We start from the raw sequence: 144179 nt of genomic DNA on the forward strand, positions 1-144179 counted from the left end.
ACAGCGAAGAGAAAGCCTGTTTCAAAGCTGACATTTTTCCTCCTTCATTCTCCCACTTTTTCCTTCATCTCCTGTTAACAAATAACTTATTCTTAGCTGTTTACTGATGAATGGGCACCTGGTATCTGTGGATCTGCATCAGAACTGACTCCAGGAAGACTTACATGTGAATTCTGATAAGACACCAACCAGCATGACCCGGAAGCACTAACTCTTAAAAGGGACTTGACTCATTTGTTCCGGGAGAATTGGGGGCTTGTAGCTGAATGTTTAAGTTCACTGGTTTCTCTAATTTGCTTGCAAATCAATCCATTTATTTTTTCTTCTTCCCAAAGGCTTGTCCCAATTATTTCATTCAGCAAATTGGAGCAAGTACTAGAATCTATCTATCTAATCTACTTACCTATCCATCCCCAGAGTAACAGAGACCAAGTCCTCCAATCTCATCCTCCCAAGTACTGGGGTTATAATAAGTATGCACCACTATGCCCAGTTTAGGTTTTGTGGAACACTTTCACAAAAGTTCTTTCATGATACATTAACATTCTTGTTAATATATATCAAACTATGTGATAGTCAAAATCCCAGGGATGCCTTCTTACTGAAGTACAATGTATTAGTGTTAAAATTTCTCTCCAGGTTCATTTAGAAATGCAGGTGTTTGTTTGTTTGTTGTTTTGTTGGTTGGTTGCTGGTACTGGGGATTGAACCCAGGGGCATTTTACCTCTGAGATATATTCTCAGTCCTTTTTTTTTTTTTTGGTGGTACTGGGTTTCCTGGAAACCCTTCTACTTCCGGGCTACACTCCCAGACCTATTTTTTATACTTTTTTTTTTTTTAAGGTTCTAGCTGGGCGTGGTGGCGCATGCTTGTAATCCCAGCTCTTGGGAGGCTGAGACAGGAGGACCACACAGGTTCGAAGCCAGCCTCAGCTACTTAGGCTCTTAGCAACTTAGTGAGACCCTGTTTCCAAATGAAGTTTAAAAAAAAAAAATAGGTCTGGGAGCTGGGCGTGGTGGCACACACTTGTAATCCCTGTACTTGGGAGGCAGAGACAGGAGAATCATGCAGGTTCAAAGCCAGCCTCGCTGGCTTAAGAGACCCTGTTTCCAAATAAAATATAAAAAATAGATCTGAGAGTGTAGCCCGGAGGTAGAAGTGTTCCATCCCCAGTACCACCAAAAAATAAATTTTAAAAATAGGTATGGGAGTATAGCCCGGAGATAGAAAAATCCCCGAGTTCCACCCTGGGAGTACCACACGCACAAAATGAGTAAATACATTAATTAATTAATTAATTAATTAAAATTAACAATATTTTTTTAAAAAAAAACAGATTCTTTCTAAGACAGACATGATGGTGTACACTTGTAATCCCAGCATTTGAGAGGCTGAGACAAGAGGATCATAGTTCACGGACAGCCTCAGCTACTTAGTGAGGCCCTCTGCACCTCAGTGAGACCCTGTTTCAAAATAAAAAATAAAAAACAGCGCCGAAGTGTAGTTCAGAGGTAGAATCCCCTGGGTTCCATCCCCAGTACTGCAAAAAACAAAACAGGTTATTTCTAAGTCAACCACTCTGGCCTCAATCCTGAGATCCTGTCAGCTTCCCAAATAGTGGGAATACAGGTGTGGTCACTGTGAGCAGCTTTAAAAAAGCCTTTTTTTAAAAAAAATTACAATTTCTGAAGCTATGACCACATGATGTCAATATATTAGTTTATTGTGTAGTTATAGACAACCAGTTTTGAACCCAGTAGTATTCTACCTCCAAGCTACATTCCCAGCCCTATTTTATTTTGAAACAAGGTCTCACTAGGTTGATAAGAGTTTCACTACTTGCTGAGGCTGTCCTTGAACCTGCAATACTCCTATCTCAGCCTCCCGAGTACTGGGATTACAGGCATGTGCCACCAAGCCTGGCTTGATGCTTTTTTTTTTTTTTTTTTTTTTTGGTGGTACTGGGGGTGGAACCCAGGGCCTTTTCTACCTCTGGGATATACTCCCAGACCTATTTTATACTTTATTTGGAAACAGGGTCTTACCAAGTTGCTGAGAGCCTCACTAAGTAGCTGAGGTTGGCTTTTTGAACCTATGTGATCCTCCTGTCTCAGCCTCCCAAGCGCTGGGATTATAAGTGTCCACCACCATGCCCAACTCTGGCTTGATGTATTTTAAAAATTATTTTCATTGGCTGAACATGGTGGCACACACCTGTAATCCCAGTACCTAGGAGGCTGAGCCAGGAACATCACAGTTTCAAGGCCAGCCTCAGTAACTTGGCGAAATAAAAAAATAAAATCGGGCCGAGAGGTTCAATCCCCAGTACCACATACCAAAAACTTATTTCTATCAGTTTATATCCTAAATCTGAAAAGATAAGTAGGAGATATGGCATCAATACCTTGTTCATACTATGCTGACTTAAGTTATTGGTCATGAAGTACTTTAGGAATTTAAAAATCTGACAATTCAGAATGTGGTTAGGCAAATCTGTATTAGAAATCCAGTCTATGCTCAGCGAAATTTTTGAATGCTTTTTTAATCTAGGGACCTCTTTTGTGGGTGAAGGGTGCTAAGATGGGGACACCTTAGTGAGTATTTTTGTAAGAGACTTGCTCCTCTGTTACTAGGCCATTTTATTAGTTGTCTCTTAAGCTGTCTTTCTGATCTAACTGAGTACCTCAGGCATGCTTTGGGAAAAGGAAAAAGGCAGTTAATCTTTTACAGAGTATAAGAAGGATCTACCCTTCTGACTTTGATTTTCAGGTAGTAAAAATTAACTGAGCCAATGAATGACTTCCAGGGTAGAACCCACCTCCAGGAGAGCCCTGAAAGAGGACAGCCATTTGGCCATCTGATAACCACAGTGCATGAGGAACAGGAGCCTATGAGAAATTATAAAGGCCTTTACTCCTGTACACTCCAAGGATGCAGGCTCCATCCATCCATCTACTGTTGGCATTTTTGTTATTTCCTCCCAAGGGATGCTTGCCTTTCTCGGTAGGCTACATGGGAAGTTGGAGAAGCTGGAAAAGCAATTTTCTCTTCCTCTCCTTCTTAGCCATTTCCCCTAATCCTGAGACACAAGGTTTCGGCTTTGTCTTTGGCAGGAGGTGGGGCTGGGGGAGGGCTGTCATCCCTAAGGCAGACCTCCCCACCTCCACTAAACTAAGGGAAAGGTCATCTGAAGAAGGAGCTAATTAAAGACTGAGTGATTTAAAAATGAACTATATTTTCCTTGATAAAAAAAATTCAGATTTGAGTTTATGAACTGTATCAGATATGTTCACCTTCATGTCAAGTTAGATGTTCTCTAAAAGAGTGAGTTTATCTATTGAAAATGATAACACAGAAAGTGAGATGATATTTCAGTTTAATTAGTCAGCTCAGCTATTGTCTTCTATTCTTGGGGCAGACTTGGTAATAGTGCTGTTTTCACTGCCTGTCAAATGTAATCCTAATTACTAAGTCTGTCTTTCCCCCGGTATTATCATGTTATTATCATGGTAAGAAAACTGTTTTACAGAGAGATATTGAATGAAACATGAGTTAATTTTGAGAACTACAAGTTTTTTTTTAAATTTCTCTTATGAAAGGCTCATGTAGTTGTCGGAATTCTTTTAGGTAACAGACGACTCGACTTCTGACTCATGCTTCCTCCAAATCCCCATGCATCCTGGACTCTCCAATGGGTGTTATCTTCCCTCCTATGACACAGATTCTCCTTTATTGTAACCACTCAACTTGTAGGAAGGTAGAGAAAATGACCAAGCAAAAATGGTTACCAAGTAGGTTATTCCCACACATCTTATTCCCATTCCCTTTAAAGTTAGAAACTCAGATTTTCAGAGCAGTAATTCATTACATTATGAGAGAAGACACGGAAGTAGCGAAGCATACAAGATCCTCTAAAACTTTTGTTATCTATAACAAAGTTATTAATAAGTAATTATATTCATTTTTCGTGGTGCTAGAGATTGAACCAAGGGGCATTCTACCACCAAGTTATATCCTCAGCCCTAGTTTTATTCTTTATTTTGAAACAAGATCTCACTAAGTAGCTGAACCTGCAACCCTCCTGTCTCAGCCTCCCAAGTACTGGAATTACAAGCATGAGCCACCATGCCTGGCTGAAATAATTTAAAAAGTACTGTTTTCTAATTTCTTTCTTTTTTTTTTTTTCTTTTTGAAACAGGGTCTCACTGAGTTGCAAAGAGCCTCACTTACGTAGCTGAGGCTGTTCTCGAACTGTAATCTTCCGGTGTCAGACTCCTGAATGCTGAGATTTCAAGCCTGCACCACCTCACCCGGTGTGTAATTTCTTGAGTGTAAAAACACATCCTGCACATTCTTAATTAAAACACAGTAAGATCCATAGCTTCAGTAATTAAATCAGTTTAGTTTATTTTTAAAAAGTAAAACCAGTGAGGTAGTGTTTTGTCAACCTAAAGAATACCAGCGTTGGTGGGAGTGCAGGACAACGATCATTTGCACACAATGCTAATGATGTCAACTATCAGGGCAATTTGTGCCAGAGCCGTGGATTCCGCACTACCCTTTGACTCAACCATATGAACTAAGTGTTATTATTCCATTTTACAGATAAAGACATGGAATGCAGGGAAACCAAGTAACTTTCCAAGGTCATACAACAAACTAATAGTGGGATTCAAAGTCACAGCAATCAGGCCAGACGTGGTGTGCACGCTTGTAATCCTAGCACTGGAGAGGCAGAAACCAGAGGATAGAGACTGGATAGCCTCAGCTACTTAGTGAGGCCCTTTGCAACTCAGTGAGACCTTGTGTCAAAAAAAAATAAAAGACTAAAAAAAAAATAAAATAAAGCTGGGAATGTAGCGCGGAGGTAGAATGCCCCTGGGTTCTATCTTCAGTACTTAAAAAAAAAAAAAAAAAGTCAAGCTAGGCGTGGTGGCGCACGCTTGTAATCCCAGCATTTGGGAGGCTGAGACCTGAGAATCGCGGTTCGTGGACAGCTTCAGCAACTTAGCGAGGGCCTCTGCAACTCAGTGAGACCTGGTTTCAAAATAAAGAAAAATAGGGCAGGGGGTGTAGCTCGGAGGTCAAATGCCCCTGGGTTCCATCCCCAGACCTGCAAAAAAAAAAAAAAAAAAAAGTCACAGCTAGCTAATGTAAAATTTATACTAACCTCCACACTATACACTTAATCTAATAATCTGAGATTTGTTTCTTCAAAAGTATTACTTTAATAACATGCAGCACCTTAACATATTAGGCAAGTATATATAATGACGTGGAAAAAACCTGCCCATGCTACACTCCCAGCCCTATTTTTTAGTCTTTTTAGTTTTTGAAACAGCTTCTCACTGAATTGCAAAGGGCCTCGCTAAGTAGCTAAGGGTGTCTGTGAACCGCGATCCTCCTATCTCAGCCTCCTAAATGCTGGGATTATAAGCGTGTGCTACTATGCCCGGCCCAGCTCAAAAGTTATTTTTAAAACAATATAATAATTTTGTAAAAAATGTAATAAAACTGGTATATGTGACATATAGATGCACATCTAAAGATACTGAGATCATATGTATTCATTTTGTTTATCTGTCTTTCCTAAAATTTCTACTTTTTTTTTTTTTCAGTTCTAGGGATGGAACCCAGGGGCATTTGACCTTTGAGTTACAACCCCTGCCTACTTTTTTATTCTTTATTTTGAAACAGGGTCTCACTGAGTTGCAAAGGGCTTCACTAAGTAGCTGAGGCTGTCAGTGAACCACGATCCTCCAAATCCAAATGCTGGGATTACAAGCGTGCGCCATCATGCCCGGCTTGCTTTTTTATAAATTGTCTTTTTAAAGATGTTCAATTTTAGTTCTCAAATTAAACTTCAAATTTGAGATATAACCTTTTATTTAAAAAGATACATAAACTGAACAGGGCATAATGGTGTATGCTTGTAATCCTAGTACTTAAAAGGCTGAGAAAGGAGGATAGTGGTTCAAGACCAACCTCAGCAACTTAGTGAGACTCACAGCAACCTAGCAAGACTTTGTTTCAGAACAAAACATATAAAGGGGCTGGAGGTGTAGCCTGGAGTAGAATGCCCTTGATTTTAATTATCAGTGCTATAAAAATTTTTAAAAATACAAAGGCATATAAACTGGACCAGAGTGGCACACATCTGTAATCCCAGTACATGGCAGGTTGAGACAGCATCAGCATCAGCAATTCAGCAAGACCATTTCAAATAAAAATTTAAAATGGGCTGGGGGTATAGCATATGGGTTCAACTCCCAATACTAAAATATAAATGAAAAGATACAAAATGCAGTATTAATTTTAAAGTATTGTTATAATTCTCCAGTAGTCTATTTTAATTTCTAGTCTCTATACTAATTTATTAAGATTGTTTATGCTAGAATTGTATAGGAGAGAGAGAGAGAAAGATGGAGCGCAGAAACACTAGGCAGGGGCACAGAAGACCCTTGTAAGTACTACTAATTGACCTTTTCTCTCTAGAGTGAATAGTTACTCCACACTTTCGTTCTCTAATCCTGGACTGAATTTTGTACCCTAACAGACTATGGTCCAAATGGACTCCATGGTTAGTTAAAGGGATTGTCAAGAACTTATGTTTATTTATTGATAAAGGATAAGGATAGGAAAAAGAGGCTTGCTAGTTTTCCTATGTTAATCTTCATTAGTAAAACTACTGGGCATGTTTGTTCAGTCTATAGCCCCTTCCCACATGACTTTCAAGGTGTTATTTTAACAGGAATGAAATTCACTGAGTGATGTGGCTGAATGAGGAAGAGCTGGTTTGTGCAGATATTAACCTCCAGTTCTATCCTGGCAAAAGGAATGTTCTTGTTGGATTTGTTAAAAGCCTCTGAGAGAAAGGAAGAGACATTAGTGAATTTCCTTTAATAAAACATATTTTATTTTATTTTGGTGGTACTGGGGTTCCTGGAAACCCTTCTACCTCTGGGCTACACTCCCAGACGTATTTTTATACTTTTTTATTTGGAAACAGGGTCTCTTAAGCCAGGGAGGCTGGCTTCGAACCTGTGTGATCCTTCTGTCTCAGCCTCCCAATTGCAGGGATTACAAGCGTGCGCCACCACGCTCAGCCTAATAAAACATTTTAAAAACCTGCTCAAATTATGTTCCTCAAGTATCATATGAATACTTTGAGAAGAAAGTCAGAAGAAACCTTCCTTCAATTAAAAATTCTGCAAAACTTCCAATTGTTAAAATGAAAATATATATATATATTTTAATATATATTAAATATTTATATATATAAATATATATATTTTATATATATATATATATTTATATAATTTCATTTTAACAACTGGCCAATCTTCCTTCTACTTTCTTTCTGGGTAAAAACTGATTCAGTTCTAGTGAGAGCCAATGCCTAAAGAGTCATTTTACTATCTCTATTAGTCAGCTGTGTATTACTATAATGGAATATGTGAGGTAGATTGCTTTATAATGAAAAAAGTTTTGAGCTGGGTGTGGTGTCACATGCTTGTAATTCCAGTACTTGGGAGGCTGAGACAGAAGAACTGCAGGTTCTCAGCCAGTCTGTTACTTAGTGAGGCCCTCTGCAACTTAGTGGGACCCCTGTTTCAATATAGAGAATAAAAAATAGAACTGGGGGTATAGCTCAGAGGTAGAATGCCCCTGGGTTCAATCCCCAGTACCAAAATTAATTAATTAAAATAAAAAATCAATTAAAAGTTTTGGTGCCAGGCACAGTGGTGCATGTTTATATTACCAGTACTTGGGAAGCTGAGACAGGAGGATCACAGGTTTGAAAACAGTTTCAACAGTGTAGCAAGACTATCAGTAACCTAGTGAGAAGACCATTTTAAAACAGAAAATAAAAAGGGTGGGGGGTGTAGCTTGGAAGTAGAATGCCTCTGAGTTCAATCCCCAGTACCACATATACAGAGAGGAGAGAGAGAGAGAGAGAGAGAGAGAGAGAGAGAGAGAGAGAGAGAGAGAGAGAGAGAGATATTTGGGTTTATGGTTCTAGAAGTACAGTAGGTTTAGGGGCCTCCTTTGGTGACTGTCTTCTTCTTGCTGGTAGAGCCCGAGGATGTAGAGCATCACATGAAGTGTGTATGTTTATCTGGTTTCTCTCTTCTTATAAATCTATCAGAATTCAATCCCAGGAGTTCCACCCTAATGAGCCTATCTAATCCTAGTCATTTCCTAAGAGCCTCACCTCTAAATTTAGTTGTATTAAGTTTCTACCCTCATGCCACACAATGGAGGTTAAATTCCAACACATGAAACCTGGGGGATATTCAAACCATATTCAAACCTGCCACTACCACATATCTTTTTTGTTGTTGTTGTTGTTTTGAGGGACTGGGGATGGAACACAGGGGCATTCTACCTCCTAGCTACAACCCCAGCCCTGTTTTTAACTCTATTTTGAAACAGGGTCTCACTGAGTTGCAAAGGGCCTCACTAAGTAGCTGAGATTGTCCGTGAACCACGATCCTCTGATTCCAGCCTCCTGAATGCTGGGATTACAAGGGTTCACCAGTATACCCGGTTTCTTTTAATCAATTTAAAGTAGTAAGTATATAAAACTCGAATTTTCATTGCATTTCTAAGTGTTACACGTGTACCTCACAAACAGTTCTGAAAATATCAAAAAGCCCAAGATTAAAAATCACACACACACACACACACACACACACACACACACACACCACTCAGGGGGAAAGCCTCATTATTAATAATATAGATTAACTTGGTAATTAGCTTGAAACAGTATAATGAAAGGTAAAAAGCAAAAAATAGAAATAGGAGAAACTGAGGAAAAAGTAAAAACTTTTAAAGTTGCTCTAAAATAGGCCAAAAATAAACATGTCCTTATCCATAAAGAGGTTTTTCCGATTCCCCTCATCCTTGGAAATAAAAACAAACTAGAATCAGTGGTTACGAGACTGTAGGAGTCAGTGCTCTTGCCTAAGCTGTATCTTCACTCATACCTGTGGGTGTTACCAAAGAGAAGATTGTTTCTCAGCTGTCAGGCATCTAATAACCAAATCACACCAACACTTCATAAATGAGCAAAGGACCTGGCAAACTGTCATCAAAACCCATTATCTGCTACTTGTATCGCATTTTAGATTCTATTTCTTTAACTCCTAAAAAGGTATTGTCTATGGAATTTAATATTTTTATTGGTACGTTGCAATCATGCATCATGAAGTTCAGAGGGAGACATACACGCACACAGCACTTGGCGAGTCTCCCTCCTGTTCCCACCCCTCCCTCACCTTCCCCGTGCACAATACTGAGACTGGAATTGATCGTTTAGCGTCTTTATATCATCTCCATTGAAGTGCTCCCTTCACTGAATCTCTCACCCCACCAACCTCCCTCCCTTAGCCCCACTCCATCACTCCACTGGGGTTTCTCTTCCATCTAGAGTCCCTTTTGTAGCCCAATTTCTCCCTAGCTTTCACATATGAGGGGAAAAAATCTGACCCTTCATTTTTCTAGCTTTTCTTTCCAAATGTTTTAGATAATGCTTATAAATTGATCTACTTAAGTCCTCCTAATAGTACAAGAGAGTGAATGCAAACTGCAGGATGGAAACGCACAGCAGGAACCATAATCAAAAAGAGCCTACTGTAAGTACAGCATCTCTTTAAAGTTTCACATTTTTCTTAGCATATATATATAAGAAATACTTAAAGAATATAAAGATACAATGTACTTAAACATATCAAAGTCAACCACTAAGCCCAGCATGGGAAGGAGGGCTGGGAACTGGGTAGGGGCTAAATGGGCGATGTGTACTTGTTTGTCCACACAAGTTTTTTACCCCATTATAATGTATGAATATAATGCACCAATAAAAAATTTAAAAATATATAAAAATCAAATTTCTTAATATTAGGGTTTTAGATATCTGCTATATAAAGAATGTGTTATAAATTGGGTGTGGTGGTATACACTTGTGATCCTAGTACCTGGAAGGCTGAGATAGAAGGATTGTAGGTTTATGGCCAGCCTTAGCTACTTAGTGAGAGCCTGTTTCAAAATAAAGGATAAAAAAAATAGGGCTGGGGGTATAGCTCAGAGGTAGAATGCTCCTGGGTTCAACTCCCGGTACTGGGGAAAAAAAGTATATGTGTTATATATTTACCTATGACTTCAGATGCTAGAATACACATCAAATATACCCTATTTGGGAAGGCACAAAGCTAAAAATTTCCCTTCTACTTTACTGTAATTTTCTAGAAGCAAAAATTGACAAGCTTGAAATAAGTGTTAAATCAGAATCATATTCCATGTTTCACTTTTTGAGTTGATACATGAAAAAACAAAAGATCTCATTTGCTGCCATGGATAGATTATCCCAACTAAAATCCCAGTGGTCATTTCTCTTTATCTCTTGGTTCTTTCCATTTGTGTGTGTGTGTGTGTGTGTGTGTGTGTGTGTGTGTGTGTGGTACTGGGAGTGGAACCCAGGGACTTTCTATTCCCGGGCTGCACTCCCAGACCTATTTTATATTTTATTTGGACACAGGGTTTCACTAAGTTGCTGAGAGCTTCACTAAGTAGCTGAAGCTGGCTTTGAACCTGTGCATCCTCCCGTCTCAGCCTCCCAAATACTGGGATTACGAGCGTGCACCACCACGCCCGGCAGTTCTTTCAATTTTTACCCCCACAAAACTAATTTAAAAATTACAAAGGCCGAGGTGTTGGTGCATGCTTGTAATCCCAGTACTTAGGAGACTGAGACAGGAGGATCGCAGGTTCGTGGTCAACCTCAGCTGCTTAGTGAGGCCCTCCACAACTTAGCAAAAACTTGTTTCAAAATAAAAATAAAGCCAAGGGTGTAGTTTGAAATGCCCTGAGATCAATCCCCAGTAGCACAATAAATAAATAAGTAAATAAATAACAAAAGGACACTTTTTATATGCATTCTTTAATGAACTATTTTACTATTTAAACATCACATAGAAACTACAAAAAAATTACAGCATTTCAAAATCTCAGGTATAACTCTTAAAGATGAAGTGATTTTATTTTTAGTCAGTTGTACAGTTTAGCAACAAGAAGATGCGTCTATAAAGATTCATCAGTTGATTCAGACTCAGGTTCTGCTAGTGTTGTGTAAAGCATCCATGATGGTTTTATTGTACTCTGCAATCTGCTTGGTCACATTTTTAATAATTGGCTGGTAATCACTCTCTTGACTCTTGGTTGCTATGACTAATTACGTGAGTTAAGGGGAAACATTCTTAAAAATATTAATTCAACGTGGCTCAGAAAGTAACTTAATCATACTGGTATTTTTAAATTGTTTTATATTTTTACTGGTGCAAAGTAATTACGTAGCACAGTGAGATTCAAAATGATACAAACATTGCCGGGTGTGGTGGCGCATGCTTGTAATCCCAGCATTCGGGAGGCTGAGACCGGAGGATTGTGGTTTGTGGGCAGCCTCAGCTACTTAGTGAGGCCCTCTGCAACTCAGTGAGACCCAGTTTCAAAATAAAGAATACAAAATAGGGCAGGAGGTGTAGCTCGGAGGTTGAATGCCCCTGGGTTCCACCCCAGACCCACAGAAAAGAAAAAAATGACACAAACATACATGCACACATCACTTTATTTCCTTCTGTACCCCATACCACTCCTCATATGTGTTAGTGAAATTGTTACCTTCATGTATGGACATAGTGTTACCTTCATGTATGGACAGTATTATTTGAATTTTTTCCTTCTTCAATCCTCTGTGGCATTTTTTATTGATTTTAAAAGAGATCAAGCTGGGTGTGATGGAGCACACTTGTAATCCCAGCATTCTGGGGACTGAGACGGGAGGATCATGGTTCGCGGACAGCCTCAGCTATTTAGTGAGGCCCTCTGCAACTCAGTGAGACCCTGTTTCAACATAAAGAATAAAAAATAGGGCAGAGGGTATATCTTGGAGGTAGAATGTCCCTGGGTTCCATCCCTAGACCCGCAAAATAAATAAATAAATAATAAAAAATAGATCAGAAAAGGCATAATTAAAATACTTTAAAATACACTATGCTATTTTAATAGATTAAGCATAAATTGAAACCCTAGAAGCCAAGCAAACTTATTTCAAAAAAGTTCACCTGTAAACTTTTAATACTTAATATTGTATGTATGTACACACACACACATATATATTTCAGTCTAATTTCTGGACTTAGAATAATCTATTGTTCAGAAGAACCATGACCATGTTTTCTGGAATACCAAAGAATTTTGGAAAGTTTCTAGCTTTTGCCCTATTTCTTTTTTCTTTTTTACTTTAAAAAATTTTTTTTCAGTACTGGGGATAGAACCCAGGGGGCATTCTACCTCCAAGCTATACCCCTAGTCCTATTTTTATCCTTTTTTGTTTGTTTGTTTGTTTGCTTTTTTTTTTTTTTTGCAGTACTGAGGATGGAACCCAGGGAATTCTACCTCCAAGCTACAACCCAGCCCTATTTTTTATTCTTTATTTTGAAACAGGATCTCTCACTGAGTTGCAAAGGGCCTCACTAAGTAGTAGCTGAGGCTGGCCTCGAACCATGATCCTCCTGTCTCAGCCGGCCAAATGCTGGATTACAAGTGTGCATCACCATGCTCGGCTTTGCCCTATTTAAAAATTACCTACTTTATGTTATATGAAAAAAACAGAGCGCCAGGCATGGTGGGGCACGCTTGTAATCCCCGCGCTTGGGAGGCAGAGACAGGAGGATCCCGCAGGTTCAAAGCCAGCCGCGCTAGCTTAAGAGACCGTTTCCAAAAATAAAATAGGTCTGGGAGTGTAGCCCGGAGGTAGAAGGGCTTCTAGGAACCCCAGTACCACCAAAAAGAAAGAGAGAAAGAGAGAAAGAGAGAAAGAAAGAGAAAACAGCATTGGACTTAAAACACATTGTATATGTGAGTCTTCTACTTTTAAACTAAGTTACACTGCTTTTGGACACCCTTTTATGACTTTGTATTCCTTTTTTCACAATTCTCAAAGTCTGCTTTCTGTTAAGTAGGTTACTCTGGCCTGTACACAAATACACACACCACCCATCTGCATGTGTACACACATACACACTAATTATTACAGAGTGAAAACGGAATGTTATTCATTTAAACCCCACATCGCTAGTTTAGGGTTTTGCATATATTAGGTATTTAGAAAGTGTGTATTGAACTGAATTTCACAAAAACAACTCAGTCAGCTTCCTTTGCAGCATTTTAAAGGATACATTCTTTCATCACAAAATTATTTTGCTCATGGTGTTGCCACTTTCGCTCCAAGTTTGTAAGCTAAAAAACACAAAAGAAAAGTGTTAACTGGTGCTCTTATGCCCTTTTATGAGGATAAGAAAATAGAAATACTCAATTTTAAACTTTACCAAATTCTTGTAGCTTATTGAGATAAAACCATGGTAGAAGAAAAAGAAATTTAGGATGATTTTCTTTTTCCTAAAAGAACTTATAAAAGAAAAAGGGGGCATGGTGGGAATCTCTCCTTGAAATCTGGAAGTCCAATGCCACAAGAGTAATATATATTCAAACACTGTCAAAGGTTCAGCTATATAGGAAAAACTTCCTTATTTCCAGGGCTAAATTTCCTGTCTAATTCCACAAGCTGAGATAAGAGCAGAGCTGCAGTGTGAAGATTATAAGAGGGTTTGTAAAACACTGGCACTGGTACAATAATTTCTGCATCAACAGGAAACTAATGTGGATATTATATTGATGGTTGCTTCCTCAGAAGACAATTTTACTGTTATAGAATTAAATTGTTTTTCTGATTTAATTAACCTTGTAACTCTGGGTTATGGTCTTTCTTTTTTAAGATGCACAAAGTTTTTCCTTAGCAAAGTATTGTCTGAAAAATGAAACACTAAAATAATGTTCTGTCTGGATATTCCAAAGATGTCGTTAATATTTGAAAACATATGCTAATTGAAGCAGCTTTAAAAATGTTTCTTCCTACTGCCATGTTAAAATTATTCTCAGAGCATAAGTTCAGTCTCGATGTGGCATCCATCTCATTGTTCCCTCCAAAGAAATAAATCTGGGTATTAGGATGAATTATAACTAATTATGTAAACTCTAAGTACCATAGGCTAATACCTTTAAACCAGATCTCTCTCTCCTGAATAGAACCCTGAAGTTAAGACTGTCTTAAGGAAACAGTCAGCACTTTCTGGCAGCAAATCTCTAATAACCTTTTCCAAAGTCAAGTGCCAGACCTTTTTCTCTTTGTTTCATAGAAAGAGAAAAGTGGCCTTCTAATCCAACAGACCTCCTAAGTGCTACACAAATAGTGATATAAAAGTAACACTGTGTCAAAGGGTCAAATTCCTGTCACACTGTATACATCTATAGTATTGACTAGTCTTTAAACCCCCAAGGACATCATAAGTATAAGCTCAATTTTACATCTGTTTTTCTCTATTATTTATTTAAATAAACTGGTACATAAAATTACTTATAGAACTCAAAATACATATAAGAAAATGGTTATGAAAGAGTAGTAGAGCAAATTTTGATTGGATCAGCTGAGATTCACAAAAGACAACACAGAGAAGGATTTAAAAATGTAGCTTCTGGTATGATTTCTGAATAATATGATTAACACTTAATATGAAAAAAGCCATTGGTTGATTCTAAAAAATTACATTTGTCAAGTTTTTCCCACCTTAAATTTTCCATTTAGTGGAAAAGAAAACCCAGTATCAGTATTTGTTTTCTAAGAACCTTTTAAGACAATGACTTCACAAACTTTTAATTTTTCTTCTCCACACTCATCCCCACTCGAAACAAACCATAAATTTGAATTATGCAAATGACTGATTCCTAATAGCTGTGGCAAACTTTTATAAGGCTACATTTCTTTCACAAAGAAGATAAGACATGTCTTTTTTTAACATGGCACATCCATACAATTAAATTGTTACTGTCTTAGATGAAAACATTTAAATAAAAAATGTTTAAACACTTTCTGAATACAATCACTTTAGTTTTGGTAAACAATAAAATAATTAATATGAAAGGAAAAAGAAAAGCCTGCAAAGATTACACACCAAAATGTTAATAATCGTTGTCTCCGGATAGCGAGAAGTCAAGTGACATTTTTTTCTACCATGATCATATTACTGTATAAAGAAAAAGAGGATGGCAGATGTGGTGCCACAAGTACTTGGAAGGCTGAGACAGGAGAACTGTAGGTTTTAGGTCTGTCTAAACAACTTAGTGAAACCCTATTTCAAAATATAAAACTAAGAATAGGGCTGGGAGTCGAGCTCAGAGGTAAGGAAAGAAACAAACAATGAATGAAGAAAGGAAGGAAGGATTTTTTTTTAATGTATTTAGTATTTTAGTATTTTAAGTTATTTATTTGTTTGTTTGTTTGTTTATTTATTTATTTATTTATTTATTTTTGCCAGTCTGGGGATGAAACCCAGGGGCATTCAACCTTCGAGCTACACCCCCTGCCCTATTTCTTTATTCTTTATTTTGAAACAGGGTCTCACTAAGTTGCAGAGGGCCTCACTAAGTAGCTGAAGCTGTCTGCGAACCTCAATCCTCAGGTCCCAGCCTCCCGAATGCTGGGATTACAAACGTGCGCCACCATGCCCAGCTTATTTTAAGTAACTTAAATGTAGCACTTATAATAAAGTGCTATTATAGACTTGATATGACAATGGCCAATCTTTCTGACTATAATTACTGATTTTGATTATGACAAAATACTTTAGTCATTCAAAAACTAATTATTAAACATCTACTAAGTACAAATAAGTCATACAGTGCTGGAGAGAGAATGAATAAGACAGATATTGCCTCTGCCTTCTTGAAGCTCACAATCTAAAACACAAAATCTTAAACACCTTTAAATTACCTTTGAAGCAATTATCAAAAGGATGAGTGAAGCCGGGCATGGTGCCACACGCTTATAATCCCAGCATTGGGGAGATGAGACCAGAGGATTGCAGTCCGCAACCATCCTCAGCTACTTACCCAGGCCCTTCGCAACTCAGTGAGAGCATTTCAAAACATAAAGAGACTAAAAAAAAAAATAGGGCTTGGAGGCACAATGTCCCTGAGTTTCATCTCCAGTACCGCAAATAAATAAATAAAAAATAGAGTGAAATGACATTGTCTTTGCATCCTCTAAAAATAATTGGAGATGTGAACCAAGAAGTTCAAGGATAGGACTGCTCTACACGGCACTATTAGAACAGTTTTAAAACTAAAAATTACCTAAATGTCCAACAGCAGGAATTGGTTCCATAAATTGTGTTATAATCCATTTAGCAGAAATATTATACATGTAAATTAAGAATTATAATTTTAAAAAATATATACTGACAAGGGAAAAGTACTTATGATGTACAGTTATAAACACAAAATAAGTTCCCAAATATGTACAATGTACCATTTATGTAAACATATAGAAATAAATGTGTATTTAGTGTATGTATAAATATATGTGTACATATAACATATATGATGCATATACTGTGTACACATAAGATATATATGATACATATACTATAAGGAGCCATTCTAAAATGAGAATAAAATACACTTTTCTGGCTGGTGGTATATTAATCATCAGGGTTTATCTGTAGTTTTTAAAGATTTCCAGAGTTCCTGAATCAGAAGTTAGAAGTTTCTGTTTTACTTCTGAAAATTTTATTATTTATTTATTTTTGGTGGTACTGGGGTTCCTGGAAACCCTTCTGCCTCCAGGCCATACTACCAGACCTATTTTTATATTTTTTATTTGGAAACAGGGTATCTTAAGCCAGAGAGGCTGGCTTCAAACCTGTGCTATCCTCCTGTCTCCGCCTCCCAAGCGCAGGGATTACAAGCGTGCGCCACCATGCCCAGCTTACTTCTGAAAAATTTAAAAGCTATTACCCAGCATATCATGATAGCTGTACCAGGACAACACTTGATATAGTCTCAGGCCTCAATACAGGCTCACCAAAGACAACAAAGCAGGAGTTAATAATTCTGAAGGGATATAGGACAAGATTTGGGTGTTTTCAAAACCAGAAAATCTGGACGGTATATAAAACAAATTGTAAAAAAAAGTTTGTTAGGAGGTAAAAATAGACATTAAGAAAACAGGACAAGGCCAGGAGTGGTGGTGTGTGCTTGTAATCCCAGCACTTGGGAGGCTGAGACAGGAGGATCATAGGTTCGAGGCCAGCTTCAGCTACTTAGTAAAGCCCTCTGTAACTTAGTGAGAAAATAAAAAATCGGGCTGAGGGTGTAGCTCAGAGGTAGAATGCCCCTGGGTTCCATCCTCAGTACCACACACACACACACAAAAAGAGAGAACAGTACAGATAGCATAAAAAGATAAATGAATTTGAAAGTTATTTTTTAAACTTTACCTGAGAATGTGTCTCATTTTCTTGCAGTTGTGTTTTTAGTGTTTCATAGTCTGTGTTTAGCTTCTGCATTACTTTCTTAAAGGCATTTCTGCGGGTTGATAATACTGTTCTCTCCTGATGTAATTTCTAGATAGATACAAATAGAGGTAAATAACAGGTTATAGCAAATGCCTAGTAAGCCAAAATGAGTCATATTTGTTTAGATAATTTCAATGCTTCTATTATGATAAAATTCTAGCAAGGCCATAATTACTCTAAAGCCTGTCTGCAAAAATATCCTTTGAACTGTACTAAGCTATACTAATATTAACTATACTTAAATAACTCATTGCCTCCAGATTTGTACTTATCCCACAAAATTTAACACAAATAACAATGCCAAGACACTGACAAGTTTTAAGTAGAGAAGCATCCCATAAAACCTAAACTTAATGAAGATCACATCTGTTGCTCTATTATAAGTTGTAGCTTATAGTGTGTATGTGTGTGTGTATGTGTGTGTGTGTGTGTGTGTGTGTGTGTGTGTGTGTGTGATTGAGGAATAAACCCATGGGGCACATTTCCTCTGAGCTACACCCTCAGTCCTATTTATTTATTTATTTATTTATTTATTTATTTTTGCACTATTCGGGGTGGAACCCAGGGGCTTTCTACCTCCAAGCAATAGTCCAGCCCTATTTTTTTATTCTTTATTTTGAAATAGGGTCACATTGACTTGCAAAGGACTTAAGTAGTTGAGGCTGTCTGCGAACCTCAATCCTCCTTTCTTAATTACCCAAATGTTAGGATTACAAGCGTGCACTACCACGCCAAGCTTATTTTATTTTGAAACAGGGTCTCACTAAACTGCTGAAGCTGGCCTTGAACCTTTGATCCTCCTGTCTCAGAATCCCAAGTACTGGGATTTACAGGCATGCACCACCATGACTGGCTATTAAGTCATTCTAAATTCCTAATACATATTTTAAAAAAAGTTTTTTCTTAGCTTATAAAATTAAAATCAATCAAGCCGGTGTGGTGGCGCATGCTTGTAATCCCAGCATTCGAGAGGCGGAGACTGGAGGATTGCAGGTTCTTGGACAGCCTCAACTACTTAGCGAAGCCATTTGAAACTCAGTGAGAACGTTTCAAAAAATATAAAGACAGGCCTAGTGTGGTGGCTCACGCTTGTAATCCCAGCATTTGCGTGGCTGAGACCAGAGGATCTCGGTTCACGACCAGTCTCAGGTACCACTTAGTGAGGCCCCTTTGCAACTCAGTGAGACCCAGTTTCAAAATAAGGAATAAAAAAAAAGTATATCTAAAACTATCTCTCTATATAGATAGCTATTGATAGATAACTATCTATAGATATAGATAGATAGATAGACAGACAGACAGACAGACAGACAGACAGACTAAAATATAGGACTGGGATTGTAGCTCAGAGGTAGAATGCCCCTGGGTTCCATCCCTGGACCAGAAAAAAAAAAAAAATTAAAATCAATCAAGAAAATTGATTTAAAAGATAATTTTATGACTAGTGGCATTTACCTTTTTCTTTTCTTCCCCTGATGATTTCAAAGCTGGCAAATCATTATATATCTCTAGATCAGCAGTCATTTGTTTAATTTTGTTTTTCAGAGAATGTTGTTCCTCAGTCATCTTACTTTCCAGAAGCTCCATTTTCTGAAGGTCCAACTGTAGACGTTGACTGTCTGAAACATGAGAATTTAAGACCATAATTTAACAAAATTCTATTCCTTTCACATTGGAATTACATCAGGAGAGACAGTATTATCAACCCACAGAAATGCCTTTAAGAAAGTAATGCAGAAGCTAAACACAGGCTATGAGATAATAAAAACACAACTGCAATAAAATGTGATACATTCTTAGGAAATATAACACAACAATTAGAAATGGTGTTTTAGTGGAGCCAGGGGAAGTAGTCTAGGGGAAGGGAAGGGAGAAAAGTAAGATACAGTGAAGGAATCACTTCCATCGACATTTCGTACATGTGTGAGAATACCAAGACCAATCTCAGTACCCTGTACGGAGAAAGGGATGGAGAGGCAGCTGGGAAAAAGCTCACCAAGTGTGGTGTGCAAATATGTCACCATCACTATGAACTGCATTATGATTGGAGACCATAATGCACCAATAAAAGTATATATATTTAAAAAATAAAAATCCTGTTTTATAAGAGTATATGCAAAAGGAATATATGTTCACTGTGACCAATGAGACAATATAATATAAGGGAAAAAAGAGTAGCTTATCCTCTTTGGCAATCAATTGAACCCGACATATACGTTAACCATACCTGTTTCCATTTTCATATAAACATAAAAATATACAGGTATGTGTGTGTGTGCATGTGTGTGTGTGTGCGTGCGTGCATGTGTGTGTGTGGTATTGAGGATTGAACCAAGGGACATTTTTACTTTCAAGTTACATCCCAGTCCTATTTAATTTTATTTGAAACAGGGTCTCACTAGGTTGGTGAGAGTCTCACTGTCCTTGAACCTGCAGTCCCTGTCTCAGCTTCCCAAGTACTGAGAGTATGGGGATGACCACCAAGCCTGGCTTACATGGATTTTTTTGTACTTAATAAAATAGCTGGGCTCTGTGGCCTATGCCTGCAATCCCAGTAGGTGGGAGGCTGAGACAGGTGGACAGCAGGTTTGAGGGCAGTCACAGCAATTTAGAGAGACCTTCAGCAACCTAGTGAGACCCTATTGAAAACAAAATATAAAAAGTGGCTGATATATTTTGGAGGTGGAATGCCCCTGGACCAAAAGTAGAAATAATACATATTCTGAAACGAAGACCCATTATTTTTATTCCATAAATAACGTACTTTAATATATATTTACACAGCACTTCCATTGTGTTAGCTTAAGTCATCAAGAAATGATTTTAAGAATATGGCAAGCCTCAATTCTAGATGAGAATGGACACTGATGATAAGTGTCTAAAATTGGCTCATGTGGCTAAATTGAGACACAGGTTTTGCTTCCATCATGGTAAGTGTACTGCAGTGGTAAGACAACGGTAGTATTTTGCTTAAGCTCTTGAGTAAAAAAATATGTAATGAGAAATACTGACTTCTTAATATAACTTATCAATAATTTTAAAACATTCCCCCCAAAAAGGTAAATATGAAGATGTATGCAGGTTATATACAAATAATATGCCATTTTATATAATCTGCAGATTTTGGTATTCAAGGAGAGTACTAGAATCTCCAATCTCTACACAGATACCAAGAACAACTGTGTTACAGTTATTACAAATACCTTGAAATACCGAGGAGGTTCATCATTGCTTTAAAGTTACAGTTAGCCGGGCGTGGTGGCACACGCTTGCAATTCCCGAGCTTGGGAGGCTGAGACAGGAGGATCACATAGGTTCGAAACCAGCCTCAGCTACTTAGTGAGGCTCTCAGCAACCTTGTGAGACCCTGTTTCCAAATAAAGTATAAAATAGGTCTGGGAGTGTAGCCTGGAGGTAGAAAAGCCCTGGGTTCCACCCCCCAGTACCACAAAAAATTTTTTTTAAATTAAAAAAGTTATCATATATATATATATATGTTTTGAAATACCTTTTAATATATCTATTCTGTTTGTTTTCATGCAGAGGATTCAATTCAAGGGCATTCTACCTCCAAGCTACAGCCCCAGCCCTTTCTATTTTTTACTTTTAAACAGGCTCTTGTTAAGTTGTTGAGGATCTCATTAAGTTGCTGGGGCTGTCTTCAAACCTGCAATCACCCATGTCAGCCTCCCAAGTACTGGGATTACAGGCATATACCACTATGCCCAGCTTTTAATATACATTAATTGGTGTATTGTAATTGTGTATCATAATGAGGTTCAGAGTGATAGAAACATATATGCATACAGCAGAGATTTGATGAAGGAAACAGTTCAAATAATGCTATGTACATATACAAAATTATCAACACTAGTCTCATTATCATGTATGGAGAAAGAATGGGGCAGGATCTGGAAGACCCATTATTTTTAACAGGGTCATAAGAAATACACAGTTACACCAATAACAGCAAGTTATAAAACATTTCATATATGTTTGCATATTTGAAAATAATTTTATAATTGCACATACATTCAATTCTCACTGTTTGTACTTATTATGTTCTATAAAGTCACCATGAACACTGAGTTACCAAACACATCGCTCCTCAGAGAAATACAGAATTAGGTTCCTGCAAGTTCTGGTCATAGCATTTTTGTCAGCTGACCAATATACAATTTTGTTTTATGTGTGTGTATTTAAAGACATTTTATTCACTATATATTGTTGTTGATTTGTTAACAACAAACTCATGGAGTTTTGTGTGAGTAAAGCTTAACCAATGCACATTTTCTCCATAGAGCACCTAACAGCTTTCTTGCTCTTAGCAACACTAGAGCAACATCAGCACTTTGCTTGGGTGCGAATTTATTTATTTATTTATTTATTTATTTATTTATTTATTTATTTATTTATTTAATTTTGCAGGTCTGGGGATGGAACCCAGGGGCATCTACCTCCAAGCTACACCCCAGCCCCATTTTTTATTCTTTATTTTGAAACCAGGTCTCACTAAGTAGCAGAGGGCCTCACTAAGTAGCTGAGACTGTCCTGCAACCCTCCAGTCTCAACCTCCCAAATGCTGAGATTACAAGTGTGCGCCACCACACCCAGCTACGGTGCTATTTTAGATAGCTTACCACACACACACACACACACACACACACACACACACACACACACACACAGAAAGAATAAAAATGTGAAAAGCATAGCACTAAATACCTGACAAAAAGGAAACTTATTTACAGTACAAGAACTGAAATAAAGCAGACTGCAGCCTTTGCAATTTCTGTTAGGAATGTGTACATCAAGCTGTTCAAATTCTTCACCCTGCTGTGCATTTCCATGAATGACTTAAAACGCTGCATGCATTGATTTGAAGGTTGCATGTTAATTGTAGTGAGCAAGAAAGTTCACAAATATGGAATCAATGAACGATGAGTCTTAACCACACAGGTACACAAATATTTCATTCACTTAAAGTACTGAGCACCTACTATGTGCCAAATGCTGAGAATAGGATAGAGATGAACACAGACACTGTTTTCACTTAAGGAACTGTATTTTCTGGAGGTAGAACCAGTCAGTTAAATTAGCATCTACAATAATCTGAATGTGGAAGGTTTCAGGAGAGCTCTCTGGACAGGCCTTTTAACTGAAGCCTTAAGGACTGTAATCAACTCAACAAAAGGAGAAGGTAAAAGTGTTCTAGAGAAAACAATCAATGTATGTGAAATACAGCAGTAAGAAAACATGGTTCCCCTAGACAAATAACAGACATTCAATATATTAAATATGAGATAGCATCTAATATTCACTTTACATGAATAAGAATAGTAAAAAAAAAATGCATCTAAAATCACTGACGTAAGCTGGAGATGGTGGCATATGCCTGTAATCCCAGTACTTGAGAGGCTGAGACAGAAAGATTAAAAATTACAGGCCAGCTTTGGCAATTTAGCAAGATACTATCTCAAAATAAAAAGTAAAAAGGACTAGGAGTACAGCTTAATAGTAGTGTTCCCCTGGGTTCAATCCTCAGTATTGTGCATGCAAAACACACACACACACACACACACACACACACACACACACACACACACACACAGTCGCTGATTCTAAAAATGTTTATTATAAATCAAAATCTAGCCAGGCATGGTGGTGTATGCCTGTAATCCCAGTACTTGGGAGGCTGAGTCAGAATGATCGTAGGTTTGCAGCCAGCCTCAGCTACTTAGTGAGGCCCTCTGCCATGTAGTGAGACCCTGTTTCAAAATAAAGGAAAAAAATAGGGCTGGGGATGTAGCTCAGAGGTAGGATGCCCCTTGGTTTCATCCTCAGTACTGCAGAAATGACAAAAAAGATAAATCCAAATCTTTTAAAGTTGGCATAATTAAAACACTATTCCTTGAAGGTTTCCTTTATTTTGTTGAGTTTTAAAACTCACCATATTAACATAGATTGTTAAAAATATATATGTAAACATATATATGTATATATACACATAAGTATAATAAATATAAAAGGAAAAATACTGAAAATGTTTTGGAGTCATATCTCTACTAGGGTTGGAAATAAATATAATGAAAATCAAAATGCTGAATATATCACTAATTTTTTTTTTTTTTTTTTTTTGCAGTACTGGGGATTGAACCCAGGGACATTCTACCTCTGAGCTATACTCTCAACCCTATTTTTTGTTATTTATTTTGAAACATATCTTACTAAGTTGTAGAGAGCTTAAGTAGCTGAGGCTGGCCATGAACCTGGGAAACTGAGACAGGAGTCTCAGCCTACCAAGTACTGGGATTACAAGCGTACACCACCATGCCTGGCTCAAACATATTGTTTTAACTCATTTTATTATAGCATCCCAGATGTGGAACACATATTAAAACTTACAGTAGATAATATTTAACATGATTATATAATAAAAGTGATATTAGTATACAAACTCTTCATTATAATTTTTAGACTATTTTAATGTGCTTGTGTCAATTTTGTTAAAATATTAACAGAACTGAAAACTTGGAACTTAAATGGGTTAATTCTCTAAGTAGAGAATGTACTTAGCGCCGGGCGTGGTGGCACACTTTGTAATCCCCGCGCTTGGGAGGCAGACAGGAGGATCGCGCAGGTTCGAAGCCAGCTGCGCACGCTGGCTTAGGAGACCCTTTTCCAAATTAAAAAAAAAATGTAAAAATAGGTCTGGGAGTGTAGCCTGGAGGTAGAAGGGCTTCCAGGAACCCCAGTACCAGCAAAAAAAAAAAAAGAAAAAAAGAAAAAAAAATGTACCTAGCTGGTATTTTGACTGAAGTAAGCAGTTTTATAAATCTAACTGCAAATTTAATTTGAATATGTAATAGGGAAATAAATAGAACTATACAACTGATTTTTTTCTAGAGAAAAGGAGAAAATGGTTGGTTGGTAGAGGGTAAAGTTTATCTTCCTTTAACAACAGGTCCCCATGAAAAGCTAAAAGCTTCTCTAAGGGAAGAGACAGGAAGAGGATGCAGTCTAGTTCCTTCTGATATGCTATGAAGTTGCAAAGTTTACCAAGCAGTGTGTACATAGGAGCAAAATCTCAGAAGAAGCCACTTTGACCTGGGGAAATGTTTCTGAAATATTCTGCCCTCAGCAAATTTGTTTACTCCCTGGAGTTTCCCTTCCAAATATATAAATAAAAACTACTGCTGACAGGTTCCTTGCCTCTTTACCCATGAAGTACCCCAGTGTTTCTCAACTTTTTTTGCTCATCACAAACACCCTAAAGTCTTTTTGTAGGCTTAAGAAAACAATGATTGGCTCACTCTCTTAAATTTTTTATTTTGAATGTATCATGTTTATGTACAGTGAAGCTTTAGAAGATTGAGATAACTAAGAATTTTTCACACATCCTCTAGAAACAATTTACATATGTTATCCTAAAAATCTAAACTTAAGAAACTTTAATCTTGCCAAATGTCGTGGCAAATGCCTGTAATCCCTGTATGTGGGAGGCTGAGACACGAGGATTGCAAATGGAAGGCCAGTCTCAGCAATGAAGTGAGACTTTCAGCAACCTCACGAGACCCTGTTTCAAAATAAAAACTACAAAAAGGGCTACAGGTGTAACTTGGAGGTAGAATGCTCCTGGGTTTAATCCCTAGTACTACAACACACACACACACACACACACACACACACACACACACACACGCACACACACATGCACGCACACACTCAGGCAAACCAAGAGTAGATATAAACAAAGGTTAGGCTGTTCTTTATTTCCTTAGCATATAATACAGATAAATAAAATTATGGCAAACAATCTAGGCACAAAATACACTTAAATGTATAGAATAAAAACAACTGTCCACTTATGTCATCATTCTTAATACAATGGTATACTAGTAGTATTCAGTATGTATTTATAGGTCCATAATCCCATTTCTAAAACTCTGGAGCAATTATGTATTGGAATACAGAATTCTTAGCCGGGTGTGGTGGTGTACATTTGTAATCCTACTACTTGGGAGGCAGAGTCAGGAATATCACAGGTTCTCGGCCAGCTTCAGTAAATTAATGAGGCCCTTTGCAACTTAGTGAGACCCTGTTTCAAAATAAAAGAATTAAATAGGGTTGGGGGTGTAGCTTGCAGGTAGAATGTTCCTAGGTTCCACTTCCAGTAGCGCGCGCACACACACACACACACACACACACACTTCTTTGGAATTTAGAAAAGTAATGTAATGCATGTACTAATTATTATATAACTCCCACAACAGAGTCTAAGGCAGCACTCTATCACCAAGTACATGAATATTTCTAAAACAAAAGTATAAATAAACCAGGCATGGTAGTGCACCTCTAATCCCAATATTTGGGAGGTTAAAATAGGAGAATTGCAGATTTGAGGACAGCCTCAGCAAGTTAGCAAGACCCTGTTTCAAAATAAAAAATAAAAAGGGCAGAGGGTACAGCTCGGAGGTAAAATGCCCCTAGTACAAAAAAAAAAAAAAAAAAAAAAAGTACTACTAATAAGTTGGTAAGAAAAATCACACAAATTCTGAGATTTCAAGTGATCAGGGTAATAGGCAAATTATGATTTTTTTTTTTTTTTTTGGTGGTACTGGGGATTGAACCCAGGACTTCATGCAATGATAGGCAAGAACTCTACGACTGAGCTACACCACTCCTCTGGTAATCACAAATTATATCCTTTTCAATGAGGCTTTCAAAAACAAGTGAAAGAGGAAAACACTGATATATCCTTAAAGTTCCCATTGGTTACACAAAGAAAAGAAAAAAATGAAGAGAAAAAGGAAAGAATGAAAAGAAAATAGAGAGAAGAGGATGTGAATGTCCAGGCCATTCTCTCACCTGAAGTCAAATTCCTAGCTGTACTCTGTGATTTCTGCATCTCACTGGATTTAAAATTAAGGTCATCTTGCATCATCTTTAGCTCTTGATTGGTGATAGAGGATATCTGTTTCATACGATTTATATTCTGTATTTGTGGAGATAAAAAACATTCCACAGATTTAATGCTCCAATAAAACTATTAGAAAACACTATCAAAATACAAGATGCTTTGATTAGGCATTACTTTTTAAAGTACATCATGCAATTTTTGTATTATACTGAAAACAGTGAGATTCAAAGTCTGGTTTTCTTTAAATAAATAGATAATAGGTTCAGATATTTTTTACTTGCTTTATTTTACTATAAATAAATTCAACTACTCTATGTTAGAAACTGTTTATAGTCTTAAAACACTAAAAGTATTTTCCTGCCATCCATAGTAAATGCTTGGTAAAAAATTTTTGATAATTCAAGATAATTAGGTACATTTAGAAGAAAAAACTATAAAACAAATTACAGCACAAAAATGTATCAACACTTTCCAATATAACGTCTAGGTTTTGAAATTCCCATGCTCTCCTACCAGTTCAGATAAATTAACATTAAAATAAAATCTTAATAGTTACTTTAATAAGTGCCTCTCTGCTGAATACTGATATTATACCTATGCCATCCTTTTCCCCACTGCCCTAACTAGAAAAGATTTCGGCAGAGAGCTCAAAATTAATAGCATAAAGAAATAAAATGTCAAGGCAGGGAACTTAAAGGAAGTACTGAGTAGACATAATAACGAGCTTCCATTTTTTGAGCTGGATTTGGAAAGTTCTTCACAGTAACAATAATGAGGACACCAACACAGGCCCAGGCGCTTACCCGACTGCAATGCTCCAGAAGTGCAACAATGCTGGCTTCTATCTGTGCCTTCCTTTCCAGTTCCTGATTCTTGGTTTCCTCAAAAGTCTCTATAAAAGCTGCCAGTTGAAAAACATGATAAGAGAGGCGACTGCTGATATAGTTAACACTGCAGGCGCTCTGATTTTTAGGTCTTTCGAATACATTTTAGAAATTCAAAGCAAATACTCATTTTTAACTACCATCGTTTAACTTTTTTTGTTGACCTAAGGGTAATTACTCAATAAGAATGTTTTTATACATTTATGTACTTTCAACCTTTTAAAGGGTGTTATGACCTCTGAGTAAACCAGAAGGTTAGAAGCTCAAAAGAAACAGTGATAAAATAGAGATCAGAAAAAATCTGGTTTCCTTGATTCATACTTATAATTATTAACTCCTATAACTGGCCACTAGCTTTATTTCTGAAATTAATATTACTAAATACATGATTTATTTGAAAATGTGTACTTTGCTTATGCTAGATTAATCTCAAAGTAAATTCAGTCATTCATTCAGGTCATAATGCTCAGAATACCATCCTTTTATTTGTCTAATGTGAAGCTAGTACACAAATTTTCCCTTATTTACAGGCTTCGAGTATTTCTATAAAATTTCAAAAAAATTGTAGTTAAAAATTTCATTGTTGGTATGTGGTAAACATCAATATAGCTTACTTTTTACTTGTAATTTTAATATATTTTAATTGAAAGTCCTTGAGAAAATATTTTTATTGAATATGGTGATAAGGGACCATAATAAATATTTAAATATTTAAGTATTTTTAATGTCCTGCTTCAACATCTAATATAGGTCATAGCTATAAATATTCTATCTCTATTATCCATTAGCCACATAGTAAGTGGTCACTGAGATTTTCACATATACAAAGGAATAAATGAACATTATCTTTCAGAGGTTATTTCGTTAAGAAAACAAACTATGATAAATACTTGGAAAGATATCTAGGAGAAATGACTTGCAAGCTTAAGATTCTGTAACACAGAAATGCTTTTAATTTATTCTGTAAACATTTATTAAATGAACACTAAGGGAGACCTAAGCTCCAGATGCCATACTAGGTAATATAGTGATTTCTAACATGCAGAGCTGTGATGTCTCATTTTTTATTTTATATCTACTCTTTTAACAAAAGCACTTTAAAAACAGAAGATAATAAATTAATTTTGAAATAATTTTTGGTACTTGCTGAAACTGTAAAAACAATCTTGGGATACTGTGAAATTAAGAGTTGACAATTACTATTTTATAGCATGCCTCTGAGAAGGCCGTAACTGACATCAGACCTATAATATTTCAGGTACTATCAAAATTGATAACTGAAAAAAAACCAGTAATAGCTGATACATTCCAATTTTTAAAAATAGACAGGTGTAAAACCTAAGTTTATGTTTATTTATAAAGTGAAATTTAGTGTGTGTGTGTGTGTGTGTGTGTGTGTGTGTGTGTGTGTGTGTGTTACTGAGGAATGAACCAAGGGACACTCTACCAGTGAGCCACACTCCTAGCCCTTTTTATTTTTTTTATTTTGAAACAGAATCTTAGTTACCACACTGGCTTCAAATGTGTGATCCTAACATCTTCTGTCTTAGCCTCCCAAATACTGAGATTACAGATGCATATCACTATGCGTAGAGAAATTAAGGTTTAAAAAAAAACGTGAATAAAAACTCTAACAGAATGCCAGTAAGATTAAAATTGGTGACAGAATCAAGTAACAAGGGCCAAGATGAGGACTTAATAATGAAGTAGGCCACGCATGGTGGTCCACACTTATAATCCCAGAAAGATTGCAGAGACCTTGTTTCAAAAAAGAAAATAAAGCCAGGTGTTGGTGGCGCACCCTTGTAATCCCAGCATTCGGGAGGCTGAGACCGGAGGATCGCGGTTCACTGACAGCTTCAGTATTTAGACCCTGTTTGAAAATAATAAAAAAATAGGGCTGGAGGTGTAGCTCAGAGGTCGAACACCCCTGGGTTCCATCCCCAGACCTGCAAAAAAAAAAAAAAAAAAAAAAAAAGAAAAAGGGCTGGAAGTATAGCTCAAGTGTAGAATATCCATGGGTTTAAGCTCAGTATCCACCCCCATAGAGAATAAAAAAACTAAGTAAGTAATGAGGCATATGAAAAGCTATTAAAAACATGAAATATATTAGAGGCAAACAAAATGAAGCATATAAAAAAACACTGAACATTCGATCCTCAGCAACTTAACGAGACCCTGTTTCAAGGACAAAAAATAAAAAAGGGCTGAGGATATAGCTTGAAGGTACAGTGCCTCTGAGATCAACCCTCAGTTACTTATACACAAACACACACACGTGGTCTCTAGGCTCCTTATAGCAGACTCTATATGTAAGTACTAATTTCAGAAGCTAACTCCAATATATAAACATTCATTTACATACACATATATACCTTTTTAGAATTCTGGATCCTAATTTATGCTAGAAATTCCATTATTCTTCAAGAGAAAATACTTTGAATGCAGATAGTTTTTCATTTATTAGCCATTATATCTCTCCCAAATGAGATCTGACTCAGTATAAATGAATAGCAATCTGAGAATGTTTTCAGTTCTATGATTTTTACTTACTGTCCATATTTTCCTCTCTCTTTTTTAGCTCCTTGTATTTCTGATTCATTTCACCTATAAGAAATAAAAAATATAACATGAATTTTTAAATTCCAGTTATAATATTCTTTGTGTGTGTGTGTGTGTGTGTGTGTGTGTGTGTGTGTGTGGTACTGGGGTTCCTGGAAGCCTTTCTACCTCCAGGCTACACTCCCAGACCTTTTTTTTTATATTTTTGAAACAGGGTCTCTTACGCCAGCGCGGCTGGCTTCGAACCTGCGTGATCCTCCTGTCTCCGCCTCCCAAGCGCGGGGATTACAAGCGTGCGCCACCACACCGGGCTAAATTCCAGTTATAATATTCTAATTAAAAATATTTTTAGGTTTTCTATAGGTCATCAACCATTGAATATCTAATAATATTCATTTAAGTTAAATTGTTTACATTATTTTTATTTTTTGTGGTACTGGTGAATGAATCTAGGGTTTTACCCCTGAACTCCAACCCCAGTCCTATTTTATCTTTGAAACAGGACCTCCATAGGTTGAGAACAGTCTCACAACTTGCTAAGGCTATTCTCAAACTTGTAATTCTCCTATCTCAGCCTCCTAAGTACAGCAATTACAGGTGTGTGCCACCATACTCACCTTACAGAGTCTTTTTAAAGTAGTGATATTTGTGCCTTGACTATCTGAAAAACAATCTGCTAGCTGGGCGTGGTGACACATGTTTATAATCCAAGCATTTGGGAGGCTGAGACCCTGTTTCAAAATAAAGAGCAAAAAACAGTGCTGGGGGGTGTAACTGGAAAGTACAGTGCCCCTGGGTTCCATCCCCAGTACTGAAAAGAAGAAATGAAAAAAAAAAAAAAGAGAAAAGAAACAGAAAAAGAATCTCCTGACTGGAAATAACTGCAGGTGTTCTATTTCAAACTTGGGGCTAATCATCCTGCACATGAACACTACTGCTCATGACAGGAAATGTAAGTTCCCAGTAAAGTCCATTCCATGTTTGAATAGATCACAACAACCAAATTAGTAGGGTTCCTTCCCTCATAGAGCTAAAAATCTAGAATTTAACAAATAATTAAAGTTAAAATGTGCTTAGGGCCATCATATGAAAAACAAAGGAAGCTTCAGGAACACAAAGCAAGGACAATTAATCTAGTTGGGAACTAGGAAAATTTTGTTATGGGAGTAGTACTTAGACTACATTATAAAGAATGAAGGCGCTTGGAGTGGTGGCGCACGCTTGTAATTCCAGTACTTGGGAGGCTGAGACAGGAGGATTGCAGGATCACAGACAGCCTCCGCGACTTGTGAGGCCCTCCACAACTTAGAGAGACCCTGTTTAAAAAAATGAAGAAAAAAATCGGGCTGGGGGTGGAGCTCAGGGATAGAATGCCCCTGGGTTCAATTCCCAGTAACACACACACACACACACACACACACACACACACACACACACACACACAGTATGAACAGGCATGATCTGGTCAAAATACAGAAAAAGCAAATGTCAAAGAATACCAGTACAAGACTTGCAAGTGAGGACGAGTGAGGTAGCTGAAGGACCTGAGAGCAGGACAGCCAAGGAACAGAATGTAAAGTGGAAACTTGGCAGACATGGGGCAGATTATAAAGTGTCTTACGCCGGGCGTGGTGGCGCACGCTTGTAATCCCCGCGCTTGGGAGGCGGAGGATCGCGCAGGTTCGAAGCCAGCCGCACTGGCTTAGGAGACCCTGTTTCCAAATAAAAAAGTATAAAATAGGTCTGGGAGTGCAGCCCGGAGGTAGAAGGGCTTCCAGGAACCCCAGTACCACCAAAATAAATAAATAAATAAATAAATAAATAAATAAATAAATAAATAATAAAGTGTCTTATGAAACCCATATAACAGAATTTGGCTTTCTATTAAGGACAACTACTGAAGAACTTGACGCAGGAGAATAAAATGATCAATTTGTATTTTAAGAAATACTTAGGTCTGGAGAATAAAAGGAAGGGTTGTAAGCAATAAGACCAGTTTAAAAGCTGTCACAGTAATCTTGGAGAAAGATGAAAGTTGCCTGGAATAGGATGTTTCTAATTAGGATGAAAGGTGGTGGATTTTTACTTGAAACATATAAGATCAGAGTGAATGGATTGTGGTGAGGGTTAAAGGATGATTCAAGTATAGTATCCAGGTTTCTGGCCTAGGCAACTAAGAGGACATTGGTAACAGCTGGAAAGGAGAGCAGGTTGAAGAAGTTACGAAAAGCAGTTTTGGACAAGTGTAACTTAAAGAACAAGAAAGACATGTCTAAAGGTTAAAAAAAAAAAAAAAAAAGAGGCCCAGAAGATAAATGAAATCTAACACTTCAGCCTTACAAAGGGACCGTAGGTAGTGTCATGATGATTTTATGCTAATAGGATTTCCCAGTACCATTGAGGTTTAGGGGCACAGGGCTGTTTTCCTGGATAGAGAGCTGCTACAGCCCTGTGTGTCCAGACCCCAGGTAAGGCTCTGGATACACTAATAACTGAACTGCTACTTATCTGAACTATTACTCAGCTCAAATGATCAATGGTGGTCTTAGAGCATAATAATGCATCATTATTAGCTGTGAGGGAGAAGTGAGAGGTTGTTATTAACAACAAACTATATGTCTGTTTAAAAATAATATATAAGCCGGGCGTGGTGGCGCATGCTTGTAATCCCCAAGCTTGGGAGGCTGAGACAAGAGGATCGCACGGGTTCGAATCCAGCCTCAGCTACTCAGTGAGGCTCTCAGCAACTTAGTGAGACCCTGTTTCCAAATAAAATATAAAAAAGGTCTGGGAGGATATCCCGGAGGTAGAAAGCCTCTGGGTTCCACCCCTAGTACCACAAAAAAAAAATAAATAAATAAATAAAAAAACAAAAATAATATATATGTATATATATGTACACACACACACACACACACACACACACACACATAAAATTACAGAACCCGGTGTGGTGGTATTCATCAGTAATCCCAGTCCTTATGAGGCTGAGATAGAAGGATGGCAGATTTGAGGCTAGCATCAATTTAGTGAGAACTCATTTCAAAATAGCTCAGAGGTAGGAATGCTCCTCAGTTCAATTATTAATACATATATATAATACATGTATATGTATATATCCATATATACATATATGTATATGCATACAAACATATATATATACATAGCCCTCTTAGGATTAAAATCAGTCCCATAAAAATTGTCTCCAATCATTTCCTTACTACTATGTTTTTTGAGTAGGAAACAAAGAGAAAAAGAGAGAGAAATTGTAGCACACATGATCTGGGGCACTCTGATTGGAGCATGGTGTGCTAAATGTAAATATCATACAATATGTATAAAGTAGCAAAAACGCTAGTCACCTCTAACCCACCAAGGTCTAGGTTACTAAGAAAGTCATAGTTTCTTGTTTCTGGCTGTCTGAGCTCTACCTCTGAGAGACTGGCCAGGCATAGGGATTAGAAGCAAGGCCTGGATTCTAGGATTTGTAAGAATTTAACTACTACCTTATCTTTCTTCTTCTGCATGTAAGAGAATTCTTTACACATTCCACTTTGGGTTTCTCATTAGCTTTTGGCTTTCAAGACACTGAAATGGGGCTTTCCCTCCTATTCCAATAAAATTGTTCTTAATAAAAGTCTATGACTCCTTAATTATCAAATCCAAAGGGCAGTCTCCAGTTCTTATCCTACTCGATAGGATATGCCACTATTAATATGGTTTTTTTTTTCAATTTTCTTTACCCCCTCTTATGTTTTATTTCTGTTTTTTATGGGTGAGGGCAATTCTCTAGCTTTTCTTTCTCTCAGGTCATTCATTCTTTGTCTTCATGGATTTTTCTTCCTTCTTTATTTAAATTTGAAATTACCTCCGTGTGTGTGTGTGTGTGTGTGTGTGTGTGTGTGTGTGTGTACATGTATATAACACTTTGAATTTCACTATGATTTATAATAATACACCAACACAATTATGACATTTTTCACAAAATAAATCAATTCTAAGTTCTCCTCTCAACTGACCTCTAATGCATGGCAATCTCACTCATTCCTGTGGTTTGAGGATTCTCAAATCTGACCTTTTCCCTGACTTTCAAGTTACTCTGGATGTCCTTTATCCATAATTAACCTCTTCAGTACTCCCCCTCAAAGCCTGCAGCCTTTTTAGTTCCCTATTACATTTCAATGTCCTCACCATCTACTCATCATCCAAGTCAAAAATTTAGACTTCTCCCTTTGTTCCCCTCAAGTCCACCCTCGTAGGTGCATATCGGGTCTGTGTCTTCAGCTGCACAGATGGCCAGTGGATTAGATGGGGCAGAAATCCCACATATCTCAGCAGATTCCCAAGCTTCAAAAAAACTCCCTCAGTATTACTGTTAAGAAGAAGAGTGGCCAGAGCATTAATGAATTGCTCTATTTTGGGATTTCCCAGCCAAGTATTAAATATCTTCACTGTCAATAAAAGGCTATGTACAGACCTAGGTGCAGTGGCGCATACTTGTAATCTCACTCCTTGGAGGCTGAGACAGGAGGATTGTAGATTCAAGGACAACCTCAGTAAATAGTACGACTTTCATCAACCTAGTGAGACCCTGTTTCAAAATAAAATAAAATAAAATAAAATAAAATAAAATAGGGCTGGGGATGTAGCTCAGAGGTAGAATGTCTCTGGGTTCAATCCTGAGTGTCACCAAATACATAGCTAAATAAATCAATAAATGGCTATGTAGAGATTGGGCAGACTTAAAATAGGGTATAACCTAGGTGTTGTTACCAAGTCTGTCCTTAGATTCAATGTTATAGGAAAGTACAAGATCACAGATAGAGGGAGGTAAATCAGAGTATCAAGTGGAAGTATCTGATGTAGCGGGATCAACAATGAGGAGATCAAAGTAAAGGGAAAGGGACACAATAAAAAAATGGGGGTAATTTTGGAGATATTTAATTCTGAGCACCTGGTGTGATTGCAGTTCAACAAACATTTACTGATTCCATATAATTTACTGATCATCTATTATGTACCAATTGCTGTTATAGGTGCTATGGATAAAATAATGAACAAGACAATTCCTACCCTATCCTCAAAAACTTGCAATCTAATCTATTAGATTTATAAAACCAAAGAGACACAATGAAACATAAGTGCTGTGAAAAAGATCTGGAGGTGTTTACACAGGAAGTACCATATCAGCAAGGAGCTTTTATCAGGCAAGATGGGAATTACAGAAACAATAAATTTTTCTCCAAAACATTTATACTCTTAAGGGCTCTGGGTGTAGTTCAGTGATTGAGTGCTTGCCCAGCATGCACAAGGCCCTGGGTTCAAATGCCAGCACCAAAAAAAAAAAAAAATCAATAACTCACACTCTAATAAGACAAGTACACAAAAATATGTACTTACAAATTCAGGCCATTCCTTTCAGTCTGGAAAGAAGAAACGGCATGGACTATTATAAAAGATATGGGTTACTGCAGAAAGAACATACTGCTTTTTGATACCTTCTGCTGGAGTCAGCCACTGGAGTAAGAAAGATCTCCTCATTTCACACTATCAAGGGATTGAGCACTGCCATAACCACCTCTGTCCTCACTGTGAAAAAGTTTAGCTGACACTTTGAATTTTCTTGCATCAAATGATGTTCTCTTGTCTCAGGGTTTATACCTTACAGTTATCTTGGCTTTTATAATATTCGGACCAGGTATGATGGCACAACACACCTGTAATACCAGGCTAGGACAGAAGAATTGTAGCTTCAAGGCGAGCCCCAGCAACTTGACTTTTATATTCTGAGTAGTTCTGATCCTAGAGGTCTGATTACTATTTCCCAGAGTAGATGGCTACCCCAAACTTCTCAACAATACACAAAAGGAAATATATTAGCAATTCCTCTGGCTCACCTCCAACTCTACAAGACTATTGGATTTTGGAGTTCAAAGAGCAACCGAAAACAGAATCAGGGAGGTGGGGCAAGAAATAGCCTCACAGAACTGTTGCCCCTGCAGATCAATTCATTCCCAGCACCTCAAGCAGGCTAGTCTCCAAATACTGTCCAGTATACTTTATGTGGTATGGTTTCATCCTCTATTACCATCCTTATCATTCTACTCTGAATGAGTTACAGTTTTTCACCCTTTTTAAAGTTTTATATCAAAATAATTCCTGTAAGATTACCACTTCCCATGTTCAACCACTTTTTGTTAACATAACCTAAGATTTCAGCTGTTTTCAGGGCTTTATCACATGAATTCACCCTGAACTATTATCTAGATCCCTCTAACGTTTTCATAGGTTATGGTAAGCCAGAATACTTTCTACTCCCTGACTTCAACTTCAATTTTAATGAGAAGATCCTATTAAAAGTTTGAGATCCATCTTTTTTAGAGTTAGTCTATCCCTCCCACATTTTCACACAGCATAATAACAGTAAGCAATAAACTAGCATTTTCAAATATTTTTAAGTTGTTATGTTAAAGTACTCACATTTGGCTTTAGACATCATCCCCCTTACCACACATTTTCTGCAAAATATTTTAAACTTTGGCAGAAGATTCATTATAGTTATGGAGACAAGGTCAGATAATTCTATTTTAAATGCATAAAGTACTTTTAAAAATATGATAAGAATTTACTAAATATGTAACAGTTTAATAACTGCTAAAAAGCCTCATCATCTCTAATGAAAACAATTAACTGTAAGAGTTTGTTTCAACAGAGTAATGTCAATAATATCAGATGGTATAAATGCTAGTCCTTGGCATGTACTAAACACAATGTAAGGTCCTCAGTTATTTTCTAAAGCAGTGGTTATCAAACTTTCGTATAAATCAGAATCACCAAGAGGGATCACTGAAACACAAATTACTGAGCCCTATTCTTCCAAGTTTCAAATTTAGTAGGTCTGGGGTAGGGCGCCAGAGTTTGCACTTCTAAAAAGTCTCAGATGATGGTGATGATCTTGGTCAGAGGTAATAGCACCCTCTAGTGAAAAAAACAAAGTGTAGATTAACCTCCTTCTACAATGAACAATAGTGTTTTATTCTTTTTTATATGATGTAAACTGAGAATCCATACATTAGCAATGGATAGATTCTATTTGTAAATTTTGATAACCAAAACACAAAAAGCCTTGAAACTGAATAAACTATTTTGTATATACTAGAGAAGACACTGATAGAAAAATATTTTCTAAAATGCTTGGGACTTTATCCAGAAAAATTACTCAACTCTCAGTTTATAAATTAATAGCATTAATAATAATATCCAATAGCTAATATTTGAGAACTTTTGAAATTGAGCACTGAGACATACAAATACATACAAGCACATTCATCAAATCCTTTTAATAACCCTACAAGTTAGGTACCGTGATTATTTCCCTTTGAAAAGAAAAGAAAACTAAGACAAAATAAGGTTAAATAGCATGTCCAATATCAGATAGTAACAGTAGTACATCTTAAATTAGAATCAAGGTATTCTGGTTGCAGAACATGTGCTTTTAAAGAAAACTATTCTGCCTTAAAATTTTTTATTTTACCTGACATAACCATCAAATAAAAGTCTCTAACCTAGGCCTTGAAACTCTGAATATGAAAAAGTATACACAAACAAAAGAAAAGTATTATATTTTATATTTTTACTATTCTTGAAAGATTTTATATACATTTATATACACCTATATATTATGGAGTAAATTATGATGAAATTTTTTAGAATTCAGAACAGTAATACAATGTTTCAGTTGCATTTACTATTATATATGCTTATTATATTGTAGTAGTAGCATAAATATGCAATGTGTAGTAGTTATATAAACATATAAAATATAAAGTATGTCTGTGACATACTAATACTCACAAGAGTCTTAAAATATAATCAGTATTTGGGGAAAGAATGGACTCCACAAAATTAAGGAAATAATGTTTAGTGAGTTATTATGCCCAAATATCCCTCCTGGGAACAATGTGGCGATACTTTGTTAATTGCATATGTCAATCCTAATCTGTGTATACGGATATTTAGAAAGCTAGCCCCACCTTGTGGTTATTGTAATACTACACATTCAGGCCTTTGGGAAGTCAAACTGTAGAGATAGATGGGTATATTACCTTGAGTGATGAAAGTTAATACATTTATATAGTTATAATAATGAAGAAACACTTTGACATACTGCTTTTGGTTGTATAAAATAGTTTAACTTTTTCAGACAAGAAATTTGCAAAGCCAATCAAAATTACAAATATTATTCTATGAAAAATTTCACTTGGCCGGGCGTGGTGGCGCACGCTTGTAATCCCCGAGCTTGGGAGGTGGAGATAGGAGGACTGTGCAGGTTCAAAGCCAGCCATGCTGGCTTAAGAGACACAGTTTCCAAATTTAAAAAAAAGTATAAAAAATAGGTCTGGGAGTATAGCCCAGAAGTAGAAGGGGTTTCCAGGAACCCCAGTAACACCAAAAAAATTCACTTGTAAAAATATATTCAATAGAAATAACATTTAACCAGGCATGGTGGAGCATGCTTGTAATCCCAGCATTTGGGAGGCTGAGACAGGAGGATCGCAGTTTGCAGACAGCTTCAGCTACTCAGTGAGGTCCTCTGCAATGTGGTGAGACCCTGTTTCAAAATAAAGAATAAGCCGGGCGTGGTGGTGCACGCTTGTAATCCCCACGCTTGGGAGGCGGAGATAGGAGGATTGCACAGGTTCGAAGCCAGCCTTGCTGGCTTAAGAGACTCTGTTTCCAAATTTAAAATATATATAACATATATTTATATATATAACATATTTTATATATAATAGGTCTGGGAGTGTAGCCCAGAAGTAGAAGGGTTTCCAGGAACCCCAGTACCACCACCAAAAATATAAAATAAAATAAAAGCAAGCAAGCAAGCCGGGCATGGTGGCACAGGCTTGTAATCCCAGCATTTGGCAGGCTGAGACAGGAGGATCACAGTTCACAGACAGTCTCAGCTACTATTTAGTGAGGCCATTTGCAATCCAGTGAGACTGTTTCAAAATAACTAATAAAAAATAGGGCTGGGGTGTAGCTTGGAGGTAGAATGTCCCTGGATTCCATTCCCAGTACTGAAAAGAAAAAAGGAAGGAAGGAAGAAGGAAGGAAGAAAGGAAGGAAATAAATAAATACAAGTTCATGGTGGTGCATGCTTGTAATCCCAGTAGTTGGGAGGCTGAAACAGAAGGATTTCATTTTGAAAAAGGGTCTTGCTAGGTTGATAAGAATCTCGCTACTTACTGAGGCTGTCCTCGAACCTCCAATCCTCCTGTCTCAGCCTCCCAAGTACTAGGATAAGTGTGTGCCACCATGCCCAGCAGTCTTGTTCTTGATAATCAGAAATTAGCCACAGCCTAAACGTCAATGTAGATATAGCAAATACTATATTAGCCACAATCATAATGGCAGCTAATGGTTGTCAGTGCTTAATACATATTCAGCACCATTCTCAAGTCTGAATTCAAAGCACTGATATTGACCACTATATATTACTTCTAAAAGTAAGTATACAGCACTACCATGAAATTAAGCACCACCACACCCTAGCCTCTGTGCTTACTATAAGGAAGTTTCTTGGTGCTTTTAATTCTCTGGCATTAAGTGACACTGTCTTATCTCAGGGTTTATAGGCTAGCATTATTCTGACTTTTATCTTAGGGCCAGGCATGTTGACGCATGAGACAAGAAGACTACAGATTCATGGCCAGACTCAGTAACTTACTGAGGCCCTCTGCAACTTAGTGAGATCCTGTTTTAAAAGAAAAAAAAAAAAATATGTCCTGGGGCTCAGCCTGCCTCTTAGAGGTTCTACCAACTCAATACCACCATATAAAGAGACCAAACTTTTAGCATAGGACCTTTGAACCCTTGAGGAAATACTCAGGTCATCTCCAAACTTAGCTACCAATGGGCGAGTGTCCTGATACAGGACAGGTACAAAAGAAAAAGCAAATTTCCCTACATGGGCATTTGTAGGGTTGGTAAATACAGGCTGAGGACTGAATCTATGAATACTCACACTGCCATAAAATATATTAATATGTCCTCTAGATAATGCATATACCTTATAATCTAAATGCAAAAAGCAGAATAAAAGAACAGGAAAATGAATTTAAAAACCTGGGGAGTTCTGTTTTAGAGATGTAATTTAAAGGCACATTCTTATAAAGTTATTGGAAAAGTAATCCTGAGTCATCATGTAGCTTTGAAAAATGCATGTGTGTGTCGCTCATATTTGGAAGACGATAAGCCTGCTGAAGGCAGATGTGATAGCAGCCTGAAACACCCCAACTGAAAGCAGCATTATAGGAAATGTCCTGTGAATATGGTCCCTGGGTAGATGGCACAAAAGGGCACCATCCTTGGAAGACAGCATTGGAGTTCTTACAGGACCAGGATAGTTCCTGTGGGACTGTTTTGTTATAAGGAACTTTGGCTTCACCTGAATCTCTCTGGCTTCCTGTCCTATCTGCTATGTTTCAACATAACCAGAAGGCTCTCACCAGAGGCTGAACAGATGGGAGCACCCAATCTTGGACTTTCAGCTTTTAAAGCTGTGTGCTAAGAAAGTCTCTTTTCTCCATAAAGCATTTAGCTTCCATTATTTTGTTATAGCAACACAAAATAAACTAATGCACCAAGCTGGGCATGGTGGTGCCCGCTCATAATCCCAGCATTCAGGAGGCTGAGACCAGAGGATCACAGTTCGCGGACAGCCGCAGGTACTTAGTGAGGCCCTCTGCAACTTAGTGAGACCCTGTTTCAAAATAAAGAATAAAAAATAGGGTAGGGCGTGTAGCTCTGAGGTCAAATGCCCCCAGGTTCAATACCCAGACCCCCACACACGAAAAAAACTAATACACCAAGAAATGTCCACGTTTATAGAGACTATACCAAACTCTCGAGCTCATAAGTGAATGTTTGGGGTATGAAAAATGGGAGTAGAAAATTCTCTCTCTAAACCAACTTCCTCAATTGTTATGGGAGCAAGAGAGGAAAGGAGCCACTCTCCACGTCAAAGAAACTAGTGAGAATTAGTGCTCTGGTGGTTGGCATCTCACAGAGATGCTGCGGAAAAGGTTATGAGCAGTGTTGTGTGTCCTTTAACAGCCATGGTTTCCCATAGGCTCCAAGGTGAATCTGGGGCAGAGACTCTGTCAAATCAATTGCCATTTATTGTGAAAGACATGTGACTATGAGCAGCCCCCATGTACTGCAGATAAATTTCCCCTCGTCCTAAGAGGTGTCTCCCTCCTAGGAGGGGAGAAGATGAAGGACCTTCAATTAATGAGCTTAAGATTTGTGGAAATGGACTTCAGATCAAAATGTAGAACAAAAACCAAAGTAAGATACAGACTGAAAGAAAAGTGTCTGAATTGGAGAGCTGAAAAGTCTCAAAATCTCAAAAATGACCAAGTTATATTTTCTGCCCAAAGTTAAATCAGACACTGAGGACAAAATATCATGTTTATTTATAGAGATAAAGAAAGCAATATTCCCATAAAAAAGGATAAAATAAAGTAGGACTAGGGGTGTATCTCAGTGGTAGAATACCCCTGGGATCTATCCTCAGTACCCCCTCCACAGAAGTATACGTCCTCATATAGAAGAATGTACATTACACGCAGTTAAATAAAAAGATTCAAGATCAAAAGAACTAAACAATATTACTACATTTTTTAAAATATATATTTACAAATGTGTAGAAAAAGTACAAAAGGTTAAACATCAAACTACACATAATGATTGCCTCTGAATAGCTGAAAGAGTGAGAGGAGTAGAGATGACTTTTTAATATTAAATACATATTAAATACATATTAAATACATAATATTAAATACATATCAAAAAATAAAAAACTAATTGATCTGAGTATAGTAACTTTAAGTTAAGGAAATTTTTAATTATTTTATTTTTTTGAGATGGGGGTCTCACTACATTGTCTAGGCTGAGTTCCAAACTCCTGGACTCAGATGATCTTCCCGCAACAGCCTCCCACATGGCAGAGGCTCCACATGCTCACTTACCACATCACCTAGCTTGGAAGTTTTTTAAAAGCTAGAAGAGGTGACTGAGGCTAACTGTACAGTTAATGAAAACACTTGAGAATGGACATTTGAGACAGAGCACATACACATATGCACATTTATTAAAAGCCAGTAAAATGAAGTATATCCACGGTGATTAAACTCTTAAAATTTCTTGGTAATTAAGTTTTAATTAATCTTAAAATTTCTTGGTAATTAAGTTTTAAGCATAATTAAAGTTTATTAATTAGGCAATTACAGTTTATACTTGGCAATTTCTTGGTAAAGATGACAGGTTAAATATGTATATCTAATACTGATCCCTCAAAGTCCCATTAAAACTATAGTAAGCAGAATTTTAAAGTATAAATTTTTTAAAAGTATAAATTATAAGTATAAATTACAAGCAATTTGATAGGATAGATAAATATCTGCTAAGTGATGTTATTTAATTAATTTTGAAATGTAATTATTCAATGTAACTTTTAGAAAGTTATACATTTAAAAACCTTTCAAAATGTATAAGTATATTACAAGGAAAACTGTTGAGAGTATGGAGTCACCATTAATACACAGCAGTGAACATAACTATACTTAACCCATCTAAGATCTAAGATCTAAGAATGCCTTTGAATTTAGAATTAATTGTATAAACTTTTTAAACTTTTTTTTTTACCTGAAAAGTTAGTCAGGTGTGGTGGTGCACACTTGTAATCCCAGCATTTGGGAGGCTGAGATAGGAGGATCCAGGTTCTTGGACAGCTTCAACTACTTAGTGGGGCCCTTTGCAACTCAGTGAGACCCTGTCTCAAAATAAAGAATAAAAAATAGGGCTGGGGGTGTAGCTCAGAGGTAGAATATCCCTGGGTTCTATCCTCAGTACTGCAAAAAATAAATAAAAAATAAAACTGAAAAGTTGGGGACAATTCCCCCCCAAAATTAAACATAAATAAACATCATTTATAACTTACATTTTTTTTTTTTTTTGGTGGTGGTACTGGTGTTCCTGGAAGCCCTTCTACCTCTGGGCTACACTCCCAGACCAATTTTATATTTTTTTATTTGGAAACAGAGTCTCTTAAGCCAGCAAGGCTGGCTCTGAACCAGCGCGATCCTCCTGTCTCCGCCTCCCAAGCACAGGGATTACAAGCGTGTGCCACCACGCCCGGCTTACATTCTATTTTAACCAGAAGCCAGACAAGGCAAAAAACAGCTTAACTGGATTATACATAGGTGCCATTAATGAAGACACCAAGTGGCATTTGAAAAATAGATACTATATGCTAAAGAGAGAATAAAGCTAGGAGACAGAGCTAAGTATGGATTAGAAAGACAAAATAACTTGACTACCATCCATATCTAAGGAATGAATTACCCACAATCTTCAATCAAGAGACAGCAGAGAATGCAAATGTAGATAAGCATTTACCATTTTTTTGGAAAACATAAATTCAAGGTAGGAATCCTTTGAAAAGTAATAAAACTATTGTAGTCAAGCTCTCTTTGGCTGAGGGTATACCTACACCATCCTAAACTGAGAGGCCCAAACTAGTGATTAGCACTTAATTTTCACCTTTAGTTCACTGTATAACTCTTTCTCTTCTAAAATACAGATTCTTTAGTTTATTTCTCAAACATTTACTTAGTGTTTACTTGCCCAGGCATACTGTTGATGAAAGAGACTACGAAAGTCCATGAAGACTTATTGTCTAAGAACAAAGACAAAAATGAGTAAGATAATTATAATATGATGTGGTCAACGCAATGATGTTTCCAAACAACATGCTGTGATAGCAAGAAGAGTTCCTCAGCCCAGAAACAAGTCAGAGAAGGAAGTTAGGGTTATGCTGGATGTCTTAAGAGATGAGAATTTATTCAAGTGAAAAACAGAAAAAGTACATTCAAGACAAAACAAATAGTAGAAGCAAAGGGTTACAGCATGAAACCGTTCGCAGGTAAAGGAGTGAGGTCTGGGGCACCACGTGTAGGTTGTCACGATTAGAGTAGAAGCATAGAGATGATGAGTGGGGGAAGAGAAGGCTCATGACATAAAAGGCCAGATTATCACAAGACTAGTATGATATATAAAAATTCTTGCACTTTATCTTCTGTGCTATGGTAAATCACTGTTAAACAGAAGAATGACAAGAGAATCACATTTAACATAAATCACTCTGGCAATATTATGATGGAAGAATCAAAGAGGGGGCAAAACTGGAGGTAGGGTGACCAGTTAGGAGGCTACTACAATAGTTCAGGCAGGAAATAATGAGATCCTGAACTAACAAGTAACCTTCTAACAAGTAACCTTCTAACAAACCCCCCTGTGCTATTAAGTCAATAATCTAAGATAATCACAGTATAGCAGAACAAACAATGAACGCAATGATACATACAGGTGCACACACATACATGCACATATACATTAATACATCACATAGGTTTATACTTCTGTATAATTGCTTTTTGTTAACATCAATATTATAAATTATAAGTTGGATTATGAATTATATGTTGTCTTTTTCTACATTAATGAAAGAAAAGAACAAAAGTTAGAAAACAAAAAGAAATATGGAAGCTAAAATCCAAAGCATTCTGCATTCTATATATCCAGAACTAGCAATTAATAGTTACCCCAAAAATGCATTATTTTAGTGGAAAGAAAGTAGTAAGAACCTCAACAATTTACTAAGACCTTGTTTAAAAAAATAAAAAATAAGGCAGGTGTGGTAATGCATGCCTGTAATGCCAGTACTTAGGAGGTTTCGAGGAGGATCACAAGTTCAAGGTCAGTCTCAGGAGTTTAGCAAGACCCTGTTTCCAAATTTAAAAAATAAAATAAAACCAGTAATGGGGTTATAGCTTCGAGGTAGAATGCCCCTAGGTTCAATTCCCAGAACCACAAAAAATAATTGATTAAAAATATAAAAGGCCAGGTGTGGTTGCACACGCTTGTAATCCCTGCGCTTGGGAGGCGGAGACAGGAGGATCGCACAGGTTCAAAGCCAGCCTCACTGGTTTAAGAGACCCTGTTTCCAAATTTAAAAAATATATTAAAAATAGGTCTGGGAGTGTAGCTCGGAGGTAGAAGGATTTCCAGGTACCCCAGTACCACCAAAACAAACAAACAAACAAACAATAATAAATAAATAAATAAATAAATAAATAAATAAAGGGCTGGGGATGTAGCTTACAGGTAGAATCGATATCTAGTACCAAGATAATAATAACAATAATAACAACAACACCTTAAGAATTTATTGTGACCTCATCTTGCCACATATGCCATTTAATATTATAAACCCTTAGTGATATCAACAGTATAATTATATTCATTTTGCAGATAAGAAAACTAAAGCTTGGGCAAGTTTCCTTACCTATAAATTAGGATGCAACACATCTACCTTTAGATACCTTATATAAAGCCATTATAATAGTTATATCTAAATTAAGCTTCTCTAAGAACATTTATATTTCACAAACACAACACTACAACACTTCATAAAAGCTTGGGCTTGTGTAATGAAACTAACACTTTGGAGTCAAAGAGATCATTTTTGGTTTTTTAGTTTTTGCTTTTTTTGTGGTACTGGGGATTGAACCCAGGGGCATTCTACCTCCAAGTCCTATTTTTTATTATTTATTTTGAAACAGCATCTCACTATTGCAGAGGGTCTCACTAAATAGCTAAGGCTAGCTGTGAACCCGAAATCCTCTTGTCTCAGCCTCCCAAGTACTGGGATTACAAGTGTACACCACCATGCCTGGCTGAGACCTTAATTTAAATCTAGACTTTTTTTTTTTGCAGGTCTGAGGATGGAACCCAGGGGCATTCGACCCCCAAGCTACACTCCCTCCCCTATTTTTTTAATCTTTATTTTGAAACAGGGTCTCACTAAGTTGTGGAGGGCCTCCCTAAGGAGCCGAGGCTGTCCATGAACTGCGATCCTCTGGCCTCAGCCTCCTGAATGCTGGGATTACACGCGTGCGCCACCATGCCCGGCTTCAATCTAGACTCTTAGAGGAATTTGAATAAGTTGCATAACTTCTTTCAGCTTCAATGTGTAGTATATGACTTAACCAAGGGTGCAAAAGGTCTTCAAAGATTGCAAAGTAGGTAAGGAATCAATCAATAAGAGATAATATTATTCAGACATCAAGAAAAATACAAAAATATTGTAATGCTACCTTGAAAATTAAAGTAAATTAAGAACAGACTATTCTTCCCTGCTATGAATGTTTCCTTAGCCAGAACAGATATATAAGCACTGATTATATCATGAAATTGCCTCATGGTATAAACATAACCTTTCTCCTCTAATTTATAAGAACATAGAATCAATTTGTGATAGTCTGAGAAAGTCAACTGGTTTGAAGGACACCAGAATGCCCAACTTCCTCCCCCATCCACACATAACACATTCCTAAGTTTGCACCACAGAATTCCCACTTGTTCAGACCCCAAGCTCCCTCAGGCGTTCTGGTTCCTGCGACAGTTCTTCAAATGCCACCACCGGCCGGGCGTGGTGGCGCACGCTTGCAATCCCAGTGCCTGGGAGGCGGAGACAGGAGGATCGCGCTGGTTTGAAGCCAGCCTCACTGGCTTAAGAGACCCTGCTTCAAAATAAAAAAGTTAAAAAAATAGGTGGTCTGGGAGTGTATCCCATGGGAGTATATCCTGGAGGTAGAAGGGCTTCCAGGAACCCCAGTACCACCAAAAAAAAAAAAAAAAAAAAAAAAAAAACCACCATAAATCCCACCACTGGAGAAAGTTGGGGCAAAAATAGGATCATCAATACTTACCACCTAGCTGGAGAATTACTCCATGCTTGCTACCCAGCTGCGGAATTAATTTTGGATTATTTGTGATAGCTGTGACTTGATTCTCACCTCCTCAAACTCTACCAATTAATGTTAGTTAATAGTTGATGACAAAAAAAATGAGCCGGGCATGGAGGTGTACACCTATAATCCCAGTACTTAGGAGGCTGAGACAGGAGGATTTTAGGTTTGAGGACAGTTTCTGCAATTTAGCAAGGCTGTCAGCAACTTAGGAAAACCCTGTTTCCACACAAAAAATAAAATAGGGCTGGGAGTGTAGCTCAGAGATAGAACGCCCTTGGATTCAATCCTCAACACTACAAAAAAAATAAGTTTTGACAATTCATAAACATTACCTATAGAAAACCTTATTGCTACCTCAAAGACAGAGGTATTAAATGGTATGTCTCAAGTGCCATGAATAATATCTGGCATATTTTAAGTGTTCAATAAATATTTGCTGAATTTAAAAAATAATGGTTGACCAATACTGATGAAGTATAACTTAGGAATCTATAACCATTTTACTTCATTAAAAAAAAACTACTTCTACTTTTCAAAATTAAATAAATTCTTACCATTATGCAATTATTAAGTTACTTCAAATTTTTAATCAATTGAAATAATTACTTTAATATATTACTTTATCATATAATTCAGTAAAGCTAAGAATACGATAAAAGACTAAATAATAAATCCCAGGTAGTTAAATAGTCACTAAGATTCTAATTAATATTGCATCAAGACTGCTATTTATCTATTAACCTACTTTATAGGAACATAGAAATATACCATAACTATTACCTTGGTGTTCCTCTAAATCCATGTCAAGTTGTCTAATTTCTTCAACAAACTGATTTGTTTTTTCTTTTATATCTGTTAACCTGTTCAAAATATTATTTAATGAGTTTATGAATTTAAGACTTGGAACAAAAACACTTAATGATGATGTTGGATGTCATTTCTAGGTTGCATAAATAATATCTAGAACCAATATGCCCTACTCTGAGGACAAAATTGCAGGTATATAGAGGAGAATCTTTTCTATACCTCTTTTCACAATTTCTACTTGGAGCACAAGTATATTCTAAGAATATCAGGGTGCCCGAGTGTAAAAGCAGACTTTTCCAAACTTTAAAGCTTGACTTGCATACAAAGAAAATGGGAAATCTTCACATAAACCTACAAAAAGAAATTTATATATACCTACAAAAACTAAATGATATTGGCACCTAGAAAAGAGAAATCTACCATTAGTATATTATTACAGATTAAAATTTTAACAAAAGGTGGTTATACTTACTCTAAAGCTACAATAATCAAGACAGTATGCTACTAGATTAGAAGAGACCTCAGTGACTAGAATTGTGAATCCAGAGGTAATACCACTTATTGTATGGTCAATTGTTTTTGAGCAGGGGTGCCAAGACCAATAAAGTAGAGAGAGAATAGTACTGTTAACAAATAGTGCTTGGATAACTGAATATGCATGAACAAAAGAATAAAACTCGACTCCTACCTCTCATCAGCCTCAGCAATATAGCTTCCAGGTATAAATGTACTTACTGTCTCTCCATGCTGGCTATTTCCTGATTATCTTCTTTAACCTATAAAATCATAAAAAGAAAATGGTATTTAAAGAATAACTCATTAAAGCCAGGCCTGGTGGCGCTTGCCTGTAATCCCCACGCTTGGGAGGCTGAGACAGGAGGATTGCGCAGGTTCGAAGCCAGTCTCAGCTGGTTTAAGAGACCCTGTTTCCAAATAAAAAATATAAAATAGGTCTGGGAGTGTAGCCCAGAGGTAGAAGGCCCCTGGCTTCCCTCCCCAGTACCACCACCAAAAAAAGAAAAAGAATAACTCAAACCTGTGATCCTCCTATCTCAGCCCTCCAAGTACTGGGATTATAGGCATGTGTCCGGTGTTTCTCAGAGGAATACCTGTCCTATTTGGCCACTGCCAGCTATTGTTGCTGCAGCCGCCATCTTCCTGGAAATCCACCTGGCTTTTAGTTTTATTTCAAAACAGATCTTACTAAGTTGCTGAGGTGGGCCTCAAATCTACAATTCTCTTGTCTTAGGCTCTCAAGTACTGGGATTACAGGTGTGTGCCACCACACCCAGCTAGTATGTTTGCTTTTCTTACCTGCTTAAGTAATCTCTCTCTCTCTTCCATTGGAGATCCCACACTTTTGTCTTCTGCAATCATTTGATCTCGATGAGACTCCAATTCATAAAGTTTTTCATGCAGCAATACGGCTTCCTGTTTTACTTGCGAGTGTGCTATTTCCTGAGGAAACCAACAAAAGGGAAAAACTTGATTAAGGTCTTTGTGGATTTAGAGAAGGTCCGTAAGCCCTGATCTGATGGGTGTCCTTACATGACGAGAGGAGACGACAGGGACACAGAGTGAGAGTGCCCCATAAGGGAGGCAGAGCCTGAAGCTAAGCAGCCTCAAGGGAAGGAATGCAAGTGCCCCACGGCTGCCACCAGGAGCTAGGATGAATTCTACCTAGTCTCAGAGGGAGCGCATTTCTGATGTCACCTTGATCTCAGATTTCTAGCTTTCCACAACCATGAGAAAAAAATTTTTTTGTTGTTGCTTTAAGCCACCATTTAGTGGGACATTGTTATAGCAGCACTAAAAAACTAATATGTGCAAGAAGAATAGTTACTGTGTATTCATCACTATTTTACTCTTCACAAAAGGAAATCAGCTGTTGTGTACTCACCACTATTTTACTGTTCACAAAGAGAATATCATTTTTATTAGACACAAAAAAGAGCTAGGAATGATGCTAGTGATGATTAAATTGATATCTGAACTTGTTTATTGAGCATTTGTTCTGTGCCAGGCCCTGTGCCCCAAGTTCTTTATACACTTTCTCTAATACTTGAGCATCACTCTGCAAGACAGAGAATGACTATCATTTCCATTTTACAGACAAGTAAACCGGAGATAAGAGGTCTAGTTTTCCAAGTTAACAGAGATTTAAGAGTTAATAATAAGCTGGGTGTGGCGGTGCATGCTTGTAATCCTAGTACTTATAAGGCTAAGATAGAAGAATTGAAGATTCATAGCCAAACTCAGTTACTTAGTGAGGCCCTCACAACTTATGAGACCCTGTGTCAAAATAAAGGAAAAAAAATAGGGCTCTAGCTCAGAGGTAGAATGCCCCTGCATTCAATCCCCCACACCAAAACAACAAAAAAATAACAAATTAAGTAAATATGTACGTACTTGTATGAATTCCATTAATAATCGGCTGAATTATCTTACATAGCTAAGTTATATATGCAACCGTATTTGGCTTTATACTTACAGTTTCCAGGCTCTCTTTTTTTATGTTCAGTGAATCCAGTTGTTGCTGAAGTGTGTCTAATTCCTAATAAAGGGGGGGGGGATACAAATTACAGTAAGAATAATTGTTTTTCAATATTGCAAATATGGATGTGAAGAAGTAAGTTTTGTAAAGATCTTTAGTCAGTATCTTACATACTAGCTGGGTGTGGTGGCACACATCTGTAATCCCAGGATGTGGAGGTTGAGACAGGAGGATTGCAGGTATCTACCTGAGTTATACATCAAGCCCTTTTAAAGTTTGTTTATTTATTTATTTATTTATTTATTTATTTATTTATTTATTTATTGGTACTGGGGATGGAAACCAGGGGCATTCTACCTCCAAGCTACACCACCAGGCCTGTTTTTTATTCTTTATTTTTAATACAGGGTCTCATTGATTTGCAAAAGGGCCTAAGTAGCTGAGGCAGTCTGAGAACCTCAATCCTCCTGTCTCAGTCCAAATGCTGGGATTACAAGCTTGCGCCACCACACCTGACTTATTTTTTTGAGTTTTTAAAACAGGGTCTTGTTAGGTTACTGAGCATTTCATTATGCTACTGAGACTGTCCTTGAACCTGAGATCTCAGTCTCCCAACCTGGGATTATAGGCTTGTGCCACCACACCTAAGTTATACTTTTGAGCACTTTCATATCTTTTGCTTAATTTCTTTCAGGATCAAGACCTATACACATACATCCATGTAAACATGGTTCACCCCTAGGGTAAGATCCTTAGGTTACTCATTCATAACCCCTGTTTAAAGTGAAATATACTTGGTCTTGCCAAAGTATTTGGTAAGTATTTTGTCATTTCTATAATTTTTTTTGTCAATAGTTCTTTATATCTTATAAATCTTATCTAAAATAAAAGTTATACTAAAATGCCAGTGAAGGAATGTCTGAGAAACTAAAACTATATTCATTACTGGCACTAAGTCTTTGCTGACCCTTTAGTCAAGGGCCATATGATTATGATAGGGTACCATCACAAATGAACCCAGGGGAGGTTATCAATAACTCCTCAGATGGCCCCTAAGTTGCTTACTTAACTAACATGATTGGGAGCAATAACCATTTAAATTAAGAAACTAATAGGCAAAAGTTTAGCTGCTTATAAGGCAAAGAAAAAGGACATAAAATTAATATCCATATGGCTCTGGTCCATGAGGCTTTTTACTGTTTCATTGAAGCCTATAAAAATGCATATATTTGCTGGGCATGGTGGCCCACGTTTGTAATCTTAATACTTGAGAAGCTGAGACAGGAGGATCGCAGGTTTGTGGCCAGTTTCAGCTACTTAAGGAGGCCCTCTGAAAATTAGTGAGACCCTGTTTCAAAACAAAGAATAAAAATAGGGTCAGGGGTATAGCTCAAAGATAGAATGCCTCTGTGTTCAATCCCCAGTTAAAAAAAAAAAAGCACTTATTTTCACACATCATTACAATATGCAAAAATTAAGAATGTACAGATCTGAACAAATAATAATTCCATAAAGGCAAGTTTACTATGTAGCATAAGAAAATGAAGTTTTCTAGATAAATACTTTCAAAATTTAAATTCCCATTGGAATTTAAATTAGCTGAGGTTATAAAAATGGATTCTCTGATCAGGTCTTGACAAGCTCTCAGTGGATGCGAATGCTGCTGATTTTCAGACCCCACTTTTACTATTGAAACCGCTACATGCGTAGCATAGTAGTAATTAATATTACCTGCAACAATTTCTCATTTGTAGTTTTCATCTCTATGTACTTGACCTGTTTTTCAGGAGACATATTTTTAATAATGCCATCAGCTGCTTGTTTTTCCTGTTCAACTTCTTCTTCTGTACTTCTGATTTGTTTTTCTTTCCTGAAAGCAAAAGCATACAATATTCCTGTTATTATATTTTTAAAAAGTAATTCTAGTCAGATACTTATTTATTTATTTATTTAGTGGTACTAGGGATTGAACCCAGGAGTGTTCTACTTGTGAGCTATACTCTGGCCCTTTATTATTTAGTGTGTGGTGTGTGTGTGTGTGTGTGTGTGAATGGAACCCAGGGGCATTCCGAGCTATACCCCCAGCCCTATTTTTTATTCTTTTTATTTATGTATTTTTTTCATTTGTGGGTCTGGGGATTGAACCCAGGGTCATTCAACCTCAGAGCTATACCCCCTGCCCTATTTTTTATTCTTTATTTTGAAACAGGGTCTCACTAAGTTGCAGAGGGCCTCACTATGTAGCTGAGGCTGGCTGCAAACTGCAATCCTCTGGTCTCAGCCTTCCGAATCCTGGGATAACAAACGTGCACCACCACGCCCGGCTTTATTTAATTTTTATTTTGAAAAAGGATCTAATTTTCTGAGGCTGTACTCAAACCTGTGATACTTCTGCCTCAGCCTCCCAAGAACTGAGATTACAAGCATGCACTACCATGCCTGGCTCAGGTTTTAATTTAATGGGGTACTTAAAGATATTCAACTATAGTGTGTGACTAAAAAGTCCTTATATTTGTACCAGGAAAAAACCTTTCTAAGCTATATGAAGTTTAGTTCCATCAGCACAGACTTATTTTAAACTTCTCTTCTCCACCCCTGAATCCTGTTTCTTTATTTTCCATTTTACTTTACTAAAATAAAGACTAGGATAGAAAATACTTCAGGAAGCATTTTACTGTTTCTTATCACATCCTCAAGTTAAAGTGTTAGAATAGTGGTTTTCAAACATTCTTTAGCCACAGAACTCTCTGATCAAATGGAAGCCTGTGCAAAAATTTGGCATGTAAATCTCTGACTGAACCAGCAAGAAGAGAGAAGTATAACTTGATATTGTATAAAGAAACCATAGCTTTAACTTGATAATATTCTTGGCTCAGGTGTATGCCTGTGGCTACAGCTCTTTGGAAGTGAGGCAGAAGGAATGCTTAAGCCCAGGAGCTTCAGGCCAGCCTGCACAACATAAAAAACTCCCATCTTTTAAACACCAAAACCAGTAACAGAGAAAAAAGGGGCTGAGGGTATAGCTGTATAAGAGAGAGCTTGGCTAGAATGTGGAAGGCCCTGGACTTATCCCAAGCACCACAATAAGCAAGCAAACAAACAACAAACAGTATGCTTTGCTTAAATTCCCTTTTCTCTCTGCTTTTAATTAGAATGGGTATCTGACAAATTAATGCTCTATTTTAACACTGTAAACCCAATACACTAAGCCTATAAAATAACATACTAAGTGTGGTGGCACATGCCGGTAATCCCAGAGCTTGGGAGGCTGAGACAGGAGGATAACAGGAGGTAAAATGCCCCTGGGTTCAATGCTCAGTACAAAAAAGAAGAAGAAAGAGGAAGAGGAGGAGGAGAAGGAGGAGGAGGAGGAGGAGAAGGAGGAGAAGGAGGAGAAGGAGAAACAAAACAATAATGATACACTAATCTCTCAAAGAAACATTACTATAAAAGTAAAGCTAATTATAAATAATAACCATGTTTATCATGTAATCACAAGATATACCAGTGATGTGTCCATTATTTTTATGCCAAGTTGATTATTAAGAGAATAAAGAAATTTTCTAAAAGAAAAAAGATGCAACTTATGCAAATATTTCAAGATATATAACATAAATTGTCAGTCCCAAGATCATAAATTTGATTGGACTTCAAAATTTGATTAATCTACTACTATTTACTGTCATTCATTCATAGATAATCAGCTCTTTTTTTTTTTTTTTGGTGATACTGGGGGTGGAAACCAGGGGCTTTCTACCTCTGGGCTATACTCCCAGACCTATTTTATATTTCATTTGGAAACAGGGTCTCACTAAGTTGCTGAGAGCGTCACTTAAGTAGCTGAGGCTGGCTTCGAACCTGTGCAATCCTCCTGTCTCAGCCTCCCAAGCGCGGGGATTACAAGCGTGCGTTACCACGCCCGCCCGGCTGTCACAGAACTTTTAGGTACAAAATATCATCTATTTCAATCCCTTTGTATTTTATTAAAGTTAATAAAGCCAATAAGTCAATATTTTGGAATATTGGATAAATTAATAAAGCCAATAAGTCAATATTTTGGAACTCATTCCATATTTCACATTTATTCACTACCAACAAGTGTTCCTGGTATGTCTTCCTACTATGTCTACTGTGGTTAAGTGGGAACTAATGTTGTACAGTACTCCATTTTACAGAAGGGAGAGTACAGCACAAGGGAAGTAACAGACTTTCTGAAGGCCATAAAAGGGTCAACTGTCAATTCTTTTGATACTTTGAGCACACTGTTCCTGAACTTGGCAGTAAAAAAACCAGTGAAGGTGTCATAAAAATGAATAAACAACAAAGTTGAAAGGCAGTGGGATAGAAAATTTGATAGTACCTTCAATTTGAATGTTTCTAAATACAAAATAACTTTAGGATTTACACAAACTGCTTTGGAAACAATTATGCATTCAAACAATTGGGTGCTAGAGATCAAAATTATGCGTCTTCAATATAATATGCTTTAAATCATAAAGGAAAATTGTCGATTTTTACTAAATTTCTGAAGAGGAATTAAGCAGCACAAAGGTTAATAAGCAACTGCCTCATTTGTTACACTGAGAAAGTCAAAGATGACTTTAGGAAATTATTCTTCTAGTCAATATTTTGCTAAGGAAGTTCAGCTTACTTTTAATTACTTGTTCACTGGGTACAAAGGTTAAAACAAAGTGAAATGCAATCATAAGACACTATTTTTTCTAGTGGTGTAGAAGAAACAGAATAAATTTCTTTCAGCTGTCAGTTTCAAAGACAAAGAAAAAAGTAAAGGTAAGACCTTAGATATTTATGTTTGGTTGTTGTTGATGAATTTGATAAAATATCTCAAATTTATTCCATCTGTACAATAATCTTTACCTTTATGCATTGAAATATCAAAAATATGATTATATTTTCACATGGTCTACCTCAAAAATATAAACCAGGGACATGGCCAAAGAGTCTTTCCCAAATAAAGTTATATTGCAATACAAATTAATTGTTTTTCTTTGAAGAACAAAAGTTTTTATCTCACCAATCAATTTTATAAGATCTTTTTATTTTGAAATATGTTAGTAACAGAGTATTTTGAAGTTATTTTAACCTAAAAACAAATTTTGCAAGATGAAAAAGAACACCAGCTAGAAACTGTTGAAGCTAGACAGTAACCATTATCATTAACTTAGGTTCTTTTCCATCAAGTTTTTGATTATGAAGTTTTTAAATTTGAAAAATAAACAAGAACAAAAATCTTTATAAAATGGCTATGCCATCAATCACTAATATCTTACTCCAAGTGCAATGAATTTAGCACATATATTTAAAACATGTAATGACAACTACATATGGATTTTATTTAACAAAACCAAAACAAATGGGGCATTTTTATTTCACTGCATATGGTAATCATATAAGGTAAACAACCTAAAATTCCTAAACTTGTACTTGAAACCTCATTAAGAATATGGCATTTTTCAATATCTATAATTTCCTTTTCTGTAAAGCTTTTTCATATTTTTATTAGTTTGTAGGCTATGTAAGCAGTTCTTAATCTTATAACAAAAACTCCATTTGTTCTCTATTTTTTATTAGTTCCTAAGTAACTACTAACAAAATGAAAATATTTCAAAATAAATTTCAAATTGAGAAAAAAAATCTCAAAAGGGGAAAAAAAGACAAAATGATTGTTTCTTTTTAAATCAGCTTTTTGAAAGGGCAAATTGACTCATAGACAATTTCTCCATAGTCTACTGACTTGCTGCTCTGCCAATATGATTTAAGGCAACTAATAATACCAGCAAGGGCTTTTGCTAGCAGCATCCATGCCCTTTCTCAATCTTTTCCCTGTCAAAAAACACACAAATGTGGGAGAAAAGTAAAGTGTGGTGTGGCTCACATGGTGCCACTTCACAGCTTTAGACCTAATAATGCTTTACATTTGTTGAATGCTTTCTTATATAGAACCCTGAGCTTAGCATTTGCTACTTTGTAGCAAAAGGAAAAAAGTTCTAAGGCATAATTTTCTTTCTTTTAGCACACTAGAGTAAATAATTATTATAGATGATGAAGATAATACATGTAATAAATGTAACATCATCCTCTGTCTCCATTTTCACATAAGCTCACAGGCCTATTCTTGCCTGTGATATTATATGTAAATATTAGTTCAGTGTGCTAATCTATCCTGATCAATTTCCTCATTGCCTTTGTTGATCTGTTTAGCCTTATTCCTCTACTTTTTAACTTTCCCCAGTAAAATATACTTTGTTAGAAAAAGCTATTCTGCCTCCCGGACTTTATGCAACTTGCATGTCTATCATGGTGGAATTCTTTTTAGAGCCAGAAACGAGTTCAAGCTGTCACTTATCCAGATCTTCTTACTCAGCTGCTTCTGTTCCACATCAACTCTTACTTAAATCCAGTTACTTTTCTTTGTAGCCTATATGCTTCCTTTAACAATTTCTAGCCTATATGTATCTGAAAAATAGCACTGTCCCCTTACTTACCTCTCCTCACTCACATCTCCATTTCATCAGAGAAATCAGTAAGAAATTTACCACACCACTTCAAAATACTGAAAATATGCCATTGGAGACGCTGTACAACTACTTCTAGAGATCGGGTAAACTAATTTATTTCTTTCTCTCTTTCTTTCTTTCTTTCTTTCTTTCTTTCTTTCTTTCTTTCCTTCTTTCTTTCTTTCTTTCCTTTCTTTCTTTTTGTCAATGCTTAGGCATTCCCAGTTTATGAGCAATGGTCTGGATAAGTGACAGCTTAAACTCGTTTCTGCTTCTAAAAAGAATCCCACCATGATCTACATCCAAGTTGTATTAAATCCAGGAGGCAGAATAGATTTTTCTAACAAATTTTATTTTAATAGGGAAAGTTAAAAAGTAGAGGAATAAGGCTAAATAGATCAACAAATTAAAGGCAATGAGAAAATTGATCAGAATAGACTAGCACACTGAAATAATAATGAATTCCTGCCGCTGCTAAGACAACACACGTTAGTAATAAAGAGGATCCCCTCATTCTGATTAATTGTTCCACTTCCAGCTCTGATTCAATACTTTCCTTGAAAAATCCTATGTAACTGTAACAAATGCTGGAAGAGAGCTCAAAAGACTAAATTTTAGAAAACATGACAAGATATATTCATATTCTTTCAAAACAGGTAATTAGTTTACAGAAGGGTTTCCAGTGCTGACAGAGGTAGCAAGAGAATGAGAAACATTAAGGTCATAAACAATTAAATAGAATTAAACAATTAAATTAAACAATTAAACAATTAAACAATTAAACAATTAAATAGAATTAACAATTAAATAGAATGTATTAACAGGAGCATTCTCCAATAAATGGCAATTTCTACTAAAAACAGCACACTGAATGTACCCATTAACTTTGATGCCTGCTCAAAACCCAACTAAAATAAAAATTAAAGGCCAGGTATGGTGGCAAACGCATATAATCCCAGTACTTGAGAGGCTGAGACAAGAGGATTGTAGGTTCACGTTCAGTCTTAGCTACTTAGTGAGGCCCTCTACAACTTAGTGAGACCCTGTTTCAAAATAAAAAATTAAAAATAGGGCTGAGGGTGTAGCTCTAAATTAGAAAGCATCTGGGTTCGATCAATCCCCAGTTCTGCAAAATAAATAAATAAAAATTGAAAAAAATAAAGGTAAAAATGGGCATAAACTCAAAGAGAATGAAAGGGGGAACAACAACAAAAAATTAGAAACCAGAAGGTAACTGTTGAATAGAAATTGACTGGGAGAGAAAAATTTTTCCAACTCAGCAATGGAAAATACTGAAAGGCCATTGGATGTAGTCTACAGGAAGTCTAAATAGTCCAGAAACCTGGTATTCTGGAAGTTGAAGAGGAGCTAAGTCCAACTTCTTGTCTCTGCCCAATCAGATAATGTTCCTTCCCTGTGTGAAAAAAAGATGAAAGGACTTGTTCCTACTCTGGAAGGAAAATAAAGGGAATCCGGGCAGCAGGCACAAGTGAATGCAGGGGGACTGTTAAGATTAAGTTAAAGTTCACACATTACATATTGATAGAAACTCCCCCTATTCACCACTCAGTTTTTAGGATTCTGTTCCTAAGGCCTTATTATTTAGCAGTCACAGAGAGTCGTTTTGTAGAATCCAACTACTAGCTCAAGAAGAAAGATCTATTTTGAGTTAATATTTGTATATGGGATTAGGTAAGGGTCCAATTTTATTCTTTTCCATGTAATTATTATTTTTTAACAATATTTAGTTAAAAGATTAATATTTCCACCACCAAATGTTCGTGGAAACCTTGTCAAAAATAACTTGACAATATAGGGAAGAATTTAGCTCTAGGCTTTTATTTAACTCCAATGGTTTATATATCTGCCTTTAGAATAGTACTACACTGTTTCAATTATTGTAGCTTTATATGGTTTGAAATCAGAAAATATATATCTTCTAGCTTTGTTCTTTTTCAAGATCGTTTTGGGTATCTAGACTCCATATTCCATATTAGGATAGATTTTTTCTGAAAAATAAATATATAAATATATGATAGTTTCACCTAAAAAATAGAAAAAAAATTCTCTGGTAAGAAAGAAAGCAAAAAGAAATATTGAAATGTTATCTTTAAGTCATCAAAAGCTTGGTATCAGACAAATGAAACTGTTATGTGAGATTATCATTTTTAATTTTAGATAAATTGCCATAATACTAGATGTCAACCACTAAGCCAAGCATGGGAGGGAGGGATAGGGAGAGAATGGGGTGGGGATTGGGTGGAGGCTGACTGGGAAAAGTGTGCATGTATGTCTACAAAAGTATGTATCCTACTATGATGTATGAATACAGTGCACCAATAAAAATTTAAAAAATAAATAAATAAAATAAAGAGAGTAACATTTAGGGATACCCCAAGAAAGCATTCCAGCAAGTTCACTCAAGAATAGGGTCTTAGATGTCAGTAAGTCTCATACAAATGTAGTTTCCAATCAACTTTTTAGTTCCCCCACTCTTCTCATAAATCCAAAACAAAATATTGACAGATATATAAAAAAAAGCACCCAGTAAAACTTAGAAAACCAGAAGTACACACAGAGCAGGGCACAGAGGTTGTTCAAGGAAAAGGAAGACAACAAAAGGTACACACGGACACACACACACACACACACCTACTACTAAAGAAAATATTCAAGCCAGGTGTGGTGGCACACACCTGTAATTCCAGTACTTAGGAGGCTGAGACAGGAGGATTGCAGGTTCATGGCCAGCCTCAGTAATCTAGTAAGACCTTCTACAACTTAGTGAGACCCCATTTCCAAATAAAAAATAAAATAGAGTTGGGAATGTAGTTCAGAGGTAGAATGCCCCTGGGTTCAATCCATAGTACCACAAAAAAATAAATAAAATGAAAAAAGAAAATATTCAGAGAACAAAAATAGGCCTTAGGAGCCAGGCATGGTGGCGCACGCTTGTAATCCCCACTCTTGGGAGGCGGAGACAGGAGGATCACGCATGTTCGAAGCCAGCGGTGCTGGCTTAAGTGACCCTGTTTCAAAAATATAAAATAGGTCTGGGAGTGTAGCCCGGAGGTAGAAGGGATTCCAGGAACCCCAGTACCACCACCAAAAAAAAAAAAAAAAAGGCCTTAGAATTAAAAAGATGACAGGAAAAATAAAACTTTATAGAACGTGAAGATGAAATTGAGAATGTGTCCTATAAAACAAAGCAAACACAGAGATAAAATATAAAAAAGTAAAAAATAATTTAAAAATAATTTAATGATTTTTAAATTATTAGATGGTCCAATATTTAATTAAGGTAGTTCAATATAGAGAGTGAAATTTTAAAAAAAAGGTGAGGGGAAATCATCAACATTAAATAATTATTGTCAATATAATCAATGAATTTTAGAAAAATTCCCCAAACTGAGGAATATAACTTCCAGAATGAAAGGGTCAACCGAGGACCTAATTTAACTAACAAAACCAGACTCTCATAAAGACATGAATATCACAAAATCATGAATGTCAGGAAACTGATTTTTAGAAACTCTGAGGGTTAGGGAGAGGTGAGTTACATAATAGGATAAAGAATCAGAATGACAGCGCAACTGAAACGCAAAGACAGTGGGGCAATACCACCAACAGTTTGAGAAAAAGTTATTTCCTGTAGAATTCAATTCTTTCAAGGTCTCAAAATATTTCCCTCCTATGAACTGTCTGGGGAGGTTATTAAGCTCTATTGCAAAAAGGCATCAAGTCAAAATAAGGCATTCTAGAAAATAAGAATCCAGTAAGGAAGGCAAAAGAGAATTTTTACAATGAAGGCAGAAGTCAGTAACTGTAGAGCAAAAGCCTGTTGATCAGCATCTCTAGATCAGAGCCTGGCAGAGGCTCTGGAGAGGTCTTTGTGAGCTGGTGAAAAATTAAATACTTAATTTCTATTACTAATAGATTTTCTAGGGGAGAGTGTGGGCAAAAGTTCACAAAAAGAAAAAAAAACAGAAAACTAAGCACATGAACAAACAGTCCGATTAATTTAGAGAGGGAAAAAAAAGTATGTAGCAACAGAAAGAGTAATCTTGTTACAATTCAGTCCTTGATAGTTTATATACATATATTTGTGAGAATTTAAAAAATGAATATTCAACAGGAGGATCACAGCTCACGGACAGCCTCAGCTACTTAGTGAGGCCCTTTGCAACTCAGTGAGACCCTATTTCAAAATAAAGAATAAAAAATAGGGCTGGGGGTGTAGCTCAGAGGTAGAATGCCCCTTGGGTTTCATCCTCATTACCAAAAAAAAAAAAAAAAAAAAAAGAATATTCATCCAACTAGAATTACAAGTAACTATGTTAGGAAGTGAATGTTTGATGTACTGAATATAAGAGAATATTTTTAAAAACAAGCTATTATTTGAAAGCTAAAATGTCTTCCACAGTTATGTCAATGAATAATACCAACAGATAACATTGAAAATTTAAAAATCAAGAAGTAGTAATATAAGAATATTCTTAAAAACACATACATAAATATTCATATTCCTTTGGGCTTTCTTTCATGCACATATCTATTAAAAGCTTTAAAAGTACAATTACTTCAGCCGGGCGTGGTAGCGCACGCTTGTAATCCCCGCACTTGGGAGGCTGAGACAGGAGGATCGCACGGGTTCGGAGCCAGCCTCAGCTACTTAGGGAGGCTCTCAGCAACTTAGTGAGACCCTGTTTCCAAATAAAATATAAAATGGGTCTGGGAGTATAGCCCGGAGGTAGAAAGCCTCTGGATTCCACCCCCAGTACCACCAAAAAAAAAAAAAAAAGTACAATTACTTCAATTGCTTTAAAGCTCTTTTCAACAGATCTAAGACTCATGAGATACCCTAGAAAATACTGATTCTCTCTCCACAGGAGCTTTCCAGTTCGTGTTGAGATCAGGGGACAGGAGGTTAAAAAAAAAAAAAAAAAAGACAAAGGCACAGGGATGGTAAATGGTAGTGAACTTGATTTTCATTTTATATATTTTAGAAAAAAGTAGATACAAAAGTGAAAAAAGGAAATCAAGATGCTCACAATAATCTCTAAAGTTCTAGTCTCCTATTGAAACAATATTTTCTTTCCTATCAGGCCTGCAATATGAAAATCACATGCATCCTGGTCTTGCTTTGGCCCTTCTCCATGCTACTATTACTGGATGAAAGCCACACTTTCAAAACAGTAAGTTTTTATAATCAAGGTAGTATTTTCAAAGGAATACCTTTTAGTTTACTATCTAAAGGCCAAAAAAAAAAAAAAAAAACAAAGAAAAACAGAAACAAAAAACAAAACCTAAGAAAATTGAGCTATCAAAACTATTCTTCAAACCAGGTGTGATGGTGCAGGCTTGTAATCACAGTATTTGTGAGTCTGAGTTAGGAGGATCGAAGCTTTGAGGCCAGCCTCTGCAGCTTAACGAGGTCCTTTGCAACTCAGTGAGACCCTGTCTCAAAATAAAAAATATAAAATAGGGCTGGGGGTGTAGCTCAGAGGTAGAATGCCCCTAGGTTCTACCCCCAATACCACACAAAAATAAAATAAAATGGGGTCCTATTATGTTTATATGGTTAACTTACAGATAGTACATTTTTAATGATGCTAAATGTCATTCCAAGAACATGGTATGTTTTACTATTTGTTCTATTTTTGTGTCTGTCCTTCAGGAGTGTTCCACAATTTTTCTCTTACAGATCTTGCACATTTTAAAACTTTTTTCCCTATTATAAAAGGTCATCTCCAGATAGCTTTGTTGTATGTTTGAATACTGCTGCTTTTTGTGTGTAGATATTATAAGCTGAACATTTAATTTTATTTTTGTTCATAGTAGGCATTCCCATAAATTCTTTCTAGCTCTCCATATAACTGATCACACCATCATTAAATAAGAATAACTTTATTTCCTCCTTTTCAACTCTCAAGGTTCTAACTGCATTCTTGTCTAATTTTTATTGCTCACACCTCCAACACAGTGATGAATAATTCTGGGCATCGTGTATACCTTTATGTTTTTCCAACTTTAGTCAAAGGTTTTGTTTTACTACTAAAAATGATGTAGAATTTGGAGCTGTGGTAAATATTACCTTTTAAAACACAAAAGTAGAGCTGGGCATCGTTGTGCATACCTGTATCACAAAACTTCAAAAGCTGAGACAGGAGGATAGCAGTTCAAGGCCAACCTCAGCAACTTTGCAGGACTCTCAGAAATTTAGTTAGGCCCTGTTTCAAAATAAAATAAAAATAAATAAAAAGGGCTGTGGGGGAGTACCTTGGAGGTAGAATATCCCTGGGTTCAATTCCTAGTAACCCCCTCCAAAAAAAAGGCTGACCTGTTAACCCAATCTGGGTTAACAAATAACTTGAATCGGGTATTATTTTGAAATTATTTAGTAGCCCTAGGTATGTGTAGATACTTCTACTGACTTTTAAAAATTATATTTCAATCGTGGACTGATAAAGGCCTTTCATATTAGAATATTAAATTAGTTTATAAAATTATTTGTCTTGTTTTTGTATATTCATAAATAGAAATATATCAATCTTCTTTATTTCTGTAATTTTATGTAACAGTTAGAAGAAATCTGAATAACAAGAATCTCCTTGTTAAACTGTATCAGAACTTCCTTAGTCTTTACTATGTTATCCCAATAAAAAATAAAAGTTGCTCTACACTTTTCATGTTATATTATAGTTTTTCTTCCCCCAAAATGAATTCCTCCCAATGTCTAAATGCTTGGATATAAAATTTTAAGAAATGTTAGCATTTTTCCTGACTAATATGTTTCTAATGTTTTTCTTTTTTAGGAATTTAAATGTAATTTGACTGAAAAGAATTATTCTTTGATTCCAGCGGATATCAATCACAATGTTACTATCCTTGATCTCAGTTATAACAAAATTACTCTGAATATTACAGACATAATGGCACTACAGAAGTATTTTTTACTTACTGAACTCTATTTGATTGAGAACAATATCATTATCTTACATAATAATAGCTTCAGTAACCTCTCCCATCTAGAAATCTTAAATATCTGTAGAAACTCCATTGATGTAATTCACCAGGATGCATTTATGGGATTAAATAAATTAAAACAACTACATCTGTGCCAAAATAAAATATTGCAAGTAAATCCTGACATGTTTGTGCCTCTAAACAACCTGCAACTTTTGAATCTGCAAGGCAACTTGATGAGCTACTTTAATGTACCACAACAATTTCATCTGCAATCAATAATTTTATATGGAAATCCATGGAATTGCACATGTAGTCTTTTCAATTTGCAGAGGTGGTTGAATACATCAAATGTGACACTAGGTGAGCTATCATAATTTAAATGAATAAAAACCAAAATGTAATTAACTTTTGGTGTTCCACCCTAAAAAAATCTTTCATTTCATTTTTATAAAACAACTGGGAGCCGGGCGTGGTGGCGCAAACTTGTAATCCCAGCATTTGGGAGGCTGAGACAGGAGGATCTCAGTTCACAGACAACCTCGGCTACTTAGTGAAGCCCTTTGCAACTCAGGAAGACCCTGTTTCCAAATAAAGAATAAAAAGTATTACCGGGGGTGTGTGTAGAATGCCCCTGGGGTTCCATCCCTAGTACTGCAAACAAACAAAACAACAACAACAACAACAAACACTGGGCACAGCAGAGCAGGCCTGTAATCCCGGCTGAGGCAGGAGAATAACAAGTTCCAAGTCAATCTGAACAATTTAGCAAGACCATGTTTCACAGTAAAAAATAAAAAGGGATAGGGCTATTGCTGAGTGGCGAAGTGCCACTGGATTCTGTCTTTAGTATGGAGAAAAAATATTTTTAAAAAGAAATCTATTATTCTGAGGGGAATAGTTCAGTGATAGAGTGCTTGCCTAGCATATGTGTGAGACCCTGGGATTGGTCCTCAGCACTGCAAAAAGTATATATATATATATATATATATATATATATATATATATATATATAAAATTTTTTTTTAAAGGAAACTATATCAGTTAAAGGATAACAGGCAGAAACAAGAAAAAGTCATTGCTGGGGCCTGGGGATATAAGTCAGTATTAGAGCACTTGCCTACCATGCATGAAGCCCTGGGTTTGACCCCCAGTACCGCAAAACAAAAACAAACCAAAACTCAACTGTAGAATAGATGCTTTCCTAAAATTTAAATATTCTATATACTTGAGATGATATTGTCATTTCATGTATTCAGTTTGCAGAACACATAAGACTAATTTCATTTTAAGTATTTCCTCTTTATTCTTAAAGCGATCTTGGCACAGCGTATGTAACCATACTCTGCTTAAGATTCAGATTGCGGCTGTAATCCTTTTTTGTGTGCGTATGGTACCGGGGATTGAACTCATGCGCATTCTACTTCTGAGCTATAACCACAGCACTTTTTATTTTTGTTTGGAAAGAAGATCTTACTGGGTTGCTGAGAAACTTGCTATGTTGCTGAGGCTGTCCTCCAACCTGAAAACTTCCTGTTTCAGCCCCCCAAGTACTAGGATTACAAGTGTGTGTCACCACACTTGGCTGTAACAATAATCTTAATCATAAAATTTTTATTAAAACAAAAAAGACACTGTATTTAAAGTATATTTATAAGCCAGGCATGGTGATGCACACTTGTAATCCCAGCATTTGGGAGGCTGAGACAGGAGGATCACAGTTTGCAGATAGCCTCAGCTACTAGTGAGGTGCTCCACAACTTAGTGAGAAATTGTTTCAAAATAAAGAATAGAAAATAGGGTTGGGGGTGTAGCTTGAAGATAAAATGTCCCTGGGTTCCATCCCCAACACTACAAAAATAAAGAAAGAAAGAAAGAAAGAAAGAAAGAAAGAAAGAAAGAAAGAAAGAAAGAAGTATATTTATAAAATAACAGGAATGTGCATCATCCATTCACTGTGTTGCTATGTAAATATGTCAGAATTTCTTATAATATTCTTAATGGCGGGTAGATGTCAAACATTCTTGATAAAAATAATTACAAGTGTTGCCAGCCAAAACAATGTTGCTAGCCTTATTATTTATTTATTTATTTATTTATTTATTTATTTATTTATTTATTTATTTATTTACAGTACTAGAGATGGAACCCAGGAGCATTCTACCTCCGAGTGACACTCCCAGCCCTATTTTTTATTCTTTTTTTTTTTTAATTTTGAAACAGGGTCTTCACTGAGTTATCAAGGGCCTCACTAAGAAGCTGAAGCTGTCTGCAAACTGTGATCCTCCTCTCTCGGCCTCTCAAATGCTAGGATTACAAGCGTGTATCACCATGCCTGGCAGCCATTCCTATTTATAATAAATTTCAATTTATTACCTCTTATTTACCAGAAAATGAGAACATCACGACGTGTAGCTACCCAGATACCCTGAAGTACTACAACATCAAAGCAGTAACTTACAGAGCTGAATGCTACTCAAACGTTATTTCATCTACAACTGAAGATCTTTATATCCATTTTCAGTCTTTTAGCAACTCAACTTTTAATAGCTCTTTAAGCAATTCCACAAGAAATTCAGGTAACATACTGGTCTTAAATATCAATTTTGCTATACTAAATATACTTAGGTATTCTCTTCATCTTTTTCCATAAGAAATTTCTATGAACAATGTAAAATAACATTTCCTTGCCTCAACAAGAGATTCACATATACTGGGATTTCAACCTTGGCTCTGTTAGTTATCACCCAAATGCCATCACTTATTATTTAACTTCTTCAAGTCTTCATTTTAATTATTCAAGTAATAATTCTTAACAAGTAGAAATCAATAATGGTCTTATGTAGCCGGGTATAGTGGCACATGATTATAATCCCAGTACGTGAGAGGCTGAAATAGAGGGATCGTGGGTTCGCAGGCAGCCTCAGCTACTTAATGAGGCCCTCTGCATCTCAGTGAGACCGGTTTTCAAAATAAAGAATAAAAAAAAGGCTGGAGGTGTGGTTCGGAGATAGAATACCCCTGGGTTCAATCCCTAGTGCGCCCCCCCAAAAAAAATCATAATAATGGTCTTACATGAATGGGTACCAACACATGCAAAGACAGGTATAGGTAGAGTATCCCTTATCCAAAATACCTGCAACCAGAATTGTTCTGAATTTTTATTTTTATTTTATTTGTATTTTGGAATATTGGCATGACATGATGAAATGGGTGCCAAGTCTAAATACAAAATTCCTTTAATATTTTTTTTGTGTGTATGTGGTACTGGAGATGGAACCAAGGGCCTTCTAATCCTGGGCTACATTCCCAGTCCTATTTTATGTTTTTTATTTGGAAACAGGGTCTCACTAAGTTGCTGAGAGCCTCACTAAGTAGCTGAGGCTGGATTCAAACCTGCTCAATCCTCCTGTCTCAGCCTTCTAAGTACTAGGAGCACAAGCGTATGCCACCATACCTGGCTACAAAATTCATTTTAAAAGACCTTATATTGGGGGTCTGAGACCAGAGGATCACAGTTCGCGGGCAGCCTCAGCTACTTGGTGAGGCCCTCTACAACTCAGTGAGACCTTGTTTCAAAATAAAGAATAAAAAATAAAAGAATTGGACAGAGGATATAGCTCAGAGGTCAAATGCCCCTGGGTTCCATCCCCAGACCTGGGGGAAAAAAAAACCTTATACTCTGCAGATAATTTTATAAAATATTTTTAATGTATCTGTATTTTGACTGACCTGCCATACAAGGTCAATTATGGAATTTTTCATTTATGGTGCTCAAAAAGTTTCAAAATTTGGAGCATATCATCCACATTAGAAACGCTCAACTTTTAGGTATTTTGGAAAAAAGTGCTCTTTTACTATATCACGAGATATCTTTTATTTAGTATACTGGTTACTTTTGCCTAAAGAAAACTGCAATGTATGTTCATTTCTAATACTAATTGTAGGAAATAATAGGACATGTGATTATGATAACTTTGTCAATTTAACAAAGTCTCTTTTTCTCTTCTATTTAAAGAACATAAAAAGCTTGGAAAAAGTTGGGCTTTTCTTGTTGGTGTTATTGTCACTGTACTGATGACGTCACTCCTCATCATTATTCCTATCAAATGCAAAGTATGGTATAATCTTCTGATCAGTTATAATCATCATCGCCTGGAAGAGCATGAAGCAGAAACCTATGAAAATGGCTTCACCGGAAATTCAAGTCCCCTTTCACAGATAGGAGATACAAATTCTGAAGACACTACAGTAATATTTGAACAGTTACATTCATTTGTGGCAGATGATGATGGATTTATTGAAGACAAATATATAGATATCCATGAACTGTGTGAAGAAAATTAACTCAATGTTTAACTTTGTAAAAATTTTGGTCTGTTCAAAGCTTACATGTAAAAATTTTTATATGTAACATATCAAAGTGTAGCTAGTAGGTCTTCAATATTAATTAGCATAATATATGTATATATCATGAATATATTATTATGTTGAGCAAGCAAGTCCAAATGCAGTAATCAGCAGTCTCACTAGCTAAATTGCATGGTTAATGTACAATACTAGCATTGCTAATTTCAGCAGTACTGAGGAGTCCATGCAAACTAGTAAAAAAGCCTAAGTAACATATTCATTAACTAGAATGAATGGATTCTTATATTAACACATACTTGTGATGTAATACATACTGAATTATATTAAAGTTCCAATCAGTAAAGAAACAAAAAATGTGGGTTTTATTTCATGAATCAATGTGAGGAAGAGAGAAAGCTTCAACTACACACCATAATTTGGTTTATGCTCATAGAGTGAATTCATGGAGTTGGAAAAAATTGTGTGTGTGTGTGTGTGTGTGTGTGTGTGTGTGTGTGTGTTTACGGGGGATTGAACCTAGGGGTATCAGCCTCTAAGCTACACCCTCAGCCCTATTTTATTTTTATATTAAAACTAGGTCTCAACTAAGTTGTTGAGACTAGCCTTAAGTGTATAATCCTCCTGTCTCAGCCTCCCAAATACTGGAATTATGGGCATGCACCACTATGCCCAGCTGGAAAATATTTGTCAGTGCTTCCTGAACTAGTAAAATAAAATTTTCTCAAAATTTAGTAGCAATTTAAAGCCCATGCACAGTGTTCAGGCATAATCCCTAATAATTACTGATTTCAGTCATCATAAAGAAAATTGACACCAAAACACATAATTGCCACAATTTAATATTGTAGTAGCTTCCAAAATTGGCATCATAATTATTTATAAATTTTGTTTACAAAAATGTATATTTCTTCCTCTATAGAGGAGATAATTATTCAAATTAATTTGTATTAGGGCTGAGGAATCTTAAGGTAGTCTTTAAGTAGCTGTTTGGAATTAAATACATATAGCAATGTTTCCCAAATTGTCTCCTAGAATGCTAACTTCTAGGAAGACATTCAGAAGTATTTATAGGAAAAAAAATAGGTACATGGGCAGGGCAATGGTTTTAATCCCAGCTACTTAGAAGGTTGAGGCTAGAGGATCACCAAGTTTAAGGCAGTCTAGGCAGTTTAATGAGAAATTTTTCCAAAAAAAAAAAAATTGTAAAAGGGCTGGGATGTAGCTCAATAGTAGAGCACTTGCCTAGCATGTGTACCTCCAGGGGTTTAATTCTTAGTAACACAAAAATGCAAAAAAAAAAAAAGTATGTGACCAAATTACTACAGGAAATATGAGGTTTAAATAAAATAAAATGCCAGGCGTGGTGGCGCATACTTGTAATCGTCACACTTGTGAGGCAGAGAGAGGAGAATCACGCAGGTTCGAAGCCAGCCTTGATGGCTTAAGAGACCCCGTTTCCAAATAAAAATATAAAATAGGTCTGGGAGTATAGCCCAGAGGTAGAAGGGTTCCATCCTCAGTACCACCAAAATAAATAAATAAATAAACAATATTTCTTAATACAGAACATATCTGAAAATTTACTCAGCTCAACTGCTGATTATTAAGTGTTAAGAATTCTTCAAACTTACTTGCTAACAAAAGTCTTTCTTAGAGGTGCACCATTCAGAGCCATAACTCAGTAATAGCCCGAAGAACACACTAGCCCGAAGACTGTGGGTCTATCTAAAGTGAATTACTTGCCAAATTCTCTTGTAATCAAGTGGCTTCAAATATAATTTTAACTTATTGATGCAAACTGACATCAAAAATTGTAGCTAAATCTGTAATTTTTATCTTCTGTATCCTTAAAAATAAAGACAGCTTTAAAACAATTTACGAATAAAATATCTGTGATTTTCTTTTTTCTCTCTTTCTCCCCCACACCTCCTTTTTTCATCTCTCTCCATTCTCCTCTCTCCTCTTTGAGTACTGGGGATTGAAACCAGAGGTCTTCTACCTCCAAGTTATATCCACAACAAAGAGAAGCTCAAGGTATCTATGTCTTCAAAACCAGCACTAGAGAATATACTCAAAGAGATTAACTACAAAGAAAAAATACACACCAGAACCAGAGAAACAAGAATTTCCATCCAGCAGACAACTAAGCAAAGAATAACAAACAGTATTTCAAACAGAAGTAATATCTCAACATGTTAGGAATTAAAAATCATCTCTCAATAATCACACTGAATGTAAATGACCTCAACTCTCCAATTAAAAGACATAAAGTGGCAAGATAGATTAAAAATCAGAACCCATCTATCTGCTGCTTACAAGAAACATACCTTATGAGTAAAGATAGTAACAAACTTAAAGTAAAGGGCTAGAACAAGGAAATCCATGCCAACAAAACTTGAAGACAAGCAGGAGTAGCAACTATGATATCAGACAACTTAGACATCAAGCCCACACTTATTAGAAGAGACAAAGAAGGTCATTTTTTACTGGTAAAAAGAACAATCCAGAAAGAGGAAATAACAATAATCAACATTTATGCCCCAAACACAGGTGCAGCTACTTTCATAAAAAAAAAAACTCTTTGTGACATTAAGTCACATATAAATTCCAATACAATAATACTGGGAGACTTAAACACCCCTCTTACCCCATTAGACTGATCTTCTAGACAAAAGGTAAAGATGCCTCAGAACTAAGGAGCACCATTAATCAAATGGACCTATTAGACACATATAGAATATTTCACCCAACTACAGCAGAGTTAACATTTTTCTCAGCTGCTCATGGAACCTTCTCCAAAATAGATCACAGCATGGGCCACAAAGTGAGCACTAGCAAATTCAAAAACTGTGACATACTTCCTTGTATCTTTTCAGACCATAATAGAATGAAATTAGAAATCAACTATAAGAAAACCCAGAGAAACCACATAAACATATAGAGACTGAACACCACACTTCTAAATGAAGAATGGATTATAGAAAAAGTAAGGGGTGAAATCAAGAAATTTCTAGAAACAAACAAAATTAGAGATACAGCATATCAAAACCTCTGGGACACTTTGAAGGCAGTAGTTAGAGAAAAACTTATAGCACTGAGTGCTCACATAAGAAAAACATAAAATCATCAATAAATAACCTAATGAAATACCTCAAAGCCCTTGAAAAACAGGAACAATTTAACCCCAAAGCCAGTAGAAGACAGGAAATTATTACAACCAGAGCAGAAATCAATGAAGTAGAAAATTTAGAAATGATACAGGAAATCAACAAAGCCAAAAGCTGATTTCTCAAATAAATTAACTAGATAAACCATTAGTCAACCTAACTTAAAAAAAAGAGAGAATCAATCCAAAATACAAAAATGAGATGAAAAAGGAGATACCACTACTGACAGTGTAGAAATCCAGAGGATTATAAGAAACTACTTTGAAAAACTATACTTCAACAAAATGGAAAATCTGGAGGAAATTGACAACTTTCTTGATAAATACAACCTGCCTAAACTGAGTCAAGAAGATATAGAAAATTTAAACCAACTAAATCAAATAAATTGAAACAGCAATACAGAACTTACCATCAAAGAAATTCCCAGGACCAGATGGTTTCCCAAATGAATTTTATAAAGCCTTTTTAGAAGAGCTAATCCCAAAACTCCTCAATCTATTTTGTGAAATAGAAAAAAAAACTCTCCCAAACACATTTTATGAAGCCAATATCACATTAATACCAAAACCCAATAAAGATAGCTCAAGGAAGGAAAACTACAGGCCTATATCTTTGATGAACTTAGATGCAAAACTGCTAAACAAAATAATAGCAACACGCATTCAAAACAACATCAAAAAAATCATACACCATGACCAGGTAGGGTTCATCCCAGGGATGCAAGGCTGGTTCAACATACAAAAATCAATTCATGTAATTCATCATATAAACAGAACCAAAGACAAAAATCACGTGATCATTTCAATAGACACTGAATAAACATTTGACAAAATTCAACATCCATTTATGCTAAAAGCACTGCAGAGAATCTGAATAGAAGGAACATACCTCAACATTATAAAGGCAATCTATAATAGGACCACAGCCAACATTATATTAAATGGGGAAAAACTTTGAGAATTTCCCCTAAAAACAGGAACAAGACAAGGATGTGCATTATCACCACTTACTCCAGCCAGAGCAATAAGGCAAGAAAAGAAAATCAAAAGAGTACAAATAGGAAAAGAAGAACTCAAACTTTCACTATTGGCAGATGACAATCTATACTAAGAAGACCCAACAAACTCAACCAAAGGGCTTATAGAATTGGTCAAAAAATTCAGCAGTGTCTAGATACAAATCAATATTTAAAAATTGGAAGCTTTTCTGCACACCAAGCATAAATCTACTGAAAAAGAAATCCAGAAAATACTTTCAATCAAGATTTCCCACAAAAAAATAAAATACTTAGGAATAAACGTAATCATGGAGGTAAACGACTCTACAAAGAAAATTATAAAACATTGAAAAAAGAAATCGAAGAAGACTTTAGAAGATGGAAAGATCTTCCCTGTTCATGGATAGGCAGAATAAATATCATCAAAATGGCCATACTTCCTAAAGTGATCTACAGATTCAATGCAATACCCATTAAATTACCAAGATCATTCCTCACAGACATAGAAAAATCAGTCTTTAAATTCATTTGGACAATAAAAAACCCAGAATAGCCAAAGTACTTCTCAGCAACAAAAACCATGCAGGAGGAATCACAATACCTGACTTTAAACTATACTACAAAGCCACTATAATAAAAACAGCATGGCACTGGCACAAAAACAGATACATAGACCAATGGAACAGAATAAAAGACTCAGAAACATATATACACACTTACAGCCAATTAATATTTGACAAAGGGGCCAAAAACATACACTGGAAAAAAGATAGTCTGTTCAACAAGTGGTGTTGGCAAAATTGGTTAACCATATGCAGAAAAATGGAAATAAATCCCACTCTGTCACACTGCACATGAGTCAATTCAAGATGGATCAAAGACTTGGAAATTAGACCAGATATTGAGGCTCCTTGAACAGTGTATAGGTCCAACAGTGCAGCACCTAGGCACATATAAAAACTTTCTCAACAAGACCCCAAAGGCATAAGAAACTAAAAGGCAAAGCAATACATGGGATTGCATGAAACTGAAAAACTTCTGTACTGCAAAGGAAACTGTCAAGAACCTCAATCAAGAGCCAACAGAATGGGAGAAGATTTTTGTCACCTACTCCTCTGATAGATGACTAATATCTAGAATATACAGAAAAGACAAGAAACTCAGCACTAAGAAAACAACCCAATCAAAAAATGGGCAAATGAATTAAACAGACACTTCATGAAAGAAGAAATTCAAATGGCCAATAAATGCATAAAAAATGTTCAACATCATTGGCAATCAGAGAAATGCAAATCAAAACTACCCTGAGATTTCACCTAACTCCAACTAGAATGACAATCATTCAAAACAAAGAACAACAAATGTTGGCAAGGATGTGGAAAAGTGGGAACTCTAAAACATTGTTGGTGGGATTGTAAACTAGTGCCACCACTTTGGAAAACAGTATGGAGAATCCTCAGAAGAATGAGAACAAATCTACTAAGATAGAAAACCAAACTACCAAACTAATGCATGTGTATCTATGTTCATAGCTGCACAATTCACCACTGCCAAACTATGGAACCAGCCAAGATGTCCATCAACAGATAAATGGATTACAAAACTGTGGGATATGTACACAATGGAATTTTACTCAGCCATAAAGAAAAACACAGTTACATCATTTACAGAAAAATGGATGGAACTAGAGGACTTTATGTTAAATGAGATTAGTGAGTCACAAAAAGAAGAAGTAGGGTGGGCGTGGTGGTGCACACTTGTAATCACCACGCTTGGGAGGCAGAGACAGGAGGATCACGCTGGTTCGAAGCCAGCCCCGCTGGCTAAAGAGACCCTGTTTCCAAAAATAAAAAAGTATAAAATAGGTCTGGGAGTGTAGCCTGGAGGTAGAAGGGCTTCCAGGAACCCCAGTACCACCAAAAGAAGAAGAAGAAGAAGAAGAGGAGGAGGAGGAGGAGGAGGAGGAGGAGGAGGAGGAGGAGGAGGAGGAGGAGGAGGAGGAGGAGAAGAAAGAGAAATAGGACACTTTCCCTAATAGTGAAAGCTAGGGAGAAATGGGTAACAGAAGGAACTCTAGATGAAGAAGAAAAACCTATAGAGGAGCAAATAAAGCAACCTAACTGGGGAGAGCGGGGAGGGAAACTCTAAAGCACATGATTTACTTAAACAAACATATCAAAGTCAATCACTAAGCCAAGCATGGGAAGGAGTGATAGGGAGGGAATTGGGTGGGGATCAGTTATGGGCTAATTGGATGATGTGTGTATGTATGTCTCCACAAGTCTTTTATCCCATTAAGATGTATGACTACAATACACCAATAAGAAAATTTAAAAATATTTAAAAATAAATTATAAGTATTTGCTAAATGGTTTCAAACCAGACAACTAGATTTGAGGAAGGAGAGTAGGAGGAAGGAAGAAACAAAAAGCTTTTAAGTAAAATCTTGGTCAGCAAGAATAAATTTTTTTTTATATATAGAGACTGCCAATACTTTCAGTTTGTTAAGAAGTTCACAGCACCATCAAATGACAAGAGAAAAAGAGACTCCTTTGTTTTTAATCATCAGAGGAATAATATTTATCTTTCAACTGTTTATCACTATATTTCAACATTCTATTCTTTAATAATTACTATTTATGTAGAAATAATATGACAGTGTATTTGGTACTACTGAATTTCAGTAACCATCCTTGCTCTAAGACAAATATATTAATAAATTTCTGAGACAGTATGTGCTTCTGTATATATTTTTGGCTTGTGTTGTCATATACAGCATTTAATTAATTAAGGTAAAAAAATTGATGAAAAAATTACTTTACATCACACCTACTCATTATCTTTGTATGCATTACTGCCAGTGCTAGTTGATTCAGTAAAAAGATCAAAACCAGCTACTTAGTCTTTATGTATTTATTTATTTACTTATTTTGAGATTGAATCCCGGGGTATTCTACCTCTGTGCTATACCCCCAGAGCTATTTGATTTTTATTTGAAAACAGGGTCTCATTAGGTTGATGAGAGTTCTCACTACTTGAGACTATCCTTGAACCTGTGACCCTTCCTTAGCCTCCAAAGTACTGGGTTTACAAGCATGTGCCACCATGCCCAGCTCTACTTAGTCTTTAGACAGCTTATAAAATACACATATAACCTAGAGATATATGTAGAATACTAAAATAACTATTATCAATGCTAAGTAAATAATGTAAATCTCCTAAAAACTAATAATCTGCTTTTTGTTGGATTAAGGCTAAAATATCATAATTAAAATTAGTTAGCCGGGCGTGGTGGTACACGCTTGTAATTCCAGCATTTGGGAGACTGAGACTAGGGGATTGCGGTTTGTGGACAGCCTCAGCTACTTAGTGAGGCCCTCTGCAACTCAGTGAGACCCGGTTTCAAAATAAAGAATAAAAAATAGAGCTAGGGCTGTAGCTGGGAGGTCGAATGCCCCTGGGTTCCATCCCCAGACCCAAAAAAAAAGAAAAAGAAAAAGAAAAAGAAATTAGTTGAAAAGCCATACTAAAATTAGAAATGGTACTAGATGCAAAGACATTCTTATCCATCTTAATTTCAAGTTCCTAGAAACAGAAATCCCATTTATATACTCTATATAGTCATTTTCTTTGTATAGAAGCTAGCCTTTTGATGGTAAATTAAGATAAAATGGATAAACAATAAATTTCTTTTATAAATATTTTTTAATTTAAAAAGGCAAGTGGGAAAAGTTAATTCAATAAGAAAAATGGTTTATAAGTTGAACTACCTAATAAAACTCATTTGTGAAAGTGACTTTTAAAAGGATTGAACTTACGCTTGTCTTTCAGTAAAGATGGTATCCATACTTTGTGTTTCTCGATCATTTTGAGCTTTAAGCTGAACAAACCATTAAGGAAAAATTAGTGATGAAAATGCAACCATTAAACTAAGGGCTTTCTTTTAAGGTTAGTCTAACTGTGAGAGATTACTATAATAATCCTAATGCCCTATGTGAAGTTTAAGGGGAAAAAATTACAGTAACTATTTCATTTACCAAGGAACACTATCAGATTGTAGTCTTTTTCACAAGCATCATAATCTCACACCAAAAATATTTATTGCTCTTTATTATCTGTCAAATATTTGTAAGCTTCAGTTATACAAATAGCATTTCAAGAATGTATGTACTTGATTATTAAGATGTTGAATTTAGAACTAACACGTTTTATTCTTTTATTATTCAGGATATACCTGAGTCCTCTGAATCGATTTCCTGTGCATTTCCATACTAGCATTTGAACCAATCCCAAATAACCAACAGAATACATACACAAGGTTCTGCTTTTTATTTCTGGCATTAAAATACAGTTTTTAATTTATTAATTCACCTGTGTTCTAAAGCTAAGAACAGTCTACTATATCATCATGGTTTTAGAATCTTAAATTTAGGAAAGTCATTTTATAAATTCTATGTCTTCACAGAATGGTCTTGAGTTATGTAAATAAATGATAAGCTACATAAGGTAAAAGCTGTAGTTTTTTTATTCAAATGTTTATATTGAAAATAAGATAACTATTAACATTTTATTATTTTCTATCAATTAATCTCAGTACATTGAACACAAGTTTTCATTTACTAAAAAAGTTAATATTATGTCTAATATTTTATCTATTCATTTTTTTGTTATAAAAACTATGGAAATGTGACATTTACTTCTATTAAATACTCACCCCCATTTATGCAAACATTACAACAGAAATGCTGTTAACTAAAATATATATAAGCAAATATAGAAGCACTCTCTAATGCTGAGTGTAAGACCAGTTCAAATAAAGCTTTGTAGACAGACACTAAAGCATCTACCTGGGAAAGTCAATCAAGGGGAGGGGATTTTGTTTTATTATTTAATACTTTTATTGGTGCACTGTGGTCTTACATCATAATGTAGTTAATAGTTATAGTGACATACATGCACACAGCACTTGCTGGGCTTTCCCCTGCTCAAAGAGGGAATTTTTTTTAAAAATGGGAGTTCACCTATAATCTGGATATGTAGGATGACAGAAATACTCATTTCTAAGATCCATATCATTTTATCAAGCTATACATATAAATGTTTTATTTTAGAGGATATGATTTATATAAATATATTGCTTATAATTATATAATTTTCTTACCATGTTGTAATCATTCATTACTTCTTCCATTTCAATATTGGTATTAAGTTTATCTACCAACTAAAAATAAAAATTAAAAAATCATTCTTAGTCTTAATGTTCTGTATAATTCATAATATAAGCAATTCAATCTTACAAAATAATGAGTAATAATTAAATATTAATACTTCTTTGTGTGTGTGTGTGGTACTGAGGATTGAACTAAGGAGTATTTTACTTCTGAACTTTACTTTTCTATTTTATTTTTTCCAAGTTCCATGGAACTGGGGATAGAACCTAGGGGCATTCTACCTCCAAGCTACACCTCCAACCCTATTTTTTATTGTTTTTTATTTTGAAATAGTGTTTCACTAAGTTGCATAGGTCCTCACTAAGTAGCTGAGGCTGGCTGTGAACCCGCGATCCCAATCCTCCTCCCTGTCTCAGCCTTCCAAGTACTGGGGTTATAAGCGTGCGCCATCAGACCTGACCTATTTTATTTTTCATTTTGAAACAAGGTCTTGATAAATAACCACACACTAATCTGGAACTTTATCTCATCAGTCTCCCAATTACAGGACTACCATGTGTCACCATGCCTGGATATATACTAACATTTCTAAGTGTTGTGTCTTCTAAAATAAAAACAAATATTGAACTAATCAGTAAACATATACTATGCATTTGGTCAAAAAATAAACTATAGTTTAACATAAAAAATTGAGCATTATCAATGAAATTGTCTTCCTTCAGAGTATACTTTGATGAAGAGCTTTGCTTGATCTGTAAAGATGGCTGAGCTTAAAAGAAATGCAGAGAAAAGGCAAAAGTTTTTAGAAGAGCTGTCACAAATTTATACTAGTGAAGATGTAAGATTTTTAAAAAATCAGGGGAAGGCACTGATAGTATACTAGTAAGCCTAACTCAAAAATTAGGCAGTGATATCAAATGCTGACATAGAGTATTGGCCCTGGGCCAAACACTGTTAAGAGCCAGTTAAATACATCAACTCACCTAGTTTTTCAGAATAATTCATAATGTATATATTATTTATTGTTCAGATTTCACAGATAAAGAAATATAGGAAGTAATGGAGCCAGAATTTCAATATAAAGTCAAATTACTTAGAAATTAAAATTAAAAACAAATTATATAGGTATAATTGATGCTAAAAACCTAAGCTTTACTAATATAAGATATATTAGCATATATCATATTTTTCATTTGTTATTATAAATAAGTGCCATCAAGATCTAATATTTATTGAATAAAAATTGTGTGGTAGATACCTAATGCTTTTTATTAGATATTAGTCTACTAAACCTACAAAATATATATATATATATATATATATATATATATATATATATGTATTTGTGTGTGTGTGTGTGTGTGTGTGTGTGTGTGTGTGTGTTTGTGGTACTGGGGATGGAACCCAGGGAGGGGCCTTCTACCTCCGGGCTACATTCCCAGAGCTATTTTATATTTTATTTGGAAACAGGGTCTCTTAAGCCAGCTGAGGCTGGCTTCGAACCTGTGCAATCCTCCTGTCTCAGCCTCCCAAGCGCGGGGATTACAAGCGTGCGCCACCACGCCCGGCTCAAAAAATATATTTTACACGTTATTACTATTTTTATATTAAGATATTTACCTAGTATATTCTAGCAGAACTAGCAATCCCTTTCACCTAATGTTATTTCATATCATAAAAATATTTTGAAGCCAGGTATGGTGGTGCACTCTTATAATCCCAGTACCTGGGAGCCTGAGATAGGAGGATTCTGGTTTGCGGCCAGCCTCAGATACTTAGTGAGGGCCTCTACAACTTAGTGAGATCCTGTTTCAAAATAAAGAATAAAAAAAAATTGGACTGGGATTGTAGTTCAAAAGTAGAATGCCCCTGGGTTCAATACCCAGCACCACACAAAAAAATTGATACTAATTAGACTAGAAATCATTTTCTAAAGAAAATACCACTGATTAGTATATGCCACAAAATGTTACAGATTGTATTTTTTGACAAATTTAAGAATTATGCTCTGAGAAATATGAAATTATGTTGTGAGAACCGACATGTAGCCCAGGCTACTGCATGGAAGCCAGACTAACATATACTGAAACCTTCAGGACCCTGAGTAAATAAATCTCCCTTCCTCTATACTGTGGTAATCAGGTATTTTGGGTCATAGCAGTGAGAATGCTGACTGAAATATTCTAATTATTTAAAAATTTATTATTTTAAAATTGTTATGGGGGACAGCATGTGTATATTTCTGTATTCCAAAATAAATGTATTTATAAAAAAAATTAATGCCAGGCATGGTGGCACACACTTGTAATCCCTGTGCTTGGGAAGCTGAGACAGGAGAATCACAGGTTTTCACCAAGCCTCAGCTACTTAGGCCCTCTACAACTTAGTAAGACTCTGATTCAAAAAAATAAAAATAGGGCTGGGGTATACCTCAGATAGAATGACCCTGGGTTCAATCCCTGGTACCACCAAAAAAAAAAAAAAAAAAAAAACTGGAGCCAGGCATGGCATGGTATCATGCTTATAATCTCAGTACTTAGGAGGTTGAGACAGGATCACAGGTTTGAAGCCAGTCTCGGAAACTTAGTGAGGTTCTCTGCAACTTAGTGAGACCCTGTTTCCAGATAAGAAATAAAATTGGGCTGGGGTATAGCTCTGAGGTAGAATATCCAAGGTTCAATCCCCAGTGCCACAAAAATAAATAAATAAATAAAAATAAAACTCATTGGATTAATACCTATAAATCTGGTAAGCCAAGTATTTTCTGGGGAAGAAAATGATAGTGAAAAAAGGAGCACTTTATACATTTTATAGTCTGAATCTCTCATGATAAATATATATTCATGTATTATTTAGTATTTAAAATAATACATTCTTATCTGGGTGTAGTGGCACATGACTGTAATTCCTATACTTCAGAGGTTCAGCATTCGGGAGCCTGAGACCAGAGGATCGCAGACAGCCTCAACTACTTAGTGAGGCCCTCTGCAATTCAGTGAGACCCGGTTTCAAAATAAAGAATAAAAAATAGTTCAGAACTTAGCAAGACCTTGTTTCAAAATAAAAAGTAAAATAAAGGCTGGAGGTATAGCTTTGAGAAAGAACCCTTGGGTGTTCTAACACCAACCCCCACCACACACACACACACACAAATGGTAAATAAATATCTATGAAAAAATTCAAAGGAATTTACTCAGAAAAGAGAAAATACCATATTGTAGTCTGCTAGTTGTCCTTGAAACTCTTTGATTTCAACAGCTAAAGTCTCTGCCCTGCAAGCATAAAATAAATGCATTCATGCAAACATTATTGATAACTAGAGATTCATATTCAGTATGAATACAGTGTTGAGTGAATACTGAATTAATGCTTATTCAGAAGATAAATATATAATTAAAGGTATCTTGCACATTTTAACTACAAATTACTTACCTCTTTTCATATGACAAATACACCGAATTCTCTTGATTGTACATTTCTATTTCTTTCTGAAGTTTATTAATTTCGGTTGTAAGTTCACTTATTTTACTTCTAATTGAAAAGAGAGGAAAGTCAGCCATACTTCTAATACAAAAAAGATCCATTCTAGTTCAAAAAAACAAACTCTTCATTAATATATGACAATAATATAAAGGCTTTCTGAAATACACTAAAAAAATGTTTCAGGGCTTTATTTGCTGGCCTTTCTTAATGATTTTAGCTTTGAGGACAGACGGGGGAAACCTACAATTCTCATTTTCTCTCTCTCTCTCTTCTCTCTCTTCTCTTTCTCTCTCTCTCTCTCTCTCTCTCTCTCTCTCTCTCTCTCTCTCTCTCTCTCTCTCTCTCTCTCTCTCTTTTTTGGTACTAGGGATTGAACCCAGAAATATTTATCTCTGAGCTACACCACCAGCCCTATTATATTTATTTTTATTTTGAGATAGGGTCTTGTTAATTTACTACAGGCTGGCCTCAAACTTATCTTCCTGCCTCAGCCTCCTAAGTACTGGGGCCATAAGTATGTATCACCACACCAGAAACCTACCCTTTTCTTTACTGTCTTCAGGGGTTTGAGAATCAAAAGGATCCCATTAATTGAGAAACAAAAGAATCAAGAAGAACTACAAAGCACGGTGTGTTGGCACCTGGCAATAACCCCAGTACCTGATAGACTGAGATAGGAGGATCTGCAGGTTCAAGGCTAGCATGATCAGGACACCAAGATCCTGTTTCAAAATAAATAAATAAAACAGGGCTGGGGGTATAGTCCATAGTTAGAACATCCCTGTATTCAACTTTTATGTACCATAAAAATACCAAAATAAATAAATAAATAAAAAGGGATGAGGGTATAACTCAGTGGTACTATATCCCTAGGGTTCAATCCCCAGTACCACACACATATAGAAAAACTAAAAAAGAAAATAAGGATTTTAGAGTATTATGGAAGGATGAATTAAATGAAGTGGAAATGAAAATAAGAAAGAAAAAAGATATAAATGGTGAAAATAAAGTAAAATGGGAAAATATATATAAGACAGCAGATCCTCCAAGTGGAGAAAAGGTAGAGAATAACAACGTTCTTAATTTAGAGCTGTACACTTAGAGATATAAAACAAAGTTTATTAATTAAAATCAAGCCACATTTGTGGTAATTGACCAAACATATACTGTGTAAAACTCTGTACTGATTAGGTTATGGTAAGTAAATGTATGTATATTTCCTTTTTTATTAGATATAAATTGATGACATTTAAATAGTATGAATACTATATTTCAGAGTCTATACTTTTTTTTTTTTTTTTTTTTTTTGGTGGTACTAGGGGTGGAATCCAGGGGCTTACTACCTACGGGCTAAACTCCCAGGCATATTTTATATTTTATTTGGAAAGAGGGTCTCACTAAGTTGCTGAGAGCCTCACTAAGTAGCTGAGTCTGGCTTCAAACCTGTGCGATCATCCTGTCTCAGCCTCCCAAACACGGGGATTACAAGCATGTGCCACCACGCCCCGCAAAGATTATTATTATCATTAGATGGCAAAAGTTAACTTTATGCTATGGTTTGAATATATCCTCTCCCAGATTTACATTCAAATTGATTCCTATATTCAACAATACGAAGAGATAGAGCCTTTTGGTGATTAGGTAATGAAGGCTTTGCCATCCTGGAAGAAATCAGTGCCTTATGAGAGAGTTGTAAGAAGTACACAGATCCTTTTTTGCTCTTCCATCATGTGATGACACCTACACTATGCCATCTTTTGAGGATCAGGCCCTTACTAGACACCAAATCTGCCAGCACATTGATTCTGGACTTCTCAACCTCCCTAACTATGAGAAATAAATTTCTGCAATTTGTAAATTATTCAGTCTCAGGTATTTTGTTGTAGCAACACAAAGGCAAAATGCATAGCTCACATTCATGCAAATACATAAAATTAAAATCTTAGCATAATTGCATTATCAATCTATTTTGAAATATAGCCAAATTGATGAGAAATTATATTAGAATACAAAATAATTCTTAAACAAAACATAACTAATTATTTTAAGAACCATATCTAAAACTTCATGATCATATACAGAAAGACATGTTTATTTAACATACCTAAGAAGTCCAAGATAATAAGATTTGTCTAAAATTTGCCTCTGGGGACCTAAAAAATATTTTTTTAATATTAATGGTCAGTTTCAAAATGTCAACAAAATAGCAAATCAAAAGCTCAACTAAAATTGCATGTCATAATTCTCAGGTAGTCCTCATGAATGGTCCAATACATCAAGAAGATTCAGAGATGAAAAAAGAATCTTAGAATCATAATCATGACATGAGGGAATATTGAATTTTAAGAGCACAAAGGAAGGACTAGTGGCCAGCCTCAGCTACTTAATGAGGCTCTCTGCAACTTGGAGAAACCCTGTTTCAAAATAAGATAATAAAATAGGGATGAAGATATAGCTCAGAGGTAGAATGTCCTGGATTCCATCCCCAATACCAAAAAAACCCAAACAAACCCAAAAACTTAAAACAATGTAAATGCTATATAGTTACTATACTACATTGTGCAGGAAATAAAGACAGAAAAAAAAAGTACTGTACATATTCAGTACAGATGGAGGTTTTGTCGACTAATTTTGGATCTTTGGTTGGTTGAATCTGCAGACAAGGAGCCCATAAATAAGACCAACTCTAGAATGATATCTTAATATCTTAAAAGTTAATTTTGTACCTGTAGACTATCTTCTGCTCTCACAAATCACTGTCACAAGTAAAAAAAGAAAGTCTTGCCAGGCATGGCGGCACATGCTTGTAATCCCAGTACTTGGGAGGCTGAGACAGGAGGATTGCAGGTTTGTGGCCAACCTCATCTACTTAGTGATGACTTCCACAACTTAGTGAGACCCTGTTTCAAAATAAAGAATAAAAACTAGAGCTGGGAGTGTACCTCAGAGGTAGAATGCCCCTGGGTTCAACCCTTGGCACTGCAAAAAAAAAAAAAAAAAAGTCTTCATAATAATGTTCACCGAGTTTTAGCATATAAGAGATTAAGATCTGTGTGTTAGCCTTATTTCCTTACTTAAGCATTACAATAGAGTAGTATCAGAAAAAAAGGAACATCTCTTGACTAATTTCTCATAAACACAGATATCTTAACTGGCATTTTGTATGGAAACTATCAAAAAGTATTTCAGAATATTTCTACATACTAGAAGTTTAGCTTTCAATCATGAGCTTTTCTTCAAATTATTTCCAAAGTTTTCAGATTATAGCAATTTTCCACGTTCAGAAAAATGAAAATCAAAATAGCTCATAAATGCATTACTTTCTAGTTTACAATGTTTTTCAGATTCATTCTGTTATCTCATAGCGATTTTATGAACTGACAAATAAGAACTATATGCCATAATTTTTATTTGCTTTTATAACACTAAAATAATTTTTGTATAAAATATACTCATGTTCATAAAATAGATACCTTTCATCCCAGTTTTCATTCCACTCAAACCTTGTTGTGTTACAGGACGATCAGCAACTTTGATTTGAGATGATAGAACTCCACCTGTCGCCAAGGGACCACCACGAGAACCTGGTCTTGCTGTTCCAGGTGGCATCTAAATAGCAAACAAGATTTCATTTTTAGGCTGGGCGTGGTGGCACACGCTTGTAATCCCTGCGCTTGGGAGGTGGAGACAGGAGGATTGCACAGGTTCGAAGCCAGCCTTGCTGGCTTAAGATACCCTGTTTCCAAATAAAAATATAAAATTATAAAATAGGTCTGGGAGTGTAGCCTGGCGGTAGAAGGCCTCTAGATTCCACTCCAGTACGACCAAAAAAAAAAAAAAAAAAATTTTGTTCACTTTTATTAAACAGAAAAACAACACTGTATCCACACTACTGCAACACTGAAAATATTATTTATGAAATAAATTAAAATTCTATACAATTCATAAAATATTCTTTATATATTTGAATATCTGAAGTGTTAAATATTATTAAATAATAAATTTTTTAATATTTAAAATTCTATGAATATTACATATTTTATTAAAATTTCAAATTCTATGTATCGACATTATTTTTAATATCCAAACACTGGAAAGGAACTAAATGTCCACCACAGGAAATAATTAAGTTATAATGTATGAAAAAAATTTTATAAAATAGTATTTATAATTATATTTTTATAAAGTTCTAAAGGATTATATAAAAAGTAGTGACAAGGCCAGCCTCAGCAACTTAACAAGATCCTATTTCAAAATAAAAAATAAGGCTTGGCGTGGTGGCGCACGCTTGTAATCCCCGCACTTGGGAGGCGGAGACAGGAGGATCGCGCAGGTTCGAAGCCAGCTGCACTGGCTTAAGAGACACTGTTTCCAAATAAAATTATATTAAAAAAAATAAGTCTGGGAGTGTAGCCTGGAAGTAGAAGGGCTTCCAGGAACCCCAGTACCACCTAAAAATTAAAAATTAAAAAATAAATAAATAAAAAATAAAGTCGGATATGATGGTGCATGCCTGAAATCCCAGTACTTGGGAGGTTGAGACAAGAGAATTTCAGGTTCAAAGCCTAGCCTCAGCAATTTAGCAACAATATTTTGTTTCAAAATAAAATCTAAGCCAGGTATGGTGGCACACATCTGTAATCCTAGTATTTGGGAGGCTGAGACAGGAGAATCACAGGTTCCAGTATAGCCTCAGCAATTAGGGAGACTCATCAACTTAATGAGACCCTGTTTCAAAATAAAATTGGGCTGAGGTTGTACATTGAAAGTATAAGGACCCTGGGTTCAATCCCTAGTACCACAAAAAAAAAAACCCACAAAAATCAATCAATCAATCAGTCAATCAATAAACATTATAAAACAAGGGCTGCAGGTGTTAGCTTGAAAGTAGAATGCCCCTGAGTTCAATCAAAAATTTAAAAAAAGAGATAGATAATAAATAAATAAATAATAGCTAGGGGTGCAGGTCAGAGGTAGAATATCGCTGGGTTCAATCCTTAGTACCTGACACACACACATACACAAACACACATGTAGTAACAAGGTCGGGCATTGTTGCACACACTTGTAATCCTAGTACTTGGGAGGCTGAGGCAGGAGGGTCATAGTTCGTGGCTAACCTTAGTTACTAACTAAATATTTGCATATGCCTAATTCTATTTCTAATCTATTCCCTTTCATTTGATTCTGGCCCCAAAACACTATGCCATTTTAAACTTTTGTAGCTTTAAAATAAGTTTGAGGATCAGCAACAGCAAGTATTGACCCTCAATGGTGTCATCCCAAAATTCTTCTGCATTTATATTTTTAGATATTTTCCAAAAACAAACATATATATATAATAGTATGCTGTTTGTAGAAAAAAGAAACAATAAGTAGAATCTATTATATAAAAGACTTGCAACTTCTACCAGAATATATACATGAGCTTCCAACAGATTTGTTTTTAACTTACCCCAGTTGCCATTCGAACATTTCCTGATGATGGTCGTATTCCAGAAGGAGGTCTTCCCGTCAACCCAATTCCACCTCGTGAAGCAGGGCGAGATGTTGGAGATTTGTGATTACTGGCCATTGTTCACTTTTATTACTGTGTAGAAGCAAAAAAAAAAAAAAAAAGTGTTTAATGCTCCTTTGAAAACATTTATAGTAAGGCACTGGGTCCCAATACTCTTCCTTCAAACATTTTATTCATTATACCTATTCTTGCTAATTACCATTCCATACAGCACTACAAGTCTAAGCTTGCTTTCATTCTGTTTAAATTCCACATTAACCCATTATGTTCTATTGTCCTATACATCGGACACTTATAAAAACCTTGGAAAACGTTATAGGCCACCTAGAAAATTGCTTGCTTTAGATTTTTGTAAGTGTCCCATATAATAGACAGTAGGACATAACAGGTTAATGTTTCATTTAGAACTATCAGATGAGGCAGGTCCCTGTAACCATGCGGCCAGCAAGCACTAGAAGCTGTCGCTGCCTCACCTCATCTCTCAGCAGCTTCCCAGATCCAAGTGACCTCTATTTTAAAAAAAAAATTGGAGCCGGGCGTGGTGGCGCACACTTGTAATCCCCGTGCTTGGGAGGCAGAGACAGGAGGATCACGCAGGTTTGAAGCCAGCCGCGCAGGCTTAAGAGATACTGTTTCCAAAAAAAATATATATATATATATATATTATATATAAATAAATATATATAATATATTTATAAAATATATAAATATATAATATATAACATATATATAAATATATATTTTATATATAAATAAATACATATAAATATATATACATATATATAATAGGTCTGGGAGTGTAGCCCACAGGTAGAAGGGTTCCAGGAATCCCAGTGCCATTAAAAAAAAAAATTGGTTGTGAGTGGATCATCTTGTCAAAGTTACTCATCTTCTGGCTTTCAGGATTTCAGTAAGTAGGAATCAGTGTGGAAGTTAAAAGGACTTCTAAGGAAGAAACTGTAATTGATCAGATGTGGAAAAATAGAAACTCTAATACATTATTGGTAGGACTGCAAATTAATGCAACCACTTTGGAAAACAGTATGGAAGATCCTCGGAAGAAGGAAAATGAACTTACCATATGATCCAGCAGTACCACCTCTGGGTATCAACAAAACAGAATGAAAACCAAAACACCAAACTACTGCATGTGCAACCATGTTCATAGCTGCACAATTCACCATTGCCAAACTATGGAAGCAGCCAAGATGTCCTTCAACAGATGAGTAAATTACAAAACTATGAGATGTGTACACAATGGAATTTTGCCAAGCCATAAAAAAAATTATGGTATTTACAGTGAAATGTCACACAAAACAAGTAATCAGATGCTTTCCCTAATGTGCAAAAACTAGGGAGAAATCGGTAACAGGAGGAACTCTACATGAAGAAGGGATCCTACAGAGGAGTAATTAAGGTGACCTATCTGAGGGGATGGGAGGGGGGAAGAGGGAAATTCTTTAAAGCACATGATGTATATAAACAAATATATCAAAGTCAATCAGAAAACAAAGCATGGGAAGGAGCGAGGGGGAGGGAAAGGGTTAGGAATTGGGTAAGGACTGATTGGGTGATATGTGCATGTATATCTTCATAAGTTTTTTATTCAATTAAGATGTATGACTACAATGCACCAATAAAAAGTTATTTAAAAAGAACTATTAGATCATTTATTACATTTCTTGCTCATCTATTATTTTATAAACTCTTCTTGCTTTCTTTGATGTTTCTGATCCTTAACCACGCTTCTACCTAACCTCTGTTCTTGCCACACTTAGAGAATGCCTTGAATTCCTACTATTTGAAAAAGTTAGAACTTAAACTCCATTCCCTTTGGGACATAGAAACTCACCTAAACCCATCCTTCCCTCTAAACCCAACAGTCATCCCTGTTCTCATTCAAGATTTCTCTAGTCTGACTTGCCCTCTTGATCCCTTCATCCTTTGTAGCATTAGCCCCACTCCTATTAATTTCTTCAAACTTTTTCAACTTTTAGTCTATTATCTTTTCAATTTTTCCCTAACAAAAAAAATAACTTCTTGATCTTTTAAATACCTCTCTGTCTCAGATATTTTTTCTTATGTAATCAATCTCTTAAGAACCTTTTTCTAGCATCTCTTAGATTCCCACTACTTCACTCAAATGACCTCTGGCAATATTACTGGAGATGGCTGGGCATGGTGGCACATACTTGTAATCCCAGCATTCGAGAGGATCGCAGTTCACGGACAGCCTCACTACGGACAGCCTCAGCTACTTAGTGAGGCCCCTTGCAACTCAGTAAGACCCTGTTTCAAAAATAAATAAAGCCCGTGGTGGCGCACACTTGTAATCCCCACGCTAGGGAGGCAGAGACAGGAGGATCGTGCAGGTTTGAAGCCAGCGCAAGAGACCCTGTTTCCAAAAATAAAAAAAGTATAAAATAGTTCTGGGAGTGTAGCCCGAAGACAGAAGGGCTTTCAGGAATCCCAGTACCACAAAATATATATATACATATATATGTATATATATGTATGTGTGTGTGTGTGTGTGTGTGTGTGTGTGTATACTCAGTCTAGGAGTGTAGCGCGGAAGTAGAAGGGCTTCCAGGAACCCCAATACCAAGAAAGAAAGAGAGAAAGAGAGAAAGAAAGAGAGAGAGAAAGAAAGAAAGAAAGAAAGAAAGAAAGAAAGAAAGAAAGAAAGAAAGAAACCAAGCAAGCCAGCCAAGCATCGTGGCTCATGCTTGTAATCCCAGCATTTGGGAGGCTGAGACAGGGGGATTGTGGTTTGCGGTCAGCCTCAGCTACTACTTAGTGAGGCCCTTGAAACTCAATGAGACCATGTTTCAAAATAAAGAATAAAAAATAAGGCTGGGGATGTAGCTCAGAGATAGAATGCCCCTAAGTTCCATGCCCAGTACTGCAAAAAATATACATATATATTAGGGCTGAGGGTGTCACTTAGAGGTAGAATGTCCCTGGGTTCCACCCCCAGTACCACCCCAAACCAAATATATATATATATTTTTTTTTAAACTAGAGCTGTAAAGGTCATCTGTTACCTTTGTTCACTCTTACAGTAAACAATCTCCATGCCACTTTCATTTTCAGTCTCTAATTTTATTCTACTTGCCCTTAAGTAACAGTATCCCCCAAGATATTATCCTCAATCTATTTTTCTTTCTTCTCTCTAAGCTCTCCTTAGGTTACCTCATCCACATTCAAGTTAATATTTAAAGGTAAGGATTCACAACTCCTTATTTCCAGCATTGACACTTTCAGACTAAGGTATTTAAATCCAAAAAAAATTACATCTTCATTTAGATGTTGTGTAAATATTTCAAAGTGAACATATGCAAATATAAACTTAACATCATCTCCCCGAAAGTTCTTCCTCTTGTCCCACCAATCAGAAACTTCTTCCTTGATTTCTCCTTTTCCTTACTTCCCATACCTAATCATATAGTTCTACTGATTTTATCCTAAATCTTCAAAATGTACCTTCCTTTCCTACAGCACTGGTCATTCAAGGCTTCACTGACTCAAATGGGTTATTACATCGGCATCTTAACCAGTACCCTTTGCCTAACACACATCTTGCCTATTATATTCTCTAGGAATCCTTCCATGGCCACTCCATAACCACCCCTACCTCCTTCAATTTGAATTTGTAGGTCTGTTGTATATGCCACCACCATACATCCTATACATATATCTACCATAACACATAAACCAAATGAAATGAGCTGCTTAAGTATTTTTCTCCCTTGACAGTAAGAGCTAGATTTTATTCATCATTATATCTCCAGCATCTGACTCAGTGACAGGCTGAATGTCTCTGGGTTCAATCTCCAGCACGCACGCGCACGCACGCGCGCACACACACACACACACACACACACACACACACGAGACCATGTATGATGATGCAAGCCTGTAATGTATCCCAGTACTTGGGAAGCTGACACAAGTGGACATCAGTTCAAGGTCAGCCTCAGCAACTTAGCAAGACCTTCAGTGACTTAGTGAGACTCTGTTTCAAAATAAAAAATACAAGCCGGGCATGGTGGCGCACGCTTGTAATCCCCGCACTTGGGAGGCAGAGACAGGAGGATCACGCAGGTTCGAAGCCAGCTGCGCGTGCTGACTTAGGAGACCCTGTTTCCAAATTTAAAAAATGTAAAAATAGGTCTGGGAGTGTAGCCCGGAGGTAGAAGGGCTTCCAGGAACCCCAGTACCATCAAAATAAATAAATAAATAAATAAATAAATAAATAAATAAATAATAAAAAAATAAAAAATACAGTAGAGTTAGGGGTGTGGCTGGGAGGTAGAATGCTCCAGAGTTCAATCCTCAGTGCAAGGGGGGGGGGGGCAGGAGGGGCACTAGTAAACTCTTGGGTTAGTCAACCAAATAGTCATAATATTAGGGGCATATATATTCATATAATATTAGGGGCAGCAAGTCTGTAGGTTCCAAAAACTTAGGGATACAAACTACCTCTGATAGTTACCATCAGAATAATCTTGACACACAACACTTCTTGATGTGTTTCCTCTATTTTTTTTTTAAACAAGTCCTCAAAAATTGCTGAGATTGGCTTCGAACCTATGATCATCTGGTATTGGCCTCCCAGATACTGGGATTTCAGGCTGGCACCACCACGCCCAGCTCATCTCTAAAATAGTACAGCCATGAGCTCTACTTTGCAAAGTTGATATGAAGGTTATAGGTATTATATGTAACATATTTGGCTCCTAATTACTATTACTGGCACTACTCTCCCTAAGCCAACCATCCCCGCATATATCCAGGAGAAAGTTGCTAAATTCCTTCCAGTAACCAACAGCCAGAAATCTATTACTTTGAGTAAAAGCCCTCAACACAAAGTGACTTTGCTCTCTAAGCTTCTTGGAACCTTCCCTCTGATCGCAGTCTGCGCACCCTTTGCTTGGGGGGAAAACTTCCCGGCCCGGCGAGGGGCCTGTAGCAAACAGCTCAGAGCTGCAGACTCTTAGTCTTGTTTGGAGTGAATCCTCATCACCAAGGTAAAGATAACCGGCGCGGGAAGAAGGGAGAGGAAAAGAGATGGGACCTGGGGCTTCTCACCTCCGCCAGCGAAGACGGAAGGCGATCGCATGGGCTGAGAGCTCTCGGATCTCTTCTCGAGGCAGCCACCGCCGAGGAGCCCACCAGCACGGCCCTCCACCCGCAGCTCCGCGCTCGCCTTCCAGATACTCTAAGCAGCCACAGGCCTAACCCGGAGCCGCTACGCGCCACCGCGTATCCAGGCAACGGGGGCGTGGCTGAAGAGCGCCCCTCCTTCCGACTGGCCAATCCTTCGCCTCTGATGCCCGAACCTACAGGCTGAACGGGATCAAGATATGCTATCGCGATATTTAAAAAGTAAACCCACCACCCCTCCTCGATTACTCAGTTCTTTCCTGCAAGAAATGGGAACCTGTAGTTTGACTGGAAAACCGAAGGGAAATCGTATTTGAATACTTGGGTTTCTTAATAGTCAAAAGGAACCTATGAGTGCCTTATCTGAACAGATTCTAGCGATTTTTTGCTCACTAAGCAACCTCGTGTCTGCTACCGCTAAAGAGATTGCACTTTCATAAAAATGGTTTGAAGTTTTTCAGTAGTAAAAAGCACTTTGTACTGTCATTTTGCTCCTCCTTAGTTTTAGTTTTTGCGACTATATAACCTGTATAAATACAGCATTAGGTATAGATGCGATTCTGTCACTGAGGCTGCACTCAAAACTGATCCTTCTGCCTTAGCCCACCGAGCATGGGGATTACAGGCTTGGTGGCACCCGTGTGTAAATAAAATATAACAAGGTGATAATTATTATTTAATATTGAGCTGGGCGTGGTGGCTCAAGTCTGTAATCTCAGACCTTGGGAGGCTGAGACAGGAGGATCACAGGTTCCAGGACAGCCTCAGCAAGTGAGATTTTCATTACCAAACAATACTGTTTAAAAAATAAAACAAAATATACCTGCGGGTGTAGTTCGGAAACAGAGTGCCCCTGAATTCATACACACACACACACTCAGGAAATACTTTGCCTCACATCCCACATCTCTAATAAAATAACTTATTTTTTTCCAATTTAAACAAAGATAAAGTGTGGTCACATACAAATTGATTGAGGTTAATATTATTTATTTTGTCAAGTTATATACATTATTCACATCTGTATTTATTCCAGTATATGTCTGCCTTCAAAGAGTTTTATATCGCTGGGTGTTGTGGCACATGCTTGTAATCTCAGTACTTGGCAAGCTGAGACAGTATCACAGGTTCAAGGCCAGCCTCAGCTACTTAATAAAGCCCTCTGAAACTTAGTGAGAACCTGTTTCAGAATAAAGAATAAAAATAGGACTGAGGATGTAGCTCGAAAGTAGAATACCCCTGTTCAATCCCCAGCACCACACACAAAAACAAGTTTCATATAAGTACAATCCAAAATGAAATAAAATTATATCATGTGATTGTGTTCTTTTTTTGTAAAACATTTTCATGAAATTATTTCATTTAAGCACCACCTATTTGTAATAGGTCATTTGTTACCCTTTCGGTCACTTTGGAAGTGGAACATTTTCACAGTTCTCTATTACTCTTCCATCCCTCTGATGAAAATTAAAATGACTGCTACTGTCTTTCCTGCTGTGATTATTGGGGCATGAGTATATTGCTTGCTAGACACTCAAATTTATGATGCACAAATCCAAATGAATGGGAACCAGAAACAGTACTTCAAAGGTCTATCCACAGCAACCAGGGGCCAGCATTAGTGTGTCAGTGCAAGCTTCAGTCTTTGTGCTCAGCAGCTTTACCAGGAGAACCTCTAGGTTGTTTCTTTAGCCTCCTGGAGTGCCTGTGATCCTTTTGATGCCTTTAAATGAATTCTGTTTCTGCTGTGTGTGGGGGTGGGTGGGAGGATACTGAGGACTGAACCCAGGAACACTCTATCTTTGAGCCCTCAGCCATATTTTATTATGTTATTTATTTATTTATTTATTTATTTATTTATTTATTTATTGTGGTACTGGGGATGGAACCCAGAGGCTTTCTACCTCCTGGCTACACTCCCAGACCTATTTTATATTTTATTTGGAAACAGGGTCTCATTAAGTTGTAGAGAGCCTCACTAAGTAGCTGAGGCTGACTTTGAACCTGTGTGATCCTCCTGTCTCAGCCTCCAAAATACTGGGATTACAAGCGTGGGCATCATGCCCAGCTTCCGTTTCTGCTTTTAAATAGTTTCTGTTGTTGGCAATCAAGAATTCTGGCCGGGCATGGTGGCGCACACTTGTAATCCCAGAATTTGGAGGCTGATACAGGAGGATCACAGTTCAAAGAAAACCTCAGCCACTACTACTTAGTGAGGCCCTTTGCAACTCAGTGAGACTGTTTCAAAATTAAGAATAAAAAATAGGGCTGGGATGTAGCTCTGAGGTAGAATGATCCCCAGTACAGGAAAAAAAGAAAAAATCTGACAGAAGTATTGATGTACTGATGTAGGAGAAAAACAAAAGTAAGTAGAAATGAGACAGACAGAAAGGAAAAGTAAATATAACTTTAATATAAGAACCTGGAGCTGGCCTCTATTCCAAAAACCAGTTCTTTCCCAGGCCTGACTCTCCCAAATTCCTGGAAATCTTGTATGTCCTAGAGTTAACTAAAACATACTATAATTGCCCTATGCATTGATAACAAGATAGGTACAATACTTTAGGAAACCTATAATTTAGGATACTCTCCATCTTATCTGTCAAACAACTAACGATTAGGACCCTAATCAGCCTGAGGACCCTAAGGTTGATCAGACCACCAGACAGACCACTAGTAATATCCTCAGGACTACCAGATCGAGATCATTCTCCCTAAAGCTGACCAGACTGTCAAACCACCAAACTGCCCTCACATGCCTCCTCTAGCAACCCTTTAAGAAAGTCCCCTACAAGAAAGAGAGTTCTGAACGCCCCAGTATGCCTTCCTCATCTTTAGGTAGTCTGCATTTTCTCTTGAATGTGTATTTCTGCCCTTTTCCCCAAATAAATCTCTGTCCATGTCTCCAACTGGCGGTCTTTTCCTCAGTTAGCTAGGGACCATGCAGATCCAGACAGAGTTCCTGAGTTGAGGACTCAACCATTTAAAATTGGCAGAAAAGCTACTATTAATCAATTTTAAGGAGATTAAACAAATAATTTTCTTTAAACAAGATATGGTGGTGCATACCTATATTTAATCCCAGTATTTGGGAAGCTGAGTTCTTAACTCACAAGTTCAAGGAGAGCCTCAGCAGGTTCAAAAGCCAAAAAACAAAACAGGGCTGGGGTAGGTTCAGAGGTAGACAGTCCCTGGGCTTAATCTCCAGCACCCACCCACCTCACACACAAAAATGAATTGAGCCCCACCCTAGACCTACTGAATCAACATGGTATTAGGCGAATGTAGGCACACTTTGAAAGAATGAACGTGGACCATCATATTTATTTTATGTGGTAATTCTACCTCCGAGTTACACCTCAGCTCTATTTTTTAAAAATCATTGTTTATTTTGAAACAGGTCTCCTGGAGTTGCAAGGGGCCTGTCGGCGTGCCGCAATCCTCCTGTCTCGGCCTTCCGTGCCACCTCGCCGGGCTCCGTATTTATTTTGATGGCAACAGGCAAAGATAGTGGAGTAACTTAAAACTTAGTCGCGCCATTAAGAGTTTCCATTTTGGCCTCAAACCAAATTACTCTAAATTGAGAAACAACGTTTAACCTGTAAGAATCTCGGTAGGCCGCAGGGGAACTTCGCAGAGAGCAAGATACACTGCCGCAAAAACAGGAAGCAATCTCGCCCCATCCCTCCACCCCATGGGCGGAGCCCCGCATTTAACCCTCGGCCGGGCGCCGCCCGCGCGGCATTGTGGGACTTGTAGTTTGGCCCGGCTCCGGGAGGCTGCAGCGAGGGCTCCGGGAGGAACCGGGGTGGGCGAGGAGCGGGGGTTCCGGAAGCATCAGGGCGTCCCCTCGTCGCCTCCGCCGGCGACCCGGGGGGGCGCGAGCGAGCCGCGGCCCCGCATCGGCCTCGGGCGCACACGCTCTGCGTCATGGCGGGCCGAGGCCGATGATGCATTCCGGCGTGCATGTCAGGGTTGCTGTGTCACTCGGCGCGCCCCCTTCCCCTCCGCCCTTCCGCACCGGCTCCCGGGCTCTTCCGGTCTCCCGCCGCCCCTCACCTGCAGGCCCCTCTCCCGCCGCAGCCTGGCGCTCGCCGGGTCGGCCCGGCGCCCCGATCCCGCGCGCAGCCCGCGCCCCGGGCGTGCGAGCGACCCCCGCCATGGCGAGCGGCGCCGCTAGCTACCGGCTCAGCTGCTCGCTGCCGGGCCACGAGCTGGACGTGCGGGGCCTGGCGTGCTGCCTCTACCCGCCCGGAGCCTTTGTGTCGGTGTCCCGAGACCGCACCACCCGCCTCTGGGCCCCCGACAGGTGAGTGCGCTGCGGGCGAGCCCGCCCCGCCGAGCGCCCCCCGGCCCGTCCTGGCTTCCGCTCCCCGCGCCCTGGCCGGTTCCTGGAGCTCGGGCACTCTGCGGCTCAGCGTGAGGAATGGGAAAGATTGAACTGGAATGAGCACCGATGGGGGGTGGGGGGGTCAGAGACCTGCCTGCGTGGACTCTTGACCACGAATGAGCGAGTGACCTTGGACCAGTCTCTTAACTTTCGGGGCTTCAGTGTTGGCGGAGGATCTCCCGAGTTTCTTTTAGCGGAGGGAATTTACTGATGCCCTGTGCACCCTCCTAAGTGAGGGAATGTGAAAACATCTGGTATGTTGGGTGGTTTTTTGTCGTTTTGTCCTGTTTTCCTGGAAGTTGCTCTGTAGTTCTTCCGTTAGTTTTAACTTTCGAAAGCATTAGTTCTCAAAAATTGCATCGCATGCCGGGCGTGGTGGTGCACGCTTGTAATCCCAGCATTTGGGAAGCCGAGACAGAGTGGAGGATCGCGGTTCCAGGACAGCCGCAGCTACTTAGTGAAGCTCTTTGCAACTCAGTGAGACCCTGTTCCAAAGTAAAGAATAAAAAACTAGGGCTGGAGGTGTAGCTCAGATGTAGAATCCCCCTGGGTTCCATCCCCAGTACCTAAAAAAAAAAAAAAAAAAAAAAAAAACGCAGAACATTGCATTGAATCCTTTTCTTGTCCAGGTTAGAGTTGTTTTGTTTTGTTTTGTGCCCTGGGGGCTTACGATGCCCTTGAGAGAAGAGAATGAAAACCTTAAGTTTATTGCTGCGAGGGATTGTGCTGTTATAGTGAGGAGGGATTATTGCCTTCAAAGGATTTATCAGCTAGCTTCACTAGCCAAAAAAAAAAAAGTTATGAACGAAAAGATTAAAGCCCAGTCCAATTAGAGTTCAGCCCAGACTTGACTGGTTATAGTACAAAATTTTAAAAATTTGGGTTCTGAAAAGTTGAAGGTAGTTGCTTTGTTATTTAGTAAGTCTTCATCACTAAAAGTTTCAGACTTTGGGTAACCATCCTAAAATTCACTAGGTAACTGTGGAGCCTCCTATTTTTTTAAATCCTGGGGAGAAGTTAGAGGGCAGAGGAATTAACTGTTTATGAGACTTTCTTAGAGTCTTCTGGAAAAGATACATTGACATGTGTACTATGAAGAAGACACATAGAATTAGATGGAGAGAGAGATGTTAGGGAAGCCTCTCTGAGATGCTTTTATTTGTTTTTCTTAAAGCTGACATCTGAAGCATGAAATGTATTGAGCTGGTCTTGGGAGGGTTGAGTTGGAAGAGTTTCATTGGGCTAACATGGATGAGCACACATGGCAGCAGGATGCACCAACCACTGGGGGGCCTGGACTGAGAGAGTGGAAAGTCCCAGAGTGGCAGGGAAGAATAAACCCAGTTGTAGGTAGAAGCATTCGAATAGTTTGCAGCAGTGAGTAGCATGATCTGCTTTACTTGTTGAAAAGTTACTGCTAGCTGCTGGTATAAAATATGGATTGGAAACCATACATGTGAAAGTCAGTCTATTTGGAGGCTTTCGCAGTAACACAGCCACTGCATGATGGTAGATTAGACTTGTAAAATTTAAGGCGCAAGCTCCTGTAGTGGCTTGGAAAGTATGATCTCTAAAGTTCTCCTGATAGTGACTTGGAAAGATGATCTCTAAAGTTCCCCTCTAGTTGGGTGTGGTGGTGTACACCTGTAATCCTAGTACCTGGGAGGCTGAGACAGGAGGATCACAGATTTGCAGTTAGCCTTAAGCAACTTAACAAGGCTCTCCACAACTTACACCCACTTTCGATATAAAAAACAAAGTCAGGCATGGTGGTGCAATCTCAGTATTTGTGAGGCTGAGACTATTAAAAATTTTCCATTTCCACTCCCTGAACTAGATTTAAATTACTTTTGTGCATAGAACAGTGAAGACAACCACTGGAAACAAGGAACTATGGAGAGACTACATTACAAAAACTAGTTAAATTTTTCTATTTTTCTATCAAGCCTTAGTTATCACATGGGAAGGTAGACTAAATCACCTTAAACTATTTATTTATTTATTTATTGTGGAACTGGGGGTGGAACCCAAGGATCTTCTGCCTTTGGGCTTCACTCCCAGACCTATTTTATATTTTATTTGGAAAAAAATACAAAATCACTAAGTTGCTGAGAGCCTCACTAAGTAGCTGAGGCTGGCTTGGAACCTATTGATCCTTCTGTCTCAGCCTCCAAGTACTGGGATTACAAGAGAGCACCACCACGCCCAGTTTAAACTTTTTATTTTTAATTGTAAAATTACTTTTTATTTTCTGTTTTTAAAATATAATTGGGCTAGGGATCGTGTTGCACATTTGTAATTCCAGTACTTGGGAGACTGAGACAGGATCATGGTTCATAGCCAGCCTCAGCTACTTACTGAGGCCTTCTGCAACTTAGTGAGACCTTGTTTTAAAATAAAGAATAAAAAATAGGGCTGGAGATGTAACTTGGAGGTAGAATGCTCTTGGGTTCCATCCCCAGGAATCTTAACAGAAATTTAAGATTACATAATTAGTGAGGATAACATAATTACAAAAAGAAAAGAATGAAGAATATATAAACTGATATATAAAATGAAGCCAAGAATGAGGCTAAATCAACAAGACTATATAAACAGCCATATAAACTAATTTTAACAAGGGTTTAAGTATAGGGGAAATTATGTTCATGAAGACTCAAAGGTACTAGTTGTCTAAAAGTGCTTTTATATTCCAGTTAGCAACTGTGATGAAAGTGTTACTTAGTCTTTAAATAAAATAGTACAGAATTCTGCAAAAATTTAAAAACCAGTTTTCCAAAATGATTAAATAAAATTGTAAAAGATTTTGGGTATAGCTCAGTGGTAGAGCACATCCTTTGCAAGTGGGAGGATATGGGTTCAATCCCCAGGACCAAAAAAAAAGAGTAAATAGAGTCAAGTAGAAGCCTATGACCAGAAGGATATAAGCATTGCACTGAGAGTATCTAAATGATATCTGTTTTAATAGTTGAATCCTGTTGAAACGGGGGTTTCTTGAGAGGAAACCCGGTGTTTCCTCAAGATGAAATGGAGTTCCTTCTTGAAGGAACTCGATGTTTCCTACCAAGTTCTTGTCTACGGTGAGCAAAGAATGACACCCACAGACCTCAGGAAGGGGAGTAAAAGGTTTATTGGAAGCATCAGGGAATGGGGGGAGGATGGCTGAACACCCCCAAAAGGGGCTGGAACTCTGGGTTCAGCAGCTGCCTTCAGGACAATACTTGAGAGTAGCCCAAGCCGAATTGCCTTCAGGTACAGGCTGCTTTCTTCCAGAGTCCGCATGATCTGCCAAAAAGGAATAGAGAAAAGTGGCCAAAGACTCCGGGGTCCAGTAGCTGCCTTCAGGGTTACTACTGTCAGTTGCAAACTACTTTCTCCCAGGGGCCACGCGATCTGCCAGAAAAGAGGTACAGGTCACCCCTAGGGGCCTGGCCAGCCTTGATGTCCAGCAGAGGCCTTCAGGTCACTACTCGAGAGTCGCCCAAGCCAGTACCCTCAGATGCACTCTGCCTTCTCTCAGGACCAACACGACCTGTGAGACAGAGAACAGCTCCCCAAAAGGGGAGGGGGTCCCGAGAGGGAAAGTCCCAATTTGTCATCAGACTAAGGCTGAAGGCCTGATCATTTGCAACCTCTTTTGTTTAGGGTGACTTTTGGGATTTCTGGGAAGCAGCTCTCAGGATTTGCATAGGGTATTTGCAAGTCCTTTGAAGGGTCTTCTTGTGCATTAGTAAACAGATGGCTTTGTGAAGCTCTGGCCTTCTTATCTCTGAGCCTTTGGAGTTTCAGGCATTTGTCGCCCCTCAGGAAACTCAGGAAATTTAACTTTTTTCAACCGAGGCCTTTTCCCTATCTGCCTATTTCCTTTCTGCCTATTTCCTTTCTATCTCCTCACTGTCATTAAACTTACTTGTTTTGTAGGACTGTACTAGGTTGACAAAAGTTTAAATCACTGAAGTGGTTGACTTTACTAGGAACTGAGGAATTTGGGGCTGAAATGATCTTTCATTTGAAAACTGGTTATTCTCATTTAAATTACCCCCTCCCTCGCAGTACTGGGATTGAATACCTTCGAGTTACACTTCCAGCCCTATTTTTTTTTTTTATTATTTACTTTGAAATAGGGTTTCACTAAGTTGCTGTGGGCCTCCCTAAATAGCTGAGGTTGGCTGCAAGCCTGTCATCCTCCTGTCTCAGCCTCCCAAGCGCAGGGATTACAAGCGTGCACCACCACGTCTGGCTTTTTTTTTTTTTTTTTTGGTACTGGGAATGGAACCCCAGGAGCATTCTATCTCTGAGCTACATCCCCATCCCTATTTTTTTTTAATCTTTTATTTATTTATTTATTTTGGTGGAACTGGGGTTGGAACCCAGAGTCTTTCTACTTACAGGCTATGCTCCCAGATCTATTTTCTATTTTATTTGGAAACAGGGTCTCACTAAGTTGCTGAGAGCCTCACTAAGTAGCTGAGGCTGGCTTTGAACCTGTGTGATCCTCCTGTCTCAGCCTCCCAAGCACGGGGATTACAAGCATGCACCACCACGCCGGGCTCTTTATCTTTTATTTTGGAACAGGGTTTCATTGAGTTACAAAGGGCCCTATTAAGTACCTGGCTCTTTATCTTTTATTTTGAAGCAGGGTTTCATTGAGTTACAAAGGGCCCTATTAAGTAGTTGAGGCTGTCCGCAAACGCTGTCCTCCTGTCTCAGCCTCCTGAATGCTGGGATTATAAGCGTGCACCACCATGCCTGGCTCCAATTTTTATTCTTTATTTTGAGACAGCATCTTAACAAAGTTGTGGAGAGTTTTACTAAATAGCTTAGGCTGGCTGCAAACCCAGATCCTCCTATCTCAGCCTCGCACTACTGGGATTACAAAGGTGACTACCACGCCCAACCCTCCAGCCCTATTTTTTATTCTTTATTTTGAAACAGGATCTCACTGAATTGCAAAAGGCCTCACTAAGTAGCCGAGGCTGTCCAGGAACTGCAGTTCTCCTGTCTCCACCTCCCAAATGCTGGAATTACAGGTGTGCGACACCATGTCTGGCTCATTTTTTTGTTTTTCAACATTCATTTATTTATTCCATTTACACTTAATAAGAACTTGCATTTTGCCAAGGCACAGGGCTAGATAATGGATGATATAGTGAGTTAAGATTGAAATAAAATTTCTTGAGGAAATGAGGTGCTGAAGATTGAACCCAGAGGCATTCTACCTCTGAACTACAGCCTCAATCCTTTTTCTTCTTTTTCATTTTGAAATGGGGAGATAAGAGTATTTAAACATTTTTCCAGCTTTTCGGGTTTGATTGGGTCAGTCACTATGTAAAGAACCTCTTATGCATTTAAACTAGAATGTCTCAATTAGAACTTTTTTTGGTCCTAAGTTGCTGAGAGTCTCACTAGATGGCCTCAAACTGTCTCAACCTCCCAAGTATAGGTATTACATGTGTGTGTGTTGGTGTGTGTGCGCATATGTGTGTGTGTGTGAGAGAGAGAGATGGTGGGAATTCAACTCAAGAACATTCTACCTCTGAGTTACACTCCCAGCCCTATTTTATTTTGTATTTGGAAACAGGGTTTCACTAAATTGCTAAGAGCCTCACTAAGTTGCTGAGGTTGGCTTTAAACCTGCAATCCTTTTGTCTCAGCCTCTCAAATCTCGGGGTTACATACATGTGACACGTTGTGCAGCTCCAACTATATAGGATTATTTTTTAAAAAAATTGTACACAGGGCTGACATTGACAATTTTGTATATTAATAAAGTTAATGAAGGGTTATAGGATGTTTGGAGCCAGGTTTGTTTTGGTTTGGGGGGAGTATGGTTTGGGGAAACTGTTCCCCAAACCTGCTAGGGTCCTGGACACAATTTCCCCCAACCCATAACAAAATCCAAAATGACCAAAAACAGAAAAAAACCTTGGTTCTTGTCCTAAGCTAAGAATAAATATGCATAGCTTGGACAGTTGCTGAAGATTTAAAGAAGTTTATTAAAAGATAGAAATACAGAAAATAGAAATACAGCTCCATACCAGTCTGGCACGGAGTACACCAAAGGAATTACACGTGGACTCACCCTTTTATACTCATGACCTCCATCTTGTTTGCGTGACTTTGACGTAGTGAAAGTCCCTGTAAGGTACCTCCCCCAATAAGGTGTGGAGAGGTGTCTCCTTTCTTGAAGGTCCACACCTCCTACCATCTTAGCTAGCTTATCCAATCATGTAGATCTGTCTTTAGATAAAGGCCTAGTTCTCCTCAACTAAGATCTGTCTTTAGATAGAGACAGGCCTAGTTCTCTCCTATTGACTGGTTAATTGCTTTTAGCTAGGATAATTTACATTGGAATAGTTGCCTGCTTTTAGGCAGAAACCAAGTCCTTGCACAGATTTGCCCCTCACCCAATTTTTGAAATATATTAATAATGAGAGCTTTCTCAAATCTTCCTAGGCCATTCCCAATACTGGTACAAGGTTGTACATGAAATTTGTTTTCTCATGTACTTGTTGATATGGTTCTGGGTCTAGGTAGTAAATATAGAGATAAACTAAGAATGTTGGGAAAATTTAGTTTTATGCAGACAGAAATTGTTCTATTCTAGGCTGGCCTAAATCAGATACCTAGTATTTAACTAAAGCCCATTAAAAGATCAAAAGTTCTCTGTACCTTCAGAAGGCCCTTCAGAATGGAGGCATTAGTTTTTACTTGTACACTGAATTGAATCAGCCAACATGCTATTGTATTATACTACTTCAGACGTCTATAAGCTGGCTTCACATTAAATTGGATTTCACAAGTCTGTAGGTTTGGGAGAGATGAGGTAAGGCTTCAGCAGCTTTGCCTTTATATTGCTTTGCCTTTTGAAAATTACCCGTATTTGAAGATAATTTCAGATTTTTTTTTTTCTAGTACCAGGGATGGAACTCAGGGGCATGCTACCTTTCAGCTAGACCCCCAACCCCTTTTTATTTATTTATTTATTTATTTATTTATTTATTTATTTATTTATTTGGTGGTACTGGGGTTCCTGGAAGCCCTTCTACCTCCGGGCTACACTCCCAGACCTATTTTATATTTTTGAAACAGGGTCTCTTACGCCAGCGCGGCTGGCTTCGAACCTTGCATGATCCTCCTGTCTCCGCCTCCCAAGCGCAGGGATTACAAGCGTGCGCCACCACGCCCGACCTATTTTATTTTTTTGAAACAGGGTTTCACTAAGTTGCTGAGACTCTCACTTAAGTTGCTGAGGCTGAGGTCAAACCTGTTATCCTTCTGTCTCAGCCTCCCAAGCACTAGGTTTATAGGAGTGTGCCACCATGCATAGATTTTTAAATATTTCTATCTTTAATTTTCTCTGATCATAATTGTTAAAATAATTTCAACAGCACATTAAAAAAAAAAAACTACTGAAGTGCACAAAATAAAATTGGCTACTACCAGATATCTTTCATTAAAGATTTCTTCATATGATTCAACTTCTGATGGATTCAGAAGACTTTCTTTCGGTCTACCTTGTTCTAGTTCTGGCATCTTTGTCCCCATTTCTAGATGATAACAGTGTTCATAATCCCTCCTAAATTTTTTTTTTTTTTTTTTTTTTTTTTTTTTGGTGGGTCTGGGAGTGGAACCCAGGGACATTCAACCTCAGAGCTAAACCCCCTGCCTTATTTTTTTATTCTTTATTTTGAAACAGTGTCTTACCAAGTTGCAGAGGGCCTCACTAAGTAGCTGAGGCTGCCCGCGAACCGCGATCCTCCGGTCTCAGCCTCCTGAATGCTGCCGGCTCCCTCCTAATTTTTTTAATTGTGATAAAATACACAACAAAATTTATCTCTGTAACCATTTTTAGGTATGCAGTTTAGTGGTGTATGTTTATAATGATGTGCAAAGATTACCACCATCCATCTTTATAACTTCATCTTGTAAAACTGTAAGTCTATACCCATTAAAATAATAACTCCCTCTTCTCCTTTCCCCTACCCCCTGGCAACTACCACTCTGATTATATCTCTATATATTTTGGACTTTATCCCATATAAGTGGAATCATACAGTATTTGCCTTTTATTTACTTATTTTGATACTATGGATTGATTCTGGGAATTCTCTAAGCTATACCCCTAGCCCTTTTTATTATATATATATATATATATTTTTTTTTTTTTTTTGTACTGGGGGTGGAACCCAGAGGCTTTCTACTTCCGATCTATACTCCCAGACCCATTTTATATTTTATTTGGAAACAGGGTCTCACTAAGTTGCTGAGAGCCTCACTAAGTAGCTAAGGCTGTCTTCGAACCCATGCGATCCTCCTGTCTCAGCCTCCCAAGTATTAGAATAACAAATGCACCACTGTGGGCACAGTTATATAATTATCTCAGATGTACAATTGTTAGATCATATGGTGATTTCTTTTTTAATGTTATGAATAGAAGAATTGCCATATTTTCTTGCACAGCAAGTATCTTGGGGTAGATTGTTCTGTTCTAGTTTATCGTATTGTTTAAGTCCTCTGTTTCTGTACTTGTTTTTTGTCTGGTTGTTCTGTTTTTATTTGTGTGTGCTTGTGCATGCGCTAGGGATTGAACCCAGGGGCAGTCTACCTCCGAGCTACACTCCCAGCCAGATTTCATTATTCTTTATTTGTAACAAGGTCTCACTAAGTTTTGGAGGGACTCACCAAGTAGCTGGGGGCTGGCTGTGAACCTGGATCCTCCTGTATTGGCCTCCCAAGTACTGGGATTACAGGTGTGCAGCACCACGCCTGGCTTCTGTCTCCATTTTTAAGAGTATGGTATTGAAGTCTTCAACCATTACTGCAGAGCTGTATGTCCCTTTGTACAATTTGATGGCCTGTTATTAGTTGTATAATGGTTGATAATCATTCTATATTCTTGCTATATTATATTTTTATTAATATATAGTAATATGTGTCTTATTTTTAAAAATTTAAAGTCTGTTTTGTCTGATAGCTATGATTATTCTGTTTTGGTTACTGTTTGCATAGAATATCTTTTTCCAGTATATACATACATTTCGTTATTTTATCTACAGTGAGTCTCTTTAGATAGCACATAGTTGGATCCTGTTTTTTTTTATTTTTAACAATTTTGCCAATTGGTCTTTTAATTGAAGAGTTTAATTATGGCATACTCCTGTACCCCCAGTTCTTGGGAGGCTGAGACAGGAGAATTGTAGGATCAAGGACAGCCTCAACAATTTGCAAGACCTGTTTCAAAATAAAAAGGGCTGAGGTTGTAAATTGAAAGTAAAATGTCTCTGGGTTCAATCCCCAGTATTGGGGGGGGTAATTACTAGTAATATTTTGCTATTTTCTACATGCTTATAGCTTTTTCATCCTTATTTCCTATATTAGCTAATTTTTTGTAATGAAAGCTCTAAATTCCTTTCTCATTTCCTTTCATATATATTCTGTAGTTACTTTTCTTTGTAGTTGCCATAAAAATAACACTTAACATGCTAAAGTTATAACTAACTTGAATTAACACCAGTTTAACTTCAATAACGCAAAACTTTCCTTCATTTTCCCCTTTTTGGTTGTTGGTGTCACAAAATTACATCTCTACATGTGCGCCCCAAGCACAAATTAACTATTTTAGATGCATTAGTGTTTTAAATGTCAAAAGCAAAATGTAGTGTTGCAGACCACGGTTAATATATTATTAGATGTATTTACCATACCCACAATCACTATTGCTTCATATTCTTTTGAAGATGCCTTTACTGTCTAGTATGCGCTACCTCATTTACCTTCATTTACCTTTACTGTCTACCGTCCTTTCTTTTCACCTTGGAAGACTCGCTTAAGCATTTCTTGGGGGCAGGTCTGATGGTAACAAACTTTTTAGCTTTTGTTATCTAAATAATGTGAATGTCCAATTTTTGGGGTAAAAGATCTACCATCAGATCTTTTTTTTTTTTTTTTTTTTTTGTGGTGGTGGTGCTGGGGTGCTGGGGGTGGAACCCAGGGGCTTTCTACCTCTGGGCTATTCTCCCAGACCTTTTTTATATTTTATTTGGAAACAGGATCTCGCTAAGTTGCAGAAAGCCTCACTAAGTAGCTGAGGCTGGCTTCGAACCCGTGCGATCCTCCTGTCTCAGCCTACCAAGCACGGGGATTACAAGGGTGCGCCACCACACCCGGTGACCATCAGATCTTTCATAGACAGTTACTGTTGCTCTATTTTTTCCTTTGAGGGGGCTACATTTTCCTGTTTTATTTATACACGTCATGCTGTTTTTTTTTTTTTTTTTTTGTTTTTTTTTTTTGTTTTTTTTTTTTTTTTTTTTTGCGGGTCTGGGGATGGAACCCAGGGGCATTTGACCTCCAAGCTACACCCCCTACCCTAGTTTTTATTCTTTATTTTGAAACTGGGTCTCACTGAGTTGCAGAGGGCCTCACTGAGTAGCTGAGGCTGTCCGCGAACCGCGATCCTCCAGGTCTCAGCCTCCCGAATGCTGGGATTACAAGCGTGCGCCACCACGCCCGGCTCGTCATGCTGTTTTGTTGTTAAAAACTAAATATTGGCCAGGCGTGGTGGTCCACGCTTGTAATCCCAGCATTTCGGAGGCTGAGGCTGAAGGATCATGGTTCATGGACAGCCTCAGCTACTTAGTGAGGCCCTCCATAACTTAGTGAGACCCTGTTTCAAAATAAAGAATAAAAATAGGGCAAAGGATGTAGCTTGGAGTTCGAATGCTCTGGATTCCATCCCCAGACCCACAAAAAAGAAAAGAAAAGAAACCTAAATATTGAGTTTAATAAGATAGCAACTTTAGAAGATTCTCCTCCCCCAGGTTTCATTGGATTTTTGTTGCTGTTGTTTGTTTTGTTCTTTTTTTGCTTTTGTTTCTTGTTTTGAGTTATTTTTATTGTTGGAGGATGTCAATGGCCAAAAGATCAACCTGAGGCAAATACTTAAGGTCTTCTTTTAGCCTGTGGTTCCCCCCCCCTCCCCGCCCCCTGAGTATTCAGGGAGATTGCGCCAGGGTACTCCTTTTATTTCGAGACAGAGTCTCCCTAAGTTGTTGAGGATAGCCTAAAATTTATGATCCTCTTGTCTCAGCCTTCCAAGTGCTGGGGTTACAGGTACATACCATCGCCCTCTGTGTGAGCACATAATTTGCTTTTCTTTTTTTTCTTCTTTTTTTTTTCTTTTCTTCTTTTGTGGTACAGGGGATTGAACCCAGGGCCCTGGGCCTTGCGTACTGAGTTCCATCCCCAGCCCTTTTTATTTTTATTTATTCATTTATTTTGTGGTACTGGGGGTGGAACCCAGGGGCCTTCTACCTCTGGGCTACACTCACGGACCATTTTATATTTTATTTGGAAACAGGGTCTCACTAAGTTGCTGAGGCTGGCTGGCTTTGAATTTATGTGATCCTCCTGTCTCAGCCTCCCAAGTACTGGGATTACAAGCATGCGCCACAATGTCCGGCTTTTACTTTCTTTTGAGACAGTATCTAGCTAATTTTCCCAGCCTGGCCTCAACCTTACAATCCTCCTGCCTGAGCTTCCCCTAGAAACTGATTACAGGCATGTACCACTTTTTACTCCCTACACATTTATTCATTCATTCATTCATTCATTCATTCATTTATTGCAGAACTGGGTGTGGAATACAGGGGCATTCTATCTCCAGGCTATGCCCCCAGCCCTATTTTTCATTTTTTTTTTTATTTTGTAGCAGGGTCTCACTAAGTTGCTGAGGGCCTCAATAAGTAGCTGAGATTGGCCACAAACCTTAGATCCTCCTGTCTCAGCTTCTCATGTACTGGGATTACAAGCCTGTGCCACCAGGCTAGGGTTTTATTTTTATTTTGAAACAGGGTCTTGCTTAATGAGAGTCTTACTATTTGCTGAGGCTGTCCTTGAACCTGCAATATCCCTGTGTCAGCCTCCCAGGTCCTGGGATTACAGATATGCGACGTACATTTATTTTTTTATTTTCCCCACGTATAAAGTAACTTTTGAATATTCTAGTTTTTATTGTCTGGCTCTCAAAGGAGGGAAATTTTTTTTTTTTATGAAATGAGAAAGGGGCAGTGGCCCTTTAAATGCACTGGCAGTCAATTTCAGCTGGAGGGTAAAGGCTTGGAATAACGGGATATGGGGAGCCACAACAGTGACCACCTGCCTCTATGTCTGCACCTCTCTGACCAAAACAGTGATCAGTGATGCAAGAACATATCTCTGGCCTGGGTTCTGCACCTGTGTGCAAGCTGCTCCAGGAACAGATGCATGGCTGTCTGCTATGGAGCTGGCATGTAAGGGATGGGTAGCCGCTGCTGCGTTAAGAGGAGAAATTGGTCAAAATTAACTTCCAGGGCTGGATATGTGGCACCATCATATAGCACAAGCAAGGCCTGGGGTTTGATCCCCAGCATCCCCCTCCCCAACTAGCAAAATTCCAAGCCTAGGAAGCCTCCTTTCCTTAGGAATTGCAAGTCTTGAATTAACACAAGTTCCAAAGTAGTATTAGATAGATTCTGCCTGTATAATTGTTATCTAGGTGAAGAGGTAGATTCCTGGTGCTTTATATTCTGTCATCTCAGAATGCTGTTCAGTTCTTGTGCCTTTAGGGGCCTTATCCAATAAATTGCTTCTCTAGTGTCCCTGCTGCCTGCTTAGAACAGAATGAATTTGGGGAGGGTCCCCAAAGGCCTTTACTACTTTTCTGTTTGTTTTGATATTCAAAATTATATCCCTTTTTTTTTTTTCTTTCCCTCTGGCCTTGTCAGTTTGTGCCTTTTCTGAAATATAAACTACTGTGTTTACATTTACACTGTTTAGTGTGATTTGGGGAGAGAAACATGAATGTGTTCAGGCTTTATCTGGGAGCCTTATTATCTCTGTGTACTTGTTTAATCTCCTTCAACTAGACTGCAAACTTTGATTTGCTTGGTTATGGATGTAACTTTATATGCCTCTCAGGAGTTAACTCACTGTTTTCTATATATATGATAGTCTGTTTGACTTGTTAAGTCAGTGAGGCTAAAGGATTGGGGCGTTTATGTTGATAGTGATAGACAGGTGTGGTGGCACACACCTGTATCCCAATACTTGGGAGGATGAGACAGGAAGATTTCAAGTTCAAATCCAGCCTCAACAACTTAGCAAGACCCTGTGTCAAAATAAAGAATAAAAAATAGAGCTGGTGGTGGAGCTCCAAGGTACAATGCCCTGGGTTCCATCCTCAGTGCCACAAAAACAAACAAACAAATAAACAAAATAAAAAGGACTGGGGGTATAGCTCACTGGTAAAGCACCCTTGGGTTCAATCTCATAACACACACACACACACACACACACACACACACTAATTATTTTGAATCTTAATTAAGTTATAATGTCCCTAGGCATTTATTAACTTACCCTGCCTCTAGAATAACCACTCATATATCTCTGTATTAGTTTTTTTGCATATTGAGAATGATTGATATTCTAGCTATTTATGTATACATTCTATATTAATGGGTACTAAGTTAATGCTTTGAAGTGTAAAAGTGCCCTTAGTATATTTAAGGTTTATTGACAGTAGATCCCATTATCTTAATTTCATGTATATTTCACTTCACTAGGGATTTTTTAGGGTAATAATCACTAATGAGTAGAATGGAGAATGGCAATGATAATGAAAGTGAGAAAAAGCCATGCATTATATGTTTGTCCCACTTTCCTTCCTCGTTTCTTCTGTTAATAAACATATTCGGCTTGGCATGGTGGCTCATGCCTACAATCCCAGTACTTAAAAAGGGTGAGATACAAGGATCCCAGGTTTGAGGCCAGCCTCAGCAATTAAGTAAGACTCAGTTTCAAAATAAAAATTAAAAATAGGACTTGAGGTAGAATGCCCCCCGGGGTTCAATCCCCAGCACCACATATACATCACATCACACACGCGCACACTAACATTTTTACCAAGAAAATACCAATTTTTTCCTGATTTGATTAATCCTCTTGATAGTTCATACGGGTTTAGATTTCTAATGTTAATTTGTTTTTTATTTTATTTACTTTTGAGTGTGTGGTACTGAGGAGTGAACCCTGGGGATCTGAGGATTACCGCTGATCTGTACCTCTAGCCCTTTTTCTTTTTTATTTTGACTTGAACCTACCATCCTCCTGTCTCAGCTACCTCCCAAGTACTGGGATTACAGACATATGCCATCATTCCTAGCTTTAATGTTTAAAACAATAGATTCTTAAAATATTATATTCTCTAGTGTTCAACACGAACACTAAATGATAATATTTTGACAGTTTGTGTCTTGGGGTAAGTCATTGGATAAGTGCTTATCTATTAATTGTCTTGTCTTTCCAGTCCTAATAGAGGCTTTACAGAAATGCACTGTATGAGTGGCCACTCAAATTTTGTCTCTTGTGTATGCATCATACCCTCAAGTGACATATACCCTCATGGACTAATTGCTACTGGAGGAAATGACCACAATATTTGCATTTTCTCACTGGACAGTCCAGTGCCACTTTATACCTTAAAAGGCCACAAAGATACTGGTGAGTATAAACACTTTCGTATTTTTCTAATTGGAAAAGTCTCATCCTTTTGAAAGTAAAATTCACATATCCATTTTCCCAAGTTTTTAGTATGCTGTCTTTTACTAATGCTTGATAGTGGAAGCCTTTCAGATCATATTAGTTCTGTAAATTCTGTTACAAATTTATTTGTAAATTTAAATATTGACTTTTGTGTGTGTGTGGTACTGGGAATTGAACCCAGGGGCATTCTACCTCTGAGCTACACCCACAGAGCTATTTTATTTCTTACCTGAAAACAGAATCTCACTAGGTTGCTGAGAGCCTCACTATGTTGCTGAGGCTGGCTTTGAATCTACGATTCTCCTGTTTCAGCCTCCCAAGTAATAGGATTACAAGTTGTGCCACCACGCCTGGCTCAAGATTAGCCTCTACAATTTAGTGAGACCCTCTTCAAAATAAATAATAAAAATAAGGCTGGGGTATAGCTCAGAGGTAGAATGCTCCCTGGGTTTAATCCCAGCACTACCAAAAAAAAAAAAGGATTGACATTTTATATTTGTAAAAAGTATTATTTTGGGGTTGCTAAGGATTGAACCTAGAGCCTCTTGCATGCTAGGGATATACTACCACTGAGCTCTTCCCCATCTATACGTAAGAAGTAAAGTGTTCAATTATAAAAGGAAGAGGCTGCTTAATTTTAATACACCTCATGATATTGGCTTTTAGTTATTTTGTGCAGTAAAATTAATCAGGAACTAAAAGTATTTATCTTTGGGCTGTCATCTCTGTACTTAGGAATCAAATTGAAGACCTAGAGGGAATATATTAGGGATCTAGTATGAGTATTGAGGAAAATTTAGTACTTACGTATACCAGTTTTCAAGATTGGCATATATTCCTGAATCTGTGATAATTCTGGATAATTCTGGATACTGAAGCATTCTGCTACTGAGCCTGTACTCTTGTCTATTGCATTTTTCTGTTACTCCATTGACTTGAACCTTAATTGGATAAGATACCATCACCTTAGAAAGTGTTGTTAAAATTGCAATGCTTGAATAAATAACTTGTAAGGTTGAACATTTCTCTACATGAAAATGTTTTGACTAATCACTTTTTTCCTCCTAGTTTGTAGTCTGTCATCTGGAAAATTTGGAACATTACTTAGTGGCTCATGGGACACCACTGCTAAAGTCTGGCTGAATGACAAATGCATGATGACCTTACAGGTACAGTATTTCTGTGTGAAGAGTCTAGATAATAAATAAGTATGACGATTCTCTGGCAGCTGAAATCAATTACCCATTTTACTCACAGGGTCATACAGCTGCTGTATGGGCAGTAAAGATATTACCAGAACAGGGCTTAATGTTAACTGGATCAGCAGACAAGACTATTAAACTGTGGAAAGCTGGAAGATGTGAGAGGACTTTTTCAGGTAAGATCACGGTAGAAAACTTGTACTGTCGCTTCTTATTTGCTAAGATTGATACTTCCCTTAAAGGATTAGCAGCTTAGAAGTGATATTTGAAAAATATCAGCATATTAGAGCCCTTATATTTGGGCAAATGTCATTTTTCTTTTTTTTCTTTTTCTTTCTTTTTTTTTTTTTTGTGGTTCTGGGGTTCCTGGACGCCTTTCTAACTTAGGGCTACACTCCCAGACCTATTTTTATATTATTATTATTATTTTTAATTTGGAAACAGGGTCTCTTAAGCCAGCGCGGCTGGCTTTCAAACCTGCGCAATCCTCCTGTCTCCGCCTCCCAAGCGCGGGGATTACAAGCGTGCGCCACCACGCCGGGCCAAATGTCATTTTTTTGACAGTCAATATTTAACAGTATGAGATTGGCCTCAGTAACTTAGACTCCACAATCTAGTGAGACCCTTTTTCAAAACGAAACAATAAAAATTGTTGGGGTTGTACCTCAAAGGTAGAATGCCCCTAGGTTCAATCCCCAATATCACACAAAAATATATTGCCAAGACTGCATAAAGTTAATTGCCGTGTGTGTGTGGGGGGGTACTGGGGTTCCTGGAAGCCCTTCTACCTCCGGGCTACATTCCCATACCTATTTTTTATATTTTTTATTTGGAAACAGGGTCTCTTAAGCCAACACAGCTGGTTTTGAACCTGCGCGAACCTCCTGTCTCCATCTCCCAAGCATGGGGATTACAAGCGTCCGCCACCACGCCCGGCTACCATACTTTCATACATTTAAAAAAATGAATAAAATTTCTCTAACTTGAAAAATCAGTTTTTCCTAATACTTATATGTTTTTAATAGTAAAATATATATAGCCATTAAGCAAATGATATATTTTATTGATGTAAATTACTTTTTTTTACTGCAGGGCATGAAGACTGTGTAAGAGGTTTGGCAATTTTGAGTGAAACAGAATTTCTTTCCTGTGCAAATGATGCAAGTATTAGAAGGTGGCAAATCACTGGCGAATGTCTTGAAGTCTATTATGGACATACAAATTATATTTATGGCATATCTGTCTTTCCAAATTGTAATGGTAAGATTATTGTATTCTATATATTAAAATTTTATTTTGCACATTTTTCTGTCCTATTCTTGAGGGTGGGCTATCATCTGTGACTGGATTATTCACTAATTTTATTTCTTATATCCTTGTTTCCAAAAGGAGAAAACTCTATAGCCATATTTGTGTGTGTGTGTGTGTGTGTGTGTGTGTGTGTGTGTGTGTGTTACTGGGAATGGAACCCAGGGGCTTTCTATCTCTGGGCTACACTCCCAGACCTATTTTATATTTTATTTGGAAACAGGGTCTCACTAAGTTGCTGAGAGCCTCACTAAGTAGCTGAGGTTGGCTTCGGAGCTGTGTGATCCTCCTGTCTCAGCCTCCCAAGTACTGGGATTACAAGCGTGCGCCACCACGCCCGGCTTTATAGTCATATTTATATTAATTCAGAGTATATCATTGTTATACAAAAGCTCTTGGATATTTGAGGCATCACTGTAAAATTTATTGGCACAAGGCATAGAATTATATGAAATGAGTAAAATATTTTTGAAATTGTATACAAGAAACAAAATATAAAACTTATTATAAAGCACTGACATTTACAAAGTCTATATATCTACAAAGTTGTTTCTAAATGTACTTAATTTTACTTAAACACCTTTTTCTATTTTTATTCCTTTTAGATTTTGTGACAACAGGAGAAGACAGATCTCTGAGGATCTGGAAACATGGGGAATGTGTTCAAACAATCCGACTTCCAGCTCAGTCTATATGGTGCTGCTGTGTGCTGGACAATGGTGACATTGTGGTTGGTGCGAGGTATTTATATTCTAGTTAGTCAATAAATTTTATGTGTATAGGCCTTTGATAGGCACGACAATGTGCAAAGGTAAGCCATAGAAATTTCAGGTGAATTGTGAAGACTATTTCACATTTCTGTTGCTGAACAAAACAGTTGTAAATGTAACTAATGATATGTGATATTTTATACCAGTACTGTATTGCAAGTAGTACAGTCCAATCTTTTTTTTTTTTTTTTTTTTTTTTATGGTACTGGGGATGGAGCTACACCCCAGCCCTATTTTTTATTCTTTATTTTGAAAGAGGATCTCATGGAGTTGCGAAAGGCCTCACTAAATAGCCTAAGCTGTCCGTGAACCATGACCTACCTGTCTCAGCCTCCCAAATGCTGGGATTACAAGTGTGCACCACCATATCCGGCTCAGTCCTATCATTGAATGCTAGCGAAAGTAGAGATTGGTGTGAGAAAACCTTATGGAGAAGAAAAGTTCAAATTAGGTGTGTGTGTGTGTGTGTGTGTGTGTGTGTGTGTGTGTGTGTTATTCAGGATTGAACCCAAGATCATTCTACTTCTGAGCTGTACCCCCAGGCATGTTTTTTGTTGTTATTTGTTTTGTTTTTGTCTTTTTAGCAGGGTCTCACTAAGTTACAAAGGGCCTCACTAAGTAGCTGAGGCTGGCCTTGAACCTGCAATCCTCCTGTCTCAGCCTCCCAAGTAATGGGATTATGAACATGTGCAACCATGTGGGGCCCAAATTGGATTTTGAAGCATAGTGAGCAAGAAAGGAAATTATAATTTCTGACAAAAGAGACAATATAAGCTTCCTCTACAGAATGAATGTGATATGCAGGGAAAATGAGGGGAAATTATAGATAATTAAGGATGGGCCTTCACAGTGGAGAACCCTAAAAACTAGGCATTTTTCTTATTCAGTGCCTAGGGCTAAGGGGTTGTAGCTCGTGTGTGTGTGTGGGGTGGGGGGGTGGTACTAGAGACTGAACCCAGGAGAATTCTACTTCCAGACCTTTTTTTTATTTTGAAACAGAGCCTCGCTAGGTTATTAAGAGTGTCACTCAGTTGCCAAAGCTGGTCTTGAACCTGTGATCCTCCAGTTTTTGCTTCCCAAGTACAGGATAATAGGCATGCACCACTATGCCAGGCAGGTTGTAGCTCAAGCAAGGAATGGCATGATTAAAGTGGAAATTAAGAATTATTACACATGTTGATCAGCTTAAACTAGGAGTAACATTCAGAAGGAAAGCAAACTAGAAATCAGTTGCAGCAGGTGTGAAGTTACAAAGCATTGACCCCACAATACCAGTAGATAAGAAATAAGTAAATGAGATCATTCGGAGGAAAGGTTATCAGTAAGGTAATGAAAGAATCCAGCTTTTGGCAATCCCCCTTAATAAAAATGAGGAAGTAGAAGAATTAGCTTGGTGCAGAAAGTGATAACTTTGGCTTTTGATTTCCTGAGTCTGCGTGGTGGTTAACCACAATGATGACAGTGGATCATTGTCGATTGAATTGGAGCCTAATATAAGAACTGAGACTAAGGTAATAATTTACATAAAACTACCGTAAGCAAGCTATAGATCGCCTTTTTTCTTAGGGAAGAAATATAGAGGATGAACAGAAGTGATCTGTAAAATTGAGTAGGATTAATATAGCTGAAGGTAGCTAACTTAGTTTTAGACAGGTGTGATGATGCACGCTTTTAATCCCAGTACTTGGGAGGCTGATGCAGGAAGATCACTGGTTCAAGACCAACCATGGCAACTTAGTGAGTTTCAGTAACCTACAGAGACTGTTTCAAAATAAATACAAAAAAGACTGGAGATGTAACTCAGAGAGAGAAAGGCCCTCAGTACAATCCCTGGTACCACCAAAAAACAAGAGGAAAAGCTAGAATTGAGAAATCAAGGAAGTAGAGAAACTGTTCTGAGAATAACAGTTGAAGACTGCCGTCCAGTGTAGACATAAGGCTGTTGTATTTCTTTAATTGAGGTTACATTGCTAGGTACTAGAAAAATAAAGAAAGCCCATATTCCATATTGACTACTTGTAATTTTATAAACCTTAAGTTGGGTCTTTGAGCCTTTTGTAAAGTAAATCAGTGATGGGTGTCATGGTTTGGGGGTAAATTATTACTATTTTAGAATGAAGTTATCCAGAAGAAGAAAACTTGTAAAATAACTATTTGCAACTGAGTGTGTTGGTGTACACCTATAATCCTGGGACTTGGGAGACTGAAATAGGAGGAACACAAGTTCAAGGCCTGCCTGGGCAATTTACCAAAGCCTTGTTTCAAAATAAAAAATAACAAGGGCTGCGGATGTGGCTTAGTGGTATGTTTCTAGGTTATTATGATGGTAAGTATCTTGGAATTAAAGATTATACTAAGTATATATCTCCCATCTTTTGCCAGTAACATCCTTTAAATAGCTGAAATAATAGAGAGTAATACATGAAGTTAGTATAGTGTTATATTTGTAATAAGCACATAGAAACTACTTATTTATATTCAAAAATATAGATTATTTTTTATTTGGATCATTCTGGTGTAAGAATATTGATACACTGCGACAATGACTTTTAAAATCTGTTTTTTTTTTTTTTTTCTTATAGTGATGGTATTATTAGAGTGTTTACACAATCAGCCGATCGGACAGCAAGCACTGAGGAAATCAAGGCTTTTGAAAAAGAGCTTTCTCAGGCAACCATTGATTCTAAAACTGGTGATTTAGGGGACATTAGTGCTGAGCAGCTTCCTGGCAGAGAACATCTGAATGAACCTGGTAAATATTTTAATTTATCAAGTAGTTTAAAATGCCACCATATTTGCCTTTTAAAACACTAAGAGTGATAAGGAAAAAATGCTGTTTTGCTAGTGTTTCATTGTTATTGTCATTGCTAGATACTTACTTTTGAGAATTTTTAGTTGTATTTAGGTCTATGAGAAACCATGTTTTTCTGCCCTTGTCTCACAATTTAGACTTTGAGCTACATTTCTCTTAACAGGCATTTTTGTGGGTTTGTGGGCCCTTTCAGATTGTGCAATCTGTTCAGGATGTTTCTGAAGTCTAAGCCAATCTTATGTTACTAGATACTACTGGACTTTTTGCACACTTACAGTGCAAACACAGTGTTAGGTAAAACTGCTGGCAGCCTGGCACACAAATCAAGGCAATGGCATTAAACTTTGCTAGTAGTTAGTGTTTTTTTCACTGGCATGCAGTTGTAGTTTTTTGAACAAGTATCATTTACTTCTAAGAATCTCCTCAGTGATGCTTTAAAAATTATTAGTTCTATTGCATCTTGATCTTTTTTTTTCTTTATGTTGATATGGGGATTGAACCCAGAAACATTCTACCTCTGAGCTATACCCCTAGCTCTTTTAATTTATTTTTTTTTTAATTTCAAATAGGGTCTCACTAAGTTTCAGAAGGCCTTTTTAACTTACTATCTTCAAACCTACAATCCCCTATTTCAGCCTCACTGGGATTGCAGGCATGAACCACTATGACCACTTGAGTGTATGTGTGTGAGTGTGTGTGTGTGTTTCTGGGGATTGAACCCAGGGGTATATGAAACAGTTTTTTGGGGTTCTTTTTGTGGTACTGGAGATGGAATCCAGGGGCATTCTACCTCCAAACGATACCCCACTCCTTTTTTCTTTTTTCTTTCTTTCTTTCTTTCTTTCTTTCTTTCTTTTTTTTTTTTTTTTTTTTTTTTTGCGATGCTGGAGATAGAACCCAGGGGCATTCTACTTCCAAGCTACACTCCCACCCCTATTTTTTTTTATTCTTTATTTTTGAAACAGGGCCTCACTAACTAGCTGAGGCTGTCTGCAAACCGCAATCCTCCTGTCTCAGCCTCTTAAATGCTGGGATTACAAGCCTGCGCCACCACGCCCAGCTCTGGAAACAGAGTTTTGCTAGGTTTATAAAAATCTCACTACATGGTGAGGCTATGCTCAAACCTGTGGTCCTCCTTTCTCAGCCTCCCAAGTATTGGAATTACAGATGTGCGCCACCACACCTGGCCTTTAATACACATTTAAAAAATACTTTGGGTGACAGGATGTAAAATAAACCCACAATACCTTGATGTCTAAAAGAAAAGCTCTGTGTAATCATTTTAGTTGTGAATTAAACTATTTTTTTCATACAGTACCATTTTTGCTTGGAAGAACAACTAAACAACTAACTGATTATTCAGGCTTGGGTAGAGACAGACTTTTCCTTTTTTGTAGGGAAATTGAACCAGGGGGCATTCGACCTCTGAGCTACACCCCCAGCCCTATTTTGTTTTTTTATTTTGTTCCTTATTTTGAAACAGGTTCTCTCTAAGTTGCAGAAAGGCCTCACTAAGTAACTCAGGCTGGCTGCAAACCTGTGATCCTCCTTTCTCAGCCTACCAAGTACTGGGATTACAAGCGTGTGCCACCATGCCCCGTTTTTATTTTTAATTTTGAAATGGTCTTGCTAAATTACCAAAGCTGGCCTTTCAGCCTCCCACGTATTGGGATTATAGGCCTGTATCACCAAATCCATTGACTTACTTTTTTTTTTTTTTTCGAATAACAAAATGAGCAAGTCACTTAAAGGAAAGTAACAAGAATATTTGTTGCCTCCGATAAAATTTTTTAGTGAAAATCAAAATTTTAGAAATTTTGTTTCTGTCACCAGGAACTTGATAGATTTCTAATACTTAAAAGACTATTCTGCTGGGTGTGGTGGTGTACACTTGCAATTCCAGTACTTGGGAGGCAGAGTCAGGATGATCACAGGTTTTTACAGATAAGCTCAGAAACCCAAGGCCCTCCACAACTTAGTGAAACCCTATTTCAAAATAAAAAAATAAAATGGGTCTGGTGGTATAGCTCAGGAGGATACCTCAGGGTTCAGTCCTGAGTACCACAAAAAGAAAAAAAAAAGACCACTAGTGACATAAGTGGTAATAGCAAATACATAGTCTTCATGCATAAAATGTTTATGTAAAATCTCTATATAAGTGGTGAACCAATATTTTTCAAATGACTAATACAAATGAATAGTATTTCAAATGAATAATATAATGATATTATAAACTTATACATGGGTAAAGTACCCATTCAAAGTGGAAGAGAGTCCAGTGGATTTTAGTGTAATAGAGCATGAAAAATTCATTGATATGGTTTCAGATTCTAGGTTGTAATCTTTAAAAACTAACATTTGTGAGCCACGTGTGGTGGTGCACGCTTGTAATCCCAGCATTTGGGAGGCTGAGACTGGAGGATCGCGTTCGTGGACAGCCTCAGCTACTTAGGCTCTCCACAACTTAGTGAGACCTTGTTTCAAAAATAAAGAATAAAAAATATGGCTGGGGATGTAGCTCAGAGGTAGAATGCCCCTGGGTTCTATCCCCAGTACCAAAAAAAGAAAGAAAGAAAGAAAAAAAACTACCATTTGTAGAATATTGACATTGTTTTGAAAAACTATCTAATTTGTCCTTTGCTTTTGAGCTGCATACCTGCATAAAGCTGAATTTTATTTGTTTACTTAAACTGAAACAACTTGTTGGTAAAAGGGATGTTAAGATGATGGAATATAAGTAAAATTCTTAAGAAAGCAAAGGAATAGTCAGGTATGGTGGTACTTCCCTTTAATCCCAGCTACTTGGTTGGCTAAGGTGGTGGGGATCACTTGAACCCAGTCATTAAGGACCAGTCTGAACAACATAGCAAGACACTGTCTCAAAAAAAGGTAGGCAAAGAAGCTAATCTTGTCGACATCTGTATGAGGATTGTAGATCCCAGAACGCCTCAGCAAGTAGTGAGATACTCATCAACCTAGTGAGATCCTGTTTCAAATAAAAATAAAATAGGGCTGGGCATGTAGCTTGGAAATAGAATGCCCCTGGGCTCAATCCTCAGTACTAGTACTAGGGATGGATGATAGATAGATAGATAGATAATAGATAGATAATAGATAGATAGATGGATGATAGATAAGTCCATGGTTAACTTGGAGTGATGAGTAGACAAAGTCAAAGAGGATGGCTGAGGCAGTTTATATTGGGTCTTAACAACTCAAAGGACTTAGGCTTTTAGTAAATCTGGATATGGTGCTGCACACTGGTATTTCCAATACTTGGGAGGCTGAAACAGGCAGATTGTAGGTTCAATGTCAGCCTCAGCGACTTAGGCCTCAACCAACTTGGTGAGCTCCTGTTTCAAATTTAAAAATTAAGCCAGGCATGGTGGCGTACACTTGTAATCCCAGTACTTAGGAGGCTGAGATTCTAAGCCAGCCTAGCAGCCTGAGCTAGATAGTGAGGCCCTCAGCAAGTTAGTGAGACCCTGTTTCCAAATAAAATATAAAATAGGTCAGGTGTGTAGCCCAGAGGTAGAAGGCCCATGGGTTCTATTCCTAATTTTAAAAAAAACTTTTTAATAAAAATTGGGGGGCCAAGTGTGGTGGTGCATGCTTATAATCCTAGCATTCAGGAGGCTGAGACCAGAGGATCGTGGTTTGTGGACAACCTTAGCTACTTAGTGAGGCCCTCTGCAGCTTAGTGAGACCCTGTTTCAAAGTAAAGAGTAAAGAATAGGACAGGGGTGTACCTCAGAGGTCTAATGACCCTGGGTTTCATCCCCAGACCTGCAAAAAAAAAAAAAAAAAAAAAAGAACTGGGGGGTGAAGTAAGTATAACTTAGAGGAAGAATACCCCTGGGTTCAAGCCTCAGTACTGGGGAAAAAAAAATGTGAATAAAGAAGTGATTGAAGAGTTTAAATTTTTGAAGAAATGTTAATGCTTGCTGAGTTGAATATATGCTGTGAAGGATCAAGAACAAATGTAGGAGATCATTTATTTAATCCATCCAGCTGAGAAATGATGATATCTTTTACTAAGTGATCAATATAGTGATAAGCTGGACGTGGTGGTGCACACTTGTAATCCTAGCATTCGGGGGGCAGAGACAGCCTCAGCTACTACTTAGTGAGGTCTCTTGCAACTCAGTGAGACCCTGTTTCAAAATAAAGAATAAAAAATGGGGCTGGTGGTGTAGCTGGGAGGTAGAATGCCCCTGGGTTTCATCCCCAGTACTGAGGGGAAACAAAGATAGTGATATTGAGAAGACATGCATAGTTTTCTATTCGTATGTATTTAAAGAATGAGTGGGTAGAAATTGTTCAAGAATTGGCTATGGAATTGAGAAAAAGAGATATCAGACTTAGCTTTTTGACCTCAGTCACTGAAAAAAATGAAGAGCCATTTTCTGAAATAAAATACATAGGCAGGAGGTATTTGATGCTAAAACTTGTTTTTTATTTTAATTGGGCCAGTTACTTCCTAATAGAATCACTTTTTTTTTTTTGGAATGAGAGTTGAACCAAGGGCCTCTCACATGCTAGACAGCCTGCCACTGAGATACATCGCCATTCCTTTTTTTTTATTTTGAGACCAGGTCTTGCTGAGTTACCCAGGCTGGCCTTCAGTTTGCAATCCTCCTGACTCAGCCTCCCAAGTAGCTGGGTTTATAAGTGTATACCACCATGCCCAATTCCGCGTCACAGTTTTTAAAACTTCCTTTATTGAATATAGTTTCCTCTTAACCATTATTCTCTTTTCATCACCTTTGAGTAGAATTACATTTTTACATCTTTTGTTTAATAAATTTTCTTTTAAATCAGAATGTCAGTTTTCATACATAAATTTTAACATTAAGAGTTTTCTACCTAAATGTTTTTAAATTTTATTTTGCCATTCTACTTTTGACTCTTGAAATTTTTATTTTCAGGTACTAGAGAAGGACAGACTCGTCTAATTAGAGATGGGGAGAGAGTTGAAGCCTATCAGTGGAGTGTTAGTGAAGGAAGGTGGATAAAAATTGGTGATGTTGTTGGCTCATCTGGTGCTAATCAGCAAACATCTGGAAAAGTTTTATATGAAGGAAAAGTATGTTACCTTATACTGTATAATTGTCATCTTAAACCATTAGACAAATTAAGTTTTCTTTTTCCCCATGCTGATAAAGTTTTCTTTGGTGTTTTGACATTTTAAAAATATGTCGAGCCGGGCGTGGTGGCACACGCTTGTAATCCCCGCGCTTGGGAGGCAGAGACAGGAGGATCGCGCAGCTTAGGAGACCCTGTTTCCAAATAAAAATGTAAAAATAGGTCTGGGAGTATAGTCCGGAGATAGAAGGGCTTCCAGGAACCCCAGTACCACCAAAAAAAAAATATATATATATATATATGTCACTGCAGGGAAATTATCATTTTTTTCTGTCCTAAAATAGAATTTTTAAGCTGTGTGCAGTGGCACATGCTTTTAATCCAGTACTTGGGAGGCTGTTACAAGGAGGATTGTAGGTTAGGGGCCCATCTCAGCTACATAGGCCTTCCACAACTTAGACCCTGTTTCAAAAATAAAGAATAAAAAATAGGACTGGAGGTGTGACTCGGAGGTAGAATTCTCCTGGGCTCAATTCCCAATACTACCACCAAAAAAATAGATTTAAAAAAATATATATCTTTCTACGTAGAGAAAGCTTTATCTGTCTTCTAGGAGTTCCCAAATATAACACTTCAGAACCATTTTGAATAGGAGCTTCTATGTCACCTCTCATCTAATGCTTAATTCCTGGCTGCATTTAACATGAGGGTCTATAGGGCAGCGCTTGTAATACCAGCATGTTTGGGTGAGTAGGGCACAAAACAGTTGATACTTTTGTCCTTGAGACCAACCAATTAGAAACTCTCCTTTGGTCCTAGAATTATTAGATAGTTGTAATTCATCCCCCATCACTACCGGCAGCTGCTCTCCCCCAGTGAAATACATACAGCAGATACAGATGGTTGCTACTAATTTTATCTGCCAAAGATGAAGCTTTTAACATTGTACTTTGGAGACTATATAAGTACTATAATTATTAAAACAAAGAACAATAATATCTGTGTTGTGTTGTATGCCATTAGCATATGTATAACAGGAAAATGGTAACCGTTTCTCTTTGTTTTATATTCCTATCAGGAATTTGATTATGTTTTCTCAATTGATGTTAATGAAGGAGGGCCATCATATAAATTGCCGTATAATACCAGTGAGGATCCCTGGCTAGCTGCATACAACTTCTTGCAGAAGAATGATTTGAATCCCATGTTTTTGGATCAGGTGGCTAAATTTATAATTGATAACACAAAAGGTCAAACATTTGGCATTGGGAATACCAGTTTTTCAGATCCATTTACAGGTGAGTTAGTGTTTGTATTAAGTCTTATGTGTTTGTCAGTTTTCTGTTGCTGTGACAAAATACATGAGAAAATTAACTTATAAGAGGAAAGAATTTGGGTCATGGTTTCAGAAGTTTCAATTCCATGGTCACTTGGCTCCATTGATTCTGGGTCTATAGTAAGACAGAACATCTCACCTCCTGACAGCCAGGAAGCAGAGTGAAAGGAAGAGACCTAGGGCATGCCCCCAAGGACCCATTCCATTCCAGGAAGTCACACTTTCTACAGTTTCTACCACTCACTGTGAGCATCCAGAGCCCTCATGAGCCAGTCACCTCTCAGAAGCCCTACCTGTGAACATTGCATTAGGGACATTGTAGATCAAACTATTGCAATCAGTATTTGTTTCCTTTTTTTGTACTGGGGATTTAACCCAAGGGTATGCCTAAGCACATGTTTTACAACTGACCTATACCCACAGCTTGGTTGATTTTTTTTTTTTTGATGTGTTTATTTATTCAATTATTTATTTTTACAGTACTGGGGATGGAACCCAGGGGTATTGTAACTTAGAGCTATACTACCCCAGCCCTATTTTTTATTCTTTACTTTGAAACAGGTTCTCACTGAGTTGCAAAGGGCCTCACTAAGTAGCTGAGGCTGTCCACAAACAGTGATCCTCCTAACTCGGCCTTCCAAATGCTGAGATTACAAGCTTGCGCCCACACCTGGCTATTTTTGTTGTATTTAGAACCCTTTATGCTTAGTTGTTTAAATAGAAACCAAGATCTAGAGATATTTACTTCCTGTTTATACTTTAACCCTCAAATTATTTTATAGAACTAATTATAAATTATCTTCTTCAAAATTGTAGTTCCAGCTGGGAATGGTGGTGCATGCTTGTAATCCTAGTACTTGGAAGGGTGAGACACTAGGATTGCAGGTTCACAGCCAGCTCAACTACTTAGCAAGGCTCTCTACAACTTACTAAGACTCTATTTAAAAATAGGGCAGGCAGGGGGTGTAGCTCAGAGGTCAAATGCCCCAGGGTCCGATCCCCAGTACCACCACCACCACCACCACACACAGACACACACACACACAACCTATAGTAAAAAGCCTAGTTGTAAACTAAATAAAGTTAAGAAGTCAGCCGGGCATGGTGGCGCATACTTGTAACCCCAGCATTTGGGAGGCTGAGACCGGTGGATTGCAGTTCGTGGACAGCCTCAGCTACTTAGTGAGGCCCTCTGCAACTCAATGAGACCCAGTTTCAAAATAAAGAATAAAAAATAGGACAGGGTGTGTAGCTTAGAGGTAGAACGCCCCTGGGTTCCATCCCCAGACATGCAAATAAATAAATAAATAAAGTTAAGAAATTTTGTTTCTGTCATTTGAAGTATAAAGAAGCTTATAAGTTTTCTTACATAGATTCACCTTTTGCTGTGGTTCTATTATTGAGCTATACCTTAGACCCCAGTTTCTATTTTTAAAAATATGAGCTGGGTGTGGTGGCATGTGTGTGTAGGGAGGCTAAGACAGAAAGATCACAGGTTTAAGGCCAGCCTCAGTAACTTAGTGAGGCCCCGTTTCAAAGTAAAGAATAAAAAATAGGGCTAGGAGTGTAGCTTGGAGGTAGAATGCCCCTGAGTTCAATCCCTAGTACTGGGGGGGGGGGTATGTTATAGTGAAATTTAGTACAGATTTTATTCTCAGCTATTTAGTGAGGCCCTCCACAACTTAGTGAGACCCTGTTTCAAAATAAAGAATAAAAAATAGGGCTGGGAGTGTACTTCAGAGGTAGAATGCCCCTAGGTTCAATCCCCAGTACCACAGTGTGTGTGTGTGTGTGTGTGTGTGTGTGTATGTGTGTGTTCTCACACATCGCACATTTGTAAATGTATAAATGTAAATCGGGTTCCTGTGTAGAACTTTCTCTTTATAGTCTTTTCACCAGTAGGTTGTAAGCTTCAGTAGATATAAGCAATTTTGTTCCCTGCTGGATCCCCAGCACTGTGCATACTGTTTGACTGTGAGTTAATGAACCAGAGCTTCTCTAAAAGATTAACATTTAATGCCTGTGGTTTTGATACCAACAGCAACAGCAGGAATTTTAGTGAATTTGTATAGGAACAGGGATAGAAAATGATTAATATGTGTATATTATTTAGGTCAGAGATCACCTGCAATTCTTTTCATATTAGACTATAGTCATTTTATTATTTATATGTTGGAGCTGAGAAAGTGTTAGTGTTAGAAAAAAAAAGTGAAGGATCGCATGAATTTTAATTTCTTCCCAGCCTTAAGAGTTGATTATAATTTCTTTTTTTTTTCTTTTCTTTTTTTTTTCTTTTCTTTTTTCGCGGGTCTAGGGATAGAACCCAGAGGCATTTGACCTCTGAGCTACACACCCTGCCCTATTTTGAAACAGGGTCTCACTAAGTTGTGGCGGGCCTCACTAAGTAGCTGAGGCTGTCCGCAAACCGCGATCCTCCAGTGTCAGCTTCCCTAATGCTGGGATTACAAGCATGTGCCACCATGCCCGGCTAGTTGATTATAATTTCTGTCATTCTATATGTGACAGCCTTGCTCTTCAATTATTCTCCATACTTAAGTTCTTCTAATATAAGCAGTGTGCTATTTATGAAATTCATAATTTTGGTGTACTTCGCTTTTTGTTTGTTTTGCATGCACAGGTGGTGGTCGGTATGTTCCAGGCTCTTCAGGGTCTTCTAACACATTGCCGACAACAGATCCTTTTACAGGTGGGCTGTAGTTTTGTTTCCTGTATGCCTTTTTACTAAATAGATAGTATTTTGCATTGTATGGCTGTACATTTTGGAGATATTATCTGGTAACTGATAATTCTCTTGTTTATATTTTCTATTTTGATGAATTTTCTTTAACTTCTAATTTTTGCTTTTTTTTCTAGTGTAGTTTTAAAGATTTCCTCATGACTTTTAAGTAGCATATTTTTAGAACTCATCATTTTCTCCAATGATTCTTCCAGCCAGGAGAGCAGAGTAGTTAAGAACATAGGTTTTAGAGTCAGACAGTTAGTTAAAACCTGGCTCTACCACTTACTTGCTCTGCAGAGTTGGCAAGTTACTTAACCTGTCTGAGCCTATTTTTTTTATCTGTGAAATTAGATAATAGGGGAACCCAGCAACCAGGACACAGCATGAGTGCTATCATTGGCAAGATGGTACCAGTCACAAGCAGAGGAGGAGCCATGTGAGTCCATGATTGGATGGAGCAGTACAATCAAGAAGTCTGCCCAAGCATATTTTGGCTTAGCATGGAAGGAGAAATTCCACCCAGCTAACCAGGATTAGTCTTCCTAAACTAAGTTATTAATGGCCTTCTTGAAGCCCTTGAAGTGTCTTTGTGTCTCTTCAGAGTGAATTTACTTACTGAGGTATGCAAACCTCAGCGCCAACACTGCTGGGGGGAAAAATTGCCAGAGTTGGACTTTATCGAAACTGAAGAAGCCTCTATTTTAGGATGGCTCTTAATATCTTTTATGATGTTATTGTTGTATCTTCAGGCAGAGTTCCTAGACATAGCCAATTTGGGAAGAGACTCATAGCCCTTAAGGAACCCACTGGTCTTGTAGACTTAGTATCATGAGCTATAAAAATGACAGCCAACAACCCTTTAGGCTCATTGTGAATTGTTCATAGTGAACTTCCTTTCTCCTGTGAATGAATTGGTGGCCCAGATACAAATGTTTATCTGGCACATTGGTAATCAGTTTACTAAAATAACCAGCCATTGAGCAAAATGGCTGTGACAGTGGTTTTAAGAAAGTCTTTGATGACATAATGTGATTTCAATGGTAATAAGGATCTAAAGAGTGGATAAGATGATAACTTTCAGCTGGACGTGGTTTCGCATGCTTGTAATCCCAGCATTTGGGAGGTGGAGATCAGAGGATTGCCGTTAGCCGACAGCCTTAGCTACTTAGTGAGGCCCTTTGCAACTCAGTGAGACTCTGTTTCTAAAACAAAAAGACCAAAAAAAAAAATAATAATAATAGGGCTGGGTGTGTAGCTCCGAGGTAGAATGTCCCTGGGTTCCATCCCTGGTGCCGCAAAAAAAAAAAAAAAAAAAAAAAAAAAAACTTTATCAGCAGTTCAAGCAGTTCAGGAACAAAGATTTCCTGAAACCTATGATGTTATTGATGTTATTGATGAAACCTATGATGTTTCAGAATCTCAGTGATGACTTCATTTTGGAACAGAAAGAACATACCAAGATCCTGCCAATACCAGCAAAATCAAGAGAACTCCTGGGCCCATCATAACCAGAGCATTTCTCACTGTTGTAAAATGTCAATCAGTCAGAAAATGCAATGAAAATGTAGATATGCAAGATAGAATACTAAATGTTGAAGAGAATGATGTTATCATTAGGATTACTGAATTATACTTCTATAAAAAATAAATACCAGAATCAGCCTGGCGTGGTGGCACTCGCTTGTAATCCCAGTGCTTGGGAGGCTGAGACAGGAGGATCACATAGGTTCAGAGCCAGCCCCAGCTACTGAGTGGCACTCAGCAACTTAGTGAGACTCTGTTTCCAAATAAAGTATAAAATAGGTCTGGAAGTAGAAAAGCCCCTGGGTTCCACCCCCAGTACTACTAAATAAATAAATACCAGTTTCTACCATTTTGAGATAGGAAAATTAAATGACATAGAACTTACAGAATATTTAGAAAGATGCATTATTTTTCTCCCAAGTTTACCATTGCACTAGGAACCAAAGATTTCCCTACAAGTCTATAACTTAATCTTAATTCTTTTTTCTTTTCCTTATTATTATTATTTTTTTGTGTGTGTTTGTGTGTGTGTGTGTGTTATTGAGGATTGAACTCAGGGACATTTGACCTTTGAGCTACACCCCCAGCCCTATATTTTATTCTTTACCTTGAAACAGGGTCTCACTAAGTTTTGGAGGGCCTAGGTAACTGGGGCTGGCCTCAAACTTGCAATCCTCCTGTCTCAGCCTCCTAAGTACTGGGATTACAAACATAAAAAACAACAAACAAAACAAACAAAAAACAAACAAAAAAACAAAAAAAAAGCCACCACGCCTGGCTTTTTTTCTTATTAATTTATGCAGTATTCAAAATTCTCATGTCTATTAGAGTGATCTGAGAAAGTTGGGCATGATGGGACACACCTGTAATTCCAGTACATGGGAAGCTGAGACAGAAAAATTGCAGATTTGAGGCCAGCATGCAATAATTTTGTGAGACTCTTTTAAAAAAAAAAAAAGTCTGAGGGTATTAACTCCTTGGATTCAGTCTACATTACCAGGCACAGGCTTGTAATCTCAATACTTTCAAGGCTGAGGTAAGATGATCACAGGTTCAAGGACAGCCTCAGCAAGTAGGGAGACTCATCAACCTAACAAGACCCTGTTTCCAAATAAAAATATAATAGGGCTGTGGGTATAACTTGGAGACAGAATGTCCCTGATTTCGATCCTCAGTACCACACACAAAAAAAAGAATGATTGGGGAAACTTTTTAAAAATATTCTTATCCCAGTATTCAAGCCTCAGAGGTTCTGATTCACTGCTTTAGTGGAGAAGTTAAAATAACACCCTGACCAGGATTCGGATTAAATGGTCTTAGTTACCGTTTGCTTTAAGGCATTTTTTAAAGTTCTCTATTTCTGAACTAGAACCAATTTAGAGCATCTGTTATAGATAGACTTTAGAAATCTACATGTTAAATAGGTGACTCATTCTGATAACCAGAGAGCACATTTAGAAAAGTATAGGACTACACTCTGCCTCTTAATGCCTGTGGACACATTATTCCACCTTCTTGTTTTTTTATCCTATTGGGGTTTGAACACAGGGCCACACTACATGCTAGGCAAGCATTCTATCAGTAAACTACACCCTGAGCCCTAGCTAAACGTCAGCCCTTTGTATTTTTTATTTTAAGATAGGGTCTCACTAAGTTGCCTAGGCTGTCCTTGAACTTGAGATTCTTCTGCCTCAGGTTCTTGTGTAGCTGAGATTACAGGCATGGGTCAACACAGCCAGCCCCCACCTTTTTTTTTTTTTTATTTGTTTTTCTATGTATGTTGCACCATTTATAGCAGCTCTTAAATATATATAAACTCAAGAGAGGCCAGAAAAAATGGTTCATCTTCATTCTTCCCTCAAAGGCTCATCCAGGGCTGTGAATACCTTTATCTCTGATTTTTCCTTCTACAATTATTTTTTTGTATTTTTCTTTTTGTCATCAATGAAACAGCCACAGGTATAATCTCAAATGTGTCTGGGCTGCTGTCATAGCATCCCTAACTTTTACAAGTCTTTTATAATTGTTCTACATATTAAGCAGCTAGTCCTTTCCTTTTACTTTAATAGAATCGGGTTCACATTTTATTCTGGGAGCCTTTATCTTCAATCTTCACATTTTTGTCATTTATTAAACTTCTATAATTATTATATATAGGGGACTCTAATTTTTATTTTGTCACTTCAGAATTACTTTTTAGTAAACATTTATTGGGTTCTTACTATATGCACTGTATTGCTCTAAGCATTTTTCTGTATTAATTTTATACCACATTTATTTTATAAAAGTGCTCTTAGGAAGTGTGACTAATAATGAGAAGTTAAAGAAGGGATAGTTTAAACTTTAAAATTTGTAGTTTGCTTACTAGGAATATTATTGTATTATAGGTGCTGGGCGTTATGTGCCAAGTTCTACAAGTATGGGTACTACCATGGCTGGAGTTGACCCATTTACAGGTACATACTTTTAATTTCTTTATTTTTTTCCCTCCCTCCCTCTGTGTGTGTGTATCTGTGTCTCTGTCTGTCTTTCTCTTTCTCTCTCTCTTACTCTTTCCCTCTCTCTCTCTCTTTCTCGCATGGGAGGTTGAATCTAGGGGCATTCTATCTTTGAACTAAACGCCCAGCCATTTTTATTTTTTATTGTGAGACACATTCTCCCCAAATCCCTAGGATCTCCTAAATTGCTAAGGCTAGCTCCAAACCTGTGATCCTACTATCTCAGCTTCCCAAGTGTTGGAATTGCAGGTGTGTGCTACCATGCCTTACTTTTCTAGATTTCAAAAACTCATGCAGCTTTTAATTAATGAAAAGAGTAAGAAATTTGCATCATTTTTTGGCTTGGGAATTTTTTTATAGTAAATCATTTTCATGGCTTGGCTTTGAGAATTTTCTTAAAATTTTTTTTCACTCTGCATAAGAATCATTTGGGGATCTTAAGAAAAGTAAGTTCAAGTCTCATATTGCTCTAGCAAAAGGTCTTGGCAAGGATAGTTTTATAATCTTCATTTTTTTCTTTCGCTTTTTGTTCTTTCCCCCTTCAGATTGCTTGTTATTTTTCATTGCATGCATTGAGTATTTATTTCAGTAACTGTGAAAGGAATCATACAATTAGAAAAATCTCATTTTTATCACTACTTATGATTCTATGTTCTGTAAATAGGGAATAGTGCCTACCGATCAGCTGCATCTAAAACAGTGAATATTTACTTCCCTAAAAAAGAGGCTGTCACCTTTGACCAAGCAAACCCTACACAAATATTAGGTAAGTTTATTTTGATTGATTTTTTTTCATCTATGTACAGACTGTTGAATACACTTTTCAGGGCTGTTTCTCTTCCTAATGTATCAGGAAATGGGTATTTACATGAATAGAGATTTGCAGTATGTTATTACACACTATGTTGACTACAAATATACAATCTGGTAATGAACCCCAAAATCTTTGTTAAAAAAAAACCCTTATATACATACAGGGGTGTGTGTGTGTGTGTGTTACTGAGGAATTGAAACCAGAGGCATTCTACCTTCGAGCTACACACCCAGCCAATTTTATTTATTATCTGGAAACAAGGTCTCCCTAGGTAGATGCTAGTCTCACTACTTGCTGATGCTATTTAAGAACCTGTGATCCTCCTGCCTCAGCCTCCTAAGTACGGGGATTACAGGTATGGGCCACCACTGGGCCTGGCAAAATAAATGTTTTATGATGTCTTTAATAAGAAAAAAACTGAGAGGCAATGTAAGTCCTATTCCCCAAGCTATTCATGTTTTCAGGGGAAAAAAATAATGAAAATGAATGAGTAAAGCTTTTTTTCTTTTTCTTTTTTTTAATCTGGTCTGGGGATGGAACCCAGGGGCATTTGACCTCCGAGCTACACCCCTGCCCTATTTTTATTCTTTATTTTGAAACCGGGTCTCACTGAGTTGGAGAGGGCCCCTCACTAAGTAGCTGAGGCTGTCTGCGAACCACGATCCTCCAGGTCTCCACCTCCTGAATGCTGGGATTACAGAATGCTGGGATTACAAGCGTGGGCCACCACGCCCAGCTGAGTAAAGCATTTTAAAAATAAAAATCTTATCTTTAAAAAGTTAATGGACTGGGCTGGGCGTGGTGACACATTTGTAATCCCCAATCTTGGGAGGCTGAGAAAGGAGGATTGTACAGGTTCAAACCCAGCCTCAGTTGGCTTAAGAGACCCTGTTTCCAAATAAATATTAAAAAAGAAAATAATAGGTCTGGGAGTGTAGCCCAGAGGTAGAAGGCCCCGGGGCTCCATCCCCACTACCTCAAAAAAAAAAAAGTTAATGGGCCAGGTGTGGTGGTGCAAGTTTGTAATCCCTGCACTTGGGAGACTGAAACAGGAGGATCACACAGGTTTGAAGCCAGCCTCAGCTACTTAGTGAGGCTCTCAGCAACTTAGTGAGACCCTGTTTCCAAATAAAGTATAAAATAGGTCTGGGAGTATACCCCAGAGGTAGAAACGCCCCTGGGTTCCACCCCCAGTTCCACAAAAAAAAAAAGTTAATGGCACTTAGAAATAATGAAAGGTCACTTTAAATTACTAATAATGAAATTGACTGCTCTTCCTGTTAATTTTTTTTATTTATTTTTTCTCAAGACAGTGGTATGGCTTTTAGACTAAGAGAACTATATTTGTTTGCTACAAATATTATATAAAAAATTAATAAAGATAAGATTTGTACTTGAAAATAAGGTGGGAGGTGATATGATCATTATCATCCTTCATATTGTGTTTACAAAAATCACTCATATTTATTTTCTTCATTTACAAAAAAATTTGTATGCACACTTGTATATACTCTTTTTCTTTTTTTCTTTGGTACTGGGAGTTGAACCCAGGACGATTCTACCTCTGATCTGTACCCCACCCCTTTTTTTGTTTGTTTGTTTTGAAATAGGGTTTCACTTGGTTCCTGCAGCTGACCTAGATCTTCCTATCCTTCTGTCTCAGCCTCCTAAGAACAGGGATTACAGGCATGTGCTACCACACCTGGCTTGTACATATACTTTTGTACAAATTTTAAAGCTTTTTGTGTTTCTTAAATAAAAATTTTGAGCCAGGCATGGTGGCACATTCTTATAATCCCAGCCTTTGGGAGGGTGAGGCAGGAGAATCGCGGTTCGTGGACAGCCTCAGCTGCTACTTAGTGAGGCCCTTTGCAACTTATTGAGACCCTGTCTCAAAAAATAGGGCTATGGTCGGAGGTAGAATGCCCCTGGGTTCCATACCCAGTACAGAAAAAATATTTTCTTTTTTGTTTTCAGTATTTTGTTTGTTAAAATGTTTGTCTGTTTATGGTACTGGGGCATTCTACTTCCAGGCTCCATCTCCAGCCCGGTTTTTAATTTTTTTTATTTTGTTTTGAACAGTCTCTAACTTGCTGAGGCTGGTCTTAAACCCACAATCTTTCTGTCTCAGCCTCCCATGTACTAGGTTTACAGGTGTGTGCCACCACATCTAGCTACTCTTAAAAAAATTTTTTAACACCAAAAGAGTAGTAAAACAGGTCCAGGTTTCCATTTATGATTGATAAAAATTTATAAATTTGACATTATCTTCTTTATCTTTTGTGATAGGAATTTGGATTATTGAAGAAACAGTGTTAATGATTGGATGTAGTATTGGTTATGATAAGATTTTGTGTGTGTGTGTGTGTGTGTGTGTGTGTGTGTGTGTGTGTGTGTGATAATAGGGATTGACCAGGGGACTCTGCCTTTAAGCTACACACCTAGCTCTATTTCACTTTATTTATTTTGAAATGGGATATTACTACTATATTATGGAGGGCCTTTCTAAATTGCTGAGGCTGATTGCGAACCTGCATCCTCTTGTCTCAGCCTCACAAGTACTAAGATTACAAGTCTGTGCCACCACTCCCAGCTAGGATGAAGATATTAAAGATACCTGTGCCTGGCGTGGTGGTGCACGCTTGTAATCCCCGCGCTTGGGAGGCGGAGACAGGAGGATTGCTCAAGTTTGAAGCCAGCCACACTAGCTTAAGAGACCCTGTTTCCAAATTAAAAGTATAAAATATGTTACTGTTTAGGGAGAGTATGATTGTGGGGAAACTGTTCCCCAGGAACCTCTGCAAGGGTCCCGGACACACTTTCCCCCAACCCGTAACAAAACCCAAAATGACCAAAAACAGAAAAACCACAGGTTTTTGTCCTAAGCTAAGAATAAATATGCATAGCTTAGACAGTTGAAGATTTAAAGAAGTTTATTAAAAAGATAGAAATACAGAAAATAGTTACAGCCCCATGCCAAAATGGCATGAGAGGGGGAGGGTGACCCCGGGCTAACTCACCACTCCCCAGATACAGCAGGTGGACTGGACTTTTTATACCCATGACCTCCATCTTACTTGTGTGATTCTGACTTAGTGAACTTCCCTGTAAGGTACCTCCCCTTATCCTGTAAGGTACCTCCCCAGCGAGGTGTGGCAAGGTGTCTCCTTTCATGAAGGTTGACCCCTCCTACCATCTTAGCTAGCTTATCCAATCATGTAGATCTGTCTTTATAAATAGAGACAGGCCTAGTTCTCTTCTCCTATTGACTTGTTAATCACCTTTAGTTAGGTTAATTTACATTGGAATAGTTGCCTGCTTTTAGGCAGGAACCAAGTCCTTGCACAGATTTGCCCCTCACCCAATTTTTGAAATATATTAATAATCATAGCTTTTTCAAATCTTGCTAGGCCATTCCCAATACTGGTACAAAATAGGTCTGGGAGTGTAGCCCGGAGGTAGAAGGGCTTCCAGGAACCCCAGTACCACACACAAAAAAAAGATAACCTGTGAGTCAGGCATAGTGGTGCACACTTGTAATCCCAGTAGTTGGGAGGCTGAGACAGAAAGATTGCAGGTTTGCAGCCAGCCTGAGCAATTTAGTGAGGCCCTCTACAATTTAGACCTTGTTTCAAAATAAAAAATAGGGATAGGGCTATAGCTCAGTGATGAGACGCCTTTTGGTTCAATCTCCAGCACCAAAAGAAAGATACATGTGAAAGATTTGAAATAAATTATAAACCTGGGAAGAAAAGGCAATGGTTTTATTAAACTTAAATAATAATGTATCAAATATGCATGTGGAATTAAGCCAATAAATTAACCTGCTCAACTACTTTATTGATAACTATAGAAGCTAGCTAAAAAGTTGTTATAAATTTTCTCATGAGAATAGAGGAGATTGATTTACACTTGGGTTTGTGTAACATACTGACTTGAAAAATTTGTGTGTAGGGATACTAGGGATTGAACCCCGGGACGTTCTACCTCCAAGGTACACTCCCAGCCCTGTTTTATATTTTATTTTGAAACAGGGTTTCACTAAGTTGCTGAGAGCCTCACTAAATTGCTGGATTTTGCCTGGAACCCAAGATCCTCTTTTCTCAGCCTCCCACTTATTGGGATTACAGGCATGTGCCACCATACCCAGCTAAAAACCATTTTTAATGGTTACAAATATGATAGACTTAAAAAATAAATTGACACAGAAACTTTCAGGATATCTTAGAAAATAATAGGTAAAAAAAAAAATTGGCCACAGGAACTTTTCATTTACCATATAGTACTCAGCTAAAAATAGATTCACCAGCTTTATTTTTTATTTATGGTTTTTGGTAATTGGCAAGAAAAGTCTTAATATTATACATTAGAGCATTCTTACTGAAAATTCTGGCCTTTAGTTCTAGCTGCCTGACTGTACTTACAGAATGTTAAAGCTCTGGCTTTGGATTCTAGGAAAACTTAAGGAACTTAATGGAACGGCATCTGAAGAAAAGAAGTTAACTGAGGATGACTTGGTACTTCTTGAAAAGATACTTTCTCTAATATGTAATAGTTCTTCAGAAAAACCCACAGCCCAGCAACTTCATATTTTGTGGAAAGCTATTAACTGGCCTGAAGGTAACCAAATACTTCAGTATGTAACTAGAAAGCTTTCATTTCTCTCATTGCTGGTGTTTCCTAAAATGCTTGAGAGCAGAAGCCTTTTAGATTTTGGAGTTTTTAGATTTTGAAATATTTGCATAAAATTTACCAGTTGAGTATCCTTAATCCAAAAATCAGAATCAGAAGTACTGTTTGGTTCCTGGCACTAAAATATTTTAGATCTTAAAGCATTTTAGGATTAGGAATTGCACAAGTATGTATGCCATTTTACATGATTTGTGTATCGCCGGCAAGTGATCCAAGAAACTCTCTGTGACTTGTTAATCCTAGGTTACAGGCACTTGCTATAAGGCTTTTTTTTTTCCGGTTAAGTCACTTAAATCTTTTTTAATTCCAAAAGTATCCTCTCCCCTTTTTTCATGCCATTGACTTACCAAAGAAAAGGTCTTTTTATTCTATAAAATGTCCTATATTGAAGATTTGGATGATTGTCCAATGTCTTCCTCTATCTCTGTATTTCTTTCTAGTGGCGTAATTACACTTTAATTTGGTTGTTTTTTTTATTCTGAAGATCCTCTATAAATCATTCTTCATACTACCTTTATATTATGGAACACAAAATATCAGAAATAGCGGATTTGCTCACTTACAAGAATGCGAAGATTGTTCAGTACATGGATTCAGAGTGTGTCTACCCAGTCCCTCAATTATAATGTTCTCACTAAACTATAAGCATTCGATTACCATTTGTTTATTGAATTCTTCTCTGAAGAACTTTTCCTATTCAACTCTGTGGTCTTATTACAAGGTTTTTAAAAGTAAGATCTCTCTTACATTCATTCAGCTTATTATTGAATATTTAAGGTGTATCATGCAAATTGTCAGTCTGAGAAAGTTACTTTATTTTTTAATTTTTTTAAGGCATACATAATCTTATAGTAATAAGTCCATTGTATATAAATATGAAAAGGAGCATGATTTCCGAAAATATGTACACTTTGTCATGTACACATGACTTCATATTTTCTAAAATGATCATCTGTTTACTTGATAGTGAGAAAATAAAATCCTTAATACCTGATTAGCAGTCATAAGGAATTTTCTAGATTTTCCCAAACATTAATGAATTTTTCTTTTTAACAGATATTGTTTTTCCTGCACTCGACATTCTTCGGTTGTCAATTAAACATCCCAGTGTGAATGAGAACTTCTGCAATGAAAAGGAAGGGGCTCAGTTCAGCAGTCACCTTATCAATCTTCTGAACCCTAAAGGAAAGCCAGCAAACCAGCTGCTTGCTCTCAGGACTTTTTGCAATTGTTTTGCTGGCCAGGCAGGACAAAAGCTCATGATGTCTCACAGGGAATCACTTATGTCCCATGCAATAGAACTGAAATCAGGGAGCAATAAGAACATTCACATTGCTCTGGCTACACTGACCTTGAACTATTCTGTTTTTCTTCATAAAGACCATAACATTGAAGGGAAAGCTCAGTGCTTGTCAGTAATTAGCACAATCTTGGAAGTTGTACAAGACCTAGAAGCCACTTTTAGACTTCTCGTGGCTCTTGGGACGCTTATCAGTGATGATTCAAATGCTATACAATTAGCCAAGTCTTTAGGTGTTGATTCTCAAATTAAAAAGTATGCCTCAGTCTCAGAACCAGCTAAAGTAAGTGAATGCTGTAGACTTATCTTAAATTTGCTGTAACACTGGAGAAGAGGAGTTGAAAGTTTAAACTGATTAGTGTGTTTTTTTTTTCTCACATTTTACATGACGTATTACAGATGTTTAAAAAAAAATACTGTGGATTAAGGAAAAATTCAGATCTTGTAAAGTGGCGGGGAAGGGAAACAAAGAAGAAATAAAACTTTTGCACTGATGAACTGTGAGGTTTTCTTATGTAAATGTGGATGTCTTCAAGAATATACAAGTTAAGAAAAACTAATCAACAACAACACAACAAAATGATATTTCTTAATGTACCTGAATCACAGAAGAGAAACCAAGGGCTTTTATTTCTATAAGCTGCTTCTGCTACTTGTATATATCAAACTGTTTAATTATTGATGATTATTTTTTATTTAACTTTCCTACTTTCATTGCATTCTTTCAACAGCACTGGCACATTTCAAGGTCTTATTTTGGGATTTACTTTAAATCTTTAAAAATTAATTTTGTTATAAATTTATATGTTGAAAATATAAAATAATTTTAAGTCATTTGTAAATATGTTTGTATTTGTTTGATGGCTCGTTTTTAGAAAAGAAAAAACAAATTGACAAGTTATGTTATATGTAAGTTGAGATAGATGAGGCCTCAGATTGCTTATAGGTTAGGTCTACTTTCCTTTCCCCTTCACTATTTGAGACCTTATTTTTTATTTTTGTTTTTATATTTAATTGTTTATTTTTATCATTATCATGATAAGGGTAAGCTCTTTTTAGGCAATTGTGCAAGCAAGTGTACATCAAACTGTTATATCAAACTAGTATTTTGGAGACTAGTATAGTCCAGAAAGAGTGATATATACTTTGACAGTTCTCAAACCCACTTTAAATGAGAGTTGATATTATCTCTTTTTAAAAGAAAAGATAAAATTGGGCGTGGTGGCACGCATTTGTAATTTCAGTGCTTGAGTGGTTGAGAAGGGAAGGTGTAGGTTCTCAGCCAGCCTCAGCAATTTTTGAGGCCTTCTGCAACTTAGTAAGACTCTGTTTCAAAATAAAGAATAAAATAGGACTAGGAGTCTAGCTCTGAGGTAGAATGCCCCTGGTTCAATCCCCAGTACCACGAAAATAAAAAATGAAAGTAAAGATAATGGAATGAATCATGATAAGATGGGAAAGAAAGTGAAGCCAAGAGTGATTTAACTACTCAAAGTGCTATAGCTTTTTAAAGAAGGTTACACATTTGTTTGTGAGCTTCCTAGCAACCAACATAAAGAAGGAACCATCTGTTACCAATTTACCATGACCAACATAATCCAATTTCTTAAGAGAAGTGTATTTCTATTTTTAATGTGAAAGAAATCTTTTTACAAACAAGACTTTTATGGTATAAAGAACTATGGGGTTTCCTGGTTTACTGCCAAATTGCAGTCTAAGAAGGGCACTTTTTTTTAGGGGGAAAAAAGATTCTGATTGTCTAAATTCATCCAAGGAAAAACTGGAAGAGCATCAAAAGGGATTGAGTAAAATGTAATAATAGGGAATGTGGTCTCTAATATTAAATTGCAACTTCCTTGGCCGGGCGTGGTGGCGCACGCTTGTAATCCCCGCGCTTGGTTGACTGAGACAGGAGGATCGCGCAGGTTCGAAGCCAGCCTCAGCTACTTAGTGAGGCTCTCAGCTACTTAGTGAGACCCTGTTTCCAAATAAAATATAAAATAGGTCTGGGAGTATAGCCCAGAGGTAGAAAGGAGTCTAGCCCAGAGGTAGAAAGCCTCTGGGTTCCACCCCCAGTACCACCAAAAAAATAAATAAATAAATTGCAACTTCCTGGTGTCTTCCTAGACTAAAGATTGTTTGTTGATTCAGTTAGACATGTGGTTTTTGTTGAATTGGAGTTTGGATTGTTTTATCAAAGTTACATGGCAAAATAAGAGTTGTATCTGCCTTCTCCTGGTTCCATTGGAATACACTGCCTTGTTAATATGTCTGTCTAGTGTACAGTTTTAAGTACAACTTACCTGCAGTATTTTAGCTGAGGATTGCCAGTATCAGCTACTTAGTGAAGCTCTCTGCAACTTAGATCCTGTTTCAAAATAAAGAATAAAAAATAGGGCTGGGAGTATAGCTTGGAGGTAGAATGCCCCTGGGTTCAATCTCCAGTACAAAAAATGAAAAAAAAAAATCATGATTATCTTAATATGTTTTACTTCCAAGTATAAAAGTAAGAAACATTTATTTATTGAGTGAATCATACATGCAACCCCCTCAACCTTGATAAAAATTGTAAGTTCACTATCTAGAGAGAACTTTTTTTTTTTTCTTGTTGATTTTGTTTTTTGTGGTACTAGGGCTTAAACTAAGGGGCATTCTACCCCCAGCTGGATTTTTTATTTTGACACTGGGTCTTGCTAAATTGCTGAAGTTAGTCTTGAACCTACAATTCTCCTGTGCCAGCCTCCCAAATAGTGGGATTATTGCAAGTGTGTGCCACCAGTTCAGGCTAAAAAAAATCATTCTTAACATTTGAATATACATTGATACACATTTAATAGTGTTTTTTTAAAGAATTGTAGTATATGAACTTTAATAACCTGATTTTTAAACTTAATATGTGTAATACACATTAAGTTAATAATGTAACATGTTAATAAATGTAACATTCTATTATATGAGTATACCTATTTCACAGTATCTGACATTTTCAATTTTATTTATTTTTTATTTTTTGTGGTACTGGGGTGTAACCCAGGGGCTTTTCTACCTTTGGGCTATACTCCCAGACCTATTTTATTTTTTATTTGGAAACAGGGTCTCACTAAATTGCTTAGAGCCTCACTAAGTAGCTGAGGCTGGCTTTGAACCTGTGCAATGCTCCTGTCTCAGCCTCTCAAGCACTGGGATTACAACTGTGTGCCACCACACTGGGCTATTTTTCAATTTTTAGCTATCAAGCTATGCTATGACAAATCTCACAGGAGTCTTACTAGTTCTCTAGGAATGTGATTTATACGTGGAATTGGTGGATTACGTTAATGGATATATATTTTTTTTATGTTTTTGTGGCATTGGGGTTGAACTTGAGCATTCTATTCTAAACTACACCCCAGCCCTAATTTACTTTTATTTTGAAACAAAGTCTTGCTAGGTTGCGGGAGAGCCTTGCTAAGTTGCTGAACCTGTTATCCTCCTATCTTAGCCTCCGAAGTACTAGAATTACAGGCCTGTGCCACCATACCTGAGTATGGATATATTTTAGATTGGTATTTATGGCCAGATCATTTCCAGTGGTACAACTCTTGGAATTAGTATACTTAAGATGAGGTTTAAAACCCCATTGCCTACAAAACAGCTTAATTGTTGTCTCCATTTCATAACTATTGCTTTCATTTTTATGAATATGTTCCTATTGTATTTTTTCAGTACTTGCTGAGCCTGACATAGCAACATTCACGAGTAAATAGCATTATGATTAAATTTTGTATCTACTTTATCATCTTTTAAATAATGGACTTGTTTCAAAGACAGTTCCAAGAACAGAAGTAGGAGGTAGGAGGTAAATTCCTTAGTAGTTAACATTGTGTATCTTGTGGTTATTTCCTGATTGGAAAATGACAGAGGAGCATTGGTGATGCGTCATTCTTTCTAGAGGTCTTGAAAAAAATTACCCAGTTGAGATTAGAAAATGTCATTCAGTGTTTCAAAAAAAAAGCAGTTTGAATTTTGAATGCATTTTTTCATGCAGAAAATTATATGCACTGTAGTTGTAATTATAAAAACAATTCTGAAAGCTTTTTCACTTAACTTTTTTTCTGTGTATGGTACTGGATATTGAACCTAGGGGCATTATATCTCTGAGCTACATCCCCAGCCTTATATTTTATTTTGAAGCAGGATCTTGCTAAGCTGCTGAGGCTGGCCTAGAACTTGCAATCCTCCTGTGTCAGCCTCCCAAGTACTGGGGTCACAGGCATGTGCCACAGTGCCTGGCATTAATCTCATTTTTTCCATGCATTTTCCTTTAATTTTTTAATGAAAATGTGCATCCCTAGAGAAAATTTGAAAGGGAAGTACAGCAAACATTCATGGACTTACCAACTACAGGTACTCCTTAATGTATGACAGAACTATATCCTGATAAATCTATCCCAAGGTGAAAATATCTCAAGTTGAAAACACACTTAATACTCTAAGACCCCTGAACACACTGTAGAATACAGGTTGTTTGCCTCATGATGGTGTGGTCGACTGGGAGCTACAGCTCACTGCCATGGTCCAGGATCAGGAGGAGTATCATACAACATACCACTGACCTGGGAAATGTTTAAAAATGGAAGCAGGGTTTCTACTGACATATACGGCTTTCATACCATCACAAAGTTAAAAAAAAAAAATCTTTAAGCTGAACCTTTATAAGTGAGGGACTATCGGTTTTACAATTATCCTCTTGCCATATTTGCTCGCTTGCTACAATTTCTTTTGAAATTACTTAAAAATTAAGTTGCAGAGGGTGAGTGTAGTGGCACATACTTGTAATCACAGCTGCTTGGGAAGCAGGAGTATCCCATGTTTGAGGTCATCCTAGGCAATATAGTGAGACCATGTCTCAAAATAAGAAATTTTTAAAAAAGGGCTATGGGTATACTTTACTGATAGACCACTCACCTAACATGTGGAAGGCCCTGGTTTTAACCCCAGTATTACCCCCAAAAAAGTTGCAAATCATGGGGATTGAGTGGTATTGACTACTATTAAGAGTAGTCATAACTACTTATAGGAATAAGCTATATTTAGGCAAAACAATAAAATCCTTTTCTCTGTCTCTAGACTGTCAGCCAAAACCTCCAGCCAAGGTTGACCTTGTTCAGCCAAAAGTCGGCTGTTAGCCTATTTTAGGGGCTTAAAGAGTCGAACACTGAATGCTGAAATTTATAGACACCTGCATTCAGAAGGGAAGAATTAAGCAGACTCTCATAAAAGTTTAGACTAAGTTAAAAGATGAAAAAGAAATATTAACCCAATATTAATTACTAATAACACAATAGTTAAAGCCCTAAACCTCTACCTTAAAAGGCTATATTTTGTCTTTATTATAAAATAGGCTTTCAGCATATTAAGTAACTTCTAGCAGATAGAGAAGGGCATGCTGAAACTTACCAAGGACACAGATGGACAGTACAAGCTTTAAGTTTTAAGAGTAAATATAAACAAAGAACACTGTCGACTTACACCACGCAGCCCTCTGACATTGTTAACTAAAGTAACACATTTGGATTAGTGATGTTAGACCTCTCTGTCCTTGTGTGAGGATAAATAAAGAAGGCTACAAAAAAAAAAAGTCTTATACAGCAGAAATAAGTAGCAGCCCAGCACCTGCAAGGGGGGGGGGGGCTATTTGGCTAACAGGATAAGAGGGACAAGATAATAAATTCCTATAAAAACTGCATTTTCAAAGGCATCAGTGTCTAACTTTTGAGACATTTCTCCCCCTCTCTCTTCTCTCTCTCTCTCTCTGATGTGGTGCTTTCATTTCTGTCCTTCCCCCCACCTATAATAATAAAACCTTGCCAACAATGCTTTTTTTCTCCTAAACTAACCAAGAACAAGAGCCCACAAAATCGTAAAAATCGTAACAGCAAATAACAATTGGCATATGTATTTTCTAAGAATAAGGGCCTTTGAAACAACTTCCTTTATAACCACAATACGATTATCATGCTTGAAAGTAGTAATTTCATACTAATAGTCCATATTTCAAATTTCCTACCTAGGAGTAACTTTTGTAACTTTTGCTTTATAAAAAGATCAAATCTGAATAATTGAATCAAGGTTATGTATTGTAGTAGTTATTTGGTTGTATTTCTCTTTGGTCTTACTATTGTCTAATCTGTGTGTGTGTGTGTGTGTGTGTGTGTGTGTGTGTGTGTGTGTGTGTGTGTGTTTTACTGGGCATTGAAATTGAGGGTCTCTACCTCTGAGCTACACACCCAACCCATCGTGTGTGTGTGTATGTGTGTATGTGTGTGTGTGTCTGTGTCTGTGTGTGTGCGCACAGGTGTATATAAACAAATACACATATTTGTTTTGTTTGTTTTTTTTCAGTACTAGGATTTGAATCCAAGGCATTCTACCTCCAAGCTACACCCCTAGCCCTATTTTTTATTTTTCATTTTGAAACAGGATCTCACTAAGTTGCAGAAGGCCTCCCGTAGCTGAGGCTGCCGGCAAATCTGTGACTCAGCCTCTCAAGTACTAGGACTACAAGTGTTAGGATAAGCAGCCCAGTCACACCAAAGGTGGCGCCTCTCCGACTTCTCTTCTGAATTGTGCTGGCTACCTCATAGCCTGGAAAAGGGGGCCACGGGATGCCCAACAACCAGTCCCCTGACAACACTCTGGGATATGAGCCACCCAATCAGTAAATGCCCCATACTTCGTGTGATCTTCCACTGTGAGCAGAAGCCCCCTCCTATTTTCAAAAAAGCCCCAGCTGCCTGATATAAAGGGGAGCTGGGCTGTCTTACTAAAGCTTTTGCTTGCTTGCTTGCTTGCTTGCTTGCTTGCTTGCTTGCTTGCTTGCTTATCTCCGATGGCTGGCCTTGGGTTTTTTTCTGCTCCAGACTTTTACTTTCAACAAGCATGCACCACCATGCCCAGCTTATATTTTATTTTGGAACAGGGTCTAAGTTATTGCACACTGGCCTCGAATTTGTGATCCTCCTATTTCAGTCTCCCAAGTACTAGATTTATAGTGTGTGCCACTGCACCAGTCTCATTTACTTTTTATACAATACTGATTTTTTTTAAGAGTCTTAAGTTAATCTAGAATGTGAAGCACCTTTACATTTACCTTTTTTTTTTTTTTTAGTAAAATATACTCCTCAAACTCTTCTGTGTAAGTTATCTATACTTCCTTAGTATATCTCCCTAATGCTTAATGGCTCAAAAGAACACACATGAAATGGGAGTATGGTTCAGTGGTAGAGCGCTTGTCTAGCATGCACAGGCCCTGAGTTTGATCCTCACTCTGCAAAACAAAACAAACCCGGTATTTTTATTATTTCACATGTTGTATGAGCTAGGAATTCTGGCTCAGCAGCTAGCTGAATCCTCTTTTGTTTCACAAGAGGCTGTAATCAAAGTATTGGCCAAGGTTGGGGTCTCATCTGAAGACTTGACTGAGGGATATTCCATTTTCAAGCTCACACGGTTGGTGTTCAGTTCATTTTAGGTCATTCGACAAGAAACCTCAATTCCTAGTGAGTTGTTGACCAGAGGCTGTCTCTTTGGTTTTGTTTTCAACTCGGCAACCTGCTTCATCAAAATCTGTATAATCTAATCATAAAGGTAACTTGTGGTTCTCTCTTTGTTGGTAGAAGACTGGATTGTTGGGGCCTTCTTAGAGTCTCTATTACATCTTCTATTTTCCTATAAACTGGAAGCTAGAGCCAGAGGCTTGGT

At 37.3% G+C, this 144179-nt stretch overlaps 3 protein-coding genes across 7 annotated transcripts; 2 read left to right on the top strand and 1 right to left on the bottom strand.

Moving 5' to 3' along the window:
- Window positions 1–11114: 11114 nt before the first annotated feature.
- IFT74 (intraflagellar transport 74) lies at window positions 11115–86408 on the bottom strand (the record flags this gene model as incomplete). Its single annotated transcript, XM_080708455.1, has 19 exons — window positions 86151–86408; window positions 84169–84304; window positions 82800–82848; window positions 80645–80743; window positions 80424–80484; window positions 77203–77262; window positions 75860–75921; window positions 51754–51892; window positions 50020–50082; window positions 48843–48986; window positions 48264–48304; window positions 47502–47581; window positions 29833–29886; window positions 27199–27296; window positions 26344–26470; window positions 18931–19094; window positions 17398–17523; window positions 13243–13303; window positions 11115–11233 (listed from the first exon to the last, which is right to left on the bottom strand). The coding sequence occupies exons 1-19, from the start codon at window positions 86268–86270 to the stop codon at window positions 11115–11117; spliced, it is 1803 nt and encodes a 600-aa protein (XP_080564581.1). The 5' UTR covers window positions 86271–86408.
- On the top strand, window positions 61655–67853 carry LRRC19 (leucine rich repeat containing 19; the record flags this gene model as incomplete). The annotated part of the gene is made up of 4 exons (XM_080708456.1): window positions 61655–61735; window positions 63356–63869; window positions 65897–66085; window positions 67525–67853. The coding sequence occupies 4 exons, from the start codon at window positions 61655–61657 to the stop codon at window positions 67851–67853; spliced, it is 1113 nt and encodes a 370-aa protein (XP_080564582.1).
- Window positions 86409–95326: 8918 nt separating the features above from the next.
- PLAA (phospholipase A2 activating protein) lies at window positions 95327–136758 on the top strand (the record flags this gene model as incomplete). Of its 5 annotated transcripts, XM_080708522.1 has the most annotated exons (14): window positions 95327–95688; window positions 110120–110313; window positions 111424–111524; window positions 111613–111733; window positions 112650–112817; window positions 113471–113606; window positions 116218–116387; window positions 121376–121533; window positions 122611–122830; window positions 125507–125575; window positions 129520–129588; window positions 130295–130396; window positions 134900–135064; window positions 136193–136758. In XM_080708522.1, the coding sequence occupies 14 exons, from the start codon at window positions 95327–95329 to the stop codon at window positions 136756–136758; spliced, it is 2601 nt and encodes an 866-aa protein (XP_080564648.1). The 5 variants fall into 5 exon arrangements, with proteins under 5 accessions (XP_080564648.1, XP_080564650.1, XP_080564649.1 ...); XM_080708524.1 differs by lacking the exon at window positions 129520–129588 and having other exon boundaries at window positions 95540–95688; XM_080708523.1 differs by lacking the exon at window positions 125507–125575 and having other exon boundaries at window positions 95540–95688.
- Between the last annotated feature and the right edge of the window lie 7421 nt (window positions 136759–144179).

The sequence above is a fragment of the Muscardinus avellanarius genome (genome assembly GCF_963383645.1).
Source record: "Muscardinus avellanarius genome assembly, chromosome: 13".
Taxonomy (NCBI): Eukaryota; Metazoa; Chordata; class Mammalia; order Rodentia; family Gliridae; genus Muscardinus; species Muscardinus avellanarius.